Below are 144,179 nucleotides of genomic sequence, written 5' to 3'. Positions count from 1 at the left end.
GTTTCGATCGCCTAGATGGGTTGGAGAGGAATTTCCCAGATTTTTTCTCCCAAATTGGCACATTGGGTTTTTTATCTGGTTTTTCGCCTCTCCTGGGAGATCACATGGGTTCGGGTGGGATGGAGAGTGATAGCAGATTTGAGGTTAGGATCAGATCAGCCATGATCTTATTGAATGGCGGAGCAGGCTCGAGGGGCCGATTGGCCTACTCCTGCTCCTATTTCTTATGTTCTTATGTTCTTATGTAATGGTTACAGCACAGAAGGAGGCCATTTGGCCCGTCCAGCCCGTGCCAGCTCTCTGCAAGAACACATCACCAATCCCACTCCCCCGCCCTTTCCCCATAGCCCTGCAATTTTATTTCCTTCAGGTACTTATCCATTCCCTATTGAAAGCCACAATTGAATCTTCCCCCCACCACCCTTTCAGGCAGTGCATTCCAGATCATAACCACTCACTGCGTAAAAAGGTTTTTCCTCATGTCGCCTTTGGATATTCTGCCAGACACCGTAGATCTGTATTTCCATGAGTTTAGAAGTTTGAGGGCTGATCTAATTAAAAGTTCTCTTCTCTGACATATTATGGTCCTGAAACCAACAAACCCGTGTTTAGGGTTAGCAAGGCATAGATGGTAATATTATAATTCATTACATCCACATTGTGAAAAACGTTAGTGATGCGCTATCAATTACTCATAAAAGACAGAGAGTTAGGAGAGTAACTAAAGGCTTTTATTAGCAAAGGACAGAGCATGCCTCTCGTGGTTGACTGGGTTCCAAGAAGGCAGGGGGCTGCAGGTCAATCACCTTTATACCTGGGCCTGTGGGTGGAGCCAGCCGAGACATGTTGAGGCATGCATAGGTACAACAGTGTGCAACAACAACAACAACAGTGAATAACAATAACAGTGGTTTACCACATTCACCCCTTGTTTAAAATTGAGTCCGGCGGGGTGAAGTGTACTAAAGGTTCGTGTAAGTAAGTCTATCAGGTGGCCTTGTATGCCGTCCTGATCGTCGTGGTGGCGGCGGTGATGGTGCAGCATCCAACGTTGAATCTGGCGTCTCATTGAGTGGTTGGGTGGTCAATGACGGGTCCTGGGGCTGCGGCATGCCGTCTAGCGGGGTTGGGTTGTGGGTAGTGGTGGATGGCATGGTAGTGTTTCAGGGGCACCCAAAGGTGCGAGATCTCGTGTGGGGGCTGTGTCCTCCCGCCCGTCCGGGTACGCTACGTAAGCGTACTGGGGGTAGGCGTGGGTAGTGGTGGGTGGCGAGGGAGGTGTTTCGGGAGCACCCGAAGGTGCGAGGTCTCGTATGGAGACTGTGTCCTCCCGCCCGTCCGGGTACACCACGTAAGCATACTGAGGGTTGGCATGGAGGAGGCTCACCCTCTCGACCAGGGGGTCCGTCTTATGGGACCTCACGTGCTTCCGCAGTAGGACGGGTCCTGGAGAAGTCAGCCATGTCGGTAACGAGAACCCCGATGTGGACTTCCTGGGGAAGGAGAACATTCTCTCGTGAGGGGTAGCATTGGTAGCTGTACAGAGCAGTGACCGAATGGAATGGAGCGCCGCAGGGAGGACTTCCTGCCAGCGAGAGGTCGGAAGGCCCTTAGATTTCAAGTTTAAAAGGACTGCCTTCCAGACCGTCGCATTCTCCCTTTCCACCTGGCCATTCCCCCGGGGGTTGTAGCTGGTGGTCCTGCTTGTAGCGATACCTCTCGAGAGCAGGTACTGCCGGAGTTCGTCGCTCATAAAGGATGAGCCCCTGTCGCTATGAATATAGCTAGGGAAACCGAACAAGGCGAAGAGGTCATTCAGACATTTAATGACCGTGGTACTTACATAGATACATAGAGATAGGAACAGGAGTAGGCCATTCGGCCCTTCGAGCCTGCTCCGCCATTCAATGCGATCATGGCTGATCTTCGTCTGAGATCATAGCTGATCTTACCAGTTCAGTACCCCGTCCCCGCCTTTTCTCCGTAACCCTTAATCCCCTTAGCCTTCAGAAATATATCCAATTCTCTCTTGAAAATATTTATTGAATTAGCCTTCACAGCCCTCTGTGGCAGGGAATTCCACAGGCTCACCACTCTTTGAGTGAAGAAATTCTTCCTCATCTCTGTTTTAAATGATTTGCCCGCTATTTTTAGACTGTGGCCCCTGGTTCTGTGCTCCCCGGCCATTGGAAACATTCTCTCTGAATTCAGCCTGTCCAGGCCTGCCATAATTTTATATGTTTCGATGAGATCCCCTCTCAATCTTCTAAACTCCAGTGAGTACAAGCCCAAACTATTTAATCTCTCTTCGTAGGTCATTCCCGCCATTCCAGGTATCAGCCTGGTGAATCGCCGTTGCACTCTTTCCATGGCAAGAACATCCTTCCGCAGATGGGGCGACCAAAACTGTACACAATACTCCAGATGCGGTCTCACCAGCACCTTGTACAGCTGTAGTAAGGTATCCCTATTCCTATACTCGAACCCCCTTGATATGAAGGCCAACATACCATTTGCCTTCTTAATCGCCTGTTGCACCTGCATGCTCTCCTTCAGTGACTGGTGCACAAGAACACCCAGGTCCCTCTGCACTTCCCCATCTCCCAATCTATTGCCATTTAGATAATAATCTACCCTCCTGTTTTTACCCCCAAAGTGGATAACCTCGCATTTATCCACATTATAGTGCATCTGCCACGTATCCGCCCATTCCCCCAACCTGTCCAAATCACACTGTAGCCTCCTGACATCCTCATCAGAGCCCACCCCTCCTCCTAGTTTAGTGTCGTCAGCGAATTTGGAAATATTGCATCCAATTCCCTGATCCAGATCATTTATATATATTGTGAACAGCTGGGGTCCCAGGACAGATCCTTGCGGCACCCCGCTGGTCACTGCCTGCCACTCCGAAAACGAGCCGTTTATTCCAACTCTCTGTTTTCTATCCGCCAGCCAGTTCTCTATCCACGTTAATACTTTGCCCCCAATTCCATGAGCCTTAATTTTGCATGATAATCTTTTGTGTGGAACCTTATCGAAGGCTTTCTGGAAGTCAAGGTACACCACATCCACTGGCTCTCCCACATCTATTCTACCAGTTACCTCCTCAAAAAATTCCAGCAGATTAGTCAAACACGATTTACCCTTTGTAAATCCATGTTGACTCTGTCCGATCCTTTCCCCATTTGTCAAGTGCTCCGCTATTTTATCCTTAATAATGGACTCTAGCATTTTGCCCACAACCGATGTAAGGCTTACTGGTCTATAATTCCCTGCTTTCTCTCTACCCCCCTTTTTAAATATTGGGGTAACATTAGCTACCCTCCAATCCACGGGTACTGTTCCCGAGTCAATGGAGTTCCGGAAGATGATCCTTAGAGCATCTGCTATCTCCAGGGCAACCTCCTTAAGTACCCTAGGATGTAGTTTATCAGGCCCTGGGGATTTGTCGGCCTTCAGTCCCCTCAACTTACCCAACACCATATCCCTAGAGATACTAATTTCTGTCAGCTCCTCCCTCTCATTAGTCCCTATGTTTGCCGATATTCCTGGGAGGTTATTTGTGTCCTCCTTTGTGAATACAGAACCAAAGTGTCTGGTCATGTCTGAGCAAGGGATGGCAAACGGGAAACGGGAGTACTCATCAATTATGTTGAGGAAGTACACATTGCGGTCGGAGGAGGGGAGGGGCCCTTTAAAATCGACGCTCAGCCGTTCAAAGGGGCGCGTGGCTTTGATCAGGCTTGCTCTGTCTGGCCTATAAAAATGCGGTTTGCACTCGGCACAGATTTGGCAGTTCCTGGTCATGGTCCTGACCTCCTCGATGGAGTAGGGCAGGTTACGGGATTTGATGAAGTGAAAAAACCTGGTGACCCCCGGGTGGCAGAGGTCATTGTGGAGGGTCTTCAGTCTATCGACCTGCGCGTTGGTGCATGTACCACGTGATAGGGCATCTGGGGGCTCATTGAGTTTCCCGGGCCAGTACAAGATATCGTAATTGTAGGTGGAGAGTTCGATTCTCCACCTCAAGATCTTGTCGTTCTTGATTTTGCCCCTCTGCTTATTATTAAACATAAAAGCTACTGAACGCTGGTCAGTGAGCAGGGTAAATCGTTTTCCGGCTAGGTAATGCCTCCAATGTCGCACAGCTTCCACAATGGCCTGGGCCTCCTTTTCGACAGAGGAGTGTCGAATCTCGGGGCCCTGGAGGGTCCTTGAGAAAAAGGCCACGGGTCTCCCCGCCTGGTTAAGGGTTGCAGCTAGGGCAAAGTCGGATGCGTCGCTCTCCACTTGGAAAGGGATGGACTCATCCACTGCGTGCATTGTGGCCTTCGCAATATCTCCTTTTATGAGAGTGAAGGCTGCACAGGCCTCTGCTGTCAGGGGGAAGGAGGTGGACTTGATGAGGGGTCTGGCTTTGTCCGCATAGTTGGGCACCCACTGAGCATAGTACGAGAAAAACCCTAGGCATCTCTTCAGTGCTTTTTGGCAGTGGGGGAGGGGGAGCTCCATAAGGGGGCGCATCCTGTCGGGGTCGGGGCCGATGACTCCGTTCTCCACTACGCAGCCAAGAATGGCAAGGCGCTTGGTACGAAACATACATTTGTCCTTGTTGTATGTTAGGTTCAGCCGCTGGGCCGTACGGAGGAATTTCTCTAGATTAACATCATGGTCCTGCTGGTCGCGGCCGCAGATGGTGACGTTGTCTAGATAGGGGAAAGTGGCCTGGAGCGCGTTCTGGTCAACCATCCGGTCCATCTCCCGTTGGAAGACTGAAACCCCGTTGGTGACGCCGAAGGGAACTCTGAGGAAGTGGTAGAGACGACCGTCAGCTTCAAAAGCTGTGTACTGGCGGTCCTCAGCCCTGATGGGGAGCTGGTGGTATGCCGACTTCAGATCAATCGTCGAGAACACCCGGTATTGTGCTATCTGATTGACCATGTCAGATATGCGGGGGAGTGGGTATGCATCTAGCTGGGTGTAGCGATTGATCGTCTGGCTGTAGCCAATAACTAGGCGCTGTTTTTCGCCAGTCTTCACTACCACCACTTGTGCTCGCCATGGCTTGGTGCTACTTTCAATAATCCCTTCCTTCAGGAGTCTTGCTACCTCGGATTTAATGAAGCTCCTATCCCCGGCACTGTAATGCCTGCTTTTGGTAGCGATGGGCTTACAGTCGCGGGTGAGGTTAGCGAACAAGGAGGGGGGGGGAACTTTAAGGGTGGAGAGGCTGCAAATGGTGCGCGGCGGGCGATTTAAAAGCTGCTGGCTGCAGACTGTGAGTGGGGGGAGGGGTCCGTCGTACGCTAATGTGACACTCTTAAGGTGGCACTGAAAATCCAACCCCAGTAGAACGGCAGCGCAAAGATGGGGCAGGACCAGGAGTTTAAAATGTTTGTATTCTGTGCCCCTTACTGAAAGGGTCACTACACAGTAGCCACCGACGTCCGCTGACTGGGCTTTGGAAGCCAAAGAGATCCGATGTCGCGTCGGCAGGACCGGGAGAGAGTAACTGCGCACCATGTCGGGGTGGATAAAGCTTTCCGTGCTCCCGCTGTCAAAAAGGCAGGTAGTGGCGCGGCTGTTTACCGTAATGTCCATCATGGACCTGGACAGTTGATGAGGGAGAGATTGGTCCAGCGTCACGGAGGCCAGCGTATGGTCGAGCGAGTCGATGTGGTCGTCAGATGAGGCGGTGGTTGAGTCCGGGTCCCCCGTGGTTGAAGTTGGAGACGTCCGAGATGGCGGACAAAATGGCGGCGCCCATGGTCCCGATCCCCATGCGGCTGGCGGAGCCCAAGATGGCGGACAAGATGGCTGCCCCCACGGTTCGCACGCGGCGCTGCTGGCGTTAGCGGTTTTACCTTTGCAGGCGCTGACATAGTGTCCTTTCTTCCCGCAGCCGGAGCACGTAGCGTTTCTCGCCGGGCAGCGTGCTCTGGGGTATTTTGCCTGGCCACAAAAATAACATTTCTGTGCCTTGGACATCGCAGCAGCAGTTGAAGGTGGCGGTCCCATGACCCAAGGTTGTGGCGTCCACGTTGCGGAGCGGTTAGGGGAGAAGGCGTCCATATTCCTGTGGGCCGCGTCGAGCGAGAGCGCGAGGGACACTGCCTTTCTCAGGTCCATTTCTCCCTTTTCCAACAGTTTCTGCTGGGAGTAGTCGGACCTTAGACCCGCAACGAAAGCATCTCGGATCAGTCCCTCCGTGTGTGCTGCGGCTGATACTTCTTTGCAATTGCAGTCTCGGCCGAGTATCCGTAGTGCCCGTAGGAAGGCCTCCACCGATTCCCCGGGCTGCTGTCTGCGGGATCTTAAGAGGTGCCTGGCATAGACCGTATTTACCGGGCGTGCGTATTGCCCTTTTAGCAGATCGATAGCCGCTGCGTAGGTCGTCGCGTCCTGGATTATTGTATAAACTTGGTGGCTCACCTTTGAGGCCAGGATTTCCAACTTGTTTTCGTCCAGGGTCACAGTTGAGGCTTGCAGGTAGGCCTCGAAGCAACGCAGCCAATGCGCGAATTTGGTAACCGAACCCGCTTCTTGGGGGTCTAGGTCCAGGCATGTTGGTCTGAGGGCTCGCAGCAGCTCCTGCTGCTCAGCGTTTGGTGCAGCAGCCTGCTGTTCAGCGTTTGGTGCAGCAGCCTGCTGTTCAGCAAATGTCGACATTTTGTTTTTGCTAATAAAATTGATGCGCTATCAATTACTCATAAAAGACGGAGAGTTAGGAGAGTAACTAAAGGCTTTTATTAGCAAAGAACAGAGCATGCCTCTCGTGGTTGACTGGGTTCCAAGAAGGCAGGGGGCTGCAGGTCAATCACCTTTATACCTGGGCCTGTGTGGGTGGAGCCAGCCGAGACATGTTGAGGCATGCATAGGTACAACAGTGTGTAACAACAACAACAACAGTGAATAACAATAACAGTGGTCTACCACAGTTAGATACATGCATTTTTTTACTTTCCCGTTCTCTTTTGTTTTCTCAAAACTAAACTCCCACTGTCTATTCTCTTGTTTTTTAACAGATCTATTAAGTTGCTCTGAAAGATTGATATTAAAAATGAGGGCCGGAATTATGCTGACAATCACCAGCAATGCTATAGGCCCCAAGAAACCTGTCAGAGTGTCAGCCTGTGGCTCTGTTGGTAGCACCCTCACCTCTGAGTCAGAAGATTGTGGATTTGTTCCACTCCAGAGATTTGAGCACGAAAATCTAGGCTGACACTCCAGTGTAGTACTGAGGGAGCGCTGCACTGTGGGAGGTGCCATCTTTTGGATGAGACGTTAAACCGAGGCCCCATCTGCTCTCTTTCAGGTTGACATAAAAGCTGCCATGGCTCTATTTCGTGGAAGAGCAGGGGAGATATCCCCGGTGTCCTGGCCAATATTTATCCCTCAATCAACATATCAAAGCAGATTATCACATTGCTGTTTGTGGGACCTTGCTGTGCGCACATTGGCTGCTGCGTTTCCCACATTACAACAGTACGAGAGCATGGGCCTTACACTAAACATCTGTAAGCGAAAGGTCCTCTACCAACCTGCCCCCGCCACACAGTACTGCCCCCCGATTATCAAAATCCACGGCAAGGCCTTGGACAACGTGGACCACTTTCCATACCTCGGGAGCCTACTGTCAACAAGGGCAGATGTCGACGACGAAGTCCAACACCGCCTTCAATGTGCCAGTGCAGCCTTCGGTCGCCTGAGGAAGAGGGTGTTTGAAGACCAGGATCTCAAACCCAGCACCAAGCTCATGGTCCACAGAGCAGCAGTGATACCCGCCCTGCTGTATGCCTCAGAGAGATGGATCATGTACAGCAGGCACCTCAAAGCACTGGAGGGGTACCACCAATGCTGCCTCCGCAAGATCCTGCAAATCCATTGGCAGGATAGGTGCACCAACATCAGTGTTCTTGCTCAGGCCAACATCCCCAGCATCGAAGCTTTGACCATGCTCAATCAGCTCCGAGACTCACAAAACAAGCGCTCTACTTGGAGCTCCGGCACGGCAAGAGAGCCCCAGGTGGGCAGAGGAAACGCTTCAAGGATACCCTCAAAGCCTCCTTGAAAAAGTGTAACATCCCCATCGACACCTGGGAATCCCTGGCCCAAGACCGCACAAAGTGGAGGAGAAGCATCCGGGAAGGCGCCGAACACCTCGAGTCTCTTCGCCGGGAACAAGCAGAAGCGAAGTGCAGGCAGCGGAAGGAGCGCACGTCAACCCAAGCACCCCACCCACCCGCCCCTTCAACCACTGTCTGCCCCACCTGTGACAGAGACTGTAGGTCCCGCATTGGACTTATCAGTCACCTGCGAGCTCATTTTTAATGTGGAAGCAAGTCATCCTCGGTTCCGAGGGACTGCCTAAGAAGAAGAAGACAACAGTGACTGCACTTCAAAAAGTACTTCATTGGCTGTAAAGTGCCTTGAGATGTCCAGTGGTTGCGAAAGGCGCTATATAAATGCAAGTCTTTCTTTCTTACTTGCCTACTACAAAGCTGCCACCTGGTCATCACAGATTCATATCTTCTGCAGTGAAGTGAATTTGGCCCTGAAGAATTGCCCCACAATGACTGAAACGCCAATTAAAGCAATAATTAAGGATTGCACATGACTGATACGAACCAATGTTGCAACCTTCCGTAATCGGTTTGTGCAGTTAAAGATGTGCTATAAGACTCGGTGAAGTGGGGATTTAGCACCCACCATTCTGTTAGACAAACAGTTAGCTGGTGTGGTTTGCAGGCCTGTTGGGATTCATTGCAACTGGCGAATCGGGAAATCAAATTGGAATGTTAGCATTTCTAAATCTCCGATTATTTTAAAACGTGAGTTTGAAGGGGCAGAAACAGATACAAGGAAAGTGGAAATGGAACTTCCTATATAGCTATTTTTACAATACAAATGTTACATAACAAGCCAGGGCCGATTTCCATCTGTCTTCTCTGTTTTCCAGCTTGAAGCATTGCTGCGGGCAGGTATAAATAGTTAAAGCAAACTTTTTTTTAAATTCGTTTATGGGATGTGGGCGTCGCTGGCAAGGCCAGCATTTATTGCCCATCCCTAGTTGCCCTTGAGAAGGTGGTGGTGAGCCGCCTTCTTGAACTGCTGCAGTTCATGTGGTGATGGTACTCCCACAGTGCTGTTAGGGAGGGAGTTCCAGGATTTTGACCCAGCGGCGATGAAGGAAAGGCGATATATTTCCAAGTCAGGATGGTGTGTGACTTGGAGGGGAACTTGGAGGTGGTGGTGTTCCCATGCTCCTGCTGCCCTTGTCCTTCTAGGTGGAAGAGGTTGCAGGTTTGGGAGGTGCTGCCGAAGAAGCCTTGGCGAGTTGCTGCAGTGCATCTTGTAGATGGCACACACTGCAGCCACGGTACGCCGGTGGTGGAGGGAGTGAATGTTTAAGGTGGTGGATGGGGTGCCAATCAAGGGGCTGCTTTGTCCTGGATGGTGTCGAGCTTCTTGAGTGTTGTTGGAGCGGCACTCTTCCAGGCAAGTGGAGAGTATTCCCTCACACTCCTTACTTGTGCCTTGTAGATGGTGGAAAGGCTTTGGGGAGTCAGGAGGTGAGACACTCGCCACAGAATATCTAAAACTGCCAACCTACAGTCAGAGGCTCACTCACTGCAATCTTTGGTCACAAGTTAGGTAGGCAACTCTCCTGCCCAATACCGTGCTGGAACCAAATTCATACATATTTTAAAAATTCATTCTCAGGTTGTTGGTGTCATTGCCAAAGCCGGCATCTATTGCCCACCCCCTAGTTGCGCTGAGAAAGTGGTGTTATTTCTTCTATTTGACACGACTGAATGGCACACTAGGCCCCTTCAGATTCAACCATGTTGGTATGGGGGACTAGAGTAAGGACGGCAGGCTTACTGAGGGAGCGCTGCGCTGTCGGAGGTGCCGTTTTTCAGATGAGATGTCAAACTGAGGCCCCGTCTGCTCTCTCAGGTGGTCCTAAAAGATCCCATGGTACTATTTAGAAGAAGAGCAGGGGAGTTCTCCCCCATGTCCTGGCCAATATTTATCCCTCAATCAACATCACTTAAAAAAAAACCAAATTATCTGGTCATGGTCACATTGCTGTTTGTGGGAGCTTGCTGTGCGCAACGTGGCTGCTGCGTTTCCCACATTACAACAGTGACTCCACTTAAAAAAGTACTTCATTGTCTGCAAAGCGCTTTGGGACGTCCGATGGTCATCAAAGGCGCTATATAAATGCAAGTCTTTCCTTTCTGTGCTCCAAAGGACATTAATAAACCAGTCGGGCTTTTATGACAATTCAACAGCTTCATGGTCACTTTTACAGATACCAGATCTTTAATTTGCAGCTGGGATTGTGAACTCAGATTCTTCTGGATTAACTAGTCCAAGCCTCTTGAGTTATCAGTCCAGTAACATAACCACTACACTGTTGAGATACCGCGGCAAACGTGGGAGTCGAGACCAGAGTTGATGCAACACAACTGCTTTAATTTACATCATGGCAAAACAAGTGCTTAAAAAGCCCGCGCAACCACTTAAATACTCCCCAGACAGGAAGTGCTCCCGGCAGCCTGTCCCTGCGGGAAACAAGCTGCCGGAGGAAAGGGCCCGCGGCTGGGGGCGGCTGCTGCCGGCAGTGCACCTGCGTAAACTGTCCGTGCCGCTGTGAGCGGATTATGTCCAATGGTGGCATATCGCCACAACACCACCCTATTTTCTACATACTATACCCGTCACAAACAATGGGCAGCACAGGGAGGGAGGCAGCCAGTTCGAGCTCTACTTATAAAGGGGCACTCAGCTACTTTCACTTAAATCACTGTAAATGTTTGGCAGACATCTTGCTGTTAGTTCATTGTTGTTACTGGGTGTAGAAACACTGTGTTTTTGCTTGCAGTGGGCGGGAAACCTTCGGTAAGCTTAAGGCGGTACTGGCTGGTTCTGAAATGGGAATCCTGTTGGCTATTCCATTCTGGCTAGAGGAAGAAGAACAATGACGACAGGTGGAAGGGCCACAGAGCAACATAGGAAAAAAGACTACAGTCTATCGAGTTCGCTGTTGTGTATGTACCTTTAAGAGAATAACTGGTCTCAGACTGCAGTACCGGCAGTGACCACCCCTGTATAAAAGGCGCTAGCAAGCCTCTGTAGTTTCAGTTTCCCGATTGGCTCCATTCAGTAAAGACTTGTTTAAATCAACTCCTGCTGTCCGTGTCTCAATTATACACGGACATAATACTGGCGACGAGCAGATACGAACTTACCTATAGTCTGCACCACCTCCTGGGATCCATTCCTGAAGCGATGTGAGCAGAGGTCGAGGCCAGAAGGAAGAAAGAAGCAGTAGAAAAGGGCGTCGACCGTGGGCATCCGCCCCTGAGTCAGCGGAGTTGAAGATTGCAGGAGAGGCCGTCGAAAGCGGGGCCTGGTTCCTGTCAATGGTGCTTCAGCTTATCGGGCTGGTGGCAGGTAGTACACTGATCCTTCCTGGGCTGCGGCGGTCGTGAACTCGAGCGGGTGGCTTGCAACGGGGCCGAGCAGCGTTGTCGGGAAGAGGAGAGAGAGAGGGTGGAGCACACAGGGCGCGGCCGGTGCTACGAAGCCGGGCTGCGTACAGACCCGAGAAGAGGGAGGCAAGAGTCCCACAGGGTTGTTCCACGACGGGAAAATAATAAAAAAAGAAATATTAAACGCGCAGGAAACCGCGGAAAGCAGCGCTAGCAACAGCGGGGAAGAAGGCAAAGCGCGGGAGGCGCCATCTTAATCAGCGGGGAAGAAGGCAAAGCGCGGGAGGCACCATTTTGTTAAATCGGGGAAGAAGGCAAAGCGTGGGAGGCGCCATTTTAGATTTTCAAGATGCCGAAGACTGGCTGTATCACTGCCTTTGATAATACAATAGAGGACTGGACCACGTATGTGGAAAGAGTCGAGGTATATTGCGAGGCAAACGAAATAGCCGATGAGAAAAAGGCATCGGTATTGCTAAACTTAATGGGCGCTAGAACGTACGGCCTATTGCGGGACCTGATTACTCCAGCCAAACCGAAGGCGAAGAGTTCTAATGAAATTGTTGCTGTCCTACAGGAACACCTAAACCCTGCACCGCTGCTGATAGCAGAAAAATTTAAATTCCACAGGAGAACGCAGCATAAAGATGAGAGCAATGCTGAGTACCTTACAGAACTACGCAAGCTATCAAAGCACTGCCAGTTCGGAGCAGGACTGGCAGATACCCTACGGGACAAATATGTCTGTGGACTCCTGAGTGAAGGAACACAGAAGAAGTTACTCTCAGTGAAAGAGCTGACGCTAGATAAGGCTTTCAGCGTGGCCGTATCGTACGAAGCAGCAGCCAGGGGAGCTGCGGAAATACAACAAAAGCCACAGGAATACGGCACCCACGAAATGACACGGGGATTTGCAAAATGTTATTGCTGCGGCAGAACTAACCATGACCAGAAGGACTGCTGGTCCAAGGACAAAACATGCAGGCAATGCGGAAGGATGGGACACATTGCATGAGTTTGCAGGTCTGGGAAGAAGACCAGCGACAACAAAAAGGCTACTAAGGAACCGTACAAGAAAGTACAAAAGATGACGGACAGTAGTTCCGAAGACCAGATGAGCGATAGTGAATCCGGGAACAAGAGACTAAGCTGTCTCAAACTTCACAATGTAATCACAAAAGAGGATCACCGAACCATTTGGGTCACCCTCACGATAGCAGGGTCCCAAGTTAAAATGGAATTGGATACAGGATCAGCGCTAACCGTCATGAATCGACGAGACTACGAGCGGCTATTCTCACACATACCCTTGAGAGAGACATCCATCGTCTTGACGACGTATACGGGGCAAAAAGTATACCCCAGAGGAAAAATAAGGGTGCCTGTCGAATACAACGGCAAGAAAATACGGAAATTGTATCTCTACATACTGCCAAATGGTAGACCACCGTTATTGGGACGTGAATGGATCAGGAAGATAAGCTTAGATTGGCACTCCATTCATGCAATGACAGTGGACGGTAAAAAAGATGAAGACGTCACTCCTGGACGATTGTCAACAATCTTAGCTAATGCCAAAGAGGTATTTCAACAAGAACTGGGCACTCTTAAAGGCGTAACCGCCTCGATAAAAATAGAAGAGAATGCAATTCCCAAGTTTTTCAAAGCAAGACCGGTACCATATGCAATTCGCCCAGCCGTCGAGGCAGAGCTGGAGAATCTGGAGAAGGCAGGTGTGTTGTCTAAGGTCGACTGGAGCGAGTGGGCGACACCCATCGTTCCTGTCATGAAGAAAACGTTAAGCAATAAGTCTGAGGAGCCAAGGAAGGTTCGCATCTGTGAGGACTTCAAGGTGACGGTGAACCCAGTCCTTCGCACAGTACAATATCCTCTTCCAAGGATAGAAGGCATCTTCGCCTCACTATCTGGAGGGAAGCGTTTTACAAAAATTGACCTAGCACAAGCATATTTGCAAATGGAGGTTGAAGAATCCTCTAGGAAGTATCTCACGATAAACACTCACAAAGGTCTTTACCAGTATCATCGATTGATATTCGGAGTAGCATCGGCTCCGGCGATATGGCAAAGAGCGATGGAACAAGTCCTGCAAGGGATTCCGGGGACTCAGTGTTAGTTGGACGACATCCTTGTGACAGGTGAAGATGACAGTGAACACCTTAACAACCTAGAACAGGTGCCCACTGTTAAGTCTGTGAGTTGTTCAAGTAATTAATACTCAGACTTAATCAGTAACAATAAAACAGGTCTTTACTGGTTGGAGGTAGGGACTACACTGAATACAAGATTACTGCACAGTGCTTATATACCGGTGTGTTCACCCCCGGTATTACGTCTACAGCAGCCTGAGAAAGTAGTACATCTCTTAAGGTGGAACAGGCTTAAGCTCTCTTAAGGTGGAACAGGTTACATACACAACACTTCTCCCTTCTTAGCTTTATAGTCATCCCCCCCATTTAACATAATGTAATAACATATATACATATATATAACTTCATGTTTAACGTAACATATCACAGATTCAGTCTCTGCGGAAAACAGTTCACAGATTCAATCTCTGTGGTGTAGTCGGTTCACGTTACTCATTCAATAGTCCTTTCATGGATTTAACAGCTTGAACTTCCGAACTGATTTGGCTCCGTTCGTAGGGACCACGTGTGTGATCTGGTAGAGGTGATAATGGTTCAGATGGGTCATCTTCTGTTTTTACTTTTCCTTTTCTGCTTCTTGGAGACTCTCTGGGCTCCATTGTCAGCTGCCACAGCTGCCAGCTGCATGCGCAGTTCCTCCTTCTCTTCCTCCTTTTTTCATAGTAGAGCCACCTTCTCCCGATGTTCCGTAGACTTTCGGTGCTCCTCCATGATTTCTGTATGGTGGGAGTCAAAGTTACAAGTTGGGCAGGACAGGACATAGTAATATTCGGAGTCGTCCGACAGGTCAGCGAGAGGGTCATCTATTTCCTCCATACCCAGCTGGACGTTAGCCAGCTCTTGTTCCAAATCCAGACATCTTTCCTGAAGAGACTTCTTCATGTGTACCTCTGCATCCAGCTTTTTCTGGGCTTTCAGCAAGTCGTTTACTAGTGACCTCATTTGTGATTTTAATACTTCAACTTCCTTTGGAGATTGATTGATCGGACTATGCAATCCCTCTACCGGAGCAGCTGTTTCAGCGGTCTGTTGTTCTACATTGACGTGAGTCAGCGTACTTTTGGCATCCAATGTCTGCTCTGTTGCAGTCGTTTCAGTCTGTGTCGTCACATCAGCCATCTCAATGACTTTTGAGAGCTCCGAACCCTTTTCCTTTGAAGATCGCAGCTCGTGTTCAAGTTTTTCCCATTTCAGAGTCTTGTCCCTCAGCATATGAAGGAGTTGGCTGACCGTTAACTCTTCTGACACCAGATTATGGCATGCACCTTCAGAACCTGAATCAGCTTTGATTCGTTCGGCCTCCTCGCGCAGATGGTTGGTGTGCTCCTGCTCCATTTTCTCCATCAGTTGCTTCTGTTGCCTTTCCATATTCTCCCACTCTGTAACAAAGAACTTTTTTATTTCATTCATCTCTTGCTCAAAACGGCGAATCATTTGTTCTAATTGCTGTTGTAGTTTGAAATGGAGTTGAGTTCGAGCCCAGTGTCCCTCAAAAATGTGCATATCAGTAGACTTGACAGACTCAGAATTCTCTGTTAAACTATGTTGTTGTTGCTCAGTGGAATTCTGTGCTGAAACTTTGTCTTTTGCACATGGGTTGGTCTTACCATCATCAGTTCTAGAGTCTGGGCTGATTATCTGCACCGAGTTCTCACTCTTTATGGCTTTTAGCGAATGCCAGTCCATATTTATGTTTCTAAACCACTCCCGGCCTAGTAGTGGTGGACCTCCCTCCGGTAGCACATATAAGTCCATTATTTGACTTCCTTCGCCCTTGTTGGCCACTGCAACCTTTATTGTCCCGATGGGGTACACTCTCTGCCCCGTGTAGGTTGTCAATATAATCTCCGTATCCTGTAGGGGAATATGTTGGAATAACCTTCTGTAATCTTTCTTATTCATGACCGACAATGCCGATCCAGTGTCCAATTCCATTTTTACTTGGACTCCTTCTATCTGAAGAGTAACCCAAATTGTCTGGAGGTCTGCACCCTTACCAACGTTGAGTACCCTTAAGCTAGCCAGTTCAATACTGCTTAAGCCAGCCAGTTCATTACTGCTAGCGTCTGAATCGGACTCCTGTTCGGCCACCTTGTGTACTTTTGCGTATTTTCCTTGCGGTGACTTCTTGTTGCTGGTCTTCTTCCCTGACCTGCATACTCTAGCTATATGTCCAAGCCTACCACAAGTTCTACATTCTTGGTTTTTAAACCAACACTGGTTCTGATCATGCGTTGTCTTTCCACAGCGATAACATTTGCCAGAACTCACACCCAATTTGTGTGCACTGAGCTCCGGTGACCGTAGCTGCATTACTGCCGTGCCTCTCGCTGCGGCTTCGTGTGCTGCTGCCATAGTGACCGCCTTCTCAAGCATCAGCTCATTCTCCTCGAGCAGTCGCTTTTGTGTATCCTGTTTAAATAAACCACACACAAATTTGTCTCGTAGTGCATCTGTCAGTCCCGTTCCAAACTGGCAATATTTCGCTAATTTACGCAATTCCAGCAAATATTCAGCATTGCTTTCATGCTGTAGCTGCCTTCTGTCATAAAATTTAAATTGTTCCGCTAGCATCAGCGGCGTGGGGTTTAGATGATCTTTCAGGACAGTAACAATCTCATCGAACGTCTTATCCGCCGGTTCATCTGGTGATAACAGGTGTTTCAATTGCCCGTATGTCTTCGCACCCATTAAATTTAATAATGTTAGTGCTTTATCAGCCTCACGAATTTTATTGGCCTTACAATAATTTTTAACTCGTTCAACATATATGGCCCAATCTTCGATGTCACTATCAAAGTTGCTAATATTCCCGTGTTTAGGCATTGTAGTACTTTATCAGATTTGCAATTTCTCAGATTTTTTTTTTTTTACTGCTATCCAAGATGGCGGCTTCCCGCTCTTGCCGTCGTCCTCCGCCCACAAAATGGCGGTTTTCCCGTGCTTGGCGGTCTTCACCCGTCCCCCGACGCCGTCTCCCTTCAGCCCCGAGTGCGGCCCTTATCTCCGCCGCAATCGATGGCCCGCGCTTTTCACCGCGGCTCTCGCGCCTTCAGTGTCTGCCGACGCTGCGCCTTTCAGCCCGAGTGCGGCCCTTATCAGGGATTGCGATCGATGGCCCTTGTACCTCCGACTTCCCCCAGCCCTGTCTTTGCAGCCAACGCTGCTCGGCTGACCCACCACCGAGGTTGAAAAAGAAGCTGCAGGATGTCTTCTGTCCTCCAGTTTTCAGTCGCTGATGGAGGCTTCAGGGTCCTCATGCCTGTCGCTTCCAGTGGGGTGGTGAGATTTGAAACCTCTCTTCAACGTCCTGTCTGTGGACGAAGCCGCCGTGGAATAACTGCCGCAGGGTAAGAACCTGACTCGTCGCCAGTGTTAAGTCTGTGAGTTGTTCAAGTAATTAATACTCAGACTTAATCAGTAACAATAAAACAGGTCTTTACTGGTTGGAGGTAGGGACTACACTGAACACAAGATTACTGCACAGTGCTTATATACCGGTGTGTTCACCCCCGGTATTACGTCTACAGCAGCCTGAGAAAGTAGTACATCTCTTAAGGTGGAACAGGCTTAAGCTCTCTTAAGGTGGAACAGGTTACATACACAACACCCACTAGACTACGGGAACATGGGCTACGAGCCAACCGCCCCAAGTGCGAGTTTTTTAAGAAACAGATATCGTATTGTGGCCACGTGATTCATGAAGAGGGGTTACATAAGTCCCCTGACAAAATTGAAGTGGTTGTTAAGGCCCCAGCACCTGAAAATGTGTCGCAACTGAGGTCATTCCTCGGATTGGTGAATTACTACCATCAGTTTTTACCGAATTTGTCCACAATTCTGCTCCCACTGAACGCCCTACTACGAACGGGAGTAGCATGGAAATGGAGCAATGACTGTAAGCGGGCCTTTCAGAAGAGTAAGGACTTAATCACTTCAAGAGAAGTATTGGCTCACTACAACCCAGCACTGCCGATCAGACTGGCATGTGATGCGTCTCCCTACGGCATTGGGGCGGTACTGTCACATAAATTCCTTGATGGTTTAGAGAGGCCGATAGCTTTTCCGTCATGCTCCTTAACTTCTGCCGAGCGTAACTACGCCCAGATTGACAGAGAGGCCCTCAGCCTAGTGTGGGGGGTGAAGAAGTTCAATCACTACCTGCACGGTCAAAAATTTACTCTACTAACCGATCATCAACCTCTTGTCTCCATTTTCAACCCTCAGAAGGGCGTACCGATAATGACAGTGCAACGGCTGCAGAGGTGGTCCCTTTTCCTCGGGGCACACCAATATGACATCGAGTACAAAGGAACTAAACAGCATGGGAATGCTGATGGATTGTCGCGCCTACCGTTGCCGACGGTGGAAGAAGACCTTGCAGTGGATCCAATGGAGATATTCCACTCGACCACAGTCGAATGTCTCCCTGTGACGAATGCGAACATAGAAAAGGAAACACGAAATGACCCGACACTATCCCGGGTCTATGATTTAACAGTGAAGGGATGGCCAGCACATGGCGAACCACTGCTGCCAGCATTCTCGCCGAGAAGAGAACAGCTGCTGTCAGTGTGCAGAGGAACCTTGATGTGTGGATCCAGAGTAGTAATTCCACCTAAGTTGACGGATAGAGTGCTCAATGAACTTCATGAGGGTCATCTGGGTGGGGTAAAAATGAAGAACTTAGCCAGAGCATTTGTGTGGTGGCCGGGAATCGATAGAGAAATCGAAGAGATGACCAAGAGCTGTGCAGGATGCCAGAGGTCCAAAACGCCCCACCACAGGCTCCTCCACATCCATGGGAGTGGCCCTCATCTCCATGGCAAAGGGTGAACATTGATTTTGCTGGTCCCTTCATGGACTCGATGTTTTTAATTGCAGTGGATGCACATTCAAAGTGGCCAGAGGTAATAAAAATGTCCTCAACCACCACAGAAAAAACTATCACAGTTTTACGAACCATATTCGCCAGGAATGGGCTGCCTGAACAGATTTGCTCTGACAATGGACCACAGTTTGTGTCTGAAGAGTTCCGGAGGTTCTTAAAGAACAATGGTGTTAAGCATTACACATCTGCCTCATATCATCCAGCCACTAATGTATTGGCCGAGAGGTTTGTTCAAACATTCAAGAAGGCTATCAAGGCAATGTGTAATGAAGATATACCCCTACAACACAAGGTGGACAACTTCTTGTTTGCCTACCGGAATGTGACACATGCGGTTACCGACCAAACTCCAGCCATGATGTTCTTCAATCGAAGACTACGATGCCGCTTGGATTTGGTTAAGCCAAACGTCCGAAGAGATGTGGAGAACAGGCAGTTTCAGAATATGAATGAAGGGCCGACCAGGAGTTTTAAGATAGGTCAACCAGTTTTGGCCCGGGACTACCACACTGAGAAATGGCAGCCAGGAACGATTTGTACACGGCAAGGACCTCTCATGTATACCGTGGACGTTGGAGAGAGCATTGTAAGATGCCATGCTGACCAGATTCTAGAGTCACTGGAAAACGTCAACTCCACACCACGATCTGATACACCTGGCAATGAAATCGACGTACCAATTGCAGCTACCGCAGAATCGGTGATATTGGAAGCAGATGAACCAAACAATGACATTGATCCCGACTCAACCTTGCCAGAAGAACCTGATACCCCAAAGAGGCGTTATCCAGACAGAATCAGGAAGCCTCCTCAAAGACTGAACTTATAATTGCTTAAACTCAACCAATGTATCTAGCAACCGTAATTGTGATTGTAATTTGTTATCATTTAGTTGTTAAATGAATGTTATGTACTGTTTATCTAAAAGGGGAGGAATTGTTGTGTATGTACCTTTAAGAGAATAACTGGTCTCAGACTGCAGTACCGGCAGTGACCACCCCTGTATAAAAGGCGCTAGCAAGCCTCTGTAGTTTCAGTTTCCCGATTGACTCCATTCAGTAAAGACTTGTTTAAATCAACTCCTGCTGTCCATGTCTCAATTATACACGGACATAATATTCGCCTCCTACCATCCCGGTAGTCACATGTTACAATGATAATGGAGCTGTTGACTAATTATAGCAATCAATCTCTTATCAATTAGTCTACAACTGACCCAGACATGACACGATTGGTGGAGAGCTTTGGGAACCATAGGTCCAAAGTCACCCGTTCCTCCCAGGCATTGCTACACTCACCACATGGATCTGCAGGGAGACCACAGAGAAGGAGGAGCCTCTCCAGGCATCCTTAGCCCCCCAACAGGGCGTATGGGCCCAGTATGCAGGCGATAGTCCTTATTCCTCAAGCAGCCAGCCTCTCACTTGATGTGCAAGGTCAAAGAGTGAGGGGGATTGTGGGTTGGCATAATATAAAGCCTCATGGCTACTGCCAGGAGGCTTCACAATTCTCGGAGGGTCACCTGTGAATCAGCCTACCGGCGGCTGGAATTTCCATGGGGGTTCTTCCGATCTCCCAACTTAACTCCTGCAAAAGGTCAGCGGGAACGCCAGAGAAACAGCGGGGGAGCCTGGAAGTGCTGCCCCAGTGTTTCAAAGGCGGTGTGGCCTGCGCCTGCCTTTATTTCACTGCTTTAAAAGAAAGCATTAATAAAACGCCATGCAAAACCATTTGATGCACTTTACAACCAATGAAATACTTTTGAAAATGTAGTCATTATTTTATTGTGGGCAAACGTGGCAGTCAATATGCACAAAGTAAGATCCCACAAACAGCAATGAGATAATGACCAGATCATCTGTTTTTAGGTGTTGGTTGAGGGATAAATATTGGCCCCAGGACACCGGGGAGAACTCGCCATAGAGTCATAGAGTTATACAGCACAGAAAGAGGCCCTTCGGCCCATCAAGTCTGCACCGGCCATCAAGCCCTGTCTATTCTAATCCCATTTTCCAGCACTTGGTCCGTAGCCTTGTATGCTATGGCGTTTCAAGTGCTCATCTAAATGCTTCTTGAATGTTGTGAGGGTTCCTGCCTCTACCATCCTTTCAGGCAGTGAGTTCCAGTTTCCAACCACCCTCTGGGTGAAAAAGTTTTTCCTCAAATCCCCTCTAAACCTCCTGCCCCTTACCTTGAAACTATGCTGCCTGGTTATTGACCCCTCTACTAAGGGGAAAAGTTCCTTTCTATCTACCCTATCTATGCCCCTCATAATTTTGTACACCTCAATCAGGTCCCCCCTCAGCCTTCTCTGCTCTAAGGAAAACAACCCCAGCCTGTCCAGTCTCTCTTCATAGCTGATGCACTCCAGCCCAGGTAACACCCTGGTGAATCTCCTCTGCATCCTCTCCAATGCAATCACATCCTTCCTATAGTGTGGCGATCAGAACTGCACACAGTATTCCAGCTGTGGCCTAACTAGAGTTTTGTACAGCTCCATCATAACCTCCCTGCTCTTATATTCTATGCTTCGGCTAATGAAGTCAAGTATCCCATATGCCTTTTTAACCACCTTATCTACCAGTCATGCTGCCTTCAGGGATCTATGTACATGCACACCAAGGTTCCTCTGATCCTCTGTACTTCCTAGGGTCCTACCATTTATCCAGGAAGGATGTTCCTGATGGCCGTGGAGTTCAGAACCAGGGGTCACAGTCTAAGGATAAGGGGTAAGCCATTTAGGACAGAGATGAGGAGGAATTTCTTCACCCAGAGAGTGGTGAACCTGTGGAATTCTCTACCACAGAAGGCAGTGGAGGCCAATTCATTAAATATATTCAAGAAGGAGTTAGATATATTTCTTAAGACTAAAGTGATCAAGGGATATGGGGAGAAGGCAGGGACAGGGTACTGAATTTGGATGATCAGCCATGATCTCATTGAATGGCGGAGCAGGCTCGAGGGGCCGAATGGCCTACTCCTGCTGCTATCTTCTATGTTTCTATGTTTCTATTCATTGTGTATTCCCTTGCCTTGTTAGTCCTCCCAAAATGCATCACCTCACACTTTTCAGGGTTAACTTCCATTTGCCACTGTTCTGCCCATCTGACCAACCCGTCTATATTGTCCTGTAGCCTGAGGCTTCCCTCCTCGCTATTTACCACTCCACCAATTTTCGTGTCATCTGCGAACTTACTGATCATACCTCCTACATTCATATCTAAATCATTAATGTACATTTCCTGTTCTTCTTCAGAATAGTGGCCGTGGGATCTTTTACATCCGCCTGCGCGGGCAGACGGGGCCTCGGTTTAACGTCTCATCCGAAAGACGGCAGCTCCGACAGTGCTGCGCTCCCTCAGCGCTGCACAACTAACACTCACAAAGTGTCAAAGCTTAATGGGAAAATTCCGAATGGAACATCATTAGGCCAAGTACCGTCACTAATTAGTGAACTGTGTTCATCAGGATAAAACGTTCCAACATCATGACGGTTGTTATTGACTGCAGATTCCCTGGCTATTGAGAGCAATTTCAAATGTTTCTGTTTCGATGTGGCAACACTGCCACCTAATGAAATAAAGCTTTTAGTTGGCATTGCATTAGTGCCGCGTCCATCTTTTAGAGTTTTCTGCAGTAGATATTCTGGAGGCTGGCATGGGGGGGGGGTGGCGGCACTAAATTCCCCAGCTCCCCAAACCGAGTGTAATTCCGACGGTGCACCAGGAACGGAGAGGCCGGAGGCCCGAAATGAATTCGTCCTCAGTCCTCGTCAGAATAAATCAGGCGAGCTGCAGGCGTCAATTGGCTTGCCTATTGGGGCCTGACTAATTTTGCCCACGCTGAGGTCCAGAGGGAAGCCCGAGGGGGCCGGGGGTGTAGGGGGGGGCGGTGGGGGGCCAGCGATCCGCAGTAGTGAGTAATAGCGGGCGGGCAGAGGCTCGCAGTTGTTCTGCAGACCCATGGGGAGTCGTACTCCTGCTCCTTCTGAATCCACAAAAGACCAAACATCTTCAATTTTTGGGGGGCTTTTGTAAGGGGCCTCTAGTGGACCCTTTGAAGACCTCTGGTTGGGCTGCTCAAGAGCCAGAAATGCCAGTCCGAGCTTCAGCATGGCAGGGCAACTGCATGTAGGAGTCTGGGTCCCTTTCATAATCTTAAAGACGTCTATCAGGTCACCCCTCAGTCTTCTCTTTCCTAGAGAAAAGAGCCCCAGCCTGTTCAGTCTTTCCTGATGGGTATAACCTCTCAGTTCTGGTATAATTCTAGTAAATCTTTCTTGCACCTTCTCCAGCGCCTCTATATTCTTTTTATAATATGTAGACCAGAACTGTTCGCAGTACTCCAAGTGTGGTCTAACCAAGTGTAAGAATAAAAATATATGGTTTGTATGTGTGATGGACTCGAGACTATTAATGTAAGATGAAGATAAATTTGATGTGTATAGATCTCCCCTGGGTAAGGCAACAGCACGAAACTTAACAAAGGAAACCTGCATAACAGGATAACGCCCCACAGAGACACCATCGAAACTCACCATCGAAACTCAAGAGACACTAAAAGGTGTCAACAAACAATTAACTTAAGCAAGAAATGGTGCCAGCCACTGCAGACAGACACATGTTCAAAGGAAAGCCAATCAAGAACTGTCGGAATCTAAGACCCAATTGTGGCTTCTTAAGAATTTAAACTAGAAGACAATGGACTTTAAAAAGATATAAAAACAAGGAACCAAAGGCTCTCTCTCTCTCTCTGGACGACCACACGGAAGAACAAGAAGCCCTCACTCTACAGACCAGACCAAGAAGCAAGGAAAAAGGCCGCGTGCATTGCTTAATTCAGGGAAGTACCAGTCTGTGTAAATCTAACCCCTAGTTAGATACCAGTAGGCTATTGTTTTGATGTGCATGAGTGTGTGTGTTTAATAAACTTGCATGAGTGTGTGTGTTTAATAAACTTATTCCAAATTGTTTCAAAAGAATTGGTCTTGCTGTCAATTTAATGCCAGTTGAAATAAAAAGCTTACACAAGGTACTATGGTCTAGAAATTCAGTTGGTTGCGCCAGCCGTTAGCGCCTTAAGAGAAGTGAATTTCGGGCGCTATGCGTGTAGCGTCCGGGCGCAGCGCGATCTGCGCCTCGCCCCAAATTAAGTAGACATTTAGCGCCGGCGCAAAGTCTTAGCGCGCGCTCACCTGCGCGCGCAGAAAATGACGTCATATCCTCGTGCAACGCCCTTTGCACGCCCCGATCCAGAACTTCAGTGGGACCGCCCCATTGTGCGGCCGGCGGCCCGAACGCTTGTTTAGTGGAACGCAACAGAGCCGACGCGGGCCCCGGGGAGCACAAATTAAAGGGCACTTACCCTGCACTATAAAGGGCAGCCATTTTGCGGCAAACACTCTTGTGCAATGGATTTCTGGAGAGAGACCAAGGAAGAGAGCTTTCTGGTTTGGGCCAACACTAGCTCAGGTATTTTTGGCTTCAGGCCAGAGCGTTGCAAGTGGCCTCTTGGATATTTGACTGTTTGGCAGCATATTATGGGGGCTGCATGGGGTGCCAACGCTGAGTTTCAGCGTCATGTCCGTAGGGCTCGCAGACGCGGTGTGAGAGGGGCAGCCCTGGCTAGACGCAGAGGGGGCAACAGGCATCGGCAACATAGGCCTTACCCAGTCAGGGCATACCGCCAGCAGCGCTCCTACCTCAACATGAGTGGCGTGCGATGTGTAAAAAGGCTGAGATTCCGAAAGGAGGTGGTTGCAGAGATCTGCCATCTGCTTCGCAGAGATCTGCGTCCAAAGCTCAGGAGCAGGACGTCTCTGTCGGTGGACGCGAAGGTGACGGTGGCCTTGAACTTCTATGCCACCGGCTCCTTCCAATCCTCTGCTGGGGACATTGCTAACATATCCCAGTTCGCCGTGCATTGCTGCATCCGCCAGGTGACTGATGCCCTTTTCAGAAGGAGACGCCAATTCATCTCCTTCCCCATGGCCCTGGAGAGGCAGCATCAGCGTGCACTGGGATTTGCAAGATTCGCGGCCTTCCCCTTGGTGCAGGGCGCCATTGACTGTACGCATGTGGCTTTGCAGGCACCTGTGGAGCATGCCGAGGATTACCGCAACCGGAAGGGCTACCATTCCCTCAATGTGCAGCTGGTGTGTGACCACAAGCAGCGCATCCTAGCTGTCAATGCCCGCTTTCCAGGCAGCAGCCACGATGCCTTTATCCTGCGGCAGACAACTGTGCGTGACATGTTCGAGGCACAGCCTCCCCCAAGAGGATGGCTTCTCGGGGACAAAGGCTATCCTTTGTGTACCTGGCTCATGACCCCACTCCGCGCACCCAGGACCCCTGCTGAAGAGGCATACAACGAGAGTCATCAAGCGAGCAGGAACATAATCGAGCAAACAATTGGTGTCCTCAAGCAGCGGTTCCGCTGCCTGGATCGTTCCGGCGGATCTCTGCAGTATTCGCCAGACCGAGTCTCCCAATTCGTCGTTGTTTGCTGCATGCTGCACAACCTGGCTCTCCGCAGGACTCAGGCACTGCCACCTCACATTGGACCACCACCTCAGGAGGAGAAGCAGGAGGAGCATGAGGAGGAGGAGCAGGAGGAGGAGGAGTACCATCCCAGGAGGGAGCGAGAAGGTCCAAGGGCCGTCCGTCGGCGGCTTATTGAACGTCACTTCTAAGCCCCCTGTCAGGGAATGCCTTGTGGCCATGAAGGAACATGAACGCAGCCGCTCCGCAAGCCCTCAGCCGGCGAAGGCAACAAACACTTACAACAACAAACATGGACACTCTCTGAATAAAGAGAAATCTTTATTTTAGACAAATGAAACCCCTTCCCACATGAAACCCAGAAACATTCAACGGCCCCAAAAAACAGTACATCAAATGACTCACTCCCACAACCTGGGGAGGAATAACTGAACATTTGGATAAAAATGGCCTTCATCCTCGGCCTTAACCCAAAAAACATCCCCAGAAACAAAACAACCATCCCCAAAAGAAACATAGGCATCGCCATATAAAATAACACTTGGCCACACCGTCTACTTATTGGGCCGCGAGGCCGAGACCTTGTCGAGCCTTTTGGGGCCCCTGCCCGGCCTGCTGCTCCTCCGCAAGCTCTGCCCAGTGGCTGCTGCGAGGCTGGGGGAAGGCTCCTGAGGGTCAGATGTCCTTCCGGCAGATGCCCTTGGGGGGCGGCCTAGACGGGGTTTGGCCCTCGAGGGGCCGGCTGGTGATTGGCGCAGTTGTGCCTGGCCAACATCATTCGCAGCCGCTTGCCGTTGAGGCTCCACTGGGGGAGTGGCGGTGACGGCTGGAGGAATGTGTGCAATCTGGCGGATGGGAGGCGCTGGCTGGTGATGTGGCACTCTGGCACTCGCCTGGGCCCGCACTGCAGCATGCGCACCAATCTGCCGAAGGGCAGCCCGCTGTGCTGCTGCAGCGCGGCGGGTGTCCAGGCGATGCCTGGCTGACGCAGCGCGTGTGGCAGCAGTGAGTGCCCCTGTTGCCCTGGTCTGCGACCGCAACAGAGCAGCCACTGTCTGGACGGCATCACTGATCAGTCGGCCACTCGCGGCATGTGAGGCCCCGAACTCGCGCACACTACTAGCCAGGGACTCGATCGCCTCAGGCATCCGTGCCACTACCCCCATCAGCTCGCTGTGCCGGCGATCCGAATCCTGGGCCATTTGATCGAGGTGGCGTGCCTCCTCTGAGTTGAACGTGTCCAGACTGGAGTCCGGACTCGCCCGCTGGGGAGCAGGGGGCCGAGCTGGCCGACCCTTGCCACGTTGCCGGCGGCGACTGGGCCCAGCAACTGCACTCCCCTCCGATCCTTCCCCCCTCTGGGGGGAAGGCCGCGGACCAACCGCAGCCCTCCTGGGTTGCTGGACACCACTGGTCTCAGCAGCTCCACTCCCCTCCGACACTTCCTCCAGGCTCTCCTCCAGGGAAGACGTGTCCACTACTTCGGCATCTGCTGCCGGACCTGAGTGCTGCCCTGATGGTCCACCTTCCTCTTCCTCCTCCTCCTCCTCCTCCTCCTCTTCGGAGGGGCTGTCACTGGCAGCTTCAGGGAGCTCCTCGTCACCAGCTGAAAGCAGGAAGGCACAAGAGTAGCTTTAGAGTGAGGAGAGGGCGTCAGCGAGGGAGGCATGACTGGTGGCATTCAGCGCATTGGTCGGACAGTGGCAAAGGAGGTAGATCGGATGCGCAAGTGCGACGAGAGAGGTCCAAAAGGTGATGTCCTTACCATTGTGGCCCAGAAGAGGGTCGGCATCTCCACAGGTGACGGGCCCAATCACCCGGGCTCCCATGAGGCGGCTCACGCGCTCCTCCAGGGGAGTGAGCGCCTGGATCTGGGGGCGGCCTCCCCCGGTCTCCTCCTGGTGCCTTCGGTTGTTTGCAAGTTTTGCCTGCAAGAGAAAGGATGGCCTGTAAGTACGGTGTGTAGCCCTGATGTGGTGTGCGCTGCCTCCCATGGTGGAATAGCTTGGCCAGTGTGTAGCCCTGATGTGGTGTGCACTGCCTCCCGTGGTGGAATAGCTTGGCCAGTGTGTAGCCCTGATGTGGTGTGCACTGCCTCCCATGGTGGAATAGCTTGGCCAGTGTGTAGCCCTGATGTGGTGTGCACTGCCTCCCGTGGTGGAATAGCTTGGCCAGTGTGTAGCCCTGATGTGGTGTGCACTGCCTCCCATGGTGGAATAGCTTGGCCAGTGTGTAGCCCTGATGTGGTGTGCACTGCCTCCCATGGTGGAATAGCTTGGCCAGTGTGTAGCCCTGATGTGGTGTGCACTGCCTCCCATGGCGGAAAGTGCAGAATGTGCAATTGATGTTCATGACTGTCCCATAGCTGCTGGCTGAGGGCTGGCCATTAGGGCTTTCAGGTCCCTTTGCCCATCATGTCAGGTGTACATGCAAGGATGAGGAGGAGACTGGAAAGGGTACTCACCCTGACAATCCTGGTCAGGTCATTAAACTTCTTCCGGCATTGGACATTGTCCCTGGGGGCATCGCCGGTGGCTGACACCCTGCGGGCGACCTCCCTCCAGGCTTTCCTATAGACGCTGGTGGGAGGCTTCCTGCCAGTGTCCAGGAACAAGATGTGCTGTCTCTTCTCCAAGGCCGTCACCATCACCTTCAAGTCATGGGCTGAGAAGCGCAGGGCACGCTCACGGGCCTTCTGTACCGTTGCCATGGCTCCTTCTGCTCACCAGCAATGTTCAGGCCTAGCTGGAAGGCTGCAGTGTGCAGGCCGTTGCAGCAGACCAAGTCGACCCTTCCCCCTTTAAGAGCTGGCCGGCGCCAGGGTGTCTGCTGTCAATCAAGAAATGACCGCACCTGCGCTGCGCCCGGCCTCGGCGCTATCCCTCAGCACCGCCGGCTTAGCGCCTAAAGATAGTCGTGCATCGCCAGTTTTAGCGCTCCAGCAACCTCTTAGGGTGAAGCTACTGAATATCGGCGAAGTGCCCTCGACTTTGCGCCGGGCGCAAACTTTAGTGCCCGCCTGACTTTACCGCCCCAAAACTGGCTATACTGAATTTCTAGGCCTATTTGTTTAACATAATTTCTCTGCTTTTCAATTCTATCCCTCTAGAAATGAACCCCAGTGCTTGGTTTGCTTTGATGTAGGCTTCATTGACACCACCATATTTATTGCCCCGCCCTAAATGCCCTGACATTTGGCTAGACAAGTACCTGAGAGAAAAGGGACTAGAAAGATATGCTTAAAGCTAGAGATGAGGTAGATGGAATGGGAGGAGGCTCGTGTGGAGCATAAACACCAGCACAGACTAGCTGGGTCGAATGACCTGTTTCTATGCAGCATATTCTATGTAATTCTATTTAAAGGTGACCGTGGGCCTTCTTCGATCCTTGTGTTGGTGGGGTTCAAACAATGGTAGGAATTCTAGAACATTAACCTGGTAACAATGAGGGGATGGCGATATATGTCGCATGCAGGATGGTGTGTGACTTGGAGGAGAACTTGGAGGTGATGGTGTCCTTCTCGATGGTAGAGGTTGTGGGGCCTGCAACTTTCAAGCAGAGATTGCCGGCGAGTGATCTGAGGCAGGCACCCAGGCTGAATTTTTCAACAACAGCAACTTACTTTTGTATAGCACCTTTATCATCGAAAAATGACCCAAAGAACATCAGAGAGGTGTAATAAAAAAAAATGGACACCAGCAACAACAACTGTAGTTGGAGGTGATGGTGCTCCCATGACACTGCTGCTCTTGTCCTTCTCGATGGTGAAGGTGGTGCCTCAATGTATCAACAACAACAACAACATACATTTATATAGCACCTTTAATGTAGTAAAACGTTCCAAGGCGCTTCACATGAGCGTTATCAAACAAAATTTGACACCGAGTCGCATAAAGAGATATTAGGACAGGAGACCAAAAGCTTGGCCAAAGAGATCGGTTTTAAGGAGTGTCTTAAAGGAGGAGAGAGAGGGCGGAGAGGTTTAGGGAGGGAATTCCAGATTTTAGGGCCCAGGCAGCTGAAGGCACGGCCGCCAATGGTGGAGTGAAGGAAATCGGGGGATGAGCAAGAGGGCAGAATTGGAGGAACATAGAGCTTATTGAGGGTTGTAGGGTTGGGGGAGGTTACAGAGATAGGGAGGTGCGAGGCCATGGAGGAATGTTAAAGCAACAATGAGAATGTTAAAATCAAGGTATTGCTGGACCAGGAACCAATATAGGTCAGCAAAGAAAGGAATGTTAGGTGAGCAGGGCCTGGGGTGGGATAGGATACCGGCTTTAACAAAGTTTTAGATGAGCTGAAGTTGACGAAGGGTGGAAGATGGGAACCCGGCCAGGAGAGCATTGGAATGGTCAAGTCTGGAGGTAACAAAGGCATGGATGAGGGTTTCAGCAGCAGTTGGGCAGGGGCAGGGGCGGAGTCGGGCGATGTTACGGAGGTGGAGGCAGGCACGCTTAGTGATGGAGCGGATATTAGGTTGGAAGCTCAGTTCAGGGTCGAGCAGGAGGTTGCCGCACTGTTCCTCAAATAAGATGTTAGACTAAAGCTACGTTTGCCGTTTCACATGGACGTACAAGATCCCATGGCACTACTCAAAGAAAAGCAGGGAGTTCTCCCAGTGCCCTGGCTGACATTCCTCCTTCTGCCAGCACCATCCAAAGGAGCGTAATTGTTCATTCGTTTCATTGCTGTGTGCAGAATGGCTGCCAAAGAGTGACCGAACGTGAGATGCTTTAGGATCTCACTGAGAGATGCGATAAAGCACGAACATATGAACATATGAATTAGGAGCAGGAGTAGGCCACTCGGCCCTTCGAGCCTGCTCCGCCATTCAGTAAGATCATGGCTGATATGATTACTCCACATTCCCGCCTACCCCCGATAACCTTTCACCCCCTTGCTTATCAAGAATCTATCTACTTCTGCCTTAAAAATATTCAAAGACTCTCCTTCCACTGCTCTCTGAGGAAGAGAGTTCCAAAGACTCACGACCCTCTGAGGAAAAATTTCTCCTCATCTCTGTCTCAAATGGGCGACCCCTTATTCTTAAACAGTGACCCCAGTTCTAGATTCCCCTGACACGAATCAGTCATTCATGAAAGAAAGACTTATGAAATAATACTGAGCGGCCTACAGGTGGCGCTGTCCAAGGAGAGTATAAATACTCGGGCACGGGCCCAGCTTGCGCAGGACATTTTTAACAGGAACTAGTGAAGGACTCAACTAGACCTCCATGTTGTAAAACAGTTGATTAAAGCTTTGTTTAACGCTTAGACCAAGTGCCTAGTAGTTTTCTTACATCATCACCTACAAGAAAAAGCATCCTCTCCACATCCACCTCGTCAAGACCCCTCAGGAACTTATGTGTTTCTGCACTGCACAAATGCAAGTTTTTTCACGAATCAACCTGATGAAAACTTAGCATATCTGATGAAACTGAAGAGCAAACATATTAATGGGGCAATTGTAGCCTAACTCAACCGGCAGGGAGCTAACGGGAAGCGTGATTTTTGCGCCCCGCCCAATTTTACTCTCCGTTGGAGTCAGTGGAGCGGAATATCGGGCGGGGTATAAATCCACCCAATCCCGCCAGGCACGTTAGGTTTAAAGTGCCCCCAATGTTCGCCTTTTCCATCACTCAGTGACATCCAGTGGTGGAGGGGGGGTTGATATTGAGTCCAGTGGCACGGGTTCCATCAAGCAAGCTGCTCCGTCCCGGGTGGCATCGTGGCTGCTTGAACGTTATTGTGGGCTGCACCCAACCAGGCAAGTGGTGAGTATTCCACCACACTCCTAACCTGAGCCTTGTAAATGGTGGAGAGGCTTTGAGGAGTCAGGAATTGAGCCAGTCCGTTGCAGACTATTCAGCCTCTGACCTACGCGTGTAGAAAGAAGGAAAGTAAGAAAGAAAGACATGCATTTATAGAGCGCCTTTCATGACCACCGGACGTCTCAAAGCGCTTTACAGCCAATGAAGTACTTTTTGGCGTGTAGTCACTGTTGTAATGTGAGAAACGCGGCGGCCAATGTGCGCACAGCAAGCTCCCACAAACAGCAATGTGATAATGACCAGATGATTTGTTGTTGTTATGTTAATTGAGGGGTAAATATTGGCCAGGACACCGGGGATAACTCCCCTTCTCTTCTTCGAAATAGTGGCCGTGGGATCTTTTACGTCCACCTGAGAGAGCAGACGGGGCCTCGGTTTAACGTCTCATCTGAAAGACGGCACCTCCGGCAGTGCAGCACTCCCTCAGCACCGCACTGGAGTGCCAGCCTAGATTTATGTGCTCAAGTCAAGTATGATCATAGGAACATTAGAAACAGGAGTAGGCCATTCAGCCCCTCGAGCCTGTTCCGCCCATTCAATTAAATCATGGCTGATCTGCGCCTCAAATCCACTTACCTGCCTTTGCTCCATATCCCTTAATACCCTTACCTAAGAAAAGAATCGATCGATCTCAGTCTTGAATGTTCCAATTGTCCCAGCATCCACAACCTTTTGGGTGAGGGAGTTCCAGACTTCCATAACTAATGTGTGATAAAGTACTTCCTGGTTTCACTCCTGAACGGCCTGGCTCTAACTTTAAGATTATGCCCCTTGTTCCGGATTCCCCCACCAGAGGAAATTGTTTCTCTGTAGCTACCCTATCAAATCCTTTTAACATTTTAAACACCTCGGATCAGATCACCCCTCAATCTCGTATACTCAAGGAAATACAAGCCACATTTATGCAACCTGTCCTCATAATTCAATGTAGCCACGCTGTCGATATGAAAAAGAAAAATGTAAGTGGATTCCTTCCTGGGATGTAGGCGTCGCTGGCAAGGCCAGCATTTATTGCCCGCCCCTAATTGCCCTTGAGAAGGTGGTGGTGACCACCTTCTTGAACCGCTGCAGTCCGTGTGGTGAAGGCACTCCCACAGTGTCTGTGTGGAGTTTGCACATTCTCCCTGTGTTTGCGTGGGTTTTCTCCGGGTGCTCCGGTTTCCTCCCACAGTCCAAAGATGTGCGGGTTAGGTTGATTGGCCATGATAAATTGACCCTTAGTGTTAGGGGGATTAAATACGTGGGGTTACGGGGATCGGGTGGGATATGTGTCGGTGCAGGCTCGATGGGCCGAAATGGCCTCTATCTGCACTGTGGGGTTTCTGTGATTCTGTGATTCTGTGAGTGCTGTTAGGGAGGGAGTTCCAGGATTTTGACCCAGCGACGATGAAGGAACGGCCGATATATTTCCAAGTCAGGATAGTCTGTGACTTGGAGGGCAACCTGAAGGTGGTGGTGTTCCCATGCTCCTGCTGCCCTTGTCCTTCTACGTGGTAGAGGTCATGGTTTTGGGAGGTTATGGGGAAAGGGTAGGGGAATGGGGAATAAGTGGATGGACCTGTCAGGGAACTGGCACAGATGTGATGGGCTGACTGGCCTCCTTCTGTACTGCAATGACTCTAAGTTGGAATTAAAGTTACTTCCCTAGGATTCTGCAGGTGAAAGATGTGGAATTCCACTCCTGAAGGATTTCTCGTGCAGCAACAGGGAAATCTAAAGACCCACAGTAACTCAAAGTGGAATAATTGGGGAGGAACGAGTTGGCAATTTTTAAAAAACTTATTCATTCACGGGGTGTGGGCGTCGCTGGCAAGGCCAGCATTTATTGCCCATCCCTCATTGCCCTTGAGAAGGTGAAGGCCTTCTTGAACCGCTGCAGTCCGTCTGGTGAAGGATTGCACTTCCTGTGTAGTGGTTTGATACAATCGAGTGGCTTGCTGGGCCATTTCAGAGTCAACCACTAGGTCTGGAGTCCCGTATATCGGTCAGACCGGGTAAGGGCAGCAGATTTCCTTCCCTAAAAGACATTAGTCAACCAGATGGGTTTTTACGACAATCCGATAGTTTCATGGTCACCATTACAGATAGGAACGTTTTTTAAATTCCAGATTTAAAACACCATCAGGGGTGCCAGCAGCTTTTGTTCTGGTCCTTTTACAACTATCAAATGAGTTATATGTAATTACCACTAAATTTATTCACCCTAACCCATGAAGCAAAGAGCTCCTGAATGGCCTGCAGGAATAGAACTTGACTCAGATGCTGATTAGCCCTCTGAGGTCAAGCACCAAAAAATATTTTGCGTAACTATCCTGTCATTAGCAAAGATTTCCACTATTATCCAGGGTCTAGACTTTAAACGCTTATTTAACTTTATGCCCCGACACTGAAAACTGCATTTCTCTTAGTATATGTGGGGGGGAAGAATCGCTTTGGTTGCTAGAGGAATCAAAAATACTTTCATCTGCGGCACTTTCCTTCAAATGAAATTCAATTAGAAACAAACTAGAGAAGACTGTGGAGCCTCAAAACCTGTGCGGGTTGAATTTCACCCAGGGGTGCCCTGATCGTCTGCAGTCACTTCGGCAGAAGCTCCACAGAACCCCCCCAGAAAAAAACGGCGTAAAGCACCATTTGCGCAAGCAGCGGTCAAAACATGGAACGACACGGCACAGAAGGAGGCCGCCGTGCCCGTGCTGGACATTTGCAGACGACTGGTGTATCAGCATAAGAACATAAGAACATAAGAAATAGGAGCAGGAGTAGGCCAATCAGCCCCTCGAGCCTGCTCCACCATTCAATAAGATCATGGCTGATCTGATCCTAACCGCCAATCTACTGTCACAGAACCATCTCCTGAATCTAACAGAATTAGACACACGAAATAGGAGCAGGACCAGGCTACATGGCCCCTGGGCCCGCTCCGCTACCCACAGAGCCATGACCGATCCGAACCTAGACTCATGTCCAAATTCCTGCCTGCTCCCCGTAACCCTTTATTCCCTTTACTTCTAGGAAACTGTCTATTTCTGTTTTAAATTTATGTAATGATGTAGCTTCTACAGCTTTTTGGGGCAGCATATTCCATGGACCTACCACCCTCTGAGTGAAGTAGTTCCTCCTCATCTCAGTTTTGAAAGAGCAGCCTCTTATTCTAAGACTATGCCCCTTAGTTCTAGTTTCACCCATCATCGGGAACATCCTCCCCGCATCCACCCGATCCAATCCCTTCACAATCTTATATGTTTCAATAAGATCGCCTCTCATTCTTCTGAACTCCAACGAGTAGTGTCCCAATCTACTCAACCTCTCCTCATATGTCCATCCCCTCATCCCTGGGATTAACCGAGTGAAACTTCTTTGTACTGACTCGAGAGCAAGTATGTCTTTTCTTAAGTATGGACACCAAAACTGTATGCAGTATTCCAGGTGCGGTCTCACCAATACCTTGTACAACTGAAGCAATACCTCCCTATTTTTATATTCTATCCCCCTAGCAATGAAAGCCAACATTCCATTGGCCTTCTTAATCACTTGCTGGACCTTTTGAGTTTCGTGCACCAGGACCCCCAGATCCCTTTGTACTTCAGTACTTTCCAGTTTCTTGCCATTAAGATAATGGGCCAGAAATTCCAGGCCAGAAGCGTGAGTACGGTCGGCTTACTCACGCTTCTGGCCGTTGGAAATGCCGGCGTTCAGCATGAACAGCGCATGCGGGGAACGCCGGCATTTCCAGACCTCGAGCGCGTGCGACTGCACAGGCAGCGCTTGCGCAGTGAACTTCGTGGATTTCATTCATGAAATCCGTGAGGTTAAGTCCTTAGAAGTTACACTGAAAAAAAGCAAGTGTAAAGTGGTTCATTGGCTGCGGAGGAAGATATATTTTATCGTGGAGCTTTTGAAATGCAATATTTTTGTTTGGGAAAGGGAGGGAAGTTATTTTAAGAAATTTTAAGTAAGTTTTAAAGTTAAAATTTTTTTTTTTTCAAAGGGTTTTCAGAACGGTAGGTAGAAGGAGCAATTGTGGCTGTGTGAATGGAATGTGAGAATGAGTTATGTATGTATGTCCACATATATTCCTTTACGTATATGTATGTATGTTTTATATTCCTTTACTATGAATGTATGTTTTTAATTATGATTTTCCAATAAGTTACTTTCTCTGAAAGTCATAATTAAATAATACATTCATACACATAAGTAAAGGAATATATACATAACACGCAAAGGAATATATACAGACATACATACTTTCAGAAGCTCCACGATAAGAAATATCTTCCTCCGCAGCCTCTGTAGCGACTGTACCCATGCTTTTTTCATGTGTAAGTTGTAATGACTGGACCTCACTGAAAGCATTAATGAAAGCGGCGAATTATACTGCGCACGCGCTGTATGTGCAGTCGCACGCGTTCTGCCTCTGAACCCCTTCGTTCAGAGGACAGGAAATGCCGGTTTTCCCCACATGCACTGTGCATGCTGAAAACCGGCATTTCATCTGGCCAGATGCGTAAGTACCCCGACCGTACTAGCGCATTTGGAAGGGAATTATTGGGCCAACATTTTACATGTCAATAAAATAAAAAATTTAACACTTGCACCACTTGCCCCCTCGCATCTGCGACTGAGGGTCCAAGGAGGTGCATTGCGCAAGAGGTCATCATCGGATGTATCCTCACACTGTTCCCTTTGGGGAACTGTATGAAGTGGTGGAAGGATTTATGGCCGTGATTAACGCTCATTCCGTGACCGTAACCATCTTTGAACCAGCCATTAGGGTGGTTAGTCCTATGGCGGGAGGGTTTTACGGGCTCCCACAACCCATCTGAGGGGGGGGGGCCACCAACACCCACGGACGCAAGTATCCCGCTGGATGTCCACCCAGAATTTAAAGTTGGAGCTCCGACTCCACTTGCCGGGACTGTCTGGAGTGGGGTTCAAAACTCTACTCCTTCTGGCCCAGCGGCGGGGATGCTTACTGCTATGCAAAAGGCCCACTCCGCACAAAAGGTGACACCCATACGTTTCCTGCACCTTTTCCCTCCCCGTGACTGGAGCCCTATGCTGCCATTTCACGTTGCTAATCGGATTGGGCGTTTGTCATAGCGGTAGGATCCCCGCCGCTGGGCCAGATCAGGGGAGGGTTTCGAACCCCGCTCCAGACAGTGCCGGCAAGTGGAGTCGGAGCTCCGGCTCTAAATTCTGGGTTGACATCCAGTGGGATATTTGCGTCCGTGGGTGTGGGTGGCCCCCCCTCCTTGTATAGCTTGTGGGAGCCCGTAAAACCATCCCGCCATAGGACTAACCGCCCTAATGGCTGGTTCAAAGATGGTTACGGTCACGGAATGAGCGTTAATCACGGCCATAAATCCTTCCACCACTTCATACAGTTCCCCAAAGGGAACAGTGTGAAGACACGTATGACGACGACATTGCTAAATAAATAAATGGAATTTAAAAAATTCTTTTAGGGCTTTTAAAAGTCTTTAAATTGCTTTAATTCTCTTTAAAACTACTTCAGATTACTCAAAATAATGTAAACATTTTAAAAAGTTTATAAAAGTTACCAAAATCTTCAAAAAACTTCCAAAAACCTATTTAAACTGCTGCTTTGCATGTAAAAAAGCAAAGCAGCTTGACAGAAACATTGGGGGCGTGTCCAGTGAAACTGAGACCTCAAGGGGCGTGTCTCACTTACACTGCACGCTCCTGGGTCCGCGCTGGCTGCACTCCTGGGCGGCGTGACGTCATACGCTGCCCGGGAATGTGCTTTCTATTTCTCCAAGTTCAGGCGTCCCAGAAGCTGATCGGCAGGAGCGCGGGGTAAGTGCAAATACGGGGCTTGCACGCGCTGCAAGCCCCGTTCTGGAATTTCTGGCCCAATAACTTGCTCTACGATTTTTCCTGCCAAAGTGCATAACCTCACACTTTCCAGTATTGTATTCCATCTGCCAAATCTCTGCCCACTTACTTAGCCTGTCTATGTCCCCTTGCAGGTTTTTTATGTCCTCCTTGTGGTGTATGTAACCGTTCCACCTTTAAGAGAACTATTTTAAGAGATGCACTACTTTATCTTGGCTGCTGTATGCTGTAATACCGGTGGTGACCACACCGGTATATAAGTGCTGTGTAATGATTTATTGGGCAGTTCAGCCTGACCTCTGACTAGTAAAGACCTGTTGAATTTACTCTTGTGGTCTGTGTGCAGTGATTCTTATTAACCATAACTAGAACACACAGACTTAACTGCAAGCGGGCGGGGAGACGCAACAGCGTCGAGAGAGAGCTCGACCGCGACCGGGGAAAAAGGCCGGGCAGCTACCGAGGCCGCGAGGCGCGGGATAAAATTTTTTTAAAAAACGCGGAGAACTCAGCCGCAGCCGGGGGAAAGGACCGGACTGCAAGAGGGGCTGGGAGGCACGATTTGAGAACCGCTGGGGAGGGCGAACGCAGCAATACGGCAATCGCCATTACAGCCAGCGGGGGAGAAAGGCAAATGCGGGAAGCCGCCATTTTCGTAGGCGGGGGAAGAAGACAAGCGCGGGAAACCGCCATTTTGAGAAAAAAAAAAAAATTATTTTTGTTTCTCAAGAAGATTGCGAGGATGCCTAAGCGTGGTAACATCAACGATTTCGATCCCGATGTTGAAGATTGGGCCACGTATGTAGAACGCATAGAGATTTATTGTAAGGCAAATAAAATATCAGATGAAGATAAAGCACTAACCTTACTAAACTCAATGGGTGCGAAGACATACGGGCTATTGAAGCATCTTCTATCACCAGCTAAACCGGCGGATCAGGCTTTCGCTAATATTGTTGCTGTCCTGAGAAATCATTTGAACCCCACACCGCTGATGTTAGCGGAACGATTTAAATTTTATGCGAGAACGCAACTGAAAGAGGAAAGCAACGCGGAGTATTTAATTGAACTGCGTAAGCTAGCGAAATACTGTCAGTTTGGGGAAAGACTGACAGAGGCACTGAGAGACAAATTCGTGTGTGGATTGTTGAAAGAAGGAACACAAAAGCGGCTGCTTGAAGAGAATGATCTTACACTTGATAAGGCTGTCACTATTGCAGCATTGCACGAAGCCGCAGTGAGAGGCACTGCGGAAATGCAGCTGAAGGCAGCGGTACTCAGCGTAGATCAAATGGCTTTGGGTACAGCGAAATGTTATCGTTGTGGAAAGACAACACACGATCAGAGCCAATGCTGGTTTAAAAATCAGGAATGTAGAAAATGTGGCAAGCTTGGTCACATAGCTAAAGTATGCCGGTCAGGAAAGAAGACCAGCAACAAAAAGTCACCGCAGGAAAAGTGCAGAAAGGTACATAAGGTGGCTGAGAAGAGTTCGGATGAACAGAATTCGGATTCAGACTCTAACAGCAAGGAACTGGGTAGTCTGAGAATTCACAATGTGAGTAAGGAAGCTGACCTACAAACTATCTGGGTCACACTTCAGATAGCAGGAGTCCAAGTGAAGATGGAATTGGACACCGGATTGGCATTGACGGTCATGAATAAGCAAGATTACAAAAGGTTATTCACACATATTCCCCTACGGGATACGGAGATAGTATTGCAGACATACACGGGGCAAAGAGTATACCCCATCGGAAAGATAAAAGTCAAGGTGGTACATAAGGGCAAAGAACGCCAAGGAATGGACTTATATGTACTACCTGAGGGAGGTCCACCACTTCTGGGACGGGAGTGGATCAGGAAAATAAATATGGACTGGCACTCCCTAAAAGCAATAACGGTAGATTCCAGAAAAAAAGATGTCAAACCTGAACGATTGTCCAGAATATTGGATGAGGGCATATGCAGCAGTGACAGTGACAAAGCAGAGAGTGAGAACTCGGTGAAGACAATCAGCTCAGACTCTGGAACTGATGATGGTAAGACCAGCCCATGTGCAAAAGACAAGTCTAAAATGGACTTGCAGACTAATGATGGAAAAACGAAGGAGTGCATAAATGCTTCAGAAGAGAACAAAGTATCAGAACAGAATTCCACTGAACAACAACAACATAGTTTGACAGAGAATTCTGAGTCTGTCCAGTCTACAGACATGCACATTTCTGAGGGCACTGCTGATTCAAAGAATGAAAAAGAATTGCTAACCAGAAATGAAAAGGAAAGTAAATCTGATAAACAAGTCACTCTGGTCCCGGATTCATTAACTCTCAATGGAGCAGTAGATTCTACCAATAGAAAGTCAAAGAGAAATTCTGATTCGGGTAGCATATCTGCATCCGATAGCGTTGACTTGAACATTTCCCTTTCAGGTGATCTCTCTTTAAACAAGGAAAGTGGCTCTCTATCAATACGGGGTAACCAAGCATACAACAAAACTCTGAAACGAACTAGAAAATTTGTTGTCGATGGAGTGGAAGTGAGTGTCACTACTTCAAAGATTATTGGTGAGGATGAGAAGAAAGCTGAGGAAATGCGATTCCTAAGGCGGCAGGAGCTGCGAGAGTTGTGGTTGCTTCAGAAGGAGGAACACCGGGCTCGAACTCAACTCAATTTCAAACTACAACAGCAATTAGAACAAATGATTCGCCGTTTTGAGCAAGAGATGAATGCAAAGAAAAAGTTCTTTGACACAGAGTTGGAGAATCTGGAAAGACAGCAGAAGCAGCTGATTGAGAAAATGGAACAGGAACACACAAACCGTCTGCGCGATGAGGCCAAACGAATCAAAGCTGAGCAAGAAAGGGAATATGTCAAATTCATCGATCAGTTGAAAGCTAAGAAGAAGGAGCACCCTTTTGTGAGCAGTGTCAGCAGTAATAAGCCACTCAGGGAATTGGTGGCAGAGGCAAAAGCTGAAGTGATGGAGGAAATAGAAGACAATAGAGAGGAAGCAGAAGATGATGACTCATCTGAACCATTATCACCCCTACCAGGTCACACACGTGGTCCCTCCGAACTGAGCCAAATCAGTCTGGAAGCAGAAAAACTTCCCAAGGTACTCGAGCCATTAGAAGTCAACAATGCTGGTTCTGAAGTTACGAAAGTTCAAGCTGTTAAGTCCAGTGAAGGACTATTAGATGAGTCACCCCAGCAACGAGAACCAGAGACCCCTGAAAGGCGTTATCCGTCTCGGATCAGGAGGCCTCCTCAGAGACTGAATCTGTGAACTGTTTTTACATGAAGTTGTGTATATATGTTATTATGTTATGTTAATGGGGAATATATACTGTTAAGCTAAAAAGGGAGGATTGTGGTGTATGTAACCGTTCCACCTTTAAGAGAACTATTTTAAGAGATGCACTACTTTATCTTGGCTGCTGTATACTGTAACACCGGTGGTGACCACACCGGTATATAAGTGCTGTGTAATGATTTATTGGGCAGTTCAGCCTGACCTCCGACTAGTAAAGACCTGTTGAATTTACTCTTGTGGTCTGTGTGCAGTGATTCTTATTAACCATAACTAGAACACACAGACTTAACACTCCTCACTCACTACTTTCCCTCCCATCTTAGTATCATCTGCAAACTTTGATATGTTACACTCGGTCCCCTCCTCCAAATCGTTAATATAGATTGTAAAGAGTTGGGGACCCAGCACTGACCCCTGTGGAACACCACTAGTTACTGATTGCCAGTCCGAGAATGAACCATTTATCCCAACTCTCTGCTTTCTGTTAGATAGCCAATCCTCTATCCATGCCAGAATATTACCCCCAATCCTGTGATTTTTTATCTTAAGCAATAATCTTTTGTGTGGCACCTTGTCAAATGCCTTTTGGAAGTCTAAATACACTACGTCCACTGGTTCCCCTTTATCCACCCTATATGTTACTTCCTCAAAGAACTCCAGCAAATTTGTCAAACATGACTTCCCCTTCATAAAACCATGCTGACTTTGTCCTATTAAATTATGATTATCCAAATGTCCTGTTACTGTCTCCTTAATAATGGACTCCAATATTTTACCTACCACAGATGTTAGGCTAACCGGTCTATAGTTTCCAGCCTTCTGTCTACTTTTTAAATAAGGGCGTTACATTAGCAGTTTTCCAGTCTGCCGGGACCTTTGCTGATTCCAGGGAGTTTTGGAAAATGATTACCAATGCATCCACAATCCCTACCGCCACTTCCCTCAAGACCCTAGGATGTAAGCCATCAGGTCCAGGTGATTTATCCGCCTTGAGTCCCATTATTTTACCGAGTACCACTTCCTTAGTGATTTTGATCGTGTTTAGCTCCTCCCCCCCTATAGCCCCCTGTTTGTCCAGTGTTGGGGTATTCTTAGTGTCTTCTACTGTAAAGACTGATACAAAATATTCATTCAGTGTTTTTGCCATCTCCATATTTCCCACCATTAATTTCCTGGTCTCATCCTCTAAGGGACCAACATTTACTTTAGCCACCCTTTTTCTTTTTATATAACTATAAAAACTCTTACTATCTGTTTTTATATTTTTTGCTAATTTACTTTCATAATCTATCTTCCCTTTCTTAATCAATCTTTTTGTTACTTTTTGCTGTCTTTTAAAATTTCCCAATCCTCTATCCTCCCACTAGATTTGGCTACCTTATATGCCCTTGTTTTTAGTTGAATACTATCCTTAATTTCTTTACTTAGCCACGGATGGCTGTCTTTTCTTTTACACCCTTTTCTTCTCAGTGGAATATATTTTTTTTGGAAGTTGTAAAATAACTCCTTAAATGTACACCACTGATCATGTACAAGCGGTTAGAATCATAGAATGATACAGCACAGAAGGAAGGCCATTCGGACCATCGTGGCTGCACCAGCTCTTTGAAAGAGCTGTCCAATTAGTCCGACTCCCCTGGCCATCACTCAGTACCGCACTGGAGTGTCAACCTGGATTTTTGGGCTCTGGAGGGTGACTTTAACCCACAACTTCTGACTCAGAGGCAAGTGCTACCCACTGAACCATGGCTGACACATAACGCCCATGTTCTTGTACTCTCGGCATCTATTAATAAAGCCAAGGATCCTGTCTGCTTTTTTAACAGCCTTCTCAACTTGTCCTGCCACCTTCAAAGATTTGTATATGTACACACCTCAGGTCTCTCTAATCCTTCACCCTCTTCAAAACTGTACCATTTACTTTATACCTCTGGTGGCCCCCAGGATCTATCCTTGGCCCTCTCCCATTTCTCATCTACATGTTGCCCCCTTGGCGACAACATCCGACAACGCAACGTCAGTTTCCACGTGTACGCTGACGACACCCAGCTCTTCCTCACCACCACCTCTCTCCAACCCTCCACAGTCTCTAAATTGTCAGACTGCTTGTCTGACATCCAGTTCTGGATGAGCAGAAACTTTCTCCAATTAAATATTGGGAAGACCGAAGCCATTGTTTTCGGTCCCCGCCACAAACTCCGTTCCCTAACCACTGACTCCATCCCTCTCCCTAACATCTGTCTGAGGCTGAGCCACACTGTTCGCAAACTTGGTGTCATATTTGACCCTGAAATGAGCTTCAGACCACATATCCACAGCATAATTAAGACTGCATATTTCCACCTCCGTAACATCGCCCATCTCCACCCTTGCCTCAGCTCATTCGCTGTTGGAACCCTCATCCATGCCTTTGTTACCTCTAGACTTGACTATTTCAACGCACTCCTGGCTGGCCTCCCACATTCTACCCTACGTAAGCTTGAGGTCATCCAAAACTCGGCTGCCCGTGCCCTAACTCGCACCAAGTCCCTTTCGCCCATCTCCCCTGTGCTCGCTGACCTACATTGGCTCCCCGTTAAGCAACGCCTCGATTTCAAAATTCTCACCCTTGTTTTCAAAACACTTCATGGCCTTGCCCCTCCCTATCTTTAATCTGCTTCAGCCCTACAACCCCCTGAGATATCTGCGCTCCTCTAATTCTGCCCTCTTGCGCATCCCTGATTATAATGGCTCAACAATTGGTGGCCGTGCCTTCTGTTGCCTTGGCTCTAAGCTCTGGAATTCCCTCCCTAAACCTCTCCGCCTCTCTACCTCTCTCTCCTCCTTTAAGACGCTCCTTAAAACCTACCTCTTTGACCAAGCTTTCGGTCATCTGCCCTCATTTCTCCTTGTGTGGTTCGGTGTCAAATTTTTTGTCTTAATACTCCTGTAAAGCACTTTGGGACATTTTACTACATTAAAAGTGCTATATAAATATGAGCTGTTTTTGTTGTTGTTATATTGCTTCTTCACGTTCTTCCTACCAAACTGAATCACGTCACACTTCTGTGCATTAAATTTCATCTGCCATGTGACTGCCCATTTCACCGGTCTATCAATAACTTCAAGACTCGAAGTTAGCAGAATAAAACAAGGCTTTTATTAGCAAAGAAAAGATGCCGGTGTCTGCACCTAGCTTCACCTAGCGTGCTGCTGTTCTACTGCAAGACAAGCCTGGACTTGTCTTAAGTAGGGCCAGGTATGGGTGGAGCCGACACACAAAGGGGGCGGTGCCCTATACACAATACAAGGTACAAACACCGGAGCAGGCAATACAATATATACAGTTAACTACAGAGTCTGATGAATGGCATATTTCATCACACTCCTGAAGTCTGTTCCTATCCTGTTCATTGCTACTACATTTCCGAGTTTCATGTCATCGGCAAACTCTGAAACGATGCCCTGTTTACCCAAGTCCAGGTCATTAATATATCTCAAAAAGCGCATTGGCCCCAACAGCGACCCCTGCAGGGCCACCACTGCACACTTCCCTCCAGTCTGAGAAACAACCGCTCACCACTACTCTTTGCCTTCTGTCCCTTAACTAATTTTGTATCCACTCTGTTACAGCCCCATTAATTCCATGGGTTTCAATTTTGTTAACAAGTCTATTATGTGGTATTTTATCAAATGCCTTCTGAAAGTCCATGTACACAACATCAACCGCACTATGCTCATCAACCCTGTCAATTACTTCATCAAAGAACTGAATCAAGTTAGTCAAACATGATTTACCTTTAACAAATCCGTGCTGACTTTAATTTATTAACGTGCTGGTATAGCAATTCCTCATTCTGCTCGTTTAACAGAGGTTGCTCGCCCTGTTATTCTAAACAGATTAATTCCCATGCTTGAGTAGCAGAAAGAGAAATTTGATACGAGCATCTTAAGCATTCGCACGATAATGTCACCAACTGGGATTTGCACCCTCGTGTATTGTGATGCTTTAAGTGTGCTTCATCAAGATTTCCGCTGGTCGGTACATTCAGTGAAATCACAAGCGTGTACTAAAAGCATGTGCTTACAATTCCGCTATAAATAAAGTCTCCATAAACACAGATCTAATGTTACTGTACATAGCGGCCAAAGCAAGTCTTCGCCCCGGAAAGCGAATTGTGATCTCTCTCTGATCATCTGTCTCTTAAGTAGGACAAGCCTGAATAAACAGACACGTACATGCAGAGATCTGGAGCAGCAAGTAATTCTCGCACTAACCGCAGTGAATTTGGTCCCCTCCTCACCCCCCAAATACCTGCTGTTAATTAAACAATGTCAGTTCAATGATTTTATGTAGCCAAATAGTGAACAAAAATACTTGTTTAACTATTGATTTTCTATTAGTTAATTCAGTAAAATGAAAAATTGAACTTACAGCAAGTTTTTGCACATTCTGCAATAATGTGCTTCTCCACTAGATGTCCAACTACCACAACAACTTGCACTTGTCTCCTGCCTTCAACACAGCAAAATGTCCCAAGGATCTTTACAAAGAGAAAGAATTAGGCACCAAGCAGGGGGAAGGGTTCAGGAAGACAACTCAAGACAAGTCAAACAGGCAGATTTTAAGTAGTCTTTTCAAAGCGGGGGTAGAGAGCTCCGGCACGGCAAGAGAGCCCCAGGTGGGCAGAGGAAACGCTTCAAGGACACCCTCAAAGCCTCCTTGAAAAAGTGCAACATCCCCACCGACACCTGGGAATCCCTGGCCCAAGACCGCACAAAGTGGAGGAGAAGCATCCGGGAAGGCGCCGAACACCTCGAGTCTCTTCGCCGGGAGCAAGCGGAAGCCAAGCGCAGGCAGCGCAAGGAGCGCACGTCAACACAAGCACCCCACCCATCCGCCCCTTCAACCACCGTCTGCCCCACCTGTGACAGAGACTGTAGGTCCTGCATTGGACTCATCAGTCACCTACGAGCTCATTTTTAATGTGGAAGCAAGTCATCCTCGGTTCCGAGGGACTGCCTAAGAAGAAGAGAGATGGGACAAGGGGCAGGCCCTGCCTCAGGCCATCTGCTGCTGAAACCCTCATTCAAACCTCTGTTGCCTCTGGACTCGAGTATCCCAACGCTCTCCAGGCCGGTCTCCCACCTTCCACCCTCCGTAAACTTGAGCTCATCCAACCCTAGCTCGCACCTGAGCTGCAGTCCGTGCGGTGAAGGTGCTCCCACGGTGCTGTTCGGGAGGGAGTGCCAGGATCTTGACCCAGCGACAATGAAGGAACGGCGATATATATATTTTTTATTCATTCATGGGATGTGAGCGTCGCTGGCAAGGCCGGCATTTATTGCCCATCCCTAGTTGCCCTCGAGAAGGTGGTGGTGAGCCGTCTTCTTGAACTGCTGCAGTCCGTGTGGTGAAGGTGCTGCCACAGTGCTGTTAGGGAGGGAGTTCCAGGATTGTGACCCAGCGACGATGAAGGAACGGCCGATATACTTCCAAGTCAGGATGGTGTGTGACTTGGAAGGGAATCTGGAGTTGATGATGTTCCCATGCGCCTGCTGCCCTTGTCCTTCCAGGTGGTGGAGGTGACGGTTTTGGGAGGTAAATTTATCAGCAGCACTTTAACACCACTGGTAACCATCAATGGCAGTAAAACAAGTAGTGTTATTTTTTTATTTGTTCTTGGGATGCTGGTGGCACTGGCCAGGCTGTGTTTATAGCCCAGCCCTGCTTGCCCTGAGAGTATCGTCAGCCGCAGTGTGGGCCTGGAGTCACACATTGCTCAGACCTGGTTGAGACGGCGTTCCCTTCCCTGAAGGAAAATAGTGAACCAGTTGGGGGTTTTGACAGCCTTCATGGTCATTATTCTGGTGCCAGTGGGCAAACTACCAGATATATTGAACTCAATGGGGTCGATTTTCATTAAGCTGTCGGGAAGGAGGCGGGACTACAACTTTCGGGTTTTAGTCCCGCCTACATCGACGTCCGGCCAATCCACATGATTTTCCCTTGATTGACCTTGTTGAGCCCACCCAGCGGGCTCAGCAGGCCAATTAAGGGCCACCCGGCAACAGGTGATGTCACAGACTGAAATTTCATCTGTCAAGAGGTCTTGACAGATGAAATATCAGTGTTTCACAGCTGTTTGAAGCTGTCAAACACTGACAGTCTGACTTCTAACCTGAGTCCTTCTACACAGACTCAATTAGAACTCTCACCAGCACTAAAAGCTGAAGGCTGTCACTTTTGACAGATCGCAGCCATTCAGCTTTCAGTGCCGGCTGAGTGATGGACTCCCGACGCCTAGAGGAAGAAAGGCTGTTAAGGTAAGCACAGGTAATTTAAACTTCTTTACACACTTTAGACACACCAAACACACTTACCTTTGCACTCATGAACCCATCACTCACCTGAACACCGACATCGCGACCCCTCCAAGTCCTTCAACCCGACGGCCCGCCTGCTCTAACCTGGCGTGGTTTGGAGCCGTCGGGAATCCCACACGACACCCCTCAAAATAGGGATTAGGCTAAAAACTGCCTGTTAACTACCTGTTACCAGGCAGTTAATTGGCATTAATCCCTTCCCGCCTCGGGTCGGCGGGTCCCAGCGCAGGGCGGGTACCCGCCTCCTCTGAAACTTACGTGGAGGCGGGTTTTTGGTGGGATGGTGTCAGGGCCCCTGATTTCGGGATTTTTGCCCCCCGCCCGCCTAAAAGCCCGCCTCACGACACACTGAAAATCTAGGCCAATTTCTCAGCTTGCCCTTTGAAAGAAAGAAATACTTGCTTTTTTCTATAACGCCTTTCACGATCACTGGACGTCCCAAAGCGCTTTACAGCCAATCAAGTACTTTTTGGAGTGTAGTTGCTGTTGTAATGTGGGAAACGCGGCAGCCAATTTGCACACAGCAAGCTCCCACAAACAGCAATGTGATAATGACCAGATTATCTGTTTTTAGTGATGTTGATTGAGGGATAAATATTGGCCAGGGAACCGTGGAGAACTCCCCCTGCTCTTCTTCGAAATAGTGCTACCTGAGAGAGCAGACGGGACCTCGGTTTAACGTCTCATCTGAAAGATGGCACCTCCAACAGTGCAGCACTCCCTCAGCACTGCACTGGAGTGTCAGCCTAGATTTTTGTGCTCAAGTCTCTGGTACCCACAACCTTCTGACTTGAGAAGCTGTGTCCATGCTCAGGTCTGTCCCCAATAAGTCTGCAACTGTTTGAACTCATGATGATCAATTTAGTTCCAGGCAGCTACTGCTCATCACCATAGGCTGAGGGTCATAGGAATAGGAGTAGGCCATTCATCCCCTCAAGCCTATTCTGTCATTCAGTTACATCATGGCTGATCTGCATCTTAACTCCATTTACCCACCTTGGTTCTATATCCCTTAATCTCCTTACCTCGCAAAAATCTACCAACCTCAGTTTTGACATTTCCAATTGACCCCCGACTCACCAGTTCTTTGGCGGGGAGAGAGTTCCAGATTTCCGCTACCCTTTGTGTGAAGAAGTGCTTCCTGACATCACCCCTGAGCGGCCTAGCTCTAACTTTAAGGTTATGACTCCTTGTTCTGGACTGCCCCACCAGAGGAAATAGTTTCTCTCTATTTACCCTATCAAATCCTTTAATCATTCTAAACACCTCAATTAAATCACCCCTTAATCTTCTATATTCGCGGGAATACAAGCCTAGTCTGTGCAACCTGTCCTCATAATTTAAGCCTTTTATCCCCGGTATCATTCTGGTGAATCTGAGCTGGACCTCCTCCGAGGCCAGTATATCCTTCCTGAGGGGCGGTACCCAGAACTGAACGCAGTGCTCCAGGTGGGGACTGACCAGAACATTCCACAACTTAAAAAAAATGTTTTATTCATTTACGGGATGTGGGCATCGCTGGCAAGGCCAGCATTTATTGCCCATCCCTAGTTGCCCTGGAGAAGGTGGTGGTGAGCCGCCTTCTTGAACCGCTGCAGTCCGTGTGGTGAAGGTACTCCCACAGTGCTGTTAGGGGGGGAGTTCCAGGATTTTGACCCAGCGACGATGAAGGATCAGCGATATATTTCTAAGTCAGGATGGTGTGTGACCTGGAGGGGAACTTGGAGGTGGTGATGTTCCGATGCGCCTGTTGCCTTTGTCCTTCTAGCTGGTAGAGGTCGCGGGTTTGAGAGGTGCTGCCGAAGAAGCCTTGGCGAGTTGCTGCAGTGCATCTTCTAGATGGTACACACTGCAGCCACGGTACGCCGGTGGTAGCGGGAGCGAATGTTTAAGGCGGTGGATGAGCTGCCAATCAAGCGGGCTGCTTTGTCCTGGATGGTGTCGAGCTTTTTGAGTGTTGCTGGAGCTGCACTCATCCAGGGAAGTGGAGAGTATTCTATCACACTCCTTACTCGTGCTTTGTAGATGGTGGAAAGGCTTCCACCCCTTTGTATCCCAGTCCCCTTTAAAGGCTAACATTCTGTAATGAGTAGAGTCCCAATCTACTCAACCTCTCATCATATGTCCACCCCCTCATCCCCCGGAATTAACCGAGTGAACCTCGAGAGCAAGTATGTCTTTTCTTAAGTATGGACACCAAAACTGTATGCAGTATTCCAGGTGCGGTCTCACCAATACCTTGTACAACTGCAGCAATACCTCCCTGTTTTTATATTCTATCCCCCTAGCAATAAAAGCCAACATTCCATTGGCCTTCTTGATCACTTGTTGCACCTGCATACTAACTTTTTGAGTTTCATGCACCAGGACCCCAGATCCCTTTGTACTACAGTACTTTCCAGTTTCTTGCCATTAAGATAATAGCTTGCTCTATGATTTTTCCTGCCAAAGTGCATAACCTCACACTTTCCAGTATTGTATTCCATCTGCCAAATCTCTGCCCACTTACTTAGCCTGTCTATGTCCCTTTGCAGGTTTTTTATGTCCTCCTCACTCACTACTTTCCGTCCCATCTTTGTATCATCTGCAAACTTTGATATGTTACACTCGGTCCCCTCCTCCAAATCGTTAATATAGATTGTAAAGAGTTGGGGACCCAGCACTGACCCCTGCTGTTAAGTCCGTGAATGATTTAGACACGGACTAGCAGGAGTGAAAACAAACAGATGTTTACTGGTGGAAGTCCATAACGAATCTAAACAACAGAGGCTCTCTAGCGCCTTTTATACAGGGGTGGTCACTGCCGGTACTGCAGTCTGAGACCAGTTATTCTCTTAAAGGTACATAGATACATAGATACATAGAAGATAGGAGCAGGAGTAGGCCATTCGGCCCTTCGTGCCTGCTCCGCCATTTAATGAGATCATGGCTGATCCTTTAATTCAGTATCCCGTCCCCGCCTTCTCTCCGTAACCCTTAACCCCTTTTGCCCGTAGAAATATATCTAATTCCCTCTTAAATATATTTAATGAGCTGGCGTACACTGCCCTCTGTGGCAATGAGTTCCACAGGTTCACCACTCTCTGAGTGAAGAAATTCCCCCTCATCTCTGTCCTAAATGGTTTAGCCCTTATCCTTAAATTATGTCCTCTAGTTCTGTTCTCACCCGCCAAGGGAAACATTCCTTCTGCATCCAGTCTGTCTAGACCTGTCAGAATTTTATACACTTCTATGAGGTCCCCTCTCAATCTTCTAAACTCCAGTGTGTACATCCCTAAACTACATAGTCTCTCCTCATAGGTCATTCCCGCCATTCCTGGTATCAGCCTGGTGAATCGCCGCTGCACCCCCTCCATGGCAAGAACATCCTTCCTCAGATGAGGCGACCAAAACTGTACACAGTACTCGAGGTGTGGTCTCACCAGTGCCCTGTACAGCTGCAGCAAGGTATCCCTGTTCCTGTATTCTAACCCTTTTGCTATGAAGGCCAGCATACCGTTTGCCTTCTTGACCGCCTGTTGCACCTGCATGCTCGCCTTCAGTGACTGGTGTACAAGAACACCCAGGTCTCTCTGTACTTCCCCCTCTCCCAATCTATTGCCATTTAAATAATAATTTGCCCTCCCGTTCCTGCACCCAAGGTGGATAACTTCGCACTTGTCCACATTATAGTGCATCTGCCATTTATCCGCCCAATCGCCCAGTCTGTCCAAATCGCTCTGGAGCTTCCTGGTCTCTTCCTCTGAGCCCACCCCACCTCCTAGTTTAGTGTCGTCTGCAAATTTGGAAATGCTGCATCCGACTCCCTGATCCAGGTCATTAATGTAAATTGTGAACAGCTGGGGGCCCAGGACAGATCCCTGTGGTACCCCACTTGTTACTGCCTGCCATTCAGAAAATGAGCCGTTTATTCCAACTCTCTGTTTTCTATCTGACAGCCAGTTCCCTATCCACGCCAAAACTTTCCCCTTTATCCCATGAGCCTCAATTTTCCATGCTAATCTTTTATGTGGGACCTTACACAACACATACACAACAATTCCTCCCCTTTTAGATAAACAGTACATAACATTCATTTAACAACTAATGATAACGAATTACAATCACAATTACTGTTGCTAGATGCATTGGTTAAGTTTAAGCAATTATAAGTTCAGTCTTTGAGGAGGCTTCCTGATTAGAGTCATAGAGTCATAGAGTTATACAGCACGGATAGAGGCCCTTCGGCCCATCGTGTCCGCGCCGGCCATCATGCCCTGTCTAATCTAATCCCATATTCCAGCATTTGGTCCGTAGCCTTGTATGCTATGGCATTTCAAGTGCTCATCCAAATGCGTCTTGAATGTTGTGAGGGTTCCAGCCTCCACAACCCTTCCGGGCAGTGAGTTCCAGACTCTAACCACCCTCTGGGTGAAAAAGTTCTTTCTCAAATCCCCTCTAAACCTCCCGCCCTTTACCTTGAATCTGTGCCCCCTAGTTATTGACCCTTCTACTAAGGGAAAAAGCTCCTTAGTATCCATCCTATCTATGCCCCTCATAATTTTGTACACCTCAATCATGTCCCCCCTCAGCCTCCTCTGCTCCAAGGAAAACAAACCCAATCTGCCCAGTCTCTCTTCATAGCTGAAGCGTTCCAGCCCTGGTAGCATCCTGGTGAATCTCCTCTGCACCCTCTCCAAAGCTATCACATCCTTCCTGTAGTGTGGCGACCAGAACTGCACACAGTATTCCAGCTGTGGCCTAACCAGTGTTTTATACAGCTCCATCATAACCTCCTTGCTCTTATATTCTATGCCTCGGCTAATGAAGGCAAGTATCCCATATGCCTTTTTTACCACCTTATCCACCTGTTCCGCCGCCTTCAGGGATCTGTGTACTTGCACACCCAGATCCCTCTGACCCTCCGTCTTGCCTAGGGTCTTACCATTCATTGTGTATTCCCTTGCCTTGTTAGTCCCCCCAAAGTGCATCACCTCGCACTTTTCCGGGTTAAATTCCATTTGCCACTGTTCCGCCCATCTGACCAACCCATCGATATCGTCCTGCAGACTGAGACTACCCTCCTCGCTATTTACCACCCTACCAATTTTTGTATCATCCGCGAACTTACTGATCATACCTTTTACATTCATATCCAAGTCATTAATATAGACCACAAACAGCAAGGGACCCAGCACCGATCCCTGTGGTACCCCACTGGCCACAGGCTTCCAGTCTGGATAACGCCTCTTTGGGGTATCAGGTTCTTCTGGCAATGTTGAGTCGGAATCAATGTCGTTGTTTGGTTCATCTGCTTCCAATATTACCGGTTCTGCGGTAGCTGCAATTGGAACGTCGATTTCATTACCAGGTGTATCAGATCGTGGTGTGGAGTTGACGTTTTCCAGTGACTCTAGAATCTGGTCAGCATGGCGTCTTACAATGCTCTCCCCAACGTCCACGGTATACATGAGAGGTCCTTGTCGTGTACAAATCGTTCCTGGCTGCCATTTCTCAGTGCGGTAGTCCCGGGCCAAAACGGGTTGACCTATCTTAAAACTCCTGGTCGGCCTTTCATTCATATTCTGAAACTGCCTGTTCTCCACATCTCTTCGGACGTTTGGCTTAACCAAATCCAAGCGGCATCGTAGTCTTCGATTGAAGAACATCATGGCTGGAGTTTGGTTGGTAACCGCATGTGTCGCATTCCAGTAGGCAAACAAGAAGTTGTCCACCTTGTGTTGTAGGGGTATATCTTCATTACACATTGCCTTGATAGCCTTCTTGAATGTTTGGACGAACCTCTCAGCCAATCCATTAGTGGCTGGATGATATGGGGCAGATGTGTAATGCTTAACACCATTGTTCTTTAAGAACCTCCGGAACTCTTCAGACACAAACTGTGGTCCATTGTCAGAGCAAATCTGTTCAGGCAGCCCATTCCTGGCGAATATGGTTCGTAAAACTGTGATAGTTTTTTCCGTGGTGGTTGAGGACATTTTTATTACCTCTGGCCATTTTGAATGTGCATCCACCGCAATTAAAAACATCGAGTCCATGAAGGGACCAGCAAAATCAATGTGCACCCTGTGCCATGGAGATGAGGGCCACTCCCATGGATGCAGAGGAGCTTGTGGTGGGGCGTTTTGGACCTTCTGGCTTCCTGCACAGCTCTTGGTCATCTCTTCGATTTCTCTATCGATTCCCGGCCACCACACAAACGCTCTGGCTAAGCTCTTCATTTTTACCCCACCCAGATGACCCTCATGAAGCTCATTGAGCACTCTATCCGTCAACTTAGGTGGAATTACTACTCTGGATCCACACATCAAGGTTCCTCTGCACACTGACAGCTGTTCTCTTCTTGACGAAAATGCTGGCAGCAGTGGTTCGCCATGTGCTGGCCATCCCTTCACCGTTAAATCATAGACCCGTGATAGTGTCGGGTCATTCCGTGTTTCCTTTTCTATGTTTGCATTCGTCACAGGGAGACATTCGACTATGGTCGAGTGGAATAACTCCATTGGATCCACTGCAAGGTCTTCTTCTTCCACCGTCGGCAACGGTAGACGTGACAATCCATCAGCATTTCCATGCTGTTTAGTTCCCCTGTACTCGATGTCATATTGGTGTGCCCCTAGGAAAAGGGAGCATCTCTGCAGCCGTTGTGCTGTTATTATCGGTACGCCCTTCTGAGGGTTGAAAATGGAGACAAGAGGTTGATGATCGGTTAGTAGAGTAAATTTTTGACCGTGCAGATAGTGATTGAACTTCTTCACCCCCCACACTAGGCTGAGGGCTTCTCTGTCAATCTGGGCGTAGTTACGCTCGGCAGAATTTAACGAGCGTGACGCAAAAGCTATCGGCTTCTCCGAACGATCAAGGAATTTATGTGACAGTACCGCCCCAATGCCGTAGGGAGACGCATCACACGCCAGCCTGATTGGCAGTGCTGGGTTGTAGTGAGCCAATACTTCCTTCGAAGTGATTAAGTCCTTACTCTTCTGAAAAGCACGTTTACAATCATCGCTCCGTTTCCATGCTACCCCCGTTCGTAGCAGGGCGTTCAGTGGATGCAGAATTGTCGACAAATTCGGCAAAAACTTATGATAGTAATTCACCAACCCGAGGAATGACCTCAGTTGCGACACATTTTCAGGCGCTGGGGCCTTAACAACCGCTTCAATTTTGTCAGGGGACTTATGTAACGCTCTTCAGCAATCACGTGGCCACAATACGATATCTGTTTCTTAAAAAATTCGCACTTGGGGCAGTTGGCTCGTAGCCCATGTTCCCGTAGCCTAGTGAGCACCTCTTCTAGGTTGTTAAGGTGTTCACTGTCATCTTCACCTGTTACAAGGATGTCGTCCAACTAACACTGAGTCCCCGGAATCCCTTGCAGGACTTGTTCCATCGCTCTTTGCCATATCGCCGGAGCCGATGCTACTCCGAATACCAATCGATGATACTGGTAAAGACCTTTGTGAGTGTTTATCATGAGTTACTTCCTAGAGGACTCTTCAACCTCCATCTGCAAATATGCTTGTGCTAGGTCAATTTTTGTAAAACGCTTCCCTCCAGACAGTGAGGCGAAGATGTCTTTGATATACCTATCAATTCATCCAATGAAAAGCGACGAGTTAAGAAAGTAACTATAGGTTTTTATTGGCTAAATAACAGAGCCCACCCTCATGGGTGATCGGATCCAACAAGGAGGAATACCAGCCAGTCGACCACCTTTATACCTGGGCAGGTAGGTGGAGCCATGGGCGGAGTCAGCAGTGGTCAGCCCAGGTATAACAGTGTGACAAGAGGCGACCTCATATAGTGATACAACAGTGTGAACAGTGATAACCATAGAGTAACGATATAACAGTGATAACTATAGTGTAACGATAGTGAACGATAAAAGTGGTTTACCACATTCACCCCTTGTTTAGATTTGAGTCCGGCGGGGTGAAGTGTACTTCCAGTTCTGGTATGTCAGTCTGTCCGGAGGCCTCGTAAGCCTTTCTGATCGTCGCAGCGGCGGTGTTGCATTATCCGGTGTTAATGCTGGTGTCTGCGTGGCCGGCGAAGGCTCATGGGGTTCCGGCATGCCGTCTACCTGGGCTGGAATTGGGGGGGTGGTGGGGGGGGGTGAAGGTGGTGTCTCCGGAGTGCCCGAGGGTGCGAGGTCTCGTAAGGAGACTGTGTCCTCCCGCCCGTCTGGGTATGCCACATAGGCGTACTGGGGGTTGGCGTGCAGGAGGTCCACCCTCTCGACCAGGGGGTCCATTTTATGGGCCCTCACGTGCTTTCGCAGCAAGGCTGGCCCCGGAGAGGTCAGCCAGGTTGGTAGAGTGGTTCCCGTAGTCGACTTCCTGGGGAAAGCAAACATTCGTTCATGGGGGGTGGCGTTGATGGCAGTGCAAAGCAGTGACCGGATGGAATGCAGCGCTGCCGGGAGGACTTCCTGCCAGCGGGAGGTTGGGAGGCCCTTAGACTTTAAGGCTAAGAGGACAGCCTTCCATACCGTCGCGTTCTCTCTTTCCACCTGGCCGTTCCCTCGGGGGTTGTAGCTGGTGGTCCTGCTTGCGGCAATACCTCTCGCTAGTAGGAACTGACGGAGTTCCTCGCTCATGAAGGAGGAGCCCCGGTCACTATGTATATAGTTTGGGAACCCGAACAAGGCGAAGAGGTCGTTCAGGCATTTAATGACCGTGGTACTGGTCATGTCTGGGCAGGGGAAGGCAAAAGGGAAACGGGAGTACTCATCAACAATGTTGAGGAAGTACACATTACGGTCAGAGGACAGGAGGGGCCCCTTAAAGTCGATGCTCAGGCGCTCGAAGGGGCGGGTGGCCTTGATCAGGCTTGCTCTGTCCAGCCTAAAGAAGTGCGGTTTGCACTCGGCACAGGTCTGGCAGTTCCTGGTCATGGTCCTGACCTCCTCGATGGAGTAGGGCAGGTTGCGGGCCTTAATGAAGTGGTAAGGTCTGGTGACCCCGGGGTGGCAGAGGTCGTTGTGGAGGGTCTGAAGTCTATCACTTTGCGCGCTGGCGCATGTAATTCGTGACAGAGCATCAGGGGGTTCGTTCAGCTTACCTGGCCGGTACAAGATAATCATAGGTGGAGAGCTCGATTCTCCACCTCAAGATCTTGTTATTCTTGATTTTGCCCCTCAGCTTGTTATTAAACATAAAAGCGACCGAACGCTGGTCGGTGAGGAGGGTAAATCGTTTGCCTGCCAGGTAATGCCTCCAGCGTCATACCACCTCCACAATCGCCTGGGCCTCCTTCTCGACCGACGAGTGTCGGATCTCAGGGCCCTGTAGGGTCCTTGAGAAGAAGGCCACTGGTCTCCCCTCCTGGTTAAGGGTAGCGGCTAGGGCGAAGTCGGATGCATCGCTCTCCACTTGGAAGGGGATGAACTCATCCACTGTGTGATGAAATATTCCATTCATCACTGCCTGTGACTGTGGTTGGTTTCAGGTTCCCCCTTACCATTGTATTGCCTGTGACTGTGGTTGGTTTCAGGTTTCTCCTCACCATTGTATTGTGTATTGGAATGTATGGAATGTGTTGTGTGTAGGGCTCCGCCCATACCTGGCCTCTATGTAAGCCAGCTCAGTCTGGCCTCACAGCCAGTACTGCAGACCTCCAGGGAAGATACCTCTCTCCACTGCGTGTTATCTTCTAAGTTAATAAAAGCCTTGTTTTGTTTCGCTAACATCGAGTCTCGGGATTATTGAGGCACATCAATTTTATTAACTTATTTTTCAACACAATGGATCAACTCCTGAAACCCGAACGTTTGGATTTGGATCAGCATGCTCCGGACGCATCAGCATGCTTCGGACACTGGTTTATGTGTATGGAATTCTTCCTGGACAATTCCGCAGCCGTCAAAGATGCTACGGACGCTGCGAGTATGAAACTCGGAATTCTGCGGAATTGGGTAAGCCACCGGGTTTACCCCCTCATCCAAGACGCCGACACGTACCTGGCTGCCTGCGACATCTTAAAGGCGCATTACCAGCAGCCTACGAATGAGGTGTATGCTAGGCATCTGCTCGCCACTCGCGCACAGCGACCTGGGGAATCGGTGGAGGAGTTCCTAGGCACCCTGAAAATGCTTGGCAAAGACTGCAAGTGCCGAGATGTAAAAGCCGCAGTGTACACTGACGAGCTTGTTCACGATGCCTTTATCACAGGCCTCAGCTCCACTTACATCCGGCAAAGACTGCTGGAAAAAACGGGATTGGACCTGAAACAGGCTGCGGACACCGCGCGATCCCTGGATGTGACCCAGAGAAACTCGGACGCCTACTCTTTAGCCCGCGCCGTCCACGCCGCCACGTGTGCACCAAGGGCGCCGCCATCTTGGAAGGCATCTTCCCCGCCCGGCAGCCCGACACCATCGGGGCCCCGCTCTCCCCCCAGAAGCCCTACGACAGCCACGACGCGTCGGGGACCCAACTGCTACTTCTGCGGGCAGCCAAAGCACACCAGAAACCTGTGCCCGGCGAAAGGCACCATCTGCTTTAAGTGCGGTAAGAAGGGGCACTTTGGGAAGGTGTGCAGAGGGAACCCCGCTGGAAAACCAAAACCCGCCACCGCCGCGTGTGCGCCGTGGGAGCGGCCATCTTGGACGCCATCTTGCCCGACCTCATGGGGTCCGCCATCTTGTGAGCAGACAGCGCGGACGCCATCTTGTCTCGATCAGGGCCCTACAGTGGCATCGGTCACAGTGGACCAGACCAGGCCCCACCCGCTATCCAAATCAATGGTGGACATCAAGGTAAACGGGTGCGGGGTTAAATGTTTAATTGACAGTGGAAGCACGGAGAGTTTTATCCACCCGGAACTGGCACGACAACTCTCCCTAAAGGTGGTCCCTACTCGGGGTACCATCTCTATGGCTGATAAAACCCAGACATCGACCATTCTGGGTTACTGCACGGTACAATTGTCCGTTAACGGGACTGTATACGATAATTTTAAAGTATTAATCATGAAGAATCTATGCGCGAGCGTGATCTTGGGCCTGGATTTCCAGTGCAACCACCAAAGCATCACGCTCAAGTACGGTGGGTCCCAGCCGCCCCTCACAGTGTGCGGCCTGGCTACCCTGAAGGTAAAGCCGCCTTCGCTATTCGCGAACCTTACCCCTAACTGCCGGCCAATAGCGACCAAAAGCAGGAGGTACAGCTGGGAGGACAGGCGGTTTATCGCAACCGAGGTAGACAGGCTCCTGAAAGAGCGCATTATTGAATGCAGCAATAGCCCGTGGCGCGCCCAAGTGGTGGTGGTAAGGGGTAGCGAGAAGAAACAGATGGTGATCGACTATAGCCAAACGATCAACAGGTACACCCAACTAGACGCCTACCCGCTACCCCGCATATCAGAAATGGTGAACCAAATCGCCCAATACCGGGTGTTCTCCACCATCGACCTCAAGTCAGTGTACCACCAGCTCCCTATCAGACCAGAGGACCGCCCGTACACCACCTTCGAGGCGAACGGACGCCTCTACCAATTCCTCAGAGTCCCCTTTGGGGTGACGAATGGGGTCTCGGTCTTCCAGAGGGAGATGGATCGCATGGTCAATGACCACCACTTGCAGGCAACCTTCCCCTACCTCGACAACGTCACCATCTGCGGTCACAACCAGCAGGATCACGACTCGAACCTCGAGAGGTTCCTGAAAACCGCACAAAAACTCAACCTCACCTACAACGAGGACAAGTGCGTTTTCAACACCACGCGCCTCTGCATACTAGGCAGCGTGGTGGAGAATGGGGAAATCGGACCAGACCCGACCGATTGCGCCCCCTACGGGAGCTGCCCCTGCCCAACACTCCCAAAGCCCTGAAAAGGTGCCTGGGGTTATTTTCTTATTATTCCCAATGGGTCCCCAACTACTCCGACAAAGCCCGCCCCCTCTTGAAAGCATCCTCTTTTCCGCTCTCTGCTGAGGCCCACGCCGCCTTCAAAAGCATTAAGCAGGATATTGAGCGGGCCACGCTACAGGCAGTGGACGAGAACACTCCATTTCAAGTGGAAAGTGATGCGTCTGACTTTGCCTTGGCGGCCACCCTCAACCAGGCGGGGCGGCCCGTAGCTTTCTTCTCGAGGACCCTCCAAGGGCCCGAGATCAGACACTCCTCCGTGGAAAAGGAGGCCCAAGCCATCGTGGAGGCAGTGCGCCACTGGCGCCACTACCTAGCCGGCAAACGCTTCACCCTACTTACCGACCAGCGGTCGGTAGCGTTTATGTTCAATAATAAACAGAGGGGGAAGATCAAAAATGATAAGATTCTTAGGTGGCGGATCGAGCTCTCCACCTTCGAGTATGACATCATTTACCGGCCAGGGGCCCTTAACGAATCCCCAGATGCCCTCTCACGAGGGATGTGTGCCAGCGCCACCGGGGATCGGCTACAGACCCTCCACAACGACCTCTGCCACCCAGGGGTCACGCGGCTGTTCCACTTCATAAAGTCCCGCAACTTACCCTACTCGATTGAGGAAGTTCGGTCTCTGACCAGGAACTGCCGCACTTGCGCTGAGTGCAAGCCTCGGTTCTACCACCCTGATAGAGCCCACTTAATCAAAGCTACACGGCCCTTTGAGCGGCTCAGCTTAGATTTCAAGGGCCCCCTCCCGTCCGTCGACCGCAATGTTTACTTCCTGAACATTGTGGACGAATACTCCCGGTTCCCATTCGCCTTCCCCTGCCCAGACATGACCAGCGCCACGGTCATTAAATGCCTCAACAGCCTGTTCTGCCTGTTCGGTATGCCGAGCTACATCCACACGGATAGGGGGGCGTCCTTCATGAGTGAAGAGCTACACCAGTACATGCTGTCCAGGGGTATCGCCACGAGCCATACCACCAGCTACAACCCCCGGGGTAACGGTCAAGTGGAGCGAGAGAACGGGACAGTATGGAAAGCAGTCACTCTAGCTCTAAGGACCAAGGGCCTCCCTATCTCCCGCTGGCAGGAAGTCCTCTCAGATGTGCTCCATTCGATACGGTCGCTATTGTGTACTGCCACTAATGCCACGCCTCATGAACGAATGTTTAGCTTCCCCCGGAAATCCACCTCAGGCGTATCCATGCCGTCATGGCTCTCCACCCCGGGTCCGGTATTCGTGCGAAGGCATGTGAGGGGCCATAAGACGGACCCTCTCGTGGAGCCAGTGCACCTACTCCACGCCAACCCCCAATACGCGTATGTCCGGCACGCTGACGGAAGGGAGGACACCGTGTCAATAAAAGACGTCGCCCCAGCCGGTAACGACAACAACCACGGCAATAGCAGCAACAACGACCACAGCAACTCTTACCCACCCACTACTCTTTCATCACCCCCGGAAGAACATCGACCAACAGCACCCCCACCAACTACCCCTTCAACAACCCTGGCGGCACCCCCGGCAGAGACCCAGGAGGCCACCGGGGACACCCAGCCGACACCCGCGACACCACAACAGCCACGTCGGTCGCAGAGGACTACCAAACCCCCGAACAGACTAAATCTATCGAAGGGGTGAATGTGATGAAATATTCCATTCATCACTGCCTGTGACTGTGGTTGGTTTCAGGTTCCCCCTTACCATTGTATTGCCTGTGACTGTGGTTGGTTTCAGGTTTCTCCTCACCATTGTATTGTGTATTGGAATGTATGGAATGTGTTGTGTGTAGAGCTCCGCCCATACCTGGCCTCTATGTAAGCCAGCTCAGTCTGGCCTCACAGCCAGTACTGCAGACCTCCAGGGAAGATACCTCTCTCCACTGCGTGTTATCTTCTAAGTTAATAAAAGCCTTGTTTTGTTTCGCTAACATCGAGTCTTGGGATTATTGAGGCACATCACACTGCGTGCATTGCGGCCTTGGCAATGTCTCCCTTAATGAGGGAGAAGGCTGCGCACGCTTCCTCCATAAGGGGGAAGGAGGCAGACTTCATGAGGGGTCTGGCTTTGTCTGCATAATTGGGCACCCATTGGGCATAGTAGGCGAAGAGCCCCAGGGTTCTCTTCAGAGCCTTTGGACAGTGGGGGAGGGGTAGCTCCATGAGGGGACGCATTCTTTCGGGGTCGGGGCCGATGACTCCGTTCTCTACTACACAGCCGAGGATGGCAAGGCGCGAGGTGTTAAACACACATTTCTCCTTATTGTAGGTGAGGTTCAGCCGTTGGGCCGTACGGAGGAATCTCTCCAGATTAACGTCATGGTCCTGCCGGTCGCGGCCGCAGATGGTGACGTTATCTAGGTAGGGGAACGTGGCGTGCAGCCCGTTCTGGTCAACCATCCGGTCCATCTCCCTTTGGAAGACCGAAACCCCGTTGGTGACGCCGAAGGGAACCCTAAGGAAGTGGTAGAGGCAGCCATTCGCCTCGAAGGCGGTATACTGGCGGTCCTCAGGGCGGATAGGGAGTTGGTGGTAGGCCGACTTAAGGTCGATGGTAGAGAATACTCGGTATTGTGCGATCTGATTGACCATATCAGATATGCGGGGAAGGGGGTATGCGTTCAGCTGGGTGTACCTGTTTATGGTCTGGCTGTAGTCGATGACCAGGCGGTTTTTATTGCCGGTCTTAACGACCACGACCTGGGCATGCCAGGGGCTGGTGCTCCCTTCGATGATGCCCTCCTTCAGGAGACGCTGCACCTCAGAGCTAATGAAAGCTCTGTCCCCGGCGCTGTACTGCCTGCTCTTGGTAGCGACGGGTTTGCAGTCGGGGGTGAGGTTAGCGAACAGGGAAGGTGGCGGGACCTTGAGGGTGGATAGGCCGCAGGTGTTACGCGGTGGGCGGTTTAAAATCTGCTGGTTGTCGACTGTGAGTGGGGGGAGGGGTCCGCCGTATGCTAGCGTGACGCTTTGGAGGTGGGATTGGAAGTCTAGCCCTAGTAGGACGGCAGCGCATAGCTGGGGCAGGACAAGGAGTTTAAAATTTTTATACTCCGTACCCTTAACCGACAGGGTCACAACACAGTAGCCGCTGATGTCTGTGGCGTGGGACCTCGATGCCATCGAGATCCGATTGCGCGTTGGCTGGACAGGGAGGGAGTAGTGGCTCACCGTGTCTGGGTGGATGAAACTCTCCGTGCTTCCGCTGTCGAACAGGCAGGTCGTGGCGTGGCCGTTTACTTTGATGTCCATCATGGACTTGGACAGGTGATGCGGGCGGGCTTGGTCCAGTGTGACGGAGGCTAGTGTATAGCTGAGCGAGTTGCTGTAGTCTGCGGGTGAGGCGGTAGTCGGGTCTAGAGGCACGGTGGCGGTCGAGCGTGGTGGGTAAAATGGCGTCTCCCACGAGGTTGGACAAAATGGCAGAGAAGATGGCTGCCCCCGTAACTCACATGAGGCACTGCTGGTGTCGGTTGCCTGGATCAAAGATGGCCGCCCCCATGACTCACATGTGGGGATGCTGGCCTCTGTTGCCTTGATAGAAGATGGCTGCCCCCACAGCTCGCATGAGGCACTGCTGGCCTCTGTTGATCCCCCTCTGCAGGCCTTTGCGAAGTGGCCTTTCTTCAAGCAGGTCGAGCAGGTCGCGTTTTTGGCAGGGCAGCGCGACCTCGGGTGTTTCGCCTGGCCGCAGAAGAAGCAGCCGGCGGCCCGATCGCGGGGGTCTGATGTCGGAGCCGGTACCGGGGGTGGCGGTCTCGATCGGGTCCGGGACGCCGACGCTGAGGTAGGTCCCAGGGGGGTTGCTGCGGAGGGTATTGCGGTCGGGGTCGGTCCCATGTCCCAGGGTCGCGAGTTACAGTACCTTGAGTATGCCTCGAGGTCCCGATGGGCCACTTCTAGAGAGCGAGCGAGGGCTGCAGCTTTGTCCAGGTCGAGGTCCTTTGCTTCCAGTAGTCTTTGCCGTGAGTAGTCGGACCGCAGGCCTTTCACGAAGGCATCGCGGACATTGTCTTCAGTATTTTCTGCCGCCGTTACCGCTTTAAAGTTACAGTCTCTGCCGAGTGTTTGTAGCACCCGTAAAAATTCATCCACGGGCTCTCCTGGCTGTTGCGGGCGGGATCTTAGGAGGTGTCTGGCATACATGGAATGTACCGGGCTCTGGTACTGTCTTTTCAGCCGGTTGATGGCGTCCTCGTATGTTTTAAGGTCCCGGATGAGTGCGAATACTTTACGGCTCAGTTGGGCGGTCAGAACTCTTAGCTTGGATCTCTGAGGCACGCCGGATTCTCCCAGGTAGGACTCGAAACAGCTCAGCCAGTGTTCGAAGTCGAGGGCTGAGTTTGCAGCCTGTGGGTTTAGATCCAGGTACGGTGGTCTGAGGGCTCGCAACCAAGCTGGCTGCTGTGGCTGTTGTAGCTCGGCGTCTGGCTGGTCGTTTTGCTGCTCGCTTTGCTGCTCGCTTTGCTGCTCAGGGAACGACATTTTAAAATTTAGCCAATAAAATTGATATACCTATCAATTCATCCAATGAAAAGCGACGAGTTAAGAAAGTAACTATAGGTTTTTATTGGCTAAATAACAGAGCCCACCCTCGTGGGTGATCGGATCCAACAAGGAGGAATACCAGCCAGTCGACCACCTTTATACCTGGGCAGGTAGGTGGAGCCATGGGCGGAGTCAGCAGTGGTCAGCCCAGGTATAGCAGCGTGACAAGAGGCGACCTCATATAGTGATACAACAGTGTGAACAGTGATAACCATAGAGTAACGATATAACAGTGATAACTATAGTGTAACGATAGTGAACGATAAAAGTGGTTTACCACAGTCTTCTATCCTTGGAAGAGGATATTGTACTGCGTGAAGGACAGGGTTCACCGTCACCTTGAAATCCCCACAGATGCGAATCTTCCTTGGCTCTCCGGACTTATTGCTTAACGTTTTCTTCATGACAGGAACGATGGGTGTCGCCCACTCGCTCCAGTCGACCTTAGACAACACACCCGCCTTCTCCAGATTCTCCAGCTCTGCCTCGACGGCTGGGCGAATTGCATATGGTACCGGTCTCGCTTTGAAAAACTTGGGAACTGCATTCTCTTCTATTTTTAACGAGGCGGTTACGCCTTTAAGCGTGCCCAGTTCTTGTTGAAATACCTCTTTGGCGTTAGCTAAGATTGTTGACAATCGTCCAGGAGTGATGTCATCATCTTTTTTACCATCCACCGTCATTGCATGAATGGAATGCCAATCCAAGTTTATCTTCCTGATCCATTCCCGTCCCAATAACGGTGGTCCACCATTTGGCAGTATGTAGAGATACAATTTCCGTATTTTCTTGCCATTGTATTCGACAGGCACCCTTATTTTTCCTCTGGGGTATACTTTCTGCCCTGTATACGTCGTCAAGACGATGGATGTCTCTCTCAAGGGTATGTGTGAAAATAGCCGCTCGTAGTCTCGTCGATTCATGACAGTTAGCGCTGATCCTGTATCCAATTCCATTTTAACTTGGGACCCTGCTATCGTGAGAGTGACCCAAATGGTTCGGTGATCATCTTTTGCGATTACATTGTGAAGTTTGAGTCAGCTTAGTCTCCTGTTTCCAGATTCACTATCGCTCATCTGGTCTTTGGAACTACTGTCTGTCATCTTTTGTACTTTCTTGTACGGTTCCTTAGTAGCCTTTTTGTTGTCGCTGGTCTTCTTCCCAGACCTACAAACTCGTACAATGTGTCCAATCTTCCCGCATTGTCTGCATATTTTGTCTTTGGACCAGCAGTCCTTCTGGTCATGGTTAGTTCTGCCGCAGCGATAACATTTTGCAAATCCCCGTGTCATTTCGTGGGTGCCGTATTCCTGTGGTTTTTGTTGAATTTCTGCAGCTTCCCTGGCTGCTGCTTCATACGATACTGCCACGCTGAAAGCCTGATCTAGCGTCAGCTCTTTTTCTGCGAGTAACTTCTTCTGTGTTCCTTCACTCAGGAGTCCACAGACAAATTTGTCCCGTAGGGTATCTGCCAGTCCTGCTCTGAACTGGCAGTGCTTTGATAGCTTGCGCAGTTCCATAAGATACTCAGCATTGCTCTCATCTTTGTGCTGAGTTCTCCTGTGGAATTTAAATCTTTCTGCTATCAACAGCGGTGCAGGGTTTAAGTGCTCCTGTAGAACAGCAACAATTTCGTTAAAACTCTTCGCCTTCGGTTTGGCTGGAGTAATCAGATCCCGCAATAGGCCGTACGTTCTAGCACCCATTAAGTTTAACAATATCGATGCCTTTTTCCCCTCCGCTATATCGTTTGCCTCGAAATATACCTCTACTCTTTCCACATACGTGGTCCAGTCCTCTAATGTATTATCAAAAGCAGTGATACAGCCAGTCTTCGGCATCGTGCAAATCTAAAATGGCGCCTCCCGCGCTTTGCCTTCTTCTCCGATTTAACAAAATGGCGCCTCCCGCGCTTTGTCTTCTTCCCCGCTGTTGTTAACGCTGCTTTCCATGGTTTCTTGCGCGTATTCTTTTTCTTTTATTATTTTCCCGTCGTGGAGCGGATCCTCTGGGACACTTCCCTCCCTCTTCTGAGGTCCGAACGCTGCCCAGCTTCGAAACACCGGCCGCGCGCCCTGTATGCTCCACCCTCTCTCTCTCTCCTTGCTTCCCGACTCGCTGCCCGGCCCCGTTGAAAGGCCACCCGATCGAGCTTCAGCCCGCTGCAGCCCAGAAGGATCAGAGCACTACCTGCCACCAGCCCGATTAGCTGGGAAACCACGGACCGAGGAACCCAGCCTGGCTCTGGAAAGTCGCTCCTGCAAAGCCTTGAACCCAATGATTGACGGTCGACGCCCGTTTCTCGAGTTTCAATGGCCTCTATATTTTTTTTTCTCTTTCTTCTGGCTCTGACCTTCAACAACGTCATCGGAGCTGCTGCTGAGTTGCAGGTAAGTTCGTTTCTTTACTCGTCGCCAGTGTTAAGTCCGTGAATGATTTAGACATGGACTAGCAGGAGTGAAAACAAACAGATGTTTACTGGTGGAAGTCCATAACGAATCTAAACAACAGAGGCTCTCTAGCGCCTTTTATACAGGGGTGGTCACTGCCGGTACTGCAGTCTGAGACCAGTTATTCTCTTAAAGGTACATACACAACACCTGCGGAACACCACTAGTTACTGATTGCCAGTCTGAGAATGAACCATTTATCCCAACTCTCTGCTTTCTGTTAGAGAGCCAATCCTCCACCCACGCCAGAATATTACCCCCAATCCCGTGATTTTTTATCTTGAGCAATAATCTTTTGTGTGGCACCTTGTCAAATGCCTTTTGGAAGTCTAAATACACTACATCATCATTACTGGCACGAATGACAACGACCACCTTTCCAACCTTGAACAGGTGCTCATCAGGTTATGGGAGTATGGGCTCCGAGCGAACCGAGACAAGTGTGAGTTTTTCAAAAAGGAAATCTCATGCCTTGGACATGTGATTGACAAGGACGGTTTACACAAGTCTCCAGACAAGATTGAAGCTGTGATTAATGCACCAACACCTGAAAATGTGTCTCAGTTGAGATCATATCTTGGACTGGTGAACTACTATCGCAAGTTCTTGCCCAACCTATCCACAGTGTTACATCCACTAAATGCACTGCTACAGACAGGGTCACAATGGAAGTGGAGTGACAGCTGTGAACAAGCTTTTCAAGAGAGTAAAAGACTCATTACTTCAGAAGAGGTGCTAGCTCACTTTGACCCATCCTTACCTATTCGACTGGCATGTGATGCTTCACCCCATGGCATTGGTGCCATATTGTCACATAAGTTCCCAGACGGCTCAGAAAGACCAATAGCCTTTGCCTCAAGATCACTGACTACAGCTGAACGCAATTATGCACAGATTGACCGAGAGGCCCTCAGCCTTGTGTGGGGAGCCAAGAAATTCAACCACTACTTGTATGGTCAACAGTTTACACTGTTAACTGACCACCAGCCTCTCATTTCAATCTTCAACCCAAGGAAGGGCGTTCCAGTGATGATGGCACAACGGCTGCAGCGATTGTTACTCTTCCTAGGGGCTCACCTGTATGACATTGAATACAAGGGGACCAAGCAACATGGCAATGCCGATGGTTTGTCACATTTACCGCTGCTGACCTCAGAGAGAACTACAACAGTTGACTCAGCAGAGGTATTTCACACAACAATAGTTGAGCAGCTACCAGTGACAAACTCCCTCATTGAAAGAGAAACACGCAATGACCCTACATTGCCAAAAGTTTGACATCACTGTGAAGGGATGGCCAGCGCATGGTGACTTATTGTTTCCAGCATTCTCAGCTAGGAGGGAGCAGTTATCAGTGTGTCGGGGAACACTGATGTGCGGCTCACGAGTTGTGATTCCTCCCAAGCTTCGTAACCGAGTGCTAGATGAACTGCATGAAGGCCACTTAGGTACGGTAAAGATAAAAAGCCTTGCCCGTGGATACGTGTGGTGGCCGGGAATTGACAAACAGATCGAGGACCTGACAAAGAGCTGCTCAGGATGTCAAAAGGTCCAGAACGCACCACCACAAGCCCCTCTCCATCCATGGGAATGGCCCTCATCACCATGGCAACATGTGCACATCGACTTTGCTGGACCGTTCATGGACTCCATGTTCTTGATTGCAGTCGATGCACATTCCAAATGGCCCGAGGTCATTAAAATGAAATTAACCACATCTGAAAAGACCATTTCAGTTCTGAGGACCATGTTCGCTAGAAATGGCCTACCAGAACAAATCTGCACAGACAATGGACGACAATTTGTCTCTGACGAATTCCAAGGTTTCATGAGGAAAAATGGAATCAAGCACTACACATCTGCCCCGTACCATCCAGCTACAAATGGCTTGGCAGAAAGATTCGTACAGACTTTCAAGAAGGCCATCAAAGCAATGTACAGCGAGAATCTACCACTGCAACACAAGATAGACAATTTCCTCTTTGCTTATCGGAACGCAGTACACGCAGCCACTAATCAGACTCCAGCGATGATGTTTCTGAACAGGAACCTGAGATCTCGCGTGGACCTTCTTAAACCAAATGTACGTCGTGATGTAGAGAACAAACAGCTCAAACATTTGAATGCTAAGCCAACAAGAAGCTTCAGTGTGGGACAGTCAGTTCTTGCTCGTGATTTCCGGACGGAAAAGTGGCAACCAGGGACAATATCCACAAGAGAGGGAGAGAAAGTTTTTGAGACGTCATGTGGACCAAATTGTGGATGTTCAGGTGGAAAACACCCCTATACCTTGCCCAGACTCACCTGACATGGAAACAGACACTCCTGATTCATCAGCATCAGCACCAGCCTCATCCACAGCTGAGAGCTCTACCTGTGCTGATAGCTCACCTGATGCACCTGTACCTGTACAGTCTCATTCCCCAAAGCAAAAGAGTCTGGAGAGACGTTACCCAGAGAGGCAGCGGAGGCCTCCCCAGAGACTTGACTTGTAAAAGGGCTGTTGACAAAATAAAATGTTATGTTGGAATTTGAATTTTGTTACTTTTAAGAAAACAAAAAGGTTACTGTAAAGACAGGCTCTGTATGTTAATTATAGAAATTTTGCGTTAATATACTATTAAACTAAAGGGGGAGGAAGTGTAATGTATACAACATTGAAGGGACTACTTTGTTTTGCGGATGTACATCCTTAGTTGCGAGCGTATATAACAGACGCGCATCGATTTGTATAGTCAGTGCCGAAGTTCCAGTTACCCAGTAAAGATCACTTGAAGTTACTCTCAGTCTTTGCTGCTTTATTATTTTATGTAGTTGTGTATAGCGGTACAAACACAACACATTCCATTAGTCTTTTAAAAAAAAATTGTACCTACGCACTAGCTTTTAGTGATTGCTGTACACAGACCCCTAACTCTCTCCGCTCCTCCACAGTTTCTAGCTTCTCACCATTTAGAAAATACTCTGATCTATCTTTCTTAGGTCCAAAATGATTGGCGTCGCACTTTCTCCCACATTGAGCTCAGTCTGCCATAGTTTCGCCCACTCACTTCATCTCATCAATGTCCCCTTTGCAACGCTCTGCTCCCATCCACACTACTTACTGTGCCACATAACCTACTGTTGTCAGCAAACCATTTGTTAGCTACATTGGTGTACAGTAGTCAGTTTCTTAGTAAATTTAAAAAAAAAGCTTTTAAAATATGGCCTATTGCTGTCCTTGCGCCTGAAAAAAAGTTAATCTAAAGAGCCGCCACGAAGGCTCGCAAATGAGCGCAATTAGCGGAAACTCGCCATCGCGATTAATTTGATCTGGGGGTGTGGCCAGTTTTGTGGGCAGGTGCCGGCTTTTTAAACTAGCATTTAAGATGGAGGAAACTGGATTTCCGCTGAATGTTGTGACACGGAGCGCACGTTTGCTGTACGTGTATGGGGTCCGAGTCATCGTCATGTCGTGCATCATGTGATTCCTTCCTTTTCTCTCTCTCTCCGGTGTGTGTTTGTGTGGTCCAGGGACGATGCTTTCTAACAACACACGGCTCCGCCTGCTATTCAAAGAGCTATTGACAGATGGTAACAGTGATACATAGATACATAGAAGATAGGAGCAGGGGTAGGCCATTCGGCCCCTTGAGCCTGCTCCGCCATTTAATGAGATCATGGCTGATGATCCAAATTCAGTACCTTGTCCCTGCTTTCTCCCCGAAGTTGATGCCGGGTGGTCTGTCCAGTCTTATTCTTATTGTTTTTCCTAGCGGTTTGAGACATCTGAGTGGCTCGCTCGGACATTTCAGAGGGCTGTTAAGACTCAACCACATTGCTGTGGGTCTGGAGTCACATAGAGGCCAGACTGGGTAAGAACGGCAGATTTTGCTTCCCTAAGGACATTAGTGAACTGGATGGGTTTTTAGATAGGGTGACTGTATATGCCTGTTTTCTGGGGATTGCCCACGGTTGTGGGGCTTTGTCCCGGGAAAACAATCTCCACGGAAGAGTCCCTGGTTCAAGAAACACATCCCCAAATACGCACAGGTTCAAATCAGGAGCCACGTGACCCCCGAGCTGCCCTGTGGGTGGTCAGTAAAGTAGGCGGGGCTGTGCGGCAGGGTGGATTTCGATTGGTGGGAGGGATGTCAATCTCCTGTTTTCAACCCGAAGGGGTGGACTCACTGAGGGATTTTAATTTATGCAGAGACCGCGCTCTGTGGCCACAGCATGTATGCTCCGGCCCCCCACACACACCCACCCCACCGAATCCCTGGATAGTCCTGTGAAATTCGGTGGAGGAGAAATCGGCCCCCGGAGACAAAGTAACCGGGGGGGGGGGGGCGCTGGTAACCAGACTAACAAGCGGCGGCGGGAGCCAGGCCGGGTGGATAGAAACATAGAAACATAGAAGACAGGAGCAGGAGTAGGCCATTCGGCCCCTCGAGCCTGCTCCGCCATTTAATGAGATCATGGCTGATCATCCAAATTCAGTACCCTGTCCCTGCTTTCTCCCCATATCCCTTGATCCCTTTAGCCTTAAGAAATATATCTAACTCCTTCTTGAACATACTTAATGAATTGGCCTCAACTGCCTTCTGTGGTAGAGAATTCCACAGGTTCACCACTCTCTGGGTGAAGAAATTCCTCCTCATCTCTGTCCTAAATGGCTTACCCCTTATCCTTAGACTGTGACCCCTGGTTCTGGACTCCCCCGCCATCGGGAACAGCCTTCCTGCATCTAATCTGTCTAGACCTGTTAGAATTTTATAAGTTTCAATGAGATCCCCTCTCATTCTTCTACACTCTAGCGAATATAAGTCTAATCGACCCAATCTCTCCTCATACGTCATTCCTGCCATCCCAGGTATCAGCCTGGTGAATCTTCGCTGCACTCCCTCCATGGCAAGAACGTCCTTCCTCAGGTAAGGTGATCAAAACTGCACACAATACTCAAGGTGTGGTCTCACCAAGGTCCTGTACAACTGCAGCAAGACATCCTTGTTCTTGTACTCGAATCCTCTCGCTATGAAGGCCAACATACCATTTGCCTTCTTAAACGCCTGCTGCACCTGCATGCTTACCTTCAGCGACTGGTGCACAAGGACACCCAGGTCTCGTTACACTTCCCCTTTTCCCAATCTATTGCTGTTCAGATAATAATCTGTCTTCCTGTTTTTGCTACCAAGGTGGATAACCTCGCATTTATCCACATTATACTGCGTATACCCAACCTGTCCCGGGAGCCGGATCGGAGCGCGCTCCGCGACCTCGGATGGTGTGGGCAAGTGTCGGGCTGTGAGGAGGGGGAGGAGCCGGTGACAGCGGCCGGCAGATGCAGTTAACAGCAGCCACATTGTTCAAGCGGAACGTTCTACCGTGTCTTTTTGCAGGTTCAGTTTGCATCGAAATGACAAATAAATCTGGCCTCGCTACGCTGTGCAACCTGCATTTTCCGTCCTGGCTACTTTCCTGCACTCCCTGCCCCTGCGAGTCCCCGGATTCAGTTTAGGAAATATGGTCACCCTATTTTTACAACAATCCAGTAGTTTCATGGTCACCGTCACTGATAATAGCTTCTTATTCCAGATTCAGTTATTATATTAACTGAAATTTAGATTCGCGTCTCTGGATCATTAGTCTGGATGACTAGTCAACATCACTACAGCAGATGATCTAGTCATTATCACATTGCTGTTTGCGGGAGCTTGCTGTGCGCAAATTGTCTGCCGCGTTTCCCACATTACAACAGTGACTACACTCCAAAAAGTACTTCATTGGCTGTGAAGTGCTTTGGGACGTCAGCTGTGGCTCAGTGGGTAGCACAGTCGCCTCGCGAATCAGAAGGTTGTGGGTTCAAGTCCCACTCCAGGGACTTGAGCACAGAGATCTAGGCTGACACTCCCAGTGCAGTGCTGAGGGAGTGCTGCACTGTTGCAGGTGCTGGCTTTCAGATGAGATGTTAAACCGAGGCCCCGTCTGCTTTCTCAGGTGGGTGTAAAAGATCCCATGGCCACTATTTCAAAGAAGAGCAGGGGAGGTATCCCTGGTGTCCTGGCCAATATTTATCCCTCAACCAACATAACAAAAAAACCCAGATCATCTGGTCATTATCACATTGCTGTTTGTGGGAGCTTGCTGTGTGCAAATTTTCTGCCGCGTTTCCCACGTTGCAACAGTGAATACACTTCAAAAGTACTTCATTGACTGTAAAGTGCTTTGAGACGTCTGGTGGTCGTGAAAGGCGCTATAGAAATATACATTTATTTCTGGCCCAGTAAGATAATCCACCCTGCTCTGCTACCGTCCATGCGCTAAAAGTCTTTGCTTCCACCACCACCACCAAGAGAAGCCGTCCAGCGGAGGCAGAGGTCCCCAATGGGGGGCTCTCTATGCGGGAGTCCCCCCTTTTTCTATTGGGGACTTTGCCTGTAAGGTGTTGCATGGAGCAGTCCCGTGCAATAAAATGTTAAGTAGGTTCACGGACTCCCAGGCCGCCTGCCTTTTTTGCGGACTAGGGGAGTCCGTGTTCCATGTTTATATTCAATGTGTGAGGTTGCAGCCCCTGTTCCATTACTTAAAGGGGCTGCTCCTCGATTTTTGGTTGCACTTCAGTCCCACGCTCCTGATCTTCGGTCACCCAGTGCGGAGGGGAGCGGGCAGGTCAGAGGACATAGAAACATAGAAACATAGAAGATAGGAGCAGGAGTAGGCCATTCGGCCCTTCGAGCCTGCTCCGCCATTCAATGAGATCATGGCTGATCATCCAAATTCAGTACCCTGTCCCTGCCTTCTCCCCATATCCCTTGATCCCTTTAGCCTCAAGAAATATATCCAACTCTTTCTTGAATATATTTAATGAACTGGCCTCTACCGCCCTCTGTGTCAGAGAATTCCACAGGTTCACCACTCTCTGGGTGAAGAAATTCCTCCTCATTTCAGTTCTAAATGGCTTACCCCTTATCCTTAGACTATGACCCCTAGTTCTGGACTCCCCGGCCATCTGAAACATCCTTCCTGCATCTAGTCTGTCCAGACCTGACAGAATTTTATAGGTTTCAATGAGATCCCCTCTCAATCTTCTAAACTCCAGTGAGTATAAGCCCAATCGACACAATCTCTCCTCATACATCATTCCTGCCATCCCAGGTATCAGCCTGGTGAATCTTCGCTGCACTCCCTCCATGGCAAGAACATCCTTCCTCAGGTAAGGTGACCAAAACTGCACACAATACTCAAGGTGCGGTCTCACCAAGGCCCTGTACAACTGTAGCAATATATCCTTGTTCCTGTACTCGAACCCTCTTGCTACGAAGGCCAACATACCATTTGCCTTCTTAACCGCCTGCTGCACCTGCATGCTTACCTTCAGCGACTGGTGCACAAGAGCACCCAGGTCTCTTTGCACTTCCCCTTCTCCCAATCTATTGCCATTCAAATAATAATCTGCCTTCCTGTTTTTGCCACCAAAGTGGATAACCTCACATTTATCCACATTATAGTGCATTTGCCATGTTTCTGCCCAGTCACCCAACCTGTCCAAATCGTACTGGAGTTTCACGACATCCTCCTCACAGCTTACCCTCCCACCCAGCTTTGTGTCGTCTGCAAATTTGGAGATATTACATCCAATTCCCTCGTCCAGATCATTAATATATATTGTGAACAGCTGGGGTCCTAGGACCGATCCTTGCGGTACCCCACTAGTCACTGCCTGCCACTCGGAAAACGACCCGTTTATTCCAACTCTTTGCTTTCTGTCCGCCAACCAGTTCTCTATCCAAGTCAATACCTTGCCCCCAATCCCATGTGCCTTAATTTTGCACGCTAATCTCTTATGTGGGACCTTATCGAAAGCCTTCTGAAAGTCCAAATACACCACATCCACTGGTTCTCCCTTATCTATTTTACCAGTTACATCCTCAAAAAATTCCAGTAGATTAGTCAAGCATGATTTACCTTTTGTAAATCCATGTTGACTTTGTCCGATCCTGTCACTGCTTTCCAAGTGCTCTGCTATTACATCTTTTATAATAGACTCCAGCATTTTCCCCACTACCGATGTCAGGCTTACCGGTCTATAATTCCCCGCTTTTTCTCTACCACCTTTTTTGAATAGTGGGGTAACATTAGCTACCCTCCAATCCATGGGTACCGTTCCAGAGTCGATCGAGTTCTGGAAGACGACCAGCAATGCATCTACTATCTCTAGGGCCACTTCCTTAAGTACCCTGGATGTACCTCCTCGTAGGACTGCTCCTGGGCCTGGCCAAAGTGGCCATTAATAGGTCCAGGCAGTGGGCGGTCGAGGGGGTCGTCCAGCCCGATTGCCTGCCTCTCTTCCGCGGCTATGTTCGCGCCCGGGTGGCCCTGGAGATGGAGCACGCGGTGTCCGCCGGCACACTTGAGACCTTCCGAGACTGGTGGGCGGCGCGGGGACTGGAGTGCATCGTCACCCCGGCCAACCAAATTTTAGTTTAATTTGTTAAGTGTCAGTTAAAGTTTTATTAAGTCACAGTTAATTCACAGTTAATTTGGTTCAACACAAAAAGAGGAACACCACCACCAAGAGAAGCCCATCGGCTCCTCCTAAATTCTGTGGCATGCAGAAGCAAAATAAATAAATAAATATATATTGGGCACAACAACACTTGTATCCAAACAACGTCGCGACTGGGCTGCACGTCAGCCAGCGGCCCGCTTGGGGCGCAGTCGAGCCGCTGAGTGAGCGGAGAGCGGGGCAGAGCAGCGAGCGGTGCGGGAGCGGGGCAGCGAGATAGAGAGAGCGAGTCGGAGCATTGCAGCTACACAGTGAGTTCAATGCCTCTTCGCAACGGGGCACTTGTCACGGTGTAAACCTCAGCCTACCGGGACCCCTCGCGCGCGCGTGTGGCCTGCCACGGGTTTGTGTGTGTTTGTGTGTGAGTGAGTGACAGCTGGATTGACCAGTCACCAGCAACTGGAACTGGGAGCAAATTTAATAGCACCAGCGGGAACGCCAATGGGCTGATTGCGGTCGCGTCTGGGGCGGATTCACCCTCCTGCCCAATCAGGCGTCCCTTTCATGGGGGTGGGATCCGATCGAGCTTTAATTTAAACTGCACTTCCATTGAACTGTGAATTGATACAGGACTGTGAAGGGCAAGAGACCAGAGTTATACTGTGGGTTGCAGCTCGCCCTCTGGCCAGGAGAGAGCTATTCAGACAGCTATTATTATTAATAAACTACTTGCCCAGGTAAGACCATTTGCTTTCTGAGAGCATTTTGCTTTTTAAAAGACTCCATACTACCTATGCAGGAGTTCCAAAGATCTGCTGTTGTGATTTATTTAATATTTAATAATGAATTTCAATATAGATAAGTGTGTGGTGGTGCATTTTGGTACAAAGGAAAAAGAAAGACTTGCATTTATATAGCGCCTTTCAGATCCTCAGAGCGTCCCAAAGCGCTTTACAGCCAATGAAGTACTTTTTGAAGTGTAGTCACTGTTGTAATGCAGGAAACACGGCAGCCAATTTGCACATAGCAAGTTCCCACAAACTGCAATGTGATTATGACCAGATAATCTGTTTTAGTGATAAATATTGGCCAGGACACCAGGGATAACTCCCCTGTTCTTCTTCCAAATAGTTCCATGGGATCTTTTATGAGAGTACAGACGGGGCCTCGGTTTAACGCCTCATCCGAAAGACAGCACCTCTGACAGTGCACCTCTGACAGTGCAGCACTCCCTCAGCACTGCACTGTAGTGGGATTTGAACCCCCCCAATCTTCTGGCTCAGAGGTGAGAGTGCTACCCACTGAGCCACGACTGAATAAGGAGGCCGCATACTCCTTGGAAAGTAAGAGTTTAAGTGGGATAAAGGAGCAGTTGGACCTGGGGGTACAGATACACAAATCACTAAAAGTCGCGATGCAGGCTAACAAGGCCATAAAGTAAACAAAGCACTGGGGTTCATTCCCAATAAATCCAGCAGGGAATTCAGGAGATACGTCTTCACCCAGACAGTGGTTGGAATGTGGAACCATAGAAACAGAAGATAGGAGCAGGAGTAGGCCATTCGGCCCCTCGAGCCTGCTCCGCCATTCAATGAGATCATAGCTGATCATCCAAATTCAGTACCCTGTCCCTGCCTTCTCCCCATATCCCTTGATCCCTTTAGCCTTAAGAAATATATCCAACTCCTTCTTGAATATATTTAATGAACTGGCCTCCACCGCCCTCTGTGGCAGAGAATTCCACAGGTTCACCACTCTCTGGGTGAAGAAATTCCTCCTCATCTCAGTCCTAAATGGCTTACCCCTTATCCTTAGACTATGACCCCTGGTTCTGGACTCCCCGGCCATCGGGAACATCCTTCCTGCATCTCGTCTGTCCAGGCCTGACAGAATTTTATAGGTTTCGATGAGATCCCCTCTCAATCTTCTAAACTCCAGTGAGTATAAGCCCAATCGGCACAATCGCTCCTCGTACGTCATTCCTGCCATCCCAGGTATCAGCCTGGTGAATCTTCGCTGCACTCGTTACCACAGGGAGTAGTTGAGGCGAATAACATAGATACATTTAAGGGGAAACGAGATAAATACATGAGGGAGAAAGGAATAGAAGGATATGCTGATAGGGTGAGATGAAGAGTGGTGGGAGGAGGCCCGTGTGGGGCATAAACACCGGCATGGACCAGTTGGGCCAAATGGCCTGTTTCTGTGCTGTGAATTCTTATGTAATTCTGTTTAAAAATACTGCCTCACACCAAGACTGGAGGTATACTTCACCTGATGCGAAAGGCAAGTGATGTGAGCTGTCCTCCTAGAGGGATGTTGGGAAGCTTCAGCACATCTGGGAGTCGGATCAGATCCCAACTGTTGAGTTACACTGTGACAATGTGTATCCACAACCACTTGGCATCAATGTGAAAAATGCAAGTGTAATTGAACTTTTACTAAGGTAATGGGTTGGGACTCCATTTTCTCAGCTACTTCTAAAGAAGGAACTTGCATTTTTACGGCGCCTTTCACAACCTCAGGATTTCCCAATGCACTTTGCAGCCAATGAAGCACTTTTGAAGTGTAGTCACTATAATGTGTAAACAGAGCATCCAATTTGAGCACAGCAAGGTCCCACAAACAGCAATGTGCCAATGAACAAATAATCTGTTTTAGTGATGTTGGTTTGAGGAATAAATATTTACCAGGACACCAGGGAAGGACTCCCCTGCTCTTCGAAATAGTGGCATGGGATCTCGTCCGTCCATTCGAGAGGGCAGACGAGGCCTCGGTTTAACGTATGCAAAAGGCGGCACTCCGACAGTGCAGCGGAGCTCCCTCAGCACTGCACTGGAGTGTCAGCCTAGATTTCTGTGCTCAAGTCCCTGGCGTGGGGACTTGAACCCACAATCTTCTGACTCGGAGGGGAGAGTGCTACCCACTGAGCCACAGCTGACACCTATAGTCTTGTGAGGATCACATGATCTCACCTGATCCTACCTTGTATAAGAGCTGCGGTTCTCGATTAGTGTATGGTCTTGGTCTTGGACCAGCATTCCCAGAGATTGTCATTTCAAATTCCCATTGCGGAAAGTTGTGAAATTGAATTCAATAAATCTGGTAATTTATGGGCTGGCACCAGGAAATGGCCACGAAGGCTGCTGGATTGTTAACAACCCAACTGGTTTGCTATTATATGTCAGGATGCCCACAACTGGTCCAATTATAGATGATTCCAGCCTTGCCAGCATTGCCCATATCCTGAGAACAAGTTTTTAAAGTTGAGACCAGAACTGAGAGGTTGTCACCATCAGGAAAGACTGAACAGGCTGGAGCTCTTTTCTCGAGCAAAAAGAAGGCTGAGCAGTGACCTGATCTGAGGTGACCGGTCTTTACAATTATGGAGGGGATCCATAGAGTGGACGTAGAGAAGATGTTTCCACTCATGGGGGAATCCAAAACGAAGGGCCGTAAATATAAGTTAGTCACCAATAAATCCAATAGGGAATTCAGGAGAAAGTTCTTGACCCAGAGAGTGGTTAGAATGTGGAACTCGCTACCACAGGGAGTGGTTGAGGCAAATAGTATAGATGGATTTTAGGTAAGATGAGGGAGAAAGTAATAGACGATTATGCTGATGGAGTTAGATGAAGTAGGGTGGGAGGAGGCTCATGTGGAGCATAAACAGCAGGGCCTGTTTCTGTGCTGTAAATAATGTGAGTGGAGGAGGCCTTCAGCCTAACTTCTTTTTATTCATTCACGCGATGTGGACGTCGCCGGCAAGGCCAGCAATTATTGCCTATCCCTAATTGCCCTCGAAGGTGGTGGTGAGACGCCTTCTTGAAATATAACCGAGTGGCTTGCTGGGCCATTTCAGAGAGCAGTTAAGAGTCAACTACGTTGCTGCGGGTTTGGAGTCACATATAGGCCAGACCGGGTAAAGATGGCAGATTTCCTTCCACATTAGGTAGCTTTTTAAAAATTTAATTAATTGAATTTAAATTCCCCAGGTGCCATGAGATTTGAACTCATGTCTCCGGATTACTAGTCCAGTAACAGAACCACTATGATACCGTGCCCACGTGAAGGATTGCTCCTGCACCAGTACAGCACGCCTTCAGTTCTACGCTGAAGTGTTAACCTAGAATACGTGCTCAAGTCCGAGACTGGGGGCTTGAACTCGCAGCCTTGTGATAGAGAAATGAGAGTGTTACAAACTGAGCCAAACTCATACTTTTATTAAAAACTTTGCGGGAACTTGGAGAAACTGTGCAAAAGAAGAAAAAAAAATCAGACAACCAGATTAGGTTGAAAAACTTTGTGTCTTTGTATTTGGTGCCTGCAGCGGCTCAAGAAGGCGGCTCACCACCACAAATCGGTCACTGCTGGTCTTGTATTATTGAAAAATGACGCAGCGAAAGTTAATCACCCGGCTCATCCCAAGGGCAATTCGGGATGAGCCATAAATTCTGACCTTGCCAGCGAAGCCCCACATCCCGTGAACGAATTTTTAAAAAATATGGCAATTTGGCAAATGGAGACGACATCCACAGTATGGGAAAGGCAGTAGTATAAAATGTTCATTAACTGTCTTGTTACTTTGTTCATCTATATTAAAAATGTATAATTCTTTATTGCAGGCATCATGAATTACTTCAGATTTATCAATGCAGTAAGTGCTGCTCGGAGAGCATCACCAATTAGAGCGCTGAGTAAGTAGAAGAACAAATCTGTCACTGCTGGTCTTGTATTACTGAAAACAGATCCAGAGAGAGTTCACCCGCCCTGCCCGCATTGTAGTCCCTGCACGATCAGTTAGGAGATCTAGTGAAGAGGCTGTAGTTTTGTACAAAACTCTGACACACTATTGGCTATATGACGCAGTGATCTGGAGGCATGTTGACAATCAAATAAAGGGCACCAATCTAACCCGCCCGTCGGGAAACTGACCAGGTCGGGTAGAATGCTAGTAGTAATATTGGGCGGAGTGTAAAACCAGCGTTCCACCTAATCCCGTGTGTTTTCCACCCGGTGCGCTAGGTTAAAATGACCCCCTAAAGTGTTTCTCATTTCCAGTGATGAGGAATCGGAGAACTACTGTTGCGAGAGAGTATCACACACACATCCGCAATTATCTGCTTCACCTCCAAAAACAACCTCTGCTTTTATCCAATTTCCACGTATATGTCTTTTCCAACTTAAAGTTCTGACGCATGTAGCCCTTAGCTAAGTCTGCTGATCTATAATCAGCAATGTAAGTCTACCTGAGCACTCAAAGTGGCACAACCTTGACATGAACCGTGAAAGAGACTAAAGCAGAATACATCGGTACCAGGCTTGAAGCGACAATCAGTGGCAGTCTCATTTGGTCCATCAAGAAGTTAAGGAGGGATGATTCTCGCATTGCCGACCTCAAAGTCGACAATAAGGTCATAAGTCTAGATAGTGAGAAAGCAGAAACACTGAGCAACAAGTTCACAAGCAATTTCACTAGCGAAACCACATCAAGAATTCCAACATTGCCAGACTCTGATCTACCGAGTATACAGGACTTGGTTGTCAGTAGAGTGTTGAAGCAACTAAACATCCTCAACCCCAGCAAAGCACCTGGCCCCGATAGCATTCCGCCATGGGTCCTCAAGATGACAGCACCGGTAGTAGCACCCATTCTGACAAACATCTACCAGTCGTCAATTGACGAGGGTTACGTACCTTCCCAGTGGAGAGAGGCCAACATCTGCCCGATCTTCAAGAAGGGAGAGAAGGCTGTCCTGGGTAATTACAGAGGAGTGTCACCTACCAGTATACCCTGCAAGATTGTTAAGCACATTGTCCATTCACACATCATGACCCATCTGGAGGAGCATGAGGTACTTGTAGACAACCAACATGGCTTTCGGGCCAAACGCTCCACAACGACTCAACTGGTATTGACAATAAACGGCTTCACTGGCTGCATTGAGAAAGGGGAAATAGTCCACATAGCCTTCCTTGACTTTGCAAAAGCCTTTGACAAGGTGCCGCACGAGAGATTTCTCACCAAACTACAAGCATTCGAGGGCCCATTCTCACATGGATAAGACACTTCCTTACATCAAGAACACAAACAATTTCTCCTCATCTCAGTCCTAAATGGTGGAGCCCTTATCCTGAGACCATGACCCCTAGTTCTAGACTCTCCAGCCAGGGGAAACAGCCTCTCAGCATCTACCCTGTCAAGCCCTCTTAAGAATTTTATACGTTTCAATGAGATCACCTCTCATTTTACTAAACTCTCGAGAGTATAGGCCCATTCCACTCGGTCTCTCCTCCATAGGACAACCTTCTCATCCCAGGAATCAGTCTTTGTTGCACCTCCTCTAAGGCAAGTATATCCTTCCTTGGGTAAGGAGACCAAAAGTGTACGCAGTACTCCATGTGTGGTCTCGCCAAAACCCTGGAACCAGGACAGGCACGGTTCCTTCTTTCGTATGGTAGCAACAAAGCAAATGAAATGTCAATATCTAAATCAGATATCCAGGCCAAAGCTTCCAGTGTAACAGCGTGGATATCTTGTAGGCTGCCTGTGAATCTCCTCTGAGCGCAGCGCTCAATGATGTGCTCCAGGGTCTGATTAGGAGCTCCACAGTTGCACGATGGGGGTGCTTTAATCTTCCATCCATGGAGAAGGTGGCAGCATCTACCCTGACCGGTTCTGAGGCGGCTGATGGTTGTCCACGGTTTGCGAGGAAGGTTTGATCCTTCAGGTTGCACTGTGGGGTTCGCTATAAGGAATCCATTCCGTATGTCACAGCTCCTGTCCAGAGGAGGGCCAGAACATTCAGGCCCCTTAAATTGTTTAAAAAAGATGAATTTGACCAGATGGCTTGTAGAGAATAGCACAAGCAGACTTGATGGGCATAGTGTGCTTTTTCTGTGCTATAACATTCCTTTTATGATTCATACCACTTCCATTGAGCCAATACTTACTTTGCCCATGAAATAAAATGAAGACACTTAGTTTTGCGTGGTCTCTGGAAGGAAAGAAGTTCTTGTAATAAAACCATGGATTACCTCGTATTGAAATCAGCAATGATTCACTGGTGCCCAAGTAAACATTGATATCCCAGAAAATTAGCAGAAGCTTGAAGCGCAATACATTCACGTGACCTGTCACCCAGGCTTGTAAGTAAGTGAAACTTTCTGCCGTCCATTTAAAAAAAAATAGACATGGAATCATAGAATGGTCACAGCACAGAAGGAGGCCATTCGGCCTGTCGAGCCCATGCCGGCTCTCTGCAAGAGCATTTCAGCTAGTCCCACTCCCCTGTCCTTTCCCCATAGCCCTGCAAATATTTTTCCTTCAGGTACTTATCTAATTCCCTTTTGAAATCCATGATTGAATCTGCCTCCACCACCCTTTCAGGCAGCGCATTCCAGATCCTAACCACGCGCTGGGTAAAAAAGTTTTCCCTCATGTCGCCTTTGGATCTTCTGCCAATCACCTTAAATCTGTGTCCTCTGGTTCTCGACCCTTCTGCCAATGGGAACAGTTTCTCTCTATCTACTCTGTCCAGACCCCTCATGATTGTGAACACCTCTATCGAATCTCCTCTCAATCTTCTCTGCTCCAAGGAGAACAACCCCAGCTTCTCCAGTCTATCCACGTAACTGAAGTCCCTCATCCCTGGAACCATTCTTGTAAATCTTTTCTGCACCCTCTCTAAAGCCTTCACATCCTTCCCAAACATGCATTTATATAGCGCCTCTCACGACCAGTGGACCTCCCAAAACATTTTACAATAAATGAAGTGTAGTCACTTGTAATGTGAGAAACGCGGCAGCCAATTGGCGCACAGCAAGCTCCCACAAACAGCAATGAGATAATAACCAGATAATCTGTTTTAGTGATGTTGATTGAGGGGTAAGTATTGGCCAGGACACCGGGGAGAACTCCCCTGCTCTTCTTCAAAATAGTGGCACGGGATCTTTTACGTCCACTTTTACGTCGGTTTAACGCCTCGTATGAAAGACGGCACCTCCGGCAGTGCAGCACTCCCTCAGTTACTGCACTGGAGTGTCAGCTTAGATTTTTAAGCTCAAGTCTCTGGAGTGAGACTTGAACCTTCTGACTCAGAGGTGAGGGTGCTGCCCACTGAGCCACGGCTGACACAATGAAAGAATAAATATCATGAGGGAGGGTGGGGGTGGGGGAAAGAGTGCGAGTGTTCTAATCTGGTTTGGTCCTAGCACAATCAACTTCGTACTCAAAACGAGTGACTGCATTCTCCAGAAAAGGCCATTAGTCACAGGACAGCATCAGACAGACCCGAGGTCAGGATATTGAAGCCTGATGGTTACGGTAGTGGACTAGCAGCTCGGAGAGGTCATGAGTTCAAATCCCACCATGGCTAGTTGTGAAATTGAATTGAAATAAATCTGGCAATCGTTTTAGGCTGTCGCCAGAAATTGATCGTGAAAGCTGCCATTTTGTTATTAAAACGCCATCTGGTTCATTGATGTCGATCAGGGAAGGGAACCTACCGTCCTTACCTGGCTTGGCCAACGTGTGACTCCAGTCGCTGTTTGACTTTTGATGCCATTGGGCAGAAGAATACCAGTTTGCCAGTATCCACCCACATGCCAAGAATATTTTTTTTTAAAAAGCAACACATGTCGCTGGCATGGAATGAGAATCTGTGTTCCAACCCAGCAACATCAAAATGGATGAATATAGAATCATAGTATATCCAGGCTACTGGGCCCAGTATGCCTTGCGCCAGCCCTCTGAAATTCCCCGGCTTTTTCTCTCGTAAATGCTATCATTGACGATTCTGGGTCTTTACAGTGAGGGTCTCGATTGTGAGGGCAAGTAACAAGGGATGTAAAGGGCATCCACATCAAGTGAACATAGGGGGTCTGATTAAGAAGTTTGCGGATGATTCTAAAATCGGCTGTGTGGTTGATACTGAAGAAGGAAGTTGTAGACTGCAGGAAGATATCAATGGACCGGTCAGGTGGGCAGAACAGTGACAATTGGAATTCAATCCGGAGAAGTGTGAGGTAATGCATTTGGGGAGGGCTAACAAGGAAAGGGAATACACATTAAATGGTAGGACACTGAGTAGTGTAGAGGAACAAAGGGACCTTGGAGTGCATGTCCACAGATCCCTGAAGGTAACAGGCCAGGTAGATAAGGTGGTTAAGAAGTCATACGGAATGCTTGCCTTTATTAGCTGTGGCATAGAATACAAGAGCAGTGGGGTTATGCTTCAACTGTATAAAACACTAGTTAGGCCTCAGCTAGAGTACTGCGTGCAGTTCTGGTCACCACATTACAGGAAAGATGTGATTGCACTAGAGAGGGTACAGAGGAGATTTACAAGGATGTTGCCGGGAGTAGAGAATCTTAGCTATGAGGAAAGACTGGATAGGCTGGGTCTGTTTTCCTTGGAACAGAGGGAGGCTGAGGGGAGACCTTAGTGAGGTGTATATAATTATGAGGGGCATAGAAAAAGTGGATAGAAAGGACCTATTTCCCTTAGCAGAGGGGTCAAAAACCAGGGGGCATAGATTTAAAGTAATTGGGGGAAGGTTTAGAGGGGATTTGAGGGGAAATTTCTTCACCCTGAGGGTTGTGGGGGTCTGGAACTCACTGCCTGAAAGGGTGGTAGAGGCAGGAACCTTAACCACATTTAAAAAGTACTTGGATGTGCACTTGGGATGCTCTAACCTGCAGGGCTACGGACCAAGAGCTGGGAAGTGGGATTAGGCTGGATAACTCTTTGTTGGCCGGCGCGGACACGATGGGTCGAAATGGCCTCCTTCCGTGCTGTAACTTTCTATGATTCTAGGAAGTGCTTCTTAATTAAACCAGAGCGTTGTCAATGACCCAAACTCTGGGGAAAGAGCCGAGTAGGAACACCCGCTCGAAGACCCCACCCAATCCCAAACCCTTCAGCTTTCGCTTGACGAATCCCCACTCCCCAGTGTCGAACACCCGGTCAACGGGGAGCCTCAGTGGTGGCCCGTTGCAGCATTATGGAATGTCAATAATGATTGACCAGTGACAGACACCACTGAGCGTGTACTTATGCAGGTAAAACCAGTTGAACCTGTGGGAACTGACTCAGTGACTTTTTAAACAAATCAGCAGATCCGTTGCCTTTTAATTATTGAATTACAATAAATTGTTTTTTGAGAAGTGCACTGAGCTGGGTCCTTGTGTAAGAATGTTAAACCACTTAGGCTGGAATTTTGCCAACGATCAGAGGGCGGGTTTGGAGGCGGGTCCGCTGTCAAAATAGCAAAGATTGACCGCAGGTAGGAAACCCGCTGTCAACCCGCCTCCACGCGAGTCTCCCAGGTGCTGGGCCTGTTAGCGGAGAACTGACCCGACACCAAGTGGCGGGAGAGACAATTAATCTCATTAAATGGCTTGTTAAGAGCCAATTTAATGGTATTTTGAGGCTTCCTTCTAATTTTACATTCTCCCCCACGGGTTCCCTGCTGCTCGGGGAACACGCCAGCTCACCCTGGCATGAGTTGAGTCTGCTCTGATGTTTCTGATAAGCTGATAGCTGCAGAAGTGGTGTCAAGGATGCCATGTTGCAGATGGTGAGCTTCAGAGCGCAGAAACTGTTGTTTACTGCATTTTTAATACGTATAGAGATTTCTTTAGCTTGCAAGCTTTTAGATCCAACTGTATGTCCAGTGCCACCTCATTGGGACAACCTTTCTCACCAGTGACAGATCGCTTCTGTCATCTCACCTGCAGCTGCCATCTATTGCAGCAACATCGGTGCCCTTGGAAAAAATCAGACCTTGGTCCTCCGAATCCTTCCACAATCAGCTCCAACACCAACATCACCAACCTTCCCCGCCATCACCTGATGCTGCACAGGACACAGGGCATCAGCCCCTGACAACATTGCTGCCCAGGAGGCCAGCGATGGCATCACCATGGCCAGATTTACTTCACTTGATGCTGTAAAATGATGTGCCAGGTTGACACCATCCCACACCAGCACTGCAAAGCATCCCTTTAATGTCCAAGCCATTCCATGCACACTCATCACTATAGTAGGGGGAGTTATGTCTCAACATTCACTGGAACTCAGTAAAGCACTTCACAGATCTGTCCAATAAGGGGCAGTGTTGGAAAGATAGATTTCACTGTATGACAACACATTACCAGAAACTTCACATGGACATTGACTAAACCTCTCAAGTGCCTACCCTTGTGTGTTGTTAGTTCAGCGGCTTTGCTTCTCCCAGTCATGGGAGCTTGCAAGATCACATTTCGTTGTTCATGTACTTGTGCAATGACAATAAAGTTGAATTATTATTATTAATTAATTATTATTATTAGTTGGTATGCTTGCAGTAGGATGAGGGTGAGTGTGAGGAGTGGCTAGTGAGATGGGGAAGTGATAATGTAGATAGAGAAGGATGGGTGGAGGTGCAAGGTAAGTTGGTGTGAGTAAGGATGTGCAGGAGTAGGGTGGGGAAGGCAGAGTGATGGGGATGTGTTGAGTGGCACAGCAGGATGAGTTTGAGTGTGGCTTTGCAGTAACGTTTCGTGATCCACTGAGATCATTGAAAGGTTGGCGCCACTGCAGCCAGGGACCCCTGATGACATCCCTGCTTTTGCCCTCCTGCGCAATGTGCTACCAGGCTGCGTTGGTGTCCTGGGGAGACCTCTTCCGCCCTTGGAAGGGAAGAGAACCTCCCCGCGTGCTGTGACTCCCTCCATTAGTTTCCCACATTACAACAGTAACTCCACTTCAAAACTACTTCATTGGCTGTAAAGCGCTTAGGAACGCCTGGTGGTCGTGAAAGGTGCTATATAAATGCAAGTCTTTCTTTATAAGCATATAGAGGGAGTCATTGGAGAGGCTGGGTGCAAGCGTTCACCTTTGTGCAGTGTTTGTCAGTGTTTGCAGCACCTCAATGCTGTCAAACACTGAAAGAACAACCATCAAACTCAATGTGGCCGTGGTCCCTTTAAGGAAACTGGCTGATGACGCGTCATCAAATGACGTCATCAGACCCGCTTCCTGTTAATTGACTGGGAAGCCCGCAGGGCGGGGCTTCACAAGGACAATCGAGGGAAAAACCCTTTGACAGAGCGGCTGCAGCCAGGATCGTGACTGGAACCCGGAAACCAACTTTCCCGCCACCGTCCCGACACCGCTGAGAAAATCGCGGCCTTAGTTTCCCTGACCTCTTACAATTCAATACGGTGCATGCAGGCAGTTTTTCTTCCCACAACTCCATGACCTGACGATTCTTGAGAGCGACAGTGAAGGATGGCTCACTCCGGGTCTCTCTCTGATCGAATCTGAAAGACGTACAGGGTAGAGTTATGTTTACCTCGAATTTGCAGCACGGAAACAGGCCATTCGGCCCAACTGCTCCACATGAGCCTCCTCCCACCCTACTTCATCTCACTCTATCAGCATAACCTTCTATTCCTTTCTCCCTCATGTGTTTATCTAGTTTCCCCTAAAATCCATCTTTGCTATTCGCCTGAACCACTCCCTGTGGCAGCGAGTTCCACATTCTAACCAATCTCTGGGTAAAGAAGTTTCTCCTGAATTCTTTATTGGATTTATTAGTGACTGTCTTGTATTTATGGCCCTTAGTTTTGGACACCCGCACAAGTGGGAGCATCTTCTCTACGTCTACCCTACCGAACCCCTCCATAATTGTAAAGACCTCACCTCTCAGCCTTTCGAGAGAAAAGAATCCCAACCTGTTCAGTCTTTCCCGATAGTTAGTTCTGGTATCATCCTTGTAAATCTCAATGCTAGTGGTAACTGTCAACTGGTTACTGCCATGGTTAAAATACCACGTTTGGAAAATGAAGCCTCCTATTTTGACTTCACTTTCAATTAAATAAACTTCAGGGGTTTGCAGTGAGCTTTTTATTTTGGAGAACGTGCTGTTAGACATTGCTGGTTGGCCACATTTCATTATGATATCTCTGGGTGCAGTTACACTTTCAGTTATCCGTGTTTCAGATGAGACGCTAAACCGAGGCCCCGTCTGCCCTCTCAGGTGGACATAAAAGATCCCACACCACGATTTTGAAGAACATAAGAAAAGAACATAAGAAATAGGAGCAGGAGTCGGCCATTCGGCCCTTCGAGCCTGCTCCGCCATTCAATGAGATCATGGCTGATCTTCTGCCTCAACTCCATTCAGCGGCCCTATTACCATATCCCTTGATGCCCTTACTAGTCAGAAATCTATCGACTTCTGTTTTGAATATACCCAATAACTGAGCCTCCACAGCCCTCTGGGGTAGAGAATTCCAAAGATTCACCACCCTCTGTGTGAAGAAATTTCTTCTCATCTCAGTCCTGAATGGCCTACCCTTTATCTTGAGGCTGTGGCCCCTGGTTCTAGACTCCCCATCCAAGGGAAACATTCTCCCAGCATCCATCCTATCAAGCCCTGTAATAATTTTGTATGCTTCAATGAGATCCCCTCTCATTCTTCTGAATTCAAGAGAATACAGGCCTAGTTTACTCAATCTCTTCTCATACAACAGTCCCGCCATCCCAGGAATCAGTCTCGTGTACCTTCGTTGCACTCCCTCTATGGCAAGTATATCCTTCCTTAGATAAGGAGACCAAAATTGTACACAGTACTCCAGGTGTGGTCTCACCAAGGCCCTATATAATTGGAGTAAGACTTCTTTACTCCTGTACTCAAATCCTCTTGTAATGAAGGCCAGCATACCATTTGCCTTCCTAATGGCTTGCTGCAGCTGCACATTCACTTTCAGTGACTCATGTACAAGGACACCCAGGTCCCTTTGAACATCTGCATTCCCCAATCTTTCACCATTTAGGAAATACTCTGCCTTTCTGTTTTTTCTACCAAAGTGGATAACTTCACATTTATCCACATTATATTCCATCTGCCATGTTCTTGCCCACTCACTGAGCCTGTTGAGATCCCCTTGAAGCCTCTTCACATCCTCTTCGCAACTGCCATTGCCACCTAGCTTTGTATCATCAGCAAATTTGGAAATGTTACATTTAGTCCCCTCATCCAAATCATTGATATAGATTGTGAATAGCTGGGGCCCAAGCACCGATCCTTGCGGTACCCCACTAGTCACAGCCTGCCATCCTGAAAAAGACTCGTTTATCCCTACTCTTTGTTTTCTGTCTGTTAACCAATTCCTAATCCATGCTAGTATATTACCACCAATTCCATGAGCCCTAATTTTGTTCACCAACCTCTTGTGTGGGACCTTATGGAAGGCCTTCTGAAAATCCAAATACACCACATCTACCGGTTCCCCTTTGTCTACTCCACTAGTTACATCCTCAAAGAACTCCAATAGGTTTGTCAAACAGGATTTCCCTTTCATAATTCCATGTTGATTCTGCCCAATCTTACTATTGGTTTCTAAGTGCCCAGTTATTGCATCCTTTATAATAGATTTCAGCATTTTCCCAACTACTGATGTGAGGCTAACGGGTCTGTAGTTCCCTGTTTTCTCTCTCCCTCCTTTCTTAAATAGCGGGGTTACATTTGCTATCCTCCAATCTGCAGGAACCATTCCAGAATTTATAGAATTTTGGAAGATGACAACCAATGCGTCCACTATTCCAATGGCCACCTCTTTCAAAACCCTAGGATGTAGGTCATCCGGTCCTTGGGATTTATCGACTTTTAGTCCCATTAATTTTGCTAGTACTGTTTTTTTACTAATAATAATTTCTTTAAGTTCCTCATTCTCGCCACACCCTTGGTTTTCTCGTATTTCTGGGAGGCTTTTTGTGTCTTCCTCCGTGAAGACAGAAACAAAGTATTTATTTAATTTCTCTGCAATTTCCTCATTCCCCATTATAAATTCTCCCGTCTCTGACTGTAAAGGACCTACATTTACCTTCGCCAGTCTTTTCCTTTTCACATACCTATAGAAGCTTTTACAATCCGTTTTTATATTTTTCGCTAGTTTCTGCTCATATTCCATTTTCCCTTTCTTTATCAATTTCTTGGTCCCCTTTTGCTGATTTCTAAAAAAATCCCAATCCTCAGGCTGACCGCTTTTTCTGGCAACTTTATAAGCTTCCTCCTTTGACTTAATACTAGCTTTAATTTCTTTTGTTAGCCATGGTTGGATCACTTTTCCTTTTGGGTTTTTATGCCCTAGAGGAATATGTTTGTTGCAAATTATGCATTATTTCCTTGAATGTTGAGCAGGGGTGTTCTCCCCGTGTCCTGGCCAATATTTATCCCTCAACTAACATCGCTAAAAACAACATATTTAGCCCTCTCCCCTTTTTTGAACAGAGATCTCACTTTTTTTCTCTCTCTCTCTCTCTCTCTCTCATTCTTTCTCTGTTTCTCTTTTTGCTCTCTTATCTCCTGCTTTGACATCCACCCCACACCAGCCCAGTTCCCCCAAAATGCACACTTAAGACGTTGTTGTTCCAGCGAGGGTTGCTAATACAAATATAAGTTGGTAATAATGACAATGGTGACCTGGAATATTTTTGCTTGTTTTCAGCTGACCTGCAACTGAAGGCCCCACCGACCATGATCTCTTTGGCTGGAGGAATGCCAAACCCCAGTATGTTCCCCTTTGAGTCCGCCAGCTTCACCATGAAGGATGGGCTAAGCATCACCTTCGGTACCGATATAATGAATAAGGCGCTGCAGTACTCCGCTTCAGCGGGGTAAGTGGAGACTACACTTATCACCTACGGCAACTGAACTGCTCACCCTCAGATATGCCCAGAAGCATAGAATTTGAATTCAGTTTACAAAAAAGATGGAGTCAGGTAAATGTGACCAGGAAGCTGTCGGATTGTCTTAAAAACCCTACTGGTTCACTGAAGCCCCTTTAGGGAAGGAATCCTGCTGTCGTTACCCAGTTTGGGCCTATATGTGACTCCAGTCCCACAACCAACGCGATTGACTCTTAACTGCCCTCTGAAGTGTTCTATGTTGAATTGTCACCTTCTCAGGGCAACTAGGAATGGGGCAATAAATGCTGGCCTTGCCCGTGATGCCCACATCGCGAGATAAAAACATATTTAAAGGTTGGGGTTTTATAATAATTTTTCTTTCTGGTGGTGTTTGAGCTCACTGTGGAAATTCAGAGGATTATTCACGGTGTCTCACATCACAACAGATCACTTCCTCTGCTTAATCAGACCTTTGGACTCCTCCAATTCTGGCCTCTTGCGCAACCCTGATTTTCATCACTCCGCCATTGGTGGCCGTGCCTTCAGTTGTCCAGCCCCTAAACTCTGAAGCGTTATCAAACAAAATTTGACACCGAGCCACATAAGGAGATATTGGGACAGATGAACAAAAACTTGGTCTAAGGGGTAGGTTTTAAGCAGCGTTTTAAAGGAGGAGAAAGAGGTAGATAGAGAGGTAAAGAGGCGGAGAGGTTTAGGGAGGGAATTCCAGAGCTTGGGGCCTAGACAGCTGAAGGCACGGCTGCCAATGGTGGAGCAATTAAAATCGGGGATTTGCAAGAATTCAAAATTGGAGGAGTGCAGAGATCTTGGAGGGTTGTGGGGCTGGAGGAGGTTAGAGTTTGGGAGGAGCGAGGCCATGTAGGGATTTGAACACAAGGATGAGAATCTTAATATCTAAGCATTGCTGGACCGGGAGCCAATGTAGGTAAAGCGAGCACAGAGGTGATGGGTGTGAGTTAGTTTACGGGCAGCAGAGATTTGGATGAGCTGAAGTTTATGGAGGGTGGAAGAACTGAAAGGATTGCGCTGTAGGTCATTTAGGGATTGAAAGTCTGATTTAATGAACAACGGGAGAATGTCCACTTTTTCTCTTGTCATTAATGAATCACGACTGAAATAGTTGGAACAAGCGACTTTGAAACATGCGAGAATGCGATTTCAATGGAAGGTTGTCAATTCCAGAGAAAAATAAACCACAACCATATTTTTAAATGAGAGGACAAATTTTACCGTTTATTTTATTCACCCAGTCTTCTGAACCAGATATCCCAAAATCCTTCAGAAAGTCCACAGCCAGATTTCCAAAGGGTTAAACAATGTCACTCTTGTGTTTTACAGAATTCCAGAATTAATCTCCTGGATGAAGGATCTCCAAAAAGTTCTTCATAATCCTCCAACTGTTAACTACAGTCCTGAACAAGGACAGATGGATCTATGTGTCACCAACGGCAGTCAGGAGGGACTCAGTAAGGTGAGGCGAGGTGGATTCAATCAATAGTGTTAGCCGTGGCTCAGTGGGCAGCACTCTCGCCTCTGAGTCAGAAGGTTCGGGGTTCACAGTCCCACTCCAGAGACTTGAGCGCAAAAATCTAGGCTGACACTCCAGTGCAGTGCTGAGGGAGTGCTGCACTGTCCGAGGTGCTGTCTTTTCGATGAGTTGTTAAACCGAGGCACCATCTGCCCTCTCAGGTTGATGTAAAAGGTCCCATGACTACTATTTCATAGAAACATAGAAGAGAGGAGCAGGAGTAGGCCATTCGGGCCCTCGAGCCTGCTCCGCCATTTAATGAGATCATGGCTGATCATCCAAACTCAGTACCCTGTCCCTGCTTTCTCCCCATATCCCTTGATCCCTTTAGCCTTAAGAAATATATTTAACTCCTTCTTGAATATATTTAATGAATTGGCCTCAACTGCCTTTTGTGGTAGAGAATTCCACAGGTTCACCACTCTCTGGGTTAAGAAATTCCTCCTTATCTCTGTCCTGAATGGCTTACCCCTTATCTTTAGACTGTGACCCCTGGTTCTGGACTCCCCCGCCAGCGGGAACATCCTTCCTGCATCTAGTCTGTCTAGTCCTGTTAGAATTTTATGAGTTTCAATGAGATCCCCTCTCATTCTTCTAAACTCCAGCGAAAAGCCCTATCGACCCAATCTCTCCTCATAATTCATTCCTGCCATCCCAGGTATCAGTCTGGTGAATCTTCGCTGTACTCCCTCCATGGCAAGAACATCCTTCCTCAGATAAGGTGACCAAAACTGCACACAATATTCAAGGTGTTGCCTCAACAAGGCCCTGTACAACTGCAGCAAGACATCCTTGCTCCTGTAGTCGAATCCTCTCGCTACGAAGGCCAACATACCATTTGCCTTCTTAACCGCCTGCTGCACCTGCATGCTTACCTTCAGCGACTGGTGCACAAGAACACCCAGGTCTCATTGCACTTTCCCTTCTCCCAATCTATTGCCGTTCAGATAATAATCTGTCTTCCTGTTTTTGCCACCAAAGTGGATAACCTCGCATTTTTCCACATTATACTGCACCTGCCATGCATTGCCCAATCACCCAACCTGTCCAAATCATACTGGAGTTTCTCGGCATCCTCCTCACAGCACACATGCCCACCCAGCTTTGTGTCGTCTGCAAACTTGGAGATATTACATCTAGTTCCCTCGTCTAGATCATTAATATATATTGTGAATAGCTGGGGTCCTAGCACCGATCCCTGCGGTACCCCACTAGTCACTGCCTGCCACTCGGAAAAAGACCCGTTTATTCCAACTTTTTGCTTCCTGTCTGCCAACTAGTTCTCTATCCAAGTCAGTACCTTATCCCCAATCCCATGTGCTTTAAATTTACACGCTAATCTCTTATGCGGGACCTTATCGAAACCCTTCTGAAAGTCCAAATACACCACATCCACTGGTTCTTCCTTGTCTATTCTACCAGTTACAGCCTCAAACAAGTCCAGTAGATTAGTCAAGCATGATTTACCTTTTGTAAATCCATGTTGACTTTGTCCGATCCTGTCACTGTTTTCCAAGTGCCCTGCTATTACATCTTTTATAATGGACTCTAGCATTTTCTCCACTACCGATGTCAGGCTTACCGGTCTATAATTTCCCGTTTTCGCTCTACCACCTTTTTTAAATAGTGGGATTACATTAGCTACCCTCCAATCCATGGGAACTGTGACAGAGTCTATAGAATTTTGGAAGTTGACCAGCAATGCATGTACTATTTCTAGGGCCACTTCTTTAAGTACCCTTGGATGTAGATTATCAGGCCCTGGGGATTTATCGGCCTTCAATCCCGTCAATTTCCCTAACACCATTTCCCTACAAATACTGATTTCATTCAGTTCCTCCCTCTCATTAGACCCTATGTTCCCCAACATCTCTGGGAGGTTATTTGTGTCCTCCTTTGTGAAGACAGAACCAAAGTATGCATTTAATTGGTCTGCCATTTCTTTGTTCCCCATTATAAATTCCCCTGATTCTGATTGCAAGGCACCTACGCTTGACTTCACCAATCTTTTTCTCTTCACATATCTATAGAAGCTTTTACAGTCAGTTTTTATGTTCCCTGAAAGCTTACTCTCATACTCTATTTTCCCCCTCTTAATTAATCCTTTTGTCCTCCTTTGCTGAATCCTAAACTGCTCCCAATCCTCAGGTTTGCTGCTTTTTCTGGCCAATTTATATGTCCTCTCCTTGGATCTTATGCTATCCCTAATTTCTCTTGTTAACCACGGTTGCGCCACCTTTTTTGTTTTATTTTTATGCCAGACAGGGATGAACAAATTCTGTACTTCATCCATCGATCTTTAAGGGTTTGCCTTTGCCTATCCACCATCAACCCTTTAAGTAACGTTCCCCAATCCATCCTATCCAACTCGCGCCTCATACCATCGTAGTTTCCTTTATTTAAATTCAGGATCCTAGTCTCTGAGTCAGCTACTTCACTCTCCATCTTAATGAAGAATTCGATCATATTATGATCGCTCCTCCCCAAGGGGCCTCGCACAACAAGATTGCTAATCAATCCTTTCTCATTACATAATACCCAGTCTATGATGGCCTGATCTCTAGTTAGTTCCTCGGCATATTGGTCTAATAAACCATCCCTTATACACTCGAGGAATTCCTCCTCCACAGTATTGTTACTAATTTGGTTAGCCTAATCTATATGTAGATTAAAGTCACCCATGATAACTGCTGTGCCCTTACTGCACGCGTCTCTAATTTCCTGTTTAATGCCATCCCCAAACTCAGCATTACTGTTTGGGGGTCTGTATACAACTCCCACTAATGTTTTCTGCCCCTTGGTATTTCTCAGCTCTACCCATACAGATTCCACATCATCAGAGCTAATGGTCCAGAAATTTGGGTCCCAGCGCGTGAGTACACACGGGATACTCACGCGTAGGCCCAACAAAAGTGCCGGTTTCGTGCATGCACTGCGCATGCGCGGGAAACCGGCACTTCCGTTCCCCTGAAAGAAGGGGTTGACAGGTGGAACGCGTGCGCCGGAGAGGCAGCTTGTGCGCATCAAACTTACGTTTTTTTTGCAGGTTTCTCCGGGAGGGTAAGTCTCCAGCAGTTACACTTTTAAAAAGCAGGTGCAAGGCCTGCTTTTAACAAGGTAAGTGGTAAATTAATTATAATTAAAACATTTTTTCCACAGGTTTATTATTTTTAAATAGTTTAAAGAAAGGTAAGTTTATTTTTAGCCCCGATAGAAAATGTAATAAATTTTTTCAAAAATTTAAATTATTGTTTAAAATAGTTATTTCATGTAATTTATAGTTATTTTAAAAAAGTGATTTTTTAAAAATTTATTTGACATTTTAGTGATGTTTTGGGGCTTATAGTATTTATAGGTTTGACCGCTCTTCCTGTCAAACTTATGAATGAAGCATTCCCTGCTACCATGGGTTCTCCATGGCCCACGTGATCCCAGGGGACGCATCACTAACTGCGCCCCTGGGATACGCAAGCACTGCGCGCCGGCAGTTGGAGGAGGCCCAGGATCGGAATCCCACGCGGGCCCACAGCTCAACAGCCGGCAAGGTAAGTGCAGGTCGGGGGCTTGCACCTGCGGGAAGCCCCCGACCCGAATTTCTGGGCCAATATCCTTCCTTACTATTGTGTTAATCTCCTCTTTAACCAGCAATGCTACCCCATCTCCTTTTCCTTTTTTCTTGTTCTTCCTGAATATTGAATGTTGATGTTGAATTCCCAGCCTTGGTCACCCTGGAGCCATGGCTCTGTAATCCCAATTATATCATATCCGTTTACATCTATTTGCGCAGCTAATTTATCCACCTTATTATGAATGCTCCTCGCGTTAAGACACAAAGCCTTCAGGCTTGTTTTTTTAACACTCTTATTCCTTTTAGAATTATTATTTACTCTGGCCCTGTTTGATTTACACACTTGATTTCTCTGCCTTCCACTTTTGCTTTTCTCCTTCCTGTCGTTTGCTTCTATCCTTGCTTCCCTTTCCTCTGTCTCCCTGCACAGGTTCCCAACCCCCTGCCATTTTAGTTTAAACCCTCCCCAACAGCACTAGCAAACACTCCCCCTAAAACATTGGTCCCGGTCCTGCCCAGGTGCAAACCATCCAGTTTGTACTGGTCCCACCTCCCCCAGAACCGGTTCCAATGTCCCAGGAATTTGAATCCCTCCCCCTTGCGCCATTCCTCTAGCCACGTATTCATCTGAAATATCCTTCTATTTCTACTCTGACTAGCATGTGGCACTGGTAGCAATCCTGAGATTACTACCTTTTGAGGTCCTATTTTTTAATTTACCTCCTAACTCCCTATATTCAGCTTTTAGGACCTCATCCCGTTTTTTACCAATATCGTTGATACCTATATGCACCAGAAAAGCTGGCTGTTCACCCTCCCCCTCCAGAATGCCCTGCAGCTGCTCCGAGACATCCTTGACCCTTGTACCAGGGAGGCAACATACCATCCTAGAGTCTCGTTTGTGGCCGCAGAAACGCCTACCTATTCCCCTTACAATAGAATCCCCTATCACTATAGCTCTCCCACTCTTTTTCCTCCCATCCTGTGCAGCAGAACCACCCATGGTGGTTTCGTAGAAGATCAGGGGAATTATCTGCTGCATTGACTTCAGTGGTGATCAAAATCGAACGGGGTGTAAATCCAGCGTTGCGCGGGCAGGTTGCGAAAAATATTCTGGTACATTTCAGTTTTCTTAATCCATAGCATTAGACTGCTGCTGTTGTCCTGCGAGGTTGTGGAGTGATCCCGTACTCGAGAAGGTTCATGTTCTCAAATCCTCGTGCCTGTCGGCTAAACAGTGAAGTATTTTTTTTCTCTTCCCGTTTTTCCAGGTGTTCGAGATGCTCCTCAGCTCTGGGGACTCCATTCTTCTAGACACTCCAACATATCCTGGCACACTGGCCTCAGTAAGAAGCGTTTAAAGCTTGTTGGAAAGAGACTGTTTAGGTTTACACTTGGGCGCACATCTGGTGCAGCGGATTGCCTGCCCCTTATCGAAACCATCCGATTTTCATTCCCTTGAAATCTGGCCGGTTTGATAACAGGCGTGTGCAATCTGTGCCTGAGTGGGCAGCACTCTCGCCCCCGACACAGAAGCTTGTGGGTTCAAGTCCCACTCTACCTGAGCACGACGTTTAGGCTGACACTCCCAGTGCAGTGCTGAGGGAGTGCTGCACTGTCGGAGGTGCCGACTGTCAGATGCGATGTTAAACCGAGGGCCCGTCCACTCTCTCAGGTGGACCCAAAAGATCCCATGGCACTTTTTCGAAGAAGAGCAGAGGAGTGCTCGCCAGTGTCCTGGCCAATATCTATCCCTCAAGCAGCATCACTGAAAGGATAGTTTATCCGGTCATCAGCTGATTGCTGTTTGTGGGAGCTAGCTGTGCGCAAATTGTCTGCCGTGTTTCCCACATTACAACAGCGACTACACTTCAAAAGTGCTTCATTGGCTGTAAAGCACTTTGAGACGTCCGGTGGCCATGAAAGGTTCTATAGAAACGCAAGTCTTTCTTCTTCTGTCTCTCTCTTTTTCTCTCTCTTTGAACAATGGTCTCAACACTCACTCCTGGGGGAGACACCACTGTCTACATCCCTCCAGTCTGAGAAACATCTGTCAACCATTACTCTCTGCCCATTTTACCGATGCTGCCACATAATGCTGTAATTTTATCAACAAGCTTCCTAATGTGGAACCTTATCAAATGCCTTTTGAAAATCCATGTTCACAATCTAGCCCATTGTTGTGCCAATAACTAGACTCTAAAGGAACACTTGGAGTTCAAGTGTGTGAGACCCACTGATACAACAATAGACACAGAAGCGTTTAAAATGCTGTCAGTTTTTATGCATTCTCAGGGTTTGGGCATCACTGGCAAGTTGCCCTGAGGTGGTGGTGGGTCATCTCCTTGAACTGCTGCAGTCTGTGTGGTGTAGCTGCTCCCTCAATGCTCTCACGGTTTGATGCTCGGTCACTTCAGAGGGCAGTTAAGGGTCAACCACGTTGTCGTGGGAGAGGAGCCACATATAGTTTGGACCGGGTAAGGACGGCAGGTTTCCTTCCCTCATGAACCAGTTGGGCTTTTGCGACAATCCGACAACTTCATGATCATTTTTACTGATACAAGCTTTTTATTTCCGCATATTAAAAACTGAATTCAAATTCTCAAACTGCCATGCTGGAATTTAAATTCCCACCAACCCAATGTTCTCTCCTCTGCTGAAAGCATTAACTCATGCCTGGTCGTGGTTCTACAGGAATGGGACTCCCTCCAGTACTGCACCCAAGCACCCAATGTCGGCAGGCTGTTTCACCATGGAAAGGGACAAAGAAACTAGGCCTGATCCTGCCCTCCCCCAACATCGACACACCCGCACTTCCCAGCACAGTTACTGTATCACGATCAGGTATAAGAACCTTGACTGATTCATATCTTATTCCCGCTCCTCACCCCCAACCTTGGGAGTCGGGGCAATTGTAGCACCACAGTGGCTGGCTGAGATCAGCTAACCGCACAGCCCAGGAATTGAATCTGAGAATCATTGTGGCTCAGGTCCATGTTAATCAGTGCACTTACTAAATGAGGCATCGGGGGGAGCTCTTATATTACTGTGACTGTGATTTCAAAGAAAACAGCAGTGGCCACTAATGAACATTATGCTCTATTGTAAGATAATAAACTTGCAGAATGGGCATATAATTGACAAATGAAGTTCAACACAGATAAATGTGAGGTATTACATTTTGGTACGAAGAATAGGGAGGTAACTTTTTACTTGGAGGGTGCGAGTCTAGGTGTGGTGGAGGAACAAAGGGATCTCGGAGTACAAATACACTAATCACCAAAAGTTGCGACACAGGTTAGCAAGGCCATAAAAAAGCAAACCAAGCACTAGGGTTTATTTCTAGAGGGATAGAATTGAAAAGTAGGGACGTTATGTTAAACCTGTATCGAACCTTGCTTAGACCACACTTAGAGTACTGCGCACAGTTCTGGTCGCCATATTATAAAAAGGATATAGAGGCACTGGAGAGGGTGCAGAGAAGATTTACAAGGATGATACCAGAAATGCGAGGGTAAACATATCAGGAAAGGATGAACAGGCTGGGTCTCTTTTCTCTTGAAAAGGGAAGGCTGAGGGGTGACCTAATCGAGGTCTTTAAAATTATGAAAGGTTTTGATAGAGTGGATACAGAAAGAAAGTTTCCACTTGTGGGGAAGAGCATAACTAGAGGCCTTCAATATAAGATAGTCACCAAGAAAGCCAATAGGGAATTCAGAAGAAACTTCTTTACCCAAAGAGTGGTGAGAATGTGGAACTCGCTACCACAGGGAGTGGTTGAAGCGAATAGTATAGATTTATTTAATGGGAGGCTAGACAAGCATATGAGGGAGAAGGGAATAGAGGGTTATGCTGATAGAGTTAGATGAGGAAAGTCGGGAGGAGGCTCGAGTGGAGCATAAACTCCGGCAAGGACTGGTTGGGCCGAATGGCCTGTTTCTGTGCTGTATATCCTATGTAATCCAATGCAATTGAATTGTAAACGCCTTGAGGAAGGAATGACCAATCAGTTAATCACCCTTGTTTTGGTACAGCTCCAACCACTAGGGTGCAAGATCCTCGGCATCGCGAGTGATCAACATGGAATGATTCCACAATCCCTGTCAGACATCCTTTCAAAGTGGAAGCCGGAGGATGCGAAGAATCCAGTCTCTGATATTCCAAGAGTTCTGTACACTATTCCAAATGGCGGAAACCCAACTGGAGCCTCCATGACTGCGAACCGGAAGAGGGAGGTGTATCAGGTAAGGCACAACAAAGAATATTGATGGACGGTAAGGTTGCCAAACTCTGCTTGGACATAGTCTTGGAGGTTTCATCGCATGACCTCCAACCGCCCCGCACAGAGAAACGGCTTCTTATTCCATCTCCCAATATTTTTATAAATGAATGAGCAAAAGTGTTTAATGAAAATGGGGGAATAACAAAGCCTTTTTTTAACGTCCCGGTGATTTCTCTCCCGGATTGCTCGTATGAGATCAGGTAAGGCACAACCAGAATATTGAGAGATGGTAAATCCAGGAGATTAATCTTAAACTTCCTGGAGACTCCAGGATAATCCTGGAGAGAGTTGGCAACACTAATAGATGTTGGTTCTACTTCACATGATGGTGCTATTTGCACACAGGCCTTGTGTTTCAAAGTCCACCAGCGTATTGATGCATGGTCCTCATTTTCTAAACCCACCCACAGCCTGGCTCCAGCTCTCTTCCCCGTTGCCCACAACCAGCCCGAACCCTCTGCTTCTCTGACTCTCCCAAGTTCTTGCTGGCTTCCTGCCCTCTCCATTCCTCCACTGAAGACCAGTTGTAAGATACCCTAGTCGTGTATACGTAGGACTAGGATCTGGTTTGATCTCATAGATGATTGAGGTTTTTGCTTTCTTTTTACTTATAAATGTCTTGTGGATTTGCGCTGTAGTTAGAAATAATGAAATGGTTAAAGTTGTTCATTCCCAGGATGCTTTCAGGTTTAATGCGTCAGGGTACAGTTTGGCTAACTCTGCTGTTTAGTTCTGCTGAAAGTGCAGGATGTGTGATTCACGTCTGTTTGATTAACCTTTGTCAATACATTGAGAAACGAGATGGGCCCAAGATAGCGATAGGAAGTGGGACAGTGGGCCAAGATGATAAACAAATTGGCATCTGGACGCTTTGGAGGAACCGTCGCATTTCTGAGGGTCTTGTTCACAATAACTGTTATCAGGACATAATGGCCGGTTGGGGGCAGGGGGCCTCCGAGGCGGGCTGGATTCCCAGGCGGCTGTGTTTCCTACAGGCCCGGCCGACCTTAACGGCAGGGCCTGATTTGCGTGTGAGGCCTCCGATTCCCACCCGCAGCCAGACACAGAGGCTGGTTGGCTGCGGACGGGTAGGCCTGCAGGTGCGAGGGGTCAGTCCGGGGGAGGGATCACAGAAAGGGGGTCAGGAATCGGCAGTTGGGGGTCGGGGAGGTTGGCAGTGGGGGATCGGGGATCACCGGGTGGGTGGCGGGGGGGGGTCGGCCGGAGCATCGGCAGGGGTGGCCGTGCGAGGGGTGCTCTAAAGTTCCAAGTGGTTGTATTTTTGTGTGTTTATTATTTTCATTTAGCTGATGTTGCTCAGCAAGTTTTCCATTGATCAAAATCACTTGTATTTGTGGACAGCATTTTGTGACATCTTGTGTGATCAGTACCAGAAAGCCTTAAAGCAAGAAGTGAAGGGTTTTGATAGAGTAGATAGGGAGAAACTGTCTCCACTGGCAGGAGGGTCGGTAACCAGAGGACACAGATTTAAGGTGATTGGCAAAGAACAGGGGTCGAAATGAGGAGAATTTTTTTATGCAGCGAGTTGTGATGATCTGGAATGCGCTGACTCAATGTTTGTCCACTAATATCAAGAGTCACTTCTAGAAAAATGTCTCAACAAAAATCAGTTTCAGATTGACATGTGAATAGAATATCCAATAAGCAAGATGCTGTCATCAGTTATAAGGACATTGGGATCGGTTCCCGAGCGGTGAACCTTGCATCAAAGTGTTCCCCGACGAATCCTCCGCCCCTTCAACTCAACTCCTCATCAAAGAACTGTCAGGAATTTCACCGTCCCCTGTCTAGGGAAGCACTAAGTACCTGAATTTGGCTCGTCAACCGGTCCTGATTATACTACCAACCCCTATTAGGATACATATAAACTGTTGAGTGAAAGAGTTCATCTCTTCTTGCTAAGTAATCAAATAAGAAGTCAGACCATGAAACCATGAACTAACGTTTCTTTATTAACTCTTCACGTTAAACAGTAAGAATATGCAGGCACTGAGGTAGATATTTGATGGAATTCATGTCTGAGGTTATTTGGATTGTTCACTTGGGTAACTTAGCATCAGATGGCTTTACTCATTACAAGTTTACTCATTACAAGTTTACTTATTACTAGTTTATATTTTACTTAAATTACTTGAATTATCTGCCTATCTCCGGCTGATGGAGCTCTTAAACTTCTCTCCACCTCTCTCTTCCTTTCCTGATCTCTTCCTTCTTGACTCTTCTGATCTGTTCCGTCCTTCTACTTTCCATGCAACTTGATTCACTTCTATGCTGAAAACATTATCTTTTCCATGTTGGATTAACAAAGCAAATTCAACAACTTGCACTGATCTACATCTTTTTAATGTAGAAGAACATTCTAATGCACTTCAGAGGCGGAATCGGACAAAAATGGATGGCAAGAAGATGATATTAGCAGGGGTGAGAGACGGGCTTTAAGGAGTTCTTAACGGAGGAGGTGGAGAGGTTTTTGAAGGAAAATCAGAGCATGGGGCCTAGATGGCTGAAGGCCTGGTCTCCAATGGTGGGACAAAGGGAGAGAAGTATACACAAAAGGCCTGAGTTAGGAACGGTGAGCTTGGGAGAGGCATTGTAGGACTGGAGGAGATTACAGAGATAGGGCGGGTGACGCCATGAAGTGTTTGTAACACCAGGATGAGAATTTTAAATTTGAGACATAGAAACATAGAGATAGGAACAGGAGTAGGCCATTCGGCCCTTCGAGCCTGCTCCGCCATTCAATGAGATCATGGCTGATCTTCGTCTGAGATCTTAGCTGATCTTACCAGTTCAGTACCCCGTCCCCGCCTTTTCTCCGTAACCCTTAATCCCCTTAGCCTTCAGAAATATATCCAATTCTCTCTTGAAAATATTTATTGAATTAGCCTTCACAGCCCTCTGTGGCAGGGAATTCCACAGGCTCACCACTCTTTGAGTGAAGAAATTCTTCCTCATCTCTGTTTTAAATGATTTGCCCGCTATTTTTAGACTGTGGCCCCTGGTTCTGTGCTCCCCTGCCATTGGAAACATTCTCTCTGAATTCAGCCTGTCCAGGCCTGCCATAATTTTATATGTTTCGATGAGATCCCCTCTCAATCTTCTAAACTCCAGTGAGTACAAGCCCAAACTATTCAATCTCTCCTCGTAGGTCATTCCCGCCATTCCAGGTATCAGCCTGGTGAATCGCCGCTGCACTCTTTCCATGGCAAGAACATCCTTCCGCAGATGGGGCGACCAAAACTGTACACAATACTCCAGATGCGCTCTCACCAGCACCTTGTACAGCTATGTTATGAGGCCGGGAGCCAATGTAGATCAGCCAAGACAACAGTGATTGGTGAGCAGGGATAGGATGTGGGCAGCAGAGTTTTGGATGAGCTGAAGTTTATGGAGGCTGGGAGCCAACCTAGGAGAGCATTGCAATGGTCGAGTCTGGAGGTGACAAAGGTGCTGGGGAGAGTTTCAGTGGCAGATGGGCTGAGGCAGGGGCAGAGGTGGGCGATGTTACGGAGGTGGAAGTAGACGACCTTTTGGGGGTCGAATAGCACTCCAGGGTTGCGAAGCCTGGTTCAGCCTGAGACAATGGGCGGGAAGGGTGATAACGGTGGTGAGGGTACAGAGTTTGTGGCAGGGAATCAAAGCCAAAATTCCTGCGATTTTTCAATTCTGCCGGTCCATTGTTTGTAGGAGGGATTCCCTTATTTGGTGATAGCTTGGGGTTAGGATTAATGTAATTGCACGTGAAGCTCTTATCAATAAGTTCCTCGTTTCTGGAGAAACGGGCCAAATTTGCTCATTAGCCACAAGACTATTTGTCGGGCCACAAATAGTAGAGTAAGACAATCTAGCTCAGAATCAGGCCGTCAGGACTATTTTTGAGGATTCCTTTCACTTTGGCCACAGTCACAAGGTTACAGGATAAGATAAAAGAGTAATTACTCTGGGTGCTTCCTCTTGTGGTCACTGAACATTAATCCTTCACCCACCCTCGCTACCCCTCGGGGTTTTGAGTTCCATTGGCCAATGGGAACCAAGATGCTAACTGAGCGATCCGTTTGCTGACCGGGCTATCTTGACCTACCCATGGTTCTCAGCATTAACCCTTTCTGATTTCCCAGAGATCTGCAGGAATGCTGGAAATTCCATGTTGAAGACACCTTGATGCCTTTTTAGGCCACTTTGGCCACAATCTCCAGTCTGAAAACTCACTCCAATTGCTGGTGGCACTTCCACATCTGAAACTGTCAGTGCTGTAAACTGAAACTGTCGTAAAATAGAGCAACGATTGATGCCTAGAAATGAAGACATTAGGAAAAACTTCCCACTGTATAAATTCGATGTGTACTTTTGTTTTTGCAGATTGCCAGAAAATACGATTTACTGATCATTGAAGATGATCCTTATTACTTTCTGCAGTTTGAAAAGGTAAAAGAAAGAAAGACTTGCATTTCTATAGCGCCTTTCACAACCTCAGGACGTCCCAAGGGGCTTTACAGCCAATGAAGTGCTTTTGAAGCATAGTCACTGTTGTAATGTAGGAAATACAGCAATCAATTTGTGCGCAGCAAGCTCCCACAAACAGCAATGAGATGTTGATTGAGGGATAAATATTGGCCAGGACACCGGGGCAATTCCCCTGCGCTCCTTTGAAATAATGCCATGGGACCTTTTACATTCACCTAAGAGGGCAGATGGGGCCTCGGTTTAATGTCTCATCTAAACGACGGCACCTCTTGACAGTGCAGCGCTCCCTCAGCACTGCAGTTGAGTGTCCGCCTAGACTTTCTGCTCAAGTCTCTGGAGTGCCACAACCTTCTGACTTCAGAGGTGAGAGTGCTACCACTAAGCGTAAATACTGTTCCTGAAATGGTGGACCTTGCAGTTGGTCGCACAGAAGCCAAAAGGTTGAATTTCCAGCTCTTAAAATGCTAGTCATTATCGGTGCAAATGCTGCGTCTTTGTGTTGGAAAGAGCAAACACAAATACAGTGTCGAGGTTATGTTACCAGTGAATCAGACAACATGAGTTTAAATCCCACCATGGCAGTTCAAGTATTTAAATTTAGTTTTAAAAATCTGGAAAGAAAAGTGCTGGTGTCAGTACAAGTGGCCATGAATTGGGGAAGGAAATCTGTCGTCCTTACCCGGTCTGGCCCATATGTGACTCCAGTCCCACAACAATGTGGTTGGCTCTGAACTGCCCTCTGAAATGGCCGAGCAAGCCAATCAGTTCAGGGCAACTAGGGATGGGCAATAAATGCCAGCCTTGCTGGAGACACCCACATCCCGAGAGTGAATCATAAAAATCAAAGCCAGAAAAGTCCCACTTTTTGATTCTCACCGTCATCATCTATATTTGAAACAACCGATGAGCTCATTGGAATTATTTAACCCAACAGCTTGAAGGAACTAAATTAAGATGCATAGTCACTTAGTCAACACCTCACCAATTGTCATTTGAACTGCATGTTGAGGCGTTCTTCCATATACTGTTAAGCTGAGCAGTTCCACATTTTGTAGAGAAAGATTCATGAATGCCATAACAAGGCTGTTGATGTTGATCCTGCAGGAACTTGTTCTAATTTGTTTCGGAGACTAATGGAACTCACTCTTTAAGCATTTAGACATGGAGGGGTTGCCGCGGTAACGAAAGCCTATGTGCATTCAGATGAAATTCTTTCTGCTGTTTTATGAAAGGCACAAACCCATTTTAAAAGGAGAAGTAATCAAAAGCGAAAATATTGGGGATGCTGGAGATCTGGAATAAAGACAGAAAATGCTGGCAAACACTCGGCAGGTTCGGCAGCCTCTGTGGAGGGAGAATCAGAATTAACAACATTTCAGGCCGGTGACCTCTCCCCAAATCAAGGATCATCGACCTGAAACGTTAACGCTCTTTCTCTCACCGTTTAAAAGAATTAGCAGGCGGAGGGCTTTCCTGCAGTGTTAATGTGCCGTTTACTAATATTAAACGGTGAGATTTACATCCCAAAGCAGTAGCTTCTTTTAAAGAAAGAAAGACTTGTATTTATATAGCGCCTTTCATGACTCAGAATGTCCCAAAGTGCTTTACAGCCAATTGAAGTGTAGTCACTGTTGTAATGTGGGGAAACACGGCAGCCAATTTGCGCACAGCAAGCTCCCACAAACAGCAATGTGATGATGACCAGATAATCTGTTTGTTAGTGATGTTGATTGAGGGATAAACATTGGCTAGGACACTGGGGAGAACTCCCCTGCTCGTCTTTGAAATAGTGCCATGTGATCTTTTACGTCCACCTGAGAGAGCAGACGGGGCCTCGGTTTAATGTCTCATCCAAAAGACAGCACCTCCCATAGAGCAGCGCTCCCTCAGTGCTGCACTGGAGTGTCAGCCTAGATTTCTATGCTCCAGTCTCTAGAGTGGGACTTGAACCCACAATCTTAGACTTGGAGGTGAGAGTGCTTCCCGCTGACCCACAGCAGACACACCATGAAAGGGCTTCAAATTGTTCTTCTGTATAAACAACTGATTGTGGCTCTCTTGTGTTTTTCATTTGATTTGCAGCCTTGGGCTCCATCTTTCCTTTCTTTGGATGTTGATGGGAGAGTCATGAGGGCAGACTCCTTCTCCAAGGTCCTGTCTTCAGGGTAAGGATGCTGTCTTGCTTTTGAGGTTTATTGAAGGGTAGGTAGCTGGGCAGCCTGCACTGGCACTGCCTTCTGCCCAGTGAAAAGAAGCTCCAGTCTACAGCCAGTTAGATTTTAATGTGGAGATCATGAGCGGGGAACATGGGCTCTCTCCTGATTTGAGATGATCCCTCGTTACGTTCACATTGTTCCCAAGCCAGCAAGTGGGAACTCCTTAACCTTAGCATTCCATGAGGCTGGAGCTGCGCTACACCAGAAAAAGAACTTGCATTTAGATAGTGCCTGTCACAGCCTCGGGAGACATGGCAGCCAATTTGCGCACAGCAAGGCCCCACAAACAGCAATCAGATAATGATCAGATAATATTGATTTTTTTTTTTAAGTGACGTTGGTTGAGGGATCAATATTGGCCAGGAGACCGGGCAAAACTCACCAGCTCTTCTTCGAAATAGTATCTTTTGCGTCCAGCTGAGAGGGCAAACGGGGCCTAGGTTTAACCTCTCATCTGAAAGACGCCACCGCCGACAGTGCGGCACACGCTCAGTGCTGCACTTGGAGTGTCAGCCTAGATTATGTGCTCAAACCCACAACCTCTGACTCAGTGTCTAGAGTGCGACCACTGAGCCACAGCTGACACCCACTGCAGACTGTCTCGGACTGACAACTTGCGATGCGCAGTGCGGAGCTGCCTGATAGGAGCTAGGCCGCTATAAGAAGCTCCCGTCTACAGCCAGTTAGATTTTAATGTGAAGAGCACGAGCGGCTCTCTCCTGACTTGAGACGATTCCTCGTTACGTTCAAAGACCATCCAGTGGACATCCTCAGTGCTCTACTGCCGGACCGGGAGCCAATGTAGGTCAGTGAGCACAGGGGTGATGGGTGAATGGGACTTTGCGCAAAGGGAAGAATAGGTCTGCATGACTTGCCAGAAGGGTACATTACCTCGAAAGATGTCTTGTAGGAGATATTGTGCAAGAGCCTCTACTTCATTGTACTCTACCAAATCAGGTACTTTATCCAATCTTTATTTTCAGGATCTTGATCACCTTAAAGTTGAATGTTTCTTTTCACATAACTTGAGAATTGGTGTCTTTCACTTTAGAATCTGCTCAAACCAAGGCTAGAAAAGTCAATTGAGTCCCGTTCTACCTGTAATAATCAGTATAGAATTTGATGGGAAATAAAGCTGCATTGATTACTGTGATAATGGACCAACGCTCCAATCTCTTAGGGGCATGAGGTTGAATCTCACCTCTGCCAAGTGATGTTGTGACTCGAATATTTGCTTTCCATTTGTGCTTGACTCAGTCGATGGCGAAGATTTTGGGTTGGAACCCCTCACTGGGACTTGGTTTGATAATCTGAGCTCACAAGCCAACAACAACAACTTGCATTTATGCAGCACTTTTAATGTAGTGAAAGGTCCCAAGGCCTTTAACAGGAGCGGTTATCAAATAAAACCTGACACCGAGCCACATGAGATATTAGGGCAGGTGACCAAAAGCTTAGTCAAAGAGGTAGGTTTTAAGGAGCGTCTTAAATCCAGTAGAGTACTGAGGGAGTGCTACATCTTCAGAGCTGCCACTCCTTGTATGAGGTGTTAAACTGCCTGTTATTCAGCATTCTTCGGGATCCTGAAGGGATGAGATCAAATGGGCCTTATTCACCCAACCCCATCTCATGGTTTAAAATGTGCATTTTATTGTTGTCTCTTAACTTGTCATTGTATGGAGAATGTAAATCTCTGAGAGAGCCATTTCTTTCATATCTCACAAAGGTGCCTGGATTACACCGGGTGGCTCAGATTGGGACTTTAACATAGTGGAAGCTTCAACACTACGTGTCCTGTCCTCATCCACCGTGTCACAGATTTCGGACATTTCAAAGAACAATGGTTTCTGTTGGAACAGCTGTTAGAATACAAGGTCAAACCCGTTTAAATAATCATCCTCAACACCAGTTGGTGAAGTTCGGGAGTAAGAGACTTAGTCAGGGTAGTTTTGGGGAGGAGCTCAACGTGGACTTTGATGTACGCCATTCTTGATGAAGAAATGGAGCCACGTTCATTGAGCTGCTTCAGCTGAAGAACGCAACCTTCCCCGTCCATAAAAACACAAATTTAAAAATAGGCAGCAAGTATTTGAAGCCTCTGATCTTGTTCTGTGTTTAAATAGGCTGAGGATCGGATTCCTAACTGGGCCCAAGCCTCTCATCGACCGAATCGTTCTACATATCCAAGTGTCCACGATGCACACCAGCACCTTCACACAGGTGAGTAAGTTTGCTTCTGGCTAACATCAAGCTTAAGCCAAAGGTGTAAACCTTTAACTATCACCGTCGGCCGGAAGGGAACAGATCGAACACCCGTTACTTATTTTTACATTTCTAACACTTAATTCTCAGATAATATGGGTTGAAATCGGACTCTATAGTATTAGTCTCGAACACGTTTGTGTGAAATTTCTTTTAACAAAGACATTGACCCATTTTACTTTAAAGGGATTGATAATTTGATTAAATGGTGGAGGGAGGGATTTCATACGGCTATGTTAATGAGTCCATTGCAAACCACATCTGAATAAGGACAAGAAAACCATCGAACCAGTCCCATCCCAGCATGGCGTGACTTTCACACACATCATTTTGCCCCCTTTCCCCCAGCACTCCCACCCACAGTCAGGGGATCAAGGAACTTAAAGCAAAATAGTAAAATATTTTACAGGCACATCAATAAAAAAAGAAAGGTTGGTATGGGAATAGGGCCATTAAGGGGTAGACAGGATAATACCACAGGTAACGATAGAGAGATGGCAGAAATATGAAATAATTATTTTGCTTCAGTATTTACCAGGGAGTTAGAACAGGTGGACATGACATTGGAGAATGAGATTAGTAATGATATAAGTGCATTTAAAATAAAAGAGGGGATATATTAAATAAACTAATCAGATTCATAGAGGAATTTTTTGAGGATGTAACTGGTAAAATAGATAAGGGAGAACCAGTGGATGTGGTGTATTTGGACTTTCAGAAGGCTTTCGATAAGGTCCCGCATAAGAGATTAGCGTGTAAAGTTAAAGCACATGGGATTGGGGGTAAGATACTGACTTGGATAAAGAACCGGTTGGCAGACAGAAAGCAAAGAGTTGGAATAAACGGGTCTTTTTCCGAGTGACAGGCAGTGACTAGTGGGGTACCGCAGGAATCGGTCCTAGGACCCCAGCTATTCACAATATATATAAATGATCTAGATGAGGGAACTAGATGTAATATCTCCAAGTTTGCAGACAACACAAAGCTAGGTGGCCGTGTGTGCTGTGAGGAGGATGCCGAGAAACTCCAGTATGATTTGGACAGGTTGGGTGATTGGGCAGAAGCATGGCAGATGCAGTATAATGTGGATAAATGCGAGGTTATCCACTTTGGTGTCAAAAACAGGAAGGCAGATTATTATCTGAATGGCAATAGATTGGGAGAAGGGGAAGTGCAACGAGACCTGGGTGTCCTTGTGCACCAGTCGCTGAAGGTAAGCATGCAGGTGCAGCAGGCGGTTAAGAAGGCAAATGGTATGTTGGCCTTCGTAGCGAGAGGGTTCGAGTGCAAGAACAAGGATGTCCTGCTGCAGTTGTACAGGGCCTTGGTGAGACCACACCTTGAGTATTGTGTGCAGTTTTGGTTACCTTATCTGAGGAAGGATGTTCTTGCCATGAAGGAAGTGCAGCGAAGATTCACCAGACTGATACCTGGGATGGCAGGAATAACGTATGAGGAGAGATTGGGTCGATTGGGCTTGTACTCGCTGGAGTTTAGAAGAATGAGAGGGGATTTCATTGAAACTTATAAAATTCTAACAGGACTGGACAGACTGGATGCAGGAAGGATGTTCCCGGTGACCGGGGAGTCCAGAACCAGGGGTCACAGTCTAAGGATAAGGGGTAAGCCATTTAGGACAGAGATGAGGAGGAATTTCTTCACCCAGAGAGTGGTGAACCTGTGGAATTCTCTACCACAGAAGGCAGTGGAGGCCAATTCATTAAATATATTCAAGAAGGAGTTGGATATATTTCTTAAGGCTAAAGGGATCAAGGGATATGGGGAGAAGGCAGGTACAGGGTACTGAATTTGGATGATCAGCCATGATCTCATTGAATGGCAGAGCAGGCTCAAGGGGCTGAATGGCCTGCTCCTGCTCCTATCTTCTATGTTTCTATAAAACCCCTGGTCTGGATAAATTGCATCCACGCACTTTAATAGAATCTAGGGAAGAGATAGCAGAGGCATTACTACACATCTATCTGTCTTATCTTATGTATATATAAAAAAAGGATACTTCTGTCTGTCATTCCGTCTGTCTTTCTGTCTGTCTGTCTTGAATTAACTCAAAAGTTATAGAGCGTACCTACACGTGCGTTACGTCGAAAGAAAGCTGACGATTCCAGAACCGTCCTAAGTGTATTTACGTTTCGGCCGGACAAAAATTGCGCCCGCGGTATCCAAAAAACGTTCAACATTCCGCTCATTATCCGCTCAGCAGCGAGTGACGTCGAGGTCGACCAATCGTACGGCGGGTTCCTGGCGCGTGCGGCCGGGCCCTCCTACGGTCGAGTGACTGGACGATTGACCAATCCTACGCTTCGGTGACCTGACGGTCCACCAATCGGTGCCTGTGTGGGCGGGCCTTATCGTTCTGAACCGAGGTGAGTCGCCGCCATCTTGATTCCAAACTTTTCATTTCTTTTTCCCGCTTTCTGCGTCTTTAAAAAAAAAAGTTCCTTTTAAAACAGAAATTCTTTTTTAAAAAAGTTAATTACTTTCAGAAATTGTTTTAAAAAAAAGTTAATTACTTTCTAAATCTTTTATCTAATCTCATTAATTTTCCTACCTTTCCCCGTTTTTGCAGGTAGGCCTCTAAGCCTGGGCGTCTGTTGCCAGCCATGCTGGACCCTAGGCAATTGTTTTGTGGCAAGCTCCTCCCACCCCTCACCCCCCCCGCTTCGGTCTCCCCCATCACGTGATGGTTGACCAATCCTATGGCGTGTGTGGGCGGGGCCTGATGCTTAATAAGACAGAATAAATAAAAGTTACTTCAGTCTTCGCGAGCACTGGAGTGACTCGCCCCCCCTCCCCTCGCCCCCCCCTCCCCTCGCCCCCCTCCCCTCGCCCCCCCTCCCCTCGCCCCCCCTCCCCTCGCCCCCCCTCCCCTCGCCCCCCCTCCCCTCGCCCCCCCTCCCCTCGCCCCCCTCCCCTCGCCCCCCCTCCCCTCGCCCCCCCTCCCCTCGCCCCCCCTCCCCTCGCCCCCCCTCCCCTCGCCCCCCCGCCCTCCCCCTCCCCCCTCTCATCCCCCCTCTCGCTCCCCCTCCCCCCTCTCGCTCCCCCTCCCCCCTCTCGCTCCCCCTCCCCCCTCTCGCTCCCCCTCCCCCCTCTCGCTCCCCCTCCCCCCTCTCGCTCCCCCTCCCCCCTCTCGCTCCCCCTCCCCCCTCTCGCTCCCCCTCCCCCCCTCGCTCCCCCTCCCCCCTCTCGCTCCCCCTCCCCCCTCTCGCTCCCCCTCCCCCCTCTCGCTCCCCCTCCCCCTCCCCCCTTCTCGCTCCCCCTCCCCCCTTCTCGCTCCCCCTCCCCCCTTCTCGCTCCCCCTCCCCCCTTCTCGCCCCCCCTCTCGCTCCCCCCCCCCTCTCGCTCCCCCTCCCCCCCTCTCGCTCCCCCTCCCCCCCTCGCTCCCCCTCCCCCCTCTCGCTCCTCCCCCCTCTCGCTCCTCCCCCTCTCGCTCCTCACCCCCCTCGCTCCTCCCCCCCTCGCTCCTCCCCCCTCTCGCTCCTCCCCCCCTCTCGCTCCTCCCCCCTCTCGCTCCTCCCCCCTCTCGCTCCTCCCCCCCCTCGCTCCTCCCCCCTCGCTCCTCCCCCCCTCTCGCTCCTCCCCCCCTCTCGCTCCTCCCCCCTCTCGCTCCTCCCCCCCTCTCGCTCCTCCCCCTCTCGCTCCTCCCCCCCTCTCGCTCCTCCCCCCCTCTCGCTCCTCCCCCCCTCTCCCTCCTCCCCCCCTCTTCCCCCCAGTCGCTCTCTCTCTTCCCCCCAGTTGCTATCTCTCTCTCCCCCCCCCCCCCCCAGTCGCTCTCTCTTCCAACAACAACATGCCCTCGAAAAAGCCTAGGCACCGCCGGGCACTCTAGCTAGTATTTAATAATTCGTTAAAAAAAGGTGTAGTGCCAGAGGACTGGCGGATAGATAACGTAATACCTTTATTTAAGAAGGGGGATAGAACATGTCCAGGGACTTATAGACCAGTCAGCTTAACATCGGTGGTAGGAAAAATAATGGAATCCCGACTAAAGAAGAAACTAGAAGAACATTTAGAAACCAAAAACATAGTACAGGTAGACTATCCTTTATCCGAAAACCTCGGGACCAGCCGTGTTTCGGTTTTCGGAGAATTTCGGATTTCGGAAGGTGGGTCGGCGGGGGTCGGCGGGGGGTCGTGCGCACGACTTACGCTGACGCGCAGCGTAAATCGTGCGCACGACCCCCCGCCGACCCCCCCGCCGGCCCCGACGCCCCGACCCCCGCCGACCCCACCCCCGCGGACCCCCACCGGCCCCGACCCCCCCACTGACCCGCCGGCCCCGACACCCCCGCCGGCCCCGACCCCCCCGCCGACCCCCCCGCCGGCCCCGACCCCCCCGCCGACCCCGACCCCTGCCGACTTGGGGTCCGCGGGGGGGTCGGCGGGGGTCGGGGCCGGCGGGGGCCGGCGGGGGGTCGTGCGCACGACTTACGCTGACGCTCAGCGTAAGTCGGCGGGGGTCGGGGTCGGCGTGGGGGTCGGGGCCGGCGGGGGGCGGCGGGGGGGTCGGCTGGGGTCGGGGCCAGCGGGGGTCCGAGGGGGTCCGCGGGGGGTCGTGCGCATGACTTACGCTGACCCTCTGCTCAGCGTAAGTCGTGCGCACGACTTACGCTGAACGAAAAAACCTTCGGTTTTTAGAGGGTTTCGGTTTTTGGAAGTTCGGATAAAGGGTAGTCTACCTGTAATGAATAGTCAGCATGGATTTCAAAAGGGAAAGTCTTGCTTGACCAACCTCATTGAATTTTTTGAAGAGGTAACAGAGAGAGTAGACAATGGTAATGCAGTAGATGTCATTTATCTAGATTTTCAAATGCCTTCAATAAGGTACCCCATAATAGACTGACGAATAAGGTCAGAGAATCCGGAGTCAGGGGACAAGTAGCAGAATGGATAGCTAGCTGGCTTCAAGACAGAAAGCAGAGAGTAGGGGTAAAAGCTAGCTATTCACAGTGGCAGAGGGTGGGTAGTGGTGTTCCACAAGGATCAATGCCGGGACCATTTTTGTTCACAATTTACATCAACGATTTAGACTTTGGAATAAAAAACACAATTTCTAAATTTGCGGATGACACCAAATTGTGGGGGATAGTCAATACTGAGGAGGACTGCAACAAATTACAGGAGGACATGGATAAACTTGCAGAATGGGCAAATAATTGGCAAATGAAGTTCAACACAACTAAATGTGAGGTATTGCATTTTGGTAGGAAGAATAGGGAGGTCACTTATCACTTGGAAGGCGCGAGTCTAGGTGTGGTGGAGGAACAAAGGGATCTCGGAGTACAAATACACAAATCACTAAAAGTTGCGACACAGGTTAGCAAGGCCATAAAAAAAGCAAACCAAGCACTAGGGTTTATCTCTAGAGGGATAGAATTGAAAAGTAGGGAAGTTATGCTAAACCTGTATCAAACCTTGGTTAGACTACACTTCGAGTACTGCGTACAGTTCTAGTAGCCATATTACAAAAAGGATATAGAGGCACTGGAGAGGGTGCAGAGAAGATTTACAAAGATGATACCAGAAATGCGAGGGTATACATATTAGGAAAGGATGAACAGGCTGGGTCTCTTTTCTCTTGAAAAGAGAAGGCTGAGGGGTGACCTAATAGAGGTCTTTAATATTATGAACGGTTTTGATAAAGTGGATGCAGAGAGAGTGTTTCCACTTGTGGGGAAGAGCAAAATTGGAAGCATAGAAACATAGATAGGAGCAGGAGTAGGCCATTCGGCCCCTCGAGCCTGCTCCGCCATTCAATGAGATCATCCAAATTCAGTACCCGGTCCCTGCTTTCGCCCCATACCCCTTGATCCCTTTAGCCTTCAGAAATATATCCAACTCCTTCTTGAATATATTTAATGTATTGGCCTCTACTGCCTTCTTTGGCAGAGAATTCCACAGGTTCACCACTCTCTGGGTGAAGAAATTCCTCCTCATTTCTGTCCTAAATGGCTTACCCCTTATCCTTAGACTGTGACCCCTGGTTCTGGACTCCCCGACCATCGGGAACATCCTTCCAGCATCTAGCCTGTCTAGTCCTGTTAGAATTTTATAAGTTTCGATGAGATCCCCTCTCATTCTTCTAAACCCTAGCGAGTACAAGCCCAATCGACCCAATCTCTCCTCATACGTCATTCCTGCCATCCCAGGTATCAGCCTGGTGAATCTTCGCTGCACTCCTTCCATGGCAAGAACACCCTTCCTCAGATAAGGTGACCAAAACTGCACACAATACTCAAGATGTGGCCTCACCAAGGCCCTGTACAACTGCAGCAAGACATCCTTGTTCCTGTACTCAAACCCTCTCGCTACGAAGGCCAACATACCATTTGCCTTCTTAACCGCCTGCTGCACCTGCATGCTTACCTTCAGCGACTGGTGCACAAGGACACCCAGGTCTCGTTGCACTTCCCCTTTTCCCAATCTATTGCCATTCAGATAATAATCTGCCTTCCTGTTTTTGCCACCAAAGTGGATAACCTCACATTTATCCACATTTCTTGCATCTGCCATGCTTCTGCCCAATCACCTAACCTGTCCAGATCATCCTGGAGTTTCTCGGCATCCTCCTCACAGCACACACGCCCACCCAGCTTTGTGTCGTCTGCAAATTTGGAGATATTGGGCAGGCACGGTGGCATAGTGGTTAGCACTATTGCCTCACAGCACCAGGGACCCGGGTTCGAATCCGGCCTCGGGCGACTGTCTGTGTGGAGTTTGCACATTCTCCCCGTGTTTGCGTGGGTTTCCTCCTGGTGCTCCGGTTTCCTCCCACAGTCCAAAGATGTGCGGGTTAGGTTGATTGGCTATGATAAATTGACCCTTAGTGTTAGGGGGATTAAATATGTGGGGTTACGGGGATCGGGTGGGATATGTGTCGGTGCAGGCTCGATGGGCCGAAATGGCCTCTATCTGCACTGTGGGGTTTCTGTGATATTACATCTAGTTCCCTTGTCTAGATCATTAATGTATATTGTGAATAGCTGGGGTCCAAGGACCGATCCCTGCGGTACCCCACTAGTCACTGCCTGCCATTCGGAAAAAGACCTGTTTGATCCAACTCTTTGCTTTCTGTCTGCCAACCAGTTCTCTATCCAAGTCAATACCTTGCCCCCAATCCCATGCGCTTTAACTTTACACGCTAATCTCTTATGCGGGACCTTATCGAAAGCCTTCTGAAAGTCCAAATACACCGCATCCACTGGTTCTCCCTTATCTATTTTACCAGTTACATCCTCAAAAAATTCCAGTAGATTAGTCAAGCACGATTTACCTTTTGTAAGTCCATGTTGACTTTGTCCGATCCTGTCACTGTTTTCCAAGTGCTCTGCCATTACATCTTTTATAATGGACTCTAGCATTTTCCCCACTACCGATGTCAGGCTTACCGGTCTGTAATTCCCCGTTTTCTCTCTACCACCTTTTTTGAATAGCGGGGTAACAATAGCTACCCTCCAATCCATGGGTACTGTTCCAGATTCTATCGAATGTTGGAAGATGATCAGCAATGCATCTACTATTTCTAGGGCCACTTCCTTAAGCACCCTAGGATGTAGATTATTAGGCCCTGGGGATTTATCGGCCTTCAATCCCATCAATTTCCCCAACACCATTTCCCTACAAATACTGATTCTTTCAGTTCCTCCCTTTCATCAGACCCTATGTTCCCCGACATCTCTGGGAGGTTATTTGTGTCCTCCTTTGTGAAGACTGAACCAAAATATGTATTTAATTGGTCTGCCATTTCTTTGTTCCCCATTATAAATTCCCCTGATTCTGACTGCAAGTGACCTACGCTTGACTTCACCAATCTTTTTCTCTTCACATATCTATAAAAGGTTTTACAGTCAGTTTTTATGTTACCTGCAAGCTTACTCTCATATTCTATTTTCCCTTTCTTAATTAATCCCTTTGTGCTCCTTTGTTGAATCCTAAACTGCTCCCAATCCTCAGGTTTACTGCTTTTTCTGGCCAATTTATATGTCCTCTCCTTGGATCAATATAAGATAGTCACCAAGAAATCCAATAGGGAATTCAGCAGAAAATTCTTTACCCAAAGAGTGGTGAGAATGTGGAACTCGCTACCACAGGGAGCAGTTGAAGCGAATAGTATAGATGAATTTAAGGGGAGGCTAGACAAGCATATGAGCGAGAAGGGAATAGCGGATTATGCTGATAGATTTTAATGAGGAAAGGCAGGAGGAGGCTCGAGTGCAGCATAAACACCAGCATGGACTGGTTGGGCCGAATGGCCTGTTTCTGTGCCGTGTATCCTATGGAATTCCATGCACTGCACTGGAGTGACAGCCTGGATTTTTGTGCTCAAGTCTCTGGAGTGGGACTTGAACCCACAGCCTTCTGACTCAGAGAGGAGAGTGCTACTCACTGAGCCACGACTATCACTTCAGAGTAACTTAATTGAAGGACACCTCGGGTATATTGAGGGAATTATATTGCATCGCTAGGTAGTATTTGTCAAACAATTAAGAGCTGAGCATTTGTTTTATTAATCGACTTTAACATCATCACAGCTCTGTGACTCGACCTGTTCTGTAACAAATGAATGTGGAAAGGAAGGAAAACTTTCCAGAGTCTGTGCGTGAAGACTAAACTCTTAATCGGCTTTCCAAAAAGAAGCAGGTGCCAAGACTCAATGATTGATTTCACAATCAGATCAGTGGATCGGTCGTGTAAACGGCACTCGCCCTTTCTATCAGACCTACGCTGTATCGCTTCCATTTAAATCACGTTTGGCCCGACTACCATCCTTAATCAAAAATCTAAGCCGCACGTTCTTGGTCCTATTCTCGGCCTTGCTCCTGCTCCATCAGGGTGTGACTGGTCTTCACCGGCCTATCGTCACTCATTCAGACCAATGTCCATCGGTTCTATTTATAACGGGAAACATTAATGAGGGGGGTTTGCGGAGGCAATTTTTAACCTAAACCCGCCCGTCGGGTAACTGACTGGACTGTTTGAAGTCAACAGCAGGTAATATTGGGCGGGATGTAAAACCGGCGTTCCACCCGATCCCTTGGGATTCCCGCCCGGCCAGTGTGTCAACTAAAGTTGCACAGAGAAGTCAAACCTTGTTTTCAACTCTTGGTGTTGCTGCTTACTTAAGTCTGACAACGTGCGTGTAGTTAATATATGTTCTATTTCAGCTCATGGTTGTGCAGCTACTTCAACAATGGGGACAAAATGGCTTCCTGGAGCATGTTGACAGGTAAAGAGTACAACGTAACATCTGCCTTTTCTCTCTCTCTCTCTCTCTCTCTAAGGAATGGGATATGACCAGTGAATTAGTCGGGGGTTTATATTTCATTCCCCTTTCTTCTAGCTTTTAGAGGCTGAGATTGTTCTCCTTAGAGCAGAGAAGGTTAAGGGGAGATTTGATAGAGGCGTTCAAAATCATGAAGGGTTTTGATAGAGTAATTAAGGAGACACTGTTTCCAGTGGTAGAAGGGTCGATAATCAGAGGACACAGATTCAAGATAATTGACAAAGAACCAGAGGCGACATGAGGAATAATTAGTTTATGCAGCGAGTTGTTGTGATCTAGAATGCACTGACTGAAAGGGCGGTGGAAGCAGATTCTTTCAAAAATGAATTGGAGAAATACTTAGATGGGAAGGCCTGTGTGTGTCGTAGAAGAAGATAAGAGGTACTTTTGAGAGAACTTAAAAGAATAGCTTCATTCTCTGTACAACAGATGCCAACATATCACTGGCATCAGTGACTGACCTGAATTGTTCTTTCTCCATTCTGTTTACGGCAGAGTGGTGGCGTTTTACAGCAAGCAGCGGGACGCCATGCAGTCGTCTGCGGAAAGGTGGCTGAAAGGTAAAGCTTGCAAAGTTAAACTATCATCACTCAAACCACCCTGAACATCAGCATCACGTTGCATTGCTACAGCTCCTTCAATGTAGAAAAAGGTCCCACAGAGGTGGAATCAAAAACAAAAATAGAGGATTCAAAGAAGAGAATAAAATTCAGAGTTACATCTGCTGCTGAACAATCGGCATCACCTTAGCTGGATCCACCTTCTTCCACTTCCAGAGCATTTCCCACTTGCACTTCCACCACCTTAAACATTCACTCCCTCCACCACCGGCGCACCGTGGCTGCAGTGTGTACCATCTACAAGATGCACTGCAGCAACTCGCCAAGGCATCTTCGACAGCACCTCCCAAAACCCACGACCTCCAACATCTAGAAGGACAAGGGCAGCAGGCGCATGGGAACACCACCACCTCCAAGTTCCCCTCCATGTCAGACACGCACCATCCCGACTTGGACATTGATGCGCCATCAATTACTCAAAAGACTGAGGTTAAGCGAGTAACAACCAGGCTTTTATTAACTAAAGAATGAAGGTCTAGTCTCGAGTGGTCGACCCGTCCAGAATACTAAGGGACTGGGAGGTAGTCACTTATATACCTGGAATAGTGGGAGGAGTCAGCCGAGGCATGTCCAGACCTGTACCTAGTGGAATACACATACACATACAGACAGGTATAACAGTGGTTTACCACATTCACCCCTTGTTTAAAAATGAGTCCAGCGGGGTGAAGTGTATTTAAAAGTTCGTGTATTGGAGTCTCTCCGGAGGTCTTGTCTGCCGCTGTGATCGACGTGGCGACGGCAGGGGTGGTGGAGCTTCCGGCGTCGCGTCCCGTGTAGGCTGGGGCACTGGAGTGTAGTCCCCGTGGGTGACGGTCCAAGGCGAGCCGGCTGCTGGGGTTGGATATCGGGTCGTGGGGGGGGGGGGGGGGTGGTGGTAATGGGTAGTGGGTTACAGCGGTCCCCGAGGGTGTGAGGTCTCGTATGGAGACTATGTCCTCCCGCCCGTCCGGGTACGCAATGTAAGCGTACTGGGGGTTGGCGTGGAGGAGGTCGACCCTCTCGACCAGGGGGTCCGTTTTATTGGTCCTCACGTGTCTTCTCAGTAGTACCGGCCCTGGGGATGTCAGCCATGGCGGTAACACTGTCCCCGATGTGGACTTCCTTGGGAAGACAAACATTTTCTCGTGAGGGGTGGCATTGGTGGCAGTGCAGAGCAGTGACCGAATCGAGTGGAGCGCATCGGGGAGCACCTCCTGCCAGCGGGAGGTCAGAAGGCCCCTAGACTTTAAGGCTAGTAGGGCGGCCTTCCAAACTGTTGCATTCTCTCTTTCCACCTGTCCGTTCCCCCGGGGGTTGTAACTGGTGGTCCTGCTTGTGGCTATACCCCTAGCGAGCAGGTACTGGCGGAGTTCGTCGCTCATAAACGATGAGCCCCGGTCGCTATGGATATAGCTGGGGAAACCGAACAGGGTGAAGAGGCTGTTCAGACATTTAATGACCGTGGCACTGGTCATGTCCGGGCAGGGGATAGCGAACGGGAAACGGGAGTACTCGTCAATGATGTTGAGGAAGTACACATTGCGGTCGGAGGAGGGGAGAGGCCCTTTAAAATCGACGCTCAGGCGTTCGAAAGGGCGAGTGGCTTTTATCAGGTGGGCTCTTGTCTGGTCTATAAAAGTGCGGTTTGCACTCAGCGCAGACTTGGCAGTTCTTGGTCATGGTCCTGACCTCCTCGATGGAGTAAGGCAGGTTGCGGGCCTTGATGAAGTGGAAGAACCTGGTGACCCCGGGTGGCAGAGGTCATTGTGGAGGGCCCTCAGCCTATCGATCTGCGCGCTGGCGCAGGTGCCACGCGATAGGGCATCTGGGGGTTCATTGAGCTTCCCAGGCCGGTACAAGATCTCGTAATTGTAGGTGGAAAGTTCGATTCTCCACCTCAAGATCTTGTCATTTTTGATTTTGCCCCTCTGCTTGTTGTTGAACATAAAAACAACTGAACGCTGGTCAGTGAGCAGGGTAAATCGTTTTCCGGCCAGGTAGTGCCTCCAATGACGCACAGCCTCCACAATGGCCTGGGCCTCCTTCTCGACTGCGGAGTGTCTGGTCTCCGGGCCCTGGAGGGTTCGTGAGAAGAATGCCACAGGTCTTCCCGCCTGATTAAGGGTGGCGGCCAGAGCGAAGTCGGACGCACCGCTTTCCACCTGGAAGGAGATGGATTCGTCCACTGCGTGCATGGTGGCTTTGGCAATGTCCTCCTTGATACGGTGGAAGGCCGAGCGGGCCTCTGCCATCAGGGGAAAAGAGGTGGATTTGATCAGCGGACGGGCTTTGTCTGCATAGTAGGGGACCCACTGGGCGTAGTAGGAAGAAAACCCTAGGCACCTCTTCAGAGCTTTTAGGCAGTGGGGCAGTGGGAGTTCCATAAGGGGACGCATCCGGTCCGGGTCGGGACCGATGACCCCGTGTTCCACAACACAGCCAAGGATGGCGAGGCGGTCTGTGCGGAATATGCACTTCTCCTTGTTATATGTCAGGTTCAGGAGTTGGGCGGTGCGGAGGAATTTCTCGAGGTTTGCGTCATGGTCCTGCAAGTCATGGCCGCAGATGGTCACATTGTCTAGGTAAGGGAAAGTGGCCTGCAGCGCGTTTTGATCGACCATCCGGTCCATCTCCCTTTGGAAGACGGAGACCCCGTTGGTAAAGCCAAAGGGAACCCAAGGAAGTGATAGAGGCGGCCGTTTGCCTCAAAAGCAGTATACTGGCGGTCTTCGGGGCGGATGGGGAGCTGGTGGTACGCTGATTTCAGGTCAATGGTCGAAAAGACGCGGTACTGCGCGATCTGGTTGACCATATCAGCTATGCGGGGGAGTGGGTAGGCGTCCAGCAGGGTGTAGCGGTTTATTGTTTGGCTGTAGTCGATGACAGGCATTGTTTCTCGCCGGTCTTAACGACCACAACCTGGGCTCGCCAGGGGCTGGAGCTGCCCTCAATAATCCCCTCCTTCAGGAGCCGCTCCACTTCGGTTTTGATGAAAACCCTGTCCCCGGCACTGTATCGCCTGCTCTTTGTGGCGATGGGCTTACAGTCGGGGGTGAGGTTAGCAAACAGTGGGGGGGGTGGGACTCTGAGTGTGGAGAGGTTGCATCTGGTGCGCGGCGGGCAATTTGGTGGCTGCTGGCTGCGGACTGTGAGTGGGGGGAGGGGGCCACCGTACGCCATCGTAACGCTTTTGAGGTGGCACTGGAAGTCCAACCCCAGTAGAACGGCAGCGCAAAGTTGGGGCAGGACCAGGAGTTTAAAATTATTGAACGCAGTCCCGTCTACTACTAGTGTCACCACGCAGTAGCCGCCAATGTCCGCTGACTGGGACTCGGCGGCCATAGAAATCCGCTGGTGCGCAGGCAGGACTGGGAGAGAGCAACGCCGCACCGTGTCGGGGTGGATGATGCTCTCTGTGCTCCCGGAGTCAAAAAGGCAGTTTATTGCATGGCCGTTTACCTTAACGTCCATTTTGGACCGAGCTAGTTGGTGCGGTCTCGTTTGGTCCAGCGTAACAGAGGCTAGCGTAGGGGTCGGTGTGTCGCTGCGGGTATCAGATGGGGGGGGTTTGGCGGCCTGCTGCGTCCCGGCTGGTGTCCAAGATGGCAGCGTCCATGATTCCCATGTGGCTGGAGTCGTCCAAGATGGCTGCTGCTGCGGTGGTTCGCACATGGCTGGGGAGGCCCAAGATGGCGGCCCACACACGGCGCTGTTGGGGGCCCAAGATGGCGGCTCGCACGGCCCACACGCGGCGCTGCTGGCGTTCGGGGTGGCTTTGGCCTTGCAGACGCTAGCGTAGTGTCCCTTTTTCCCGCAGCCCGAGCAGGTCGCATTCTTCACCGGGCAGCGTGCTCTGGGTTGTTTGGCCTGGCCACAGAAGTAGCATTTCTGGCCTTGGGATACTGCTGCCTGGCTTTGGGACACTGCTGCGGTTGTTGGGCTGTGGCTGGGGTGGCACGGTGCTATGGGGCTGTCCTACCGTGTCCCAGGTTGTCGTTCCCCGCGGCGTCCACGGTGCAGAGGAGTAGGCATCCATGCCCCGGTAGGCTGCGTCCAGCGTTAGTGCGATTTCGGAGGCTTTGTCGAGGGTGAGGTCACTCTGCTCCAGCAGTCGCTGTCGGGTGTAGTTGGACCCGTGGCCCGCTACGAAGGCATCCCGGATCAGTTCCTCCGTGTACTTAGTGGACGTTACCGCCTTACACCCACAGGCCCGGCCAAGCACGGACAGTGCTTGGAGGTATTCCTCAGTCGATTCCCCAGGTTGTTGCTTGCGACTCCCCAGGAGGTGCCTGGCGTAAACTTCGTTCACAGGGCGCGTGTACTGGGTCTTGAGGAGCTGGAGGGCGGCTGTGTACGAGGTCGCGTCCCGGATGACTGAGTACACTCGGTGGTTCACCTTGGAGATCAGGACAGACAGTTTGTTCGCATCCGTTACGACCGCAGTGGAGGCAGTCAGGAATGCCTCGAAGCACATGAGCCAGTGAGCAAACTTGGTGGAAGCGTCCGCTTCCCGACTGTCCAGGTCCAGGCATGCTGGTGTGAGGATCTTCTCCATTATAAAAAATTTAGTTAATAAAATTGATGCGCCATCAATTACTCAAAAGACTGAGGTTAAGCGAGTAACAACCAGGCTTTTATTAACTAAAGAATGAAGGTCTAGTCTCGAGTGGTCGACCCGTCCAGAATACTAAGGGACTGGGAGGTAGTCACTTATATACCTGGAATAGTGGGAGGAGTCAGCCGAGGCATGTCCAGACCTGTACCTAGTGGAATACACATACACATACAGACAGGTATAACAGTGGTTTACCACAGACATACATCGCCGTTCCTTCATCATCGCTGGGTCAAAATCCTGGCATGCCCTGCCGAACAGTACTGCGGTGTAGCTTCACCACACGGACTGCAGCGGTTTAAGAAGAAGGCCCACCGCCACCTTCTCAAGGATATTTAGGGATGGGCAACAGACACGAGGTCCTGCTCACCCATCAGCCCTGTCCTCGTTGACCTACGTTGGCTCTCGGCCGCCCAATGACTCCAATTTAAAATTCTTGCCCTTGTGTTTAGACATGGCATAGCCTTTCCATCCCTGTAACTTCCTCCAGCCCTACAATACCCCCTCCCAAACTCTCCAGTCCTCTGGCTCTGACTTCTTGTGCGTTCACCCTCCTCCCTTCGCCCCACCATTGGCGGCCGTGCCTTCAGCCACCTCGACCCCACGCTGCGGAATTCCCTCCCTAATCCCCTCTGCCTCTCCACCTCCGGTTCTTCCTTTTAAGACCCTACTTAAAACCAAGCTTTTGGTGACCCCTCCAAATACCTCCTTCTTTGGCTCAGTGTCCCATTTTTTTCCCTTGCGCCTCTGTGAAGACACTTATCTACACCAAATTTGCTCTGTAAATACAAATTTTACTTTTAGTGTGTCTCGAAAGTATGACTTAACCCAAGCTGAGAGGAGCAGCTCCTACAATGACAACCATCATTGTGTGCTCCGAGAGAGATGTTCAGTGTTGCCATAATTATGGAGTTTGGTGCCCGTGCCCTCCAGGAGACAGGTTAAGATTGTCAACACGTAGGACACTTGCAGGCCATGGATGTTCCATTTGGCCTCAAACAGAGGTCCCAGAGGCTCCTTTAGCCCACTTGTACTCCAGCTGTGGCTCAGTGGGAACCACTCTTGCTTCTGAGTCAGAAGGTTGTGGGTTCAAAACCCGCTCCAGAGACCTGAGCGCAAAAATCTGACATTCAGCGCAGTACTGAGGGAGGTGCTGCATTGTTGGAGGTGCCGTATTTCAGGTGAGATATTAAACAGAGGCCCCATCTTCTTCTCAGGTGAACATAAAAAATCCAACGGCACTATTTCGAAGAAGAGCAGGGGGAGTTCTTCCCAATATCCTGGCCAATATTTATCTCTCAACCAACTTCACTAAAACGATGATCTGGCCATTTATCTCATTACTATTTGTGGGACCTTGCTGTGTGCAAATTGGCTGCTGTTTTTCCTACATTACCACAGTAACTACACTTCAAAAGTACTTCATTGGCTGTAAAGCACTTTGGGATGTCCTTAGGTCATGAAAGGCATTATATAAATGCAAAGTCTTTCTTTAACTGGGCCCCAAAGACTAAACTCATGATTATTCAAAACACAGTGTATTTAAGTGTCCAATCTGCCCTTTGGTGCTATGGAAATTGACCTTGGCATTCATTTAGCTGCACAAAGGAAACTAGATGACTGATCCAATAAAACAACATCCCTAATGGTTACTGGGCACACCAACACCAACCTTTAACACTATCATTTGATAGGAGGAACCCCACAGTTCTCTATCAGCTCCCTAATGGTTTGTTTTGTTGAAACTATCAAGCCTGAGATGTACATGTAGACTTTCATCTGTAAATGCATTATAGATTTGCCTGCTGCCAACTCCCATTAACCCCCACTGCTGAAGATTAGAAGGACACCAGTAGACTATTTAAAGAGGAGTGGGACTCAGTACTAGAAATTACTCCTAGTTAAACAACAGATGGTTTAATTGTTGCTTATTTTCACAATCCGTGTGCTGTCATCATCCCAAGTTACAGAGCTCGCCTGATGTTTGTTTGACTCTCGGAGTATTCCTCAACAGAAGAAAAAGTGCTGAAAATCTAAAATAGAAACAGGCCCATCATCATCTGAACAGGGAAAAGACAGGTTAGTGAATTGGGCAATGGGTAAACACCCAACAAGACAGGTTAGTGAATCGGGCAATGGGTATACACCCAATAGTGAATCGGGCAATGGGTAAACACCCAACAAGACAGGTTAGTGAATCGAGCAATGGGTAAACACCCAACAAGACAGGTTAGTGAATCGGGCAATGGGTAAACACCCAACAAGACAGGTTAGTGAATCAGGCAATGGGTAAACACCCAACAAGACAGGTTAGTGAATCGGGCCATGGGTAAACACCCAACAAGACAGGTTAGTGAATCGGGCAATGGGTAAACACCCAACAAGACAGGTTAGTGAACCGGGCAATGGGTAAACACCCAACAAGACAGGTTAGTGAATCGGGCAATGTGTATACATAGTATTACGTAGAAGTCACAGCACAGAAACAGGCCATTTGGCACAACTGGTCCATGCCGGTGTTTATGCTCCACACGAGCCTCCTCCTACTCCTCTTCATCTCACCCTATCAGCAGATCCTTCTGTTCCTTTCTCCCTCATGTGTTTATCTAGCTTACCCTTAAAGCCATAAAGACTTATAAACCTAAAAAGACTGGTTAGCGTATCGGACAAAGGGGTAAACACCCGAAACATTAACCTAGCCTTTTTCTATATAGATTTTTAGCTGCTGACAGATCTGAAGCATATTTCTGGCATTTCACTTAAACCCCTGTGTTTGAGTGATGTGCAGCATGTCCACTGTTTACTGCCAGTAAAATACAAATGGATTTATTTTTCAAAACGTTTCCTGCCTTTTTGCAGTGTCTCCTGTATCAGTCAGAATAATTAACAGGTGTCATCAAATACTCAGTTTAGACAAGAGAAGACCGGCCAGAAAACCCGTCAACTGACTCTCCCTGAGTCGATGAGCAGCAAGAAGACGTCCTTATCCTGAGTCATTCCCACATGCGAGTCCCTCGTGAGTTTCGAACACAAGGCTCTCTCACTAGTACCACTCCAGTACCACAGGGATTGCATCAAGAAAATCAAACTCATTCAACTGCTCTTGGCCTGGAAGCAAATGCTCGTCTCTTGCTGGTTTAAGACTAGGACCCTGGTTTATGCAGAAGTAGCTAATTTGAAAGAAAGCTCCTGTGCCGGGTCTTAGAGGTAGATAAGATGTTGAGTGGGATTAGAAGAGTGAACTTGTATTTAGAGTGCATTTCGCGACCTCAGGATGTCCCCAAAGTGCTTCACAGCCAATGATGTGCTGTTCTGATGTAGGGGAACACGGCAGTCAATTTGCACACAGCAAAGTCCCACAGACAGCAATGACCAGATCATCTGTCTTGGTGATGTTGGTTAAGGGCTCAATGTGGGTCATAACACAAAGAGAACACTTATTTTAATAGTGCCGTGGGATCTTTTGAATACACTTGAGAAAGCAGATGGGACTTCGGTTTAACGCCTCGTCCGAAAGACAGCAAATCCAGAGAGTGGTTAGAATGTGAAACTCACTACCAGTAGGAGTAGTTGAAGCAACTAGCATGGATATAGATGCTTTTAAGAGGAAGCTAGATAAACACATGGGAGAAAGGAATAGAAGGATATGTTGATGGGGTTAGTTGAAGAAGAGTGTGAGGAGTCTCGTGCGGATCATAAAAACCGGCACGGACCAGTTGGGCCGAAGGGCCTGTTTCCGTGCTGTAAATGCTCTGTAAATCCAACAGGCATCGCTCCCTCACTGGAGTGTCAGTTGAGATTGTGCGGTCGGGTTTCTGGAGTGAAACTTGAACCCACAACCTTCTGACTCGAGAGGCAAGAATGGTACCAACTGAGCCACGGCTGACACCTGTAGGGAAGATCATTCAGGAGCACTGCTTCAAGATAGGCCCTGGGAAGAGGACAAAGCAATGACACGCAAATCTAGGGCCTAAGTCAGTAAATTATTTCTGTAATGCGATCAACACATGGAATAAACTTCTGGGTTGGTTATTAGAGTTAAAAAATCACTGTTTAATTTAAAGGAAAGTTGGATGCAGTGATGGAGGGTTTATATTTTTCTAGAGGGATGAGTTTAGTTGCCTTCCTCAGCTGTATTAACCTAGTGAAGAGGTACTGGAATGCTGCGACCAACAGGCCACAGAGGACTAAAGCAAAGGAGGAGCAACGAGGAGGAGCAACCAGGACTTGGAGCTGCAGGAATATAGGCGGTGGTGTTGCTCGCACTGTGGCGAGGTGCTTTACGTTTCAGCTCACCAAAGCCAGAAAATAATTCTTCCACATATGTAGAGATTTGAGGAAATTAAAAACAGGAAGTGCTGGAAATAGACCGACGGTCAGCCGCCATCTGGATGAGGAAGGAAGGTCAAATTACTCGGCCTGCCTCTTCATCAGACCTGAATTCTGAGGAAGGCCCACGTCCCGTCCCAACCATTAACCTTCCTTTCTCCTTCGCCTCGAGTTAATTAGCAAGCGGAATATTGTTGGCCCAGGTTTAGGGTCCGCATGGGTAAAGTCTCCCCCACCCATAGAATAACGGAACAATAATTCTTGAATATTGCACGACTCCGATTGTCTTTGATACACTGTAGAACTCTTCCATGTCTGCTGATTTTAGTTTTTTATTCAGTGACCAGAAAGCAGAACCAGGCAAAATGGACTCTCCGCCATCTTCCTTTCTAACATTCTAGACATGTGTTTTGTTTCTCCTTCCTGTCCTAGCTGAGCTAACAGTTATACGCAAGCCTTATAAAACCTGCTTTGGTCAATATTTCACAAACCTTTCTCTTGCTACTTTCTTTCCAGATGTCGTTGATTGGCATGTCCCCAGTGCTGGCATGTTCTTCTGGATGAAGCTAAAGGGAATCCCAGACACTTACCAACTAATCTCGGAGAAGGCCCTGAAAAAAGAGGTAACGGCTTGACTGATGGAAACAACTCTTCCGGCAATATCCGACTATCCGGAGGGGAACTTTTTTGTTTCCTTTTCTTTCTCCTCTTCACCTTCTCTCTCCGCATCACCTTCTCTCTCGTCCTTTACTTTCTCATCTTCACTCCCAGAACCCCAGTAGTCCAACACACTGAACTTATTAATTTACCTTTTTTAAAAGTCTTCTTAATGGTTTCTTCTAGATATTTTAATTTCAATGCAGTATTTACTGAATTTCATGCCACGGTTTAACCCTGAAGATTTCCATTAAAATTCCTCGTCCTGCTCGTCCTCCCTTCTGATTTAGTTGCTCTTTCACTAATAGACGGGAGTGCCCATAAACATTTGCTCTGCAAAGATGTCTTATGTTTATTTTATTTTCTCCTCCTCTGACCCCCTCCCCCACTTTTTATCTTTGCACAAGTTTAAAAAGGTTCTTGCAGTGAAAACAATGATGGTCGGTCGTATTTGGAATGTTGACGATTGGCTCTTGCTAACAGTGCGTATGTCTGCCTCTCCTCAGGTGCTGTTCGTTCCCGGTCAAGCGTTCATGCTTGACAGCTCGGCACCTTGCTCGTACGTCCGTGCTGCCTTTTCCCTTTCCACTCCCGAACAAATAGATCAGGTAAATGTCTTCAATATTCACCGATTCAATAAGTACTCACAAGGACGATACCAGAACTGAGAGGTTATAACGATCAGGAAAGACCGAACAGGCTGGGGCTCTTTTCTCTAGAAAAGAGAAGGCTGAGTTGTGACCTGATAGAGGTCTTTAAAATTATGAAGGGGTTCGATAGGGTAGACGTAGAGAAGATGTTTCCACTTGTGGGGGAGTCCCAAGCTAAGGGTCATAAATATAAGATAGTCACCAATAAATCCAATAGGGAATTCAGGTGAAACTTCTTTGCCCAGAGAGTGGTGAGAATGTGGAACTCGCTACCACAGGGAGTGGCTGAGGCGAATAGCACAGATACGTTTAAGGGGAAACTAGATAAACACATGAGGGAGAAAGGTTATGCTGATAGGGTCAGACGAGGTAGGGTGGGAGGAGACTCGTGTGGAGCATAAATAGGTTGGACCCGTTGGGCCAACTGGCCTGTTTCTGTGCTGTAAATTCTATGTAATTACACAGTGGAAGGGAGCACTCACCTGGAGACTAGTTCCTGAGCCAAGAGTATATAGCAGCGAGACATGGAGGTCACTCCCTCCTGAAACTATAACCAAAAACAATTCCAGTAAGTATAAGAAAACGGCTTAAAACTTTTCACGAAAGCCTCATTAGCGAATCAACGGCCACAACAACTTGTATTTATATAGCGCCTTTAACATAGTAAAACGTCCCAAGGTGCTTCACAGGAGCCTTCTCAAACAGGATTTGACACCGAGCCACATAAGCAGATATTGGGACAGAAGAAAGAGGTAGGTTTTAAGAAGTGCCTTAAAGGAGGAGAGAGTGGTAGAGAGCCGGAGAAGTTTAGGGAGGGATTTCCAGAGCTTAGGGCCCAGGCAGCTGAAGGCACGGCCGCTGATGGTGGACCGAAGAAAATCGGGGATGCGCAAGAGGCCAGAATTGAAGGAGTGCGGAGATCTTGTAGGGCTGGAGGAGGTGGAAACTGAGAGGCCGGACAGGAGAGCATTAGAATAGTCCAGTCTAGCGGTAACAAAGGCATGGATGAGGGTTTCAGCAACAGATGAGCTGAGGCAGGGTCTAAGATAGAGGTTAAGTGAGGGAATTCCAGAGCTTAGGGCCTAGGCAGCTGAAGACACGGCTGCCAATGGTGGAGCCGTTAGGAGAACTGGGAGGGAAGAAAATGAACCTTGTCCCAATTGGTGCTTCCAATGTAGAGCGTCTGTGGTGTAGTGACCTTCTATCCCCTCCTGCTCCCCATTGCTGAAACCCTCATCCATGCCTGTTACCTCTAGATTTGACTATTGCAACGCTCTGCTGGCCGCCCTGCCATCTTCCACCCTACATAAACTTGAGCTCCTCCAAAACTCTGCTACCCGTATCCTAACTCGCTCCAAGTCCCGTTCACCCTTCACCCCTGTGCTCGCTGACCTACTTTGACCCCTGGTCTGGCAACACCTCTGTTTTAAAATTGTCATCCTTGTTTTCAGATCCCTCCATGGCCTCGCCCCACCCTACCTCTGTAGCCTCCTCCAGTCCTACAAGAGATCTCTGCACTCCTCCAATTCTGGCCTCGTGCGCATCCCCAATTTTAATCGCTCCACCCTTGGCATTCAGCTGCCTAGGCCCCTGAGCATTCTCTCCCTAAAACACACTCTCTCCTTTTTAAGACGCTCCTTAAAACCTCCCTCTTTGTCCAAGCTTTTGGTCACCTGTCCTATTATGTGACTCGGTGTCACATTTTGTTTGATAATCGCTCCTGTGACACGGCTCGGGACATTTTACTACTTTAAAGGCGCTGTATAAATACAAGTTGTTGTTGTCGTATGATATTGCTCCAAAGTGTCACATACGGCACAACAACAAAAAAAAGTTCCCGTCCAGCGGAATCTAAATTTACTGCAGTTTACCCAAGGTCCCCTTCTGCCTGTCCCAGTAGTTCAGGCGTACTTTAAAAGATCCCGCAGCAACTATCTGAAGAGGAGCAGGGAGTTATCCAACGTTCTTCCCTCGCCCAACACCACCTGGAACACGTTACCCGCATCATTCATTTCGTTGCTGCTTGTGGGATCTTGCTGTGCTCAAAATGGGTGAGCTGTTTGCCCGCGTAAGTGATTTTCCTCTTCATAAAGCAAATCATTGCACACAAAGTACCTGGAGACATTTCTGAGAGGTACAGTAAGGTGCTAAATCAATGCCAGTTCCTTCTGTACGCTTGTCTATCATTCCAAAAAATTATTGGAGTGAGCGTTCCTCATTTACATTTTTCTGATTCTTTCTAGGGTTTACAAAGATTGGCCGCACTCATCAAAGAGGCTGCGTAGAACTGCTTAAAGAAAAGGATATGCACAACAAGACCAGTCACTTAGTAAACTAAATCAAAAATGACCGTACACTGTATAATTTTTTTTTCTTAAGGTATTTAATTAACTGAGTTTTGTAGAATGTTCTTGTGGTTTAACTTGAAATAGTTGTACAAGTAAGGGATGGTGGGTTTAAAACAAGTGGTAAAAAGGCAAGTTTAGGACTGATGTTGGGAAGAACTTTTCTCACAGAGTGATCAGTAGCTGCCAACTATCTTCTGGGAGTCCTTCAAGAGGCAGATAGATTCTGGGATCACGACTCTCTTTAGAAAAGCTGAACCTCATGAGCTGAATGGCCTCCCTCGTCTGCACTGATCATTGTGAGATGTGTTTAAATGCAAAGGTTCCTGTAATATTAAGATCTAGTGGGTTAGAGATTGGCTTGCTTGGCGTCCTTTTCAGGCACTACTCAGCCTCCTAATTTCCCAAACCGACCGGAAGTGCGTCACCCGCCATATTGGGTACGGACAAACGAGAGGCGTCCTGCACCCAGGCCTGAAGAGGGCGTCGGGCCGTTTGAGTGCGCACGTAAGGTGCCTAACGCTTGCTTGAGGTCCCCGCTGCAAGATTGGTTTGCGCTGAGGCAGCTCGGCGCCATCGTGGCCAGCACTCGGGGGAGAAAACCAACAACAACAACTTGCATTTATATAGCGCCTTCAATGAAGTAAACCGTCCCAAGGCGCTTCACGGGAGCGTTCTCAAACAAAATTTAAAACCGAGCCACATAAGGGGATATCAGGACAGATGACCAAAAGCTTGGTCAATAGAGGTAGGTTTTAAGGAGCGTCTTAAAGGAGGAGAGGGAGAGATAGAGAGGCGGAGAGGTTTAGGGAGGGAATTCCAGAGCTTAGGGCCTTGGCAGCTGAAGGCACAGCCACCAATTGTGGAGTGATTAAAATTGCGGATGCTCAAGAGGAGCGCAGCTATCTCGAAGGCTTGTAGTGTTGGGGAAGATTACAGAGATAGGGAGGGTCGAGGTGATGGAGAGATTTGAAAACAAGGATGAGAATTTTGAAATCGAGGCGTTGCTTAACCGGGAGCCAATGTAGGTCTGCGATCACAGGGGTGATGGGTGAACGGGACTTGGTACAAATTAGGACACGGGCAGAGAGTTTTGGATGACTTCAAGTTTACGGAGAGTGGAATGTGGGAGGCCGGCCAGGAGTGCGTTGGAATAGTCAAGTCTAGAGGTAACAACAGCATGGATGAGGGTTTCAGCAGCGGATGAGCTGAGGCAAGTGTAGAGCCAGGCGATGTTATGGAGGTGGAAAGAGGCGGTCTTAGTGATGGCTCGGATATGTGGTCGGAAGCTCATTTCAGGGTCAAATATGACACCAAGTTTGCTAACAGTCTGCTTCATCCTCAGACAGGGAGAGGGATGGAGCCGGTGGCTAGGGAACAGAGTTTGTGGCGGGGACTGAAGACAATGGCTTCAGTCTTCCCAATATTTAGCTGGAGGAAATTTCTCCTCCTCCAGTACTGGAGTCTGACAATTTAGAGACCGTGGAGGGGTTGAGAGAGGTGGTGGTGAGGGAGAGCTGGGTGTTGTCAGTGTACATGTGGAAACTGATGCTGTGTTTACGGTGTCGCTGAGGGGCAGCATGTAGATGAGAAATAGGAGGGGCCAAGGATAGATCCTTGGGGGGCACCAGAGGTAATGATGCGGGAGTGGGACGAGAAGCCATTGCAGGTGATTCTCTGGCTAAGACTGGATAAATAAGAATGGAACCGGGCGAGTGCAGTCCCACCCAGCTGGACGACGGTGGAGAGGCGTTGGAGGAGAATGGTGTGGTCAACCATGTCAAAGACCATAACCAAAAACCATGACAGGTCGAGAAGGGTGAGGAGGGACAGTTTACCTTTGTCACAGTCACATAGGATGTCATTTGTGACTTTGATAAGGGCCGTTTCGGGACTGTGGCAGGAACGGAAACCTGATTGGAGGAGTTCAGACATGGAGTTCCGGGAAAGCTGGGCACGGATTTGGGAGGCGGCAACTCGTTCAAGGACTTTGGAGAGGAAAGGGAGGTTGGAGATGGGGCGGTAGTTTGCAAGGACGGAGGGGTTAAGGGTTGGTGTTTTGAGGAGTGGGGTGATGACGGTAGATTTGAAGGAAAGGGATACAATACCAGAGAGAGAACCATTAACAATATCTGCGAACATGGGGGTCTGGAAGGGAAGTTGACTGGTCAGCAGTTTAGTGGGAATAGGGATAAGGGAGCAGGAGATGGGTCTCATGGACTCGGAGAACGCATGAGGGAAGATAGAGAAACTGGAGAAAGATGCGAGTTCAGGGCGAGGGCAGGGGGAACCTTAGAGGAAGTTTGGCCCGGTGGGCTAGGGGAAGGGAGGGAAGCGGCAGAGACAGAGACCTATTTCTCATCTACATGCTGACCCTCGGCGACCAGCTCTGAGGAATGCCTGCATCATGAAAGGTAAGTCACTAACCTCTGAATGTGGAGCTGAGAGGAGCAGGGTCATCGCTGCCAGACCAGCAGCCCCAGTATCCGCAACCTCCGATCGACCTCCAGGCTCCCCGACCTCCAACCTCACTTTCCCCCCACCCCGGCTTCCGATCACTTACCTGTGGGTCTCTGCAGTGCCAACAGCGGCCCGAACCTCCATCACTTACCTGCCTGGCTCCTTCCCACAGTGCTGTAGATATGGGTAACGAGGTCTGAAGCCAAATTTCCAGGGCTCCTCGGACCCTACTACACGTACCCAAAAATGGGCGCTCCCGAATTTCTAGAAATTTCTAGTATGTTTTGAGTCTTACCTGAAAATCTCTTTTCAGCAACAGTCTTTGCACAACCCAACTATATTCCCAGTTTTCATATCCTTTTGGCTGGACTTGCTTATTTTGTTTTTCAATTGATAGCAACAGAGATGAATAGTTTAAATAAATATATATTTGTAGAACTCCTGATAGTCTCACTGATCTTGGCAGCGGAGGCAGTGGGAGCTCTTGCCCCCTCCTAAAGCCCTGATTGCTGTAAGTGCATGTGTGTGTAGTTTGTTTATTGAGGGGATCGGGTTCAGCTGTGATTGCCCTCACCCCAGCCCCTGCCACTGTCGGACAAACTTGTGACATTTACTGTCTGTGCTCACAACCTTCTGGGTTGTTAGTCCACCCTACCATCACCACTAAACTGCCGTACTCGGTGAGGGTTTGAACTCAATGACCCAGCGTAGCTGACCAGAGGAAATAGCCTTTCCCAATCAAAACCCTATGTCGTTTGGGGAAAACCTCCATTGAATCTCCTCTTGGCCTTCTGTGCTCCAATGCCAGTAGGCCTGGTATCTCAAGTGCTCCCCTCAACACTATCTTCAAAGTGTCACATCTCAAGCGGACAAAAAATTGTGCTTGGCTCAAATGACTATTTATCTGTTAAGGTGCCATTCAGTGTGAGTGAATCAACAGTGGGAAAAGGTACCGATGGGAAACTGGGTCATCGGCACCTTCTTTCATATGGTGGTAGCAAAAAACCAAGCTCATTTCAATATCTAAGTGAGATATCGCGCCGCTGGCAAGGCCAGTATTTATTGCCCATCCCTAATTGCCCCTTGAGAAGGTGGTGGTGAGCCATCTTCTTGAACCGCTGCAGTCCGTGTGGTGAAGGTACTCCCACAGTGCTGCTAGGGAGGGAGTTCCAGGATTTTGACCCAGCGATATATATAGTCAGGATGGTGTGTGACTTGGAGGGGAACTTGGAGGTGGTGGTGTTCCCATGCACCTGCTGCCCTTGTCCTTCTAGGTGGAAGAGGTCGCGGGTTTGGGAGGTGCTGCCGAAGAAGCCTTGGCGAGTTGCTGCAGTGCATCTTGTAGATGGTACACACTGCAGCCACGGTGCGCTGGTGGTGGAGGGAGTCAATGTTTAAGGTGGTGGATGAGGTGCCGATCAAGCGGGCTGCTTTGTCCTGGATGGTGTTGAGCTTCTTGAGTGTTGTTGGAGCTGCACTCATCCAGGTAAGTGGAGAGTATTCCATCACACTCCTGACTTGTGCCTTGTAGATGGTGGAAAGGCTTTGGGACATGCTCCTATTAAATTGGGCTGGGTCCAGTGTCCTGGCGAATTGAATTGCTAGGGCGGTAGATCGGGCTTTCAACTAATGATGGGGGAGTGGGAGGATTCAGGGATGGGTAAATTCAAAAGCAGTAAGCAGTAGAGATGAAGGTGACATCAGGGAAAAATAGAAAAAAAGCTAAAGGTAAAGGCACTATATCTGAATACGTGAAGCACGCGCAACAAAATAGATGAATTAATAGCACAGATGGAAATAAATTGGTTTCATCTAATAGCCATTACGGAGACGTGGTTGCAGAGTGACCAAGGTTGGGAACTAAATATTCAAGCATACTTGGGGGAGAAATTCAGTTGGTTAACACCTCCCGTTAGCACCTGGCTGGGGCACTAAAGAAGTTGCACCGAGGCGAGGTGAGTCCAGCCCCGCACGCCAAATCCAGTCACCCCTTGGCACCGCCACTAACAGTTAGCAGCTGGGGCTTTAGCGCCAGGCAGATTGTGACGCCAGTGAGCGTGCAACACTCACTGAGCGCTCGATCTGCCAAATTGATTATTGGCCCCTCCCTTAGCACCTCGCTCCAGCAACGATAGGAAGAGGAGGCGTGAAGCAGGCGGTTAGCAGCTCCAGGGGCGATATTTAAAGGGATGAGATGCAGCTGTCATGTTAGTACTGTTTCACTGCTTTCTTGACAGTTTGCGATTGAATTAAACTCTTGCACAGTCATTTAAAGGTTCTTTAGTATCAGCAGTGTTGTGGCTACTAAAAATTCATTACATTTATTCTGACAAAATTTCAAAGTGCTACACATCGTTACATTAAGGAGGGCTGTACAGGCAGTCGAACTCGCCCTCCAGGTTCTACTGTGGAGGGAGCGCAGGCAGCGAGAAAGATTGCAAGATGTGGCCAGAGGGAGGAGGAGGGCCATCAGGGCTCTCAACAGGAGTCCTTACCCTCCCAAGTAGGAGAGTACTTCTCCTACTTCCAATTAAGTGAGGAGCAGCGCATTAGAAGGCTCTGCTTCAGCAAGGATGTGGTCACTGAACTCTGCCACCTCCTGCAACCAGACCTCAAGCCTCAGATCAGGTCGGCCACGGCTCTCTCAGTGGGAGTCAAGGTCACCGTCGCCCTCAGTTTCTGCGTCAGCGGTTCTTTCCAGTCTGCAACAGGAGAAATAGCGAACATCTAGCAGTTTGCCGTCCATCACTGCATCCACGAGGTCACAGAGCCTCTCCACAGTAAGACAAGGTACAACTTTTCCTTTCCCATCACTATAGAGAAGCAGGATGAGCGTGCATGTGGCTTTGCCAGGATAGCGGGCTTCCCCATGGTGCAGGGCACCATTGACTGCACCCACGTGGCTTTGCGGGCACCACATAACAATCCTGAGGTCTTCCGTAACCGCAAAGGCTACCACTCACTTAATGTACAGCTGGTGTGCGACCACAGACAGCGAATCCTCAATGTGAATGCGCGCTATCCTGGCAGCAGCCACAATGCCTTCATCCTGTGCCAGCACTCTTACAGCCGCCACATCAAGCTCACTGGCTGGTCGGAGACATGGGCTATCCGCTCTCCACCTGGCTCGTGACTCACCTCTGTGAACCCAACACTCGTGGCCAGCACTCATATAATGAGAGCCATGCTGCCACCAGGAGCATCATCGAGTAGACCATCATGGTGCTCAAGCAACGGTTCTGCTGCCTCCACCACTCGGGAGGAGTCCTCCAGTACTCGGCGGAGTGGGTGTCCCATTTTGTCGTGGTCTGCTGTATGCTCCACAACTTGGCCATCATGAGGGCCCAGCTCTTGCCACCAGGGATTGCGGGCCCACCTCAGGAGGAGGAAGAGGATGAGGAGGAAGAGGAAGATGAGGAGGAGGAGCAGGAGTGAGGGAGGAGGCAGCCACTCAATCGGCCTTCTGGAAAAGGCGGCCCGTGACCACCTCATCAGACTGCGTTTCCAATAAATTAAACCCCAGATCCCCGTAGCTCACCACATCCTCATCACTTCATCCGTCACAGCGCAAAGCTGAATGAGAAACACCACAAAATCATCCAAAGCCAATTAATAAATTTATCAATAATCAGTGAACACATTTTTAACAACAATATTAGCTATTCACCCTTGTGCAATCCCTTAGTGCCCCTCATTACTGTGCCTTTGCCTACTCTAGTGCTCCTACGAAGTGTTATCCCAGTGGCTGCAGCACGGCAGGTGGAAGGCTGCTGCGTGTCCATGCGGGAGACTTCAGATGGCCTTGCAGGACGCCCTCGACCAGCTCTGGGCTTGGAAGGCCCGGCTGTAGACTGCACCTCCTCAGCATAGGTAGCAGTAGTCTGGGCTGGCTGGATGACAGGCAGCAACAAGGGCAATGACGGAGTGCCAGTGGTGGGAGCAGGAATGCTGTCATCCTGAGAGAAGACAGCAGGTTCCTGCTCCATTGACCCACTGCCACTCCCCTGGAGCAGCATCTCAGCATCACTAACAATCTGCTGGAGCACAGATTGCTGGCCTGCTGCGACACTGTGAAAGCCCCGCTGGATGGTGGTCGGCCCAGCCACGATGCCTGCAGTCAGAGCTTGAGTGGAATCAAAAGCTGAGACTGCATGAGAGCAGTCTGTGCATCGATAGCACCAAGCATAGACTGCATTACAGAACTAAGATGTGTCATGGCTTCCGCCTGTGCTGCAATGGAAGCTGCGACATCACCCATCATAAGAATATAAGAAATAGGAGCAGGAATAGGCCATTCGGCCCATCGAGCCTGCTCCGCCATCAATAAGATCATGGCTGATCTTGTAACTCAACTCCACTTTCCTGCACTATCCCCATATCCCTTGATTCCCTTAATATCCAAAAATCTATCGATCTCAGTCTTGAATATACTCAACGACTGAGCCTCCACAGCCCTCTGGGGTAGAGAATTCCAAAGATTCACCACCCTCTGTAAAGAAATTTGTCCTCATCTCAGTCCTAAATGACCGACCCCTTATCCTGAGACTGTGACCCCTGGTTCTAGACGCCCCAGCCAGGGGAAACATCCTCCCTGCATCGACCCTGTCAAGCCCTGTAAGAATTTTGTCTGTTTCAATGAGATCACCTCTCATTCTTCTACTCAATCTCTCCTCATAGGACAATCCCCCCATCCCAGGAACCAGCCTGCTGTACCTTTGTTGCACTCCCTCTATGGCAAGTATATCCTTCCTTAGGTAAACAGACCAGAACTATTCACAATACTCCAGGTGTGGTCTCACCAGCGCCCTATATAATTGCAGTAAGACGTCTTTACTCTTATACTAAAATCCTCTTGTAATAAAGGCCAATATATCATTTGCTTTCCTAATTACTTGCTGTACCTGCATGTTAACTTTCAGTGATTCGTGTACAAGGACACCCAGGTCCCTCTGAACACCAACATTTCCCAATGTCTCACCATTTAAAAAATACTCTGCTTTTCTATTTTTCCTACCAAAGTGGATAACTTCACATTTCTCCACATTATATTCATGATGGGCCTGTGGGAGCGTACAGATATGAATTAGAACTGTCATACTAAGAATGTTTTAACTGAACATTAGGCACATGACCATATTTCACTGGCTGCTGACATCAAGTCAACATGAGTGACTCTTGTGCCATGTGGTTGTGTGATATTTAATTCTGTCACCAGGTAGCTGGGAACTCCCCATCTCTCCATCTCCCACCGCCATCAATGCGGATACTCCGCTGATCTCCAGCACCCCCTCCTCCTGCTGCAGTCAGCGTGCCTATGACTGGAGGGCCACCTCTGGTTCACTGCCTCTGTCAGCTATTCTAGGCTCTCTTCTCCTGCAAGGAGGGAAACAAGAGACCTTTGAGTGACAATCATGGAATGAGTGGAACGGATGGATGGGCAACATCTGTAGAGGGTGACTATGAGGGAGAGGCTTAACATTGCATTAAGATGAGGGTGAGTGTCAGTGGTGGATGGTCAGATGGGGATGTGAGGAAGTGCATAGACAGAGAGTGCAACTGCAAGGTAGGTTGGTGTGATGGGTGATGTGCTGGAGTAGGCTTGGGAAGGCAGAGTGAGGGGACTGGGGGTTACCCGCAGATCAGGATGTAGTTGAATGTGACACTTTGCTCAAATTTCCTGACCTCACCAGGTCATTAAACCTCTTCCTGCATTGTATCCAAGTCTGGCCACCACACTCCTGCTGCTCACTTCTGACGCTATCTCCAGCCATGCCTTCTTGATGTCTGAGGCTGGCCTCTTCCTCCCCCCCCCATCAGCAGGGAATAGGGTCTCCCCGCGGGCCCTGACTCCTTCAGCAGGAGTTCCAGGGAGGCTCCACTAAATCTAGGGGCAGCTTTCCGACGCTGAGACTGCATTTTCTTTTTCTGCAACGAAACCAGTGTCTCGACAAGCAAACAAATCTCTCTGCAAGCAAACCACTCGCTCTCCCACCAATCTCGCTCCAACCTCCACCAAGCTTCAACTGTCATCTGTGCGTCGCTGCTTTAAATACCTGAGCTGAATTGGACCCATGCATGATGTCATCACGCCCGCTCCCGTTAATTGGTCAGGAAACCCAGAAGTCAGATGTAAATGTTATGGCTTCGTTAAAAAGCCACTGCAGAAGGCACCGCTTTAACGTTCGGGTTCCCCAGGCGATCCAGGGCTCCCCCGCTGCCACCGCGTTGGAAAGGTAAAAATTCCAGCCGATTAATAAAGCCAAGGATCCTGTCTGCCTTTGTAACAGCCTTCTCAACTTGTCCTGCCACCTTCAATGACTTGTACACGTACACACCTCGGGTCTCCCTATTCCTCCACCCCCTTTAAAATTGTACCATTTAGTTTATATTGCTTCTTCTCATTCTTCCTACCAAACTGAATCACGTCACACATCTGCGCATTAAATTTCACCTGCCATGTGACTGCCCATTTCACCAGTCTATCCACGTCCTCCTGAAGTCTGTTCCTATCCTCTTCACTGTTTACTACATTTCCGTGTTTTGTGTCATCTGCAAACTTTAAAATGATGCCCTGTTTACCCAAGTCCAGGTCATTAATATATCTCAAAAAGAGCATTGGCCCCAACAGCGACCCCTGCAGGGCCACCACTGCACACTTCCCTCCAGTCTGAAAAACAACCGCTCACCACTACTCTTTGCCTTCTGTCCCTTAACTAATTTTGTATCTACTCTGTTACAGCCCCATTAATTCCATGGGTTTCAATTTTGCTAACAAGTCTATTATGTGGTATTTTATCAAATGCCTTTTGAAAGTCCATGTACACAACATCAACCGCACTATGCTCATCAACCGTCTCCATTACTTCATCAAAGAACTGAATCAAGTTAGTCAATGTTGTGGAGTATTTTAAACCAACACTCGACACAAGGTTTTTAGATCGATAATCAAGTTGTCTTTATTACACCGGTGGGGAGCCAGTCTGCTCTGTCTTTAGCCAGACTTCTCCAAATTGTTACAGCAAACATTACATTTTTATACATTCAAATACACATGACAGGCTCCTGCACAATTCATTCCTGCAACCTGATTGGATCTTGGCCCGCATGCAGATTCACGGATTGGTTACAAATCTTAAGGTAAACATGTGTAAGCTGCCTCCTCAATGATTCACTCAAACTGGCTGAATGCTGATTAAAAGATACCTTGGAATGTGACCTAGATAATAAAGTTCTTACGGGCAGTTGAAATTCTAGACACCCTGTCTCCATTTAATTGGTTTTTAGCCTTCAAAGTTCATCTTATCTTGACCGCTTCTTTATGGATGTGGTCTTTCATGTTAGCCCCTGTCTTTCTTACATCATTCAGTGAAACTGCCGGCGATGTCATTTTAACTCTTTCCTTACTGCAATCCCCCCTTTGGTACTTGTCCCTTGCCCAAGTTAAACCACATGTATAAGCATCACTGTGCCTCCTGCCCCATGCGGTGATCTGTCGCTGGTTCGGGAGGCCCTGTATACCCATCATATTTAGAGCAAACTTGTGTTTTCCAACACTTTCCGACTCGCTTTAGCTCTTTGTTTGGTCCGTTTCTTTTTACAAGTGGTGCATGCTGCTATTCCCTATCCTATAGCCATGACTAACTGTACTATAACTAATATATGAGAAATTATGCGGATCCATGGGTGTATGTTGACATTCATTCCCCAATCCCACAGCTTCTCATACCACGGGAATTCCTGTAGCTCTACCTCTATGTCCTTTTCTAATTCCCCAAGATTCCTTTGGAACACTATGTATTGTTTCACCATCTTACTTAAATCCTCTTTCATTTCTTGCAGATCTTCTTGAAGGTGGGGTATTGGGGCCCCATCCTGATCTTCATAATTGACCAACTCATCCTTTAGACTATCTGGCACATTTAGTTTTATCTCCTCCCTTGAATGTACGTACATACACCAATCTGGTGTGTCCAATTGTCACAGGGATCTGTGGCGTAAAGCAGAAGTTGGGCATTGTGATTGCACATGCAAGGTTACTATATTGGTACTCAGTCTCTGTGGTGGCTATACAATACTCCCCTTCTCCCCTATATCCCGAGCGGGTGTGATGGTGATCAACATGTGATAATTCCAACACACACCCCTCTGTCTTATTATAGCTGCACTCATCCTTAGGGCCTTCTCCTACCGAATGTGGGCATATCGTAAGCGTGCCTTTCCCATGGCATCCGTTTAGGGAGACTCCTCTCATAGTACCATTTTTCCTGATGGCATAGGTATCGATCGGATAGTATTGGAGGTATGTCTCCACCCCTCACTATGCCTACGTTTGTTACCTGGTACTGTGGGTATGAAGTCATGTCTAGTCCCACCACTGGTATCAGGAGCACCATGCCCATCATTGCTGTCACTTCTGCTTTACATTTTTGTATCACCGGATATATTCTGGTCACCCCTTTGAGGGTGCAAGCACTCAGAGGGCCTGGATTCTGGCTCAGGCCATGGAGCTGTGTGCTGTTAATCCAGTCTGGCACCTCGCCTTGCTGTATCTGTGCCAGATTATGTTTTAACTGTCCGGTGATCCATTGGCCATAGGCATGACACAAGCCTCACCCTACCCCGTTTTTTGCCTGTTCCTCATCTCTATGGTTTAGTTTGTTGATAATGCTAGCATGGTCCTTTATAACCTTGATTCCCTCGAGTAATTTCCTTATCGTATGTCCTCCCAACTCTGATCCTTGTCGAACCAAACCAGTTTCCTTCTCTAAAATCTGTTGTATTACCCTTTGTAGTCATTCCACGCTACTTTGGACTCCTTGTATATCTAGGGCATTAATGAATGATGTCCCCATGTTTATTCTCGCGAGTATGTCGGTTCCTAAGCTCCTCTTAATCCTTTGGTGGAATGCAGCATGTCCCCTGAAATTAGTAGCCCATGTCACATCAGCAGCTTGGTTAATTACATTCTTTATCATATATGCATACAATTCTCTAGTTTTAGTAAACCTTTCACAATATCCTGGCCATTGTAACATGGTTAAGTTCCTTAGCACCGGTACAATTTCGTGTCTCACGTTACCATACAATTGTTCTCCCTTGGTAAATAATACTAGTCCATTCATAGGTCCAGGTTTCATTTTTTTTATTTTTTATTCATTGATGGGATGTGGGCATCGCTGGCTGGCTAGGCCTACATTTAGTGCCCATCCCTAATTGCCCTTGAGAAGATGGTGAGCTGCCTTCTTGAACTGCTGCAGTCCATATGGTGTAGGTACACCCACAATGCTGTTAGGAAGGGAGTTCCAGGATTTTGGCCCAGCGAAAGTGAAGGAACGGCGATACAGGCCCAAGTCAGGATGGTGTGTGGCTTGGAGGGGAACTTGTAGGTGGTGATGTTCCCATGCGTCTGCTGCCCTTGTCCTTCTAAGTGGTAGAGGTCGCGGGTTTGGAAGGTGCTGTTGAAGGAGCTTTGGCGAGTTGCTGCAGTGCATCTTGCAGATGGTACACACTGCAGCCACAGTGCGCCGGTGGTGGAGGGAGTGAATGTTGAAGGTGGTGGATGGAGTGCCAATCAAGCGGGCTGCTTTACCCTGAATGGTGTCGAGCTTCTTGAGTGTCGTTGGAGCTGCACTCATCCAGGCAAGTGGAGAGTATTCCATCACACTCCTGACTTGTGCCTTGTAGACGGTGGAAAGGCTTTGGGGAGTCAGGAGGTGAGACACTCGCCGCAGAATTCCCAGCCTCTGGCCTGCTCTTGTAGCCACAGTATTTATATGGCTGGTCCACTTCAGTTTCTGATCAATGGTAACCCCCAGGATGTTGATAGTGGGGGATTCAGCGATGGCAATGCCATTGAATGTCAAGGGGAGATGGTTAGAGTCTCGCTTGTTGGAGATGGTCATTGCCTGGCACTTGTGTGGTGCGAATGTTACTTGCCACTTGTCAGCCCAAGTCTGAATGTTGTCCAGGTCTTGCTGCATATGGACACGGACTGCGTCAGTATCTGACGAGTCTCGAATGCTGCTGAACAGTGTGCAATCATCAGCGAACATCCCCACTTCTGACCTTATGATGGAGGGAAGGTCATTGATGAAACAGCTGAAGATGGTTGGGCCTAGGACACTGCCCTGAGGAACTCCTGCAGTGATGTCATGTGATTGAGATGAATGAGCTCCAACAACCACAGCCAACTTTCTTTGTGCTAGGTATGATTCCAACCAATGGAGAGTTTTCCCCTTGATTCCCATTGACTTCAGTTTTGCTAGGGCTCCTTGATGCCACACTCGATCAAATGCTGCCTTGATGTCAAGGGCAGTCACTCTCACCTCACCTCTTGAGTTCAACTCTTTTGTCCATGTTTGGACCAAGGCTGCAATGAGGTCAGGAGCTGAGTGGCCCTGGTGGAACCCAAACTGGGCGTCAGTTAGCAGGTTATTGCTGAGCAAGTGCTGCTTGATAGCACTGTCAACGACACCTTCCATCACTTTGCTGATGATTGAGAGTAGACTGATCGGACGGTAATTGGCCGGGTCGGATTTGTCCTGCTTTTTGTAGACAGGACATACTTGGGCAATTTTCCACATTGCCGGGTAGATGCCAGTGTTGTAGCTGTACTGGAACAGCTTGGCTAGGGGCGCAGCTAGTTCTGGAGCACAAGTCTTCAGTACTATTGCCGGAATGTTGTCAGGGCCCATAGCCTTTGCAGTATCCAGTGTCTTCAGCCGTTTCTTGACATCACGTGGAGTGAATTGAATGGGCTGAAGACTGGCATCTGTGATGCTGGGGACCTCAGGAGGAGGCCGAGATGGATCATCCACTCGGCACTTCTGGCTGAAGATAGTTGCAAATGCTTCAGCCTTGTCTTTTGCACTCACGTGCTGGGCTCCACCATCATTGAGGATGGGGATATTTTTGGAGCCTCCTCCTCCTGTTAACTGTTTAATTGTCCACCACCACTCACGACTGGATGTGGCAGGACTGCAGAGTTTTGATTCGATCCGATGGTTGTGAGATTACTTATAGCTCTGTCTATCGCATGTTGCTTCCGTTGTTTGGCATGCAAGTAGTCCTGTGTTGTAGCCTCACCAGGTTGACAGCTCATTTTTCGGTATGCCTGGTGCTGTTCCCGGCATGCTCTCCTGCACTCTTCATTAAACCAGGGTTGATCTCCCGGCTTGATGGTAATGGTAGAGTGAGGGATATGCCGGGCCATGAGGTTACAGATTGTGGTTGAATACAATTCTGCTGCTGCTGATGGCCCACAGCGCCTCATGGATGCCCAGTTTTGAGTTGCTAGATCTGTTCGAAATCTGTCCCATTTAGCACGGTGGTAGTGCCACACAACACAGTGGAGGGTATCCTCAACGTGAAGACGGGACTTCG

The 144,179-nt window shown here is 48.6% G+C and overlaps 1 protein-coding gene across 4 annotated transcripts; it reads left to right on the top strand.

The window, feature by feature from the left end:
* Nucleotides 1–74,000: 74,000 nt before the first annotated feature.
* Nucleotides 74,001–133,235, top strand: LOC147124006 (kynurenine/alpha-aminoadipate aminotransferase, mitochondrial-like). 4 transcript variants are annotated; one of them, XM_085977068.1, is made up of 14 exons: nucleotides 74,001–74,107; nucleotides 78,422–78,493; nucleotides 89,296–89,464; nucleotides 90,836–90,968; nucleotides 95,865–95,939; nucleotides 98,628–98,837; nucleotides 103,256–103,321; nucleotides 105,443–105,525; nucleotides 107,700–107,796; nucleotides 117,021–117,082; nucleotides 117,635–117,699; nucleotides 127,202–127,308; nucleotides 127,849–127,950; nucleotides 130,236–133,235. In XM_085977068.1, the coding sequence occupies exons 2-14, from the start codon at nucleotides 78,427–78,429 to the stop codon at nucleotides 130,275–130,277; spliced, it is 1,278 nt and encodes a 425-aa protein (XP_085833194.1). In that variant the 5' UTR covers nucleotides 74,001–74,107; nucleotides 78,422–78,426; the 3' UTR covers nucleotides 130,278–133,235. The 4 variants fall into 4 exon arrangements, with proteins under 4 accessions (XP_085833194.1, XP_085833324.1, XP_085833390.1 ...); XM_085977136.1 differs by lacking the exon at nucleotides 74,001–74,107 and adding an exon at nucleotides 74,427–74,533; XM_085977198.1 differs by lacking the exon at nucleotides 95,865–95,939.
* The last annotated feature ends 10,944 nt before the right edge of the window (nucleotides 133,236–144,179 follow it).

Source organism: Somniosus microcephalus, chromosome 1, assembly GCF_052327205.1.
Source record: "Somniosus microcephalus isolate GS21.2 chromosome 1, FLI_Smic_1.0, whole genome shotgun sequence".
Lineage (NCBI taxonomy): Eukaryota > Metazoa > Chordata > Chondrichthyes > Squaliformes > Somniosidae > Somniosus > Somniosus microcephalus.
This window is presented reverse-complemented; position numbering and strand designations above follow the sequence as displayed.

Coding starts and splice junctions, on each gene's coding strand:
- LOC147124006 (XM_085977068.1), top strand. CDS start 78,427: ATGAATTACTTCAGATTTATCAATGCAGTAAGTGCTGCTCGGAGAGCA. Junction 78,494..89,295: donor ATCACCAATTAGAGCGCTGA/GTAAGTAGAAGA, acceptor GCTTGTTTTCAG/CTGACCTGCAACTGAAGGCC. Junction 95,940..98,627: donor ATCCTGGCACACTGGCCTCA/GTAAGAAGCGTT, acceptor GTTTTGGTACAG/CTCCAACCACTAGGGTGCAA.